The 121,896-nt window shown below is 41.1% G+C and overlaps 1 protein-coding gene across 1 annotated transcript; it reads left to right on the top strand.

Moving 5' to 3' along the window:
- Positions 1 to 49,222: 49,222 nt before the first annotated feature.
- On the top strand, positions 49,223 to 113,916 carry SIM2 (SIM bHLH transcription factor 2). The gene is made up of 11 exons (XM_075263472.1): positions 49,223 to 49,906; positions 79,334 to 79,416; positions 83,305 to 83,394; positions 88,023 to 88,131; positions 100,641 to 100,726; positions 102,132 to 102,331; positions 106,546 to 106,652; positions 107,142 to 107,289; positions 109,405 to 109,573; positions 109,683 to 110,082; positions 112,338 to 113,916. Exons 1-11 carry the CDS (start codon positions 49,732 to 49,734, stop codon positions 113,054 to 113,056), a joined length of 2,286 nt encoding a protein of 761 aa, XP_075119573.1. The 5' UTR covers positions 49,223 to 49,731; the 3' UTR covers positions 113,057 to 113,916.
- The last annotated feature ends 7,980 nt before the right edge of the window (positions 113,917 to 121,896 follow it).

The following is a 121,896-nucleotide window of genomic DNA, read 5'->3' on the forward strand; positions in this document are numbered from 1 at the left end:
ATGTCAGATTGTCTTTTATGTCAATGATGAATGAGGAACAGACAATAGACAGATGGAGCGTTCTCCATTTTATGCCATACAGCAGAACATCCCAGTGCAGAAGTACGATAGTGAGTAATATAATCATTAAAGGGGCTCTCTGCATTGGAAGGAACCACCAGCAAAATTCATCATTTGCTAAGAAATCTAGTATGTAATTTCTGCCACAGCACCCCCACAGGAAAAAAGAAGTATTACATTGTGACCATATCCGGTAAATATGCTATAAAAGTCTTACATACCCCTTTAGGGTTAAAGGGGCTATCCCATGAAAAGCATCCTATCTATACTGCTAGTTTATGTAGACTTTTCCGAAATACATTGCTTTATCAAAACTGCTTTGTTTGGTCGCTTTCTTAATTTATTCACTTCATTGTTTACACTCTGTTTCTATGGCCATGGAGCTTATCTGCTCATTTCCCAAGTGACTTAGCTCCCTGCTCTCAGGGGGGGAGGGGCTGAGTGCTCAGCAGCAGCTCTGAGCTGTGTATGTCTGACAAATAACGGAGCTCCTCAGATAGGGAAGGGGGGAGGTGAGAACTACAGCATTTTTGATTCTGGTTTAATTGAATTTGGCTGATAAGGGCTGAGATAAGGAGTCCGTTACCTCTGTATGTAATGCAATCTGACTCAAATCCATCTCTGCTACATCAGCTTCTACATCAGCTTCATACTGTGGTAATGCATTTACAACCAATCCCTCATTACTGACTGCAAACATGGCAGAGCAAGTGAAACCCCGCCCACCAATGTGCCGAGAAAACCAGGAAGTGAACAGAGCACAGAGCCTGCAGGTTGGTGAACAAGGGTTATGGGAATACCCCTTTAATGCTAATGTTTTTGGTTCATAGGCTTCTTTGGTAACAAGTCCAAGCTAAATTATCTACCAGCCATCAGTGACCAGGATTATAAAACCTGTAGCCTGCGGTCAATGATCTGGAACTGTCTAGAAGCCGCATTGCACAATTATTCCTTAGAGGTGGAACAAAGTTGTGTCCATGAGTAGTTTGTTACTCTCCGATGGTCTGTCCTACCTATGTGGCTTGTTGCCCAGACTTCCCAAGATGGTACATTGTTTGTTATTAAGGAGGAGGAGGCGTCTTGAAAATGGACAAAGAGGCGACTTGCTTCTAAACTGGAATATCAAACAAGGGTAGGTGTAACACCGGCGCACCATCTCTCCCAGTATACTGTACGGTTCCTGACTCTCCAGGTTGCTGTGTATTGGCCCCTTCCGCTGCTCCCGGTCCACTCCATAGGGTCCCTTTCAGCAAATTTAGAGATTACTGAATCCACCTGTTAGCCTGGCCATCCCCAAGCAGCTCCCTAGTAACCTGCTCAGCCCTTTACACTGTGCCTGAGTAACAAGGTTCTTCCATCTCCAGTTCCTACGAGCGTTTTGTGATTTCTCCTGACTGATACTCTGTTTTGTGACCTCTGCTTGATTCTTGACTCTACAGCTACAATATTGACCTTGGCCTGTTTCTCAACCCTTCCAACCCCTGACCTCTGGACCAGACTTGACCACTCTTTCGCCTGACCCTGTGGTGCCTCACACTGGCTTCTCACTGGTCTTTATTAGAGATGAGCGAGTACTATTCGAAAACTCCCGTTTCGAATAGCACGCATCCATAGGAATGAATAGATGCAGCCGGCACGCAGGGGGTTAAGCAGCCGGCCTCCAGCAAAGTCCGCGTGCTGGCAGCTTCCATTCATTCCTATGTGTGTGTGCTGTTTGAAATGGCCGCTTCGAATAGTACTCGCTCATCTCTAGTCGTTATGTCAACTGCCACCTATATCAGGACAAATCCCAGAGGTAGCGACCTGGTAGTCTCCCTCCAGAGATCACCGTTTCCCCGTAGAGAGTTTAAAGGGTGAATACTTGGGGGGCTACTCAGGTAACGTCCTTGGGAGTAACCCAAAGTCAAACTGGTTAGGTCCATAGTTCCTCGTCCATATGGAGAGATTGTTGAGTGAGGGACACAGTCAGACTGGGATGTCTGGGGCCCACCAGTGGAATTGATTCTAGTCCTACAGCCAGGACTCCTGCAGATTAGCTGTATGGAGACAGTGCGGCTACAGGTATACATGTTGGGAACCATGCTGCTCAACTGACATACAATGTGCACTACTGCAGTATTTCAGCCTACAGCTACAAGCTGTATGCCAAGCAACGTGGCTCCAAAAATGATTAACATTACCTGTAGCCACTCTGTCTTGGAGTGGATTTAACAGAAGGGAATCTTCTAAGCTCTCTCTTTATATTTTCCATTTTTGTTCAAGACACTCCTGACTTTGACTCCAAAAATCCCCAGTGGTACCCCAGCGGACCAGTCCTAGCCAACAGATCACAAGTTGGATTGGTGAACCGGCTGGCACACCTTACACCAAGGACTTAGTGAGCATGAATGCTGCAGTAAGAGTCACCGATTCTCCCAGTGACAGCGGAATTGGGTTGCTCGATGTTGGAGGACTCTATACTCTACCCTGTGAAAACCTGCTTTATTTTAATATTTGCCGTAGTAAAGAAGGAAACCATATTGGGAAGCCATGTTTCGAATGTCTGTGAGAAACTCCTGCTGGTCCACAGGGGGCAGTATCTGGGTGACAGTTCCATGAAGGCCGGACAGTGGAGTGGTGTGTTGGCCACAGCATTGAGCACCATATTGCCACCATGCCAAGTGTCCGTGACTGCCCCCGCCTGGACCTCCCATACACTACTGCCAGCATCCAATACAGATAGCCAAAGATGCCCCAGTTACAGCTTGTGCCAGCCCTATAAGCCTCTGGTTGAGCCTGTGCCAGCCACAGACGCCCCCGACTGCTACCCATGGAAATTTTTGATGTGTCTCCAGCAAGCACATTCCCAATACTCATCATGTCGTGTATGTATATAAAGGGAAACATGTTACTCATACACGGATACCTATAAATCAACACTAGAAAGGCAAAGAGGGCTGCTAAAATCTGCTATTCCTTCCTCATGTCCCTTCACTTAATGGCTTTCCAGGCATACTCAAACATATATTACTTGTATTTTCTTACATTGCACATTATCCACACTGTACATAACAAACCCCAGCCAGCCCTGTTTTTCCAATTATAAGCCGGGATAAAACCAAGCTCTGCAAAACCACTCAATCACAGCGCCGAATCACCACGACCGCACAGGGTCATTAAAGTGCAACGTGATAGAAATCACATGGAGATCCCCCTACTTTACTGAGGACTGTAATGCAGCACATTGCTATATGGAAGTATAAAAATTGCATTAGCAATCAAGGCCTCGGAAGGAAAAAATATCTACATACAACAGATGGGTCGTGTAGCGGAGTTAAGCCGCGTGGATTGTTGGGAGTTAATAGGCCATTAAGTGTTTTCTAGCATCCATTTCACATTAACATGAACATGAACAGGGATTAGGGAGTGAATGGTGCAAAGTGTTATTGTGTAGATATAATGACACAGCGAGCCGAGGAGGCAGAGCCAGGATTTAGGGGGTAATTTGCAACTTTATCAGTCCAACCGGAGACTACTGGCCAAACTGTATATCACGTAAATAATCCGCGCTGACAGGACAACTCCATTTCCACAGTCACCTGCAAAATCGGGAACAATGGCCTGGATGGAGTTCTCGTTGAGTGCTCCGAAAATGATAATAAATCTTTGTAACGGTTCTATAAGGAACTGGGTGGGAAAATAGGTTTTGCAGCCACAATGATATTTAATATAGACGAACATGGGATATACAAGTTTACAGATATCAGGATGATCCTAAGCGACCCGGCCGGGACTATACAGCTGGCATCCTGCTCTAGTGGCCAGAATCAGAGATGACGCTGCATTGGAGTCCAGCAGAAATCCTGGACAAAAAAATCTGCAAACCCAGCTATTTTTGTCTGGCCATGTCTGTTAGAAATAAAGTACAGCTGACGGGACCCATTACAGTTAGTGAGGTCGCTCAGGATCCACTGCTGTCCATCAATGACCCCATTACAATCAGTGAGGTAGCTCAGGATCCATTGCTGTCCATCAATGGCCCCATTACAGTCAGTGAGGTGGCTCAGGATCCATTGTTGTCCATTAATGACCCATTACAGTCAGTGAGGTTGCTCAGGATCCATTGCTGTCCATCAATGACCCATTACAGTCAGTGAGGTTGCTCAGGATCCACTGCTGTCCATCAATGACCCCATTACAGTCAGTGAGGTGGCTCAGGATCCATTGCTGTCCATCAATGACCCCATTACAATCAGTGAGGTAGCTCAGGATCCATTGCTGTCCATCAATGACCCCATTACAATCAGTGAGGTAGCTCAGGATCCATTGCTGTCCATCAATGGCCCCATTACAGTCAGTGAGGTGGCTCAGGATCCATTGCTGTCCATCAATGGCCCCATTACAGTCAGTGAGGTGGCTCAGGATCCATTGCTGTCCATCAATGGCCCCCATTACAGTCAGTGAGGTTGCTCAGGATCCATTGTTGTCCATTAATGACCCCATTACAGTCAGTGAGGTGGCTCAGGATCCATTGCTGTCCATCAATGACCCCATTACAATCAGTGAGGTAGCTCAGGATCCATTGCTGTCCATCAATGGCCCCCATTACAGTCAGTGAGGTTGCTCAGGATCCGTTGTTGTCCATCAATGACCCCATTACAGTCAGTGAGGTCGCTCAGGATCCATTGCTGTCCATCAATGACCCATTACAGTCAGTGAGGTAGCTCAGGATCCATTGCTGTCCATCAATGACCCCATTACAGTCTGTGAGGTTGCTCAGGATCCATTGCTGTCCATCAATGACCCATTACAGTCAGTGAGGTTGCTCAGGATCCATTGCTGTCCATCAATGACCCCATTACAGTCAGTGAGGTTGCTCAGTATCCATTACTGTCCATCAATGACCCCCATTACAGTCAGTGAGGTTGCTCAGTATCCATTGCTGTCCATCAATGACCCCATTACAGTCTGTGAGGTTGCTCAGGATCCATTGCTGTCCATCAATGACCCATTACAGTCAGTGAGGTTGCTCAGGATCCATTGCTGTCCATCAATGACCCATTACAGTAAGTGAGGTTGCTCAGGATCCATTGCTGTCCATCAATGACCCATTACAATCAGTGAGGTTGCTCAGGATCCATTGTTGTCCATCAATGACCCCATTACAGTCAGTGAGGTTGCTCAGGATCCATTGGTGTCCATCAATGACCCATTACAGTCAATTAGGTCTTTTAGGATCCATTGGACTGTTTTCCTGTACTTCTGGTTCTGCTATGGACCAAAAGATCAGACAAACCAACACAAGAGGTGAACAATGCAAGACTTCCATTGATGACGTAGTCACCTAGGCCTCTGGCCAGTCGACTGTTTGAAGATGGTGCAGCGTTCCTAGGAAGCCTGTGGCCTCTTCAGTACTTACAAAGCATAGCGCCATAACTTTGGGGCTGAGCTGCTTGATTCTAAGTAATAGAATCCTCCCAAGACCAGGCCTGTAATAGTATATATTCATTAACACCAGACCTGACCCATAGAATAATAATCCTAATGCTTTATAACATGATCCATTATAATAGATCACCCTTCTTAGTTATATCTGCACATACCAATATGGCTGCCATTAGAACGCCTACAGAACGTCTTCGCTTTCCCAGACCACTAAATTGAAAATCTGCTTAGTTAAGAAGTGATACACAAGACCTATATATCGCCGTATACACCCGCACCACAACGTTTGTATACATAAATAATACGCACTGTGTTGACACACAGGAGAAGGTGTTTAAGAGCTCGCACCTAAAAGCAGGCGAAAAACCTCAGAGTAAGTATTTTTGGCTCCCGATCAAGATTGTTCTTAGCTGCGATTGTGCAGACAGACTTGTAACATAACATACTCATGGCTCAGTAGTGGATTTATTTTGGCAGATCTGTGTTTTTGCATCAATACCGCTCTCGTCCTGCTCTTCGTAACCCCAGAGCTGATGATTCAGTTGGATCAAAGTATTTTTTAATTTCACCCAGAATGTCAACATATTGAGTGTTCCCGGATGGTAATCTTCTAGTACGGCCTCCATTGCTCCTGTAAATTGAAGAACAGATAAACACGAGAGGTAATAAATCATATGTAGAAGGGTCTCCTCGCTGCACCCCCCAATGTACGATCCTCTAATGTAAACAGACTGTCAAAAAGTTTTAAAATAAAAAATTCTGCTTTATATCAATCACTGCTTCCTTATATTCAATATTATGGAGTTGTATTATGGCGTCTATTGAGTTCTATAGGGCCCCACTGCTCCTCCCAATGTCTGATTTCAGATGGTATGGTCCATCTGATAACACATTATGAAGGTCTTCTCCGTGAGAAACATTGTATAATAGGGCACCATATCTATCCAAAATGCCGCTTTCTCTTTTCCTCGACATCTATCATGAGTATTTATGAGCAAACCAGTTTGTAAGAAGACAAGTTCATTACTAATTTTCCAAAAATTTAGGGTTCACCGCCCATGAATCACGGAGTAGAATGAGCAAAGGCCCAAGGGAGATGAGTAAACATAACAGTCATACTCACCTCCCCAGGGCTCCATCACAACATCCAGTGCAGGTCCTTGACATCTTCCAGCCTACTGAATAATGTCAGTAGACCTGAAGCTTAAAGGGGTTGTCCAGGTCCAGAATGAAATGGTTTTTGAACAGAAGTCGAGGAAGGTAAAAATAAAAACCATACTCACTTGTCCCCTGTGCTTTATAGTCTTCCACCACTGTCTGGTCCTGCTGCTTCTGGGTCTTGTTTTGGAAGTCCCTGACGCACGTGAGTGCTAGGGCCAATTATTGGCTTAAGGAAAGAAACCAGGACATCACTCACAACACCTGGTGTCCTGAGATTGGCCTCAGCAGTCATGTGTGTGTGGGGGGGTGTCTTCCACCAAAACAAGAGTGCTGAGCAGCAGTCGTTGGTGGACTGTGGTGGGTACAGGCGAGTATGTTTTCGGGGGGTTTTCACCTTCCTTGGCCACCATGCAAAAAATGGGTTATCTTGCACAACCCCTTTGTATGCAAACGTCATGGTGTCAGCACAAGCCGCATGACTACTGAGGCCCAATCACATGACTCCACAGTCCCTTGTGGCCACTAACAATATTTAGGAGGCCAGCAGAGACATATACCGAACATAGACCAGCAGAGGTAAACCAATTTGAGAGTTTTACCCAATACTCCCACACACATGAGATTGTGTCAGCTGATCTATGGTTTAGTCAATGACAACCCTTCCAAATCCCAATATTTCCCTATAAGTTCCACCTTGAATATTTCACATGTGGTTTCAGCAACAAAAACATAATTAGAAATTTTAGTAGACACCGAAATTTACAGAATTTTCCATAGAACCAAGAGCTGATCAATGTAACATCAATGTAACTTCGGCAACACAACGTAGCTCCAGCCATGGAATTTCGCTCCCAGGAATGTGGATTATTTTTTTGCACATTTTTTATTCCACATAAAAGCCATTTTTTTGACATTTGATTTATTTTACCGCAAGGGCTTTGTAGGAAGCAAATTGGAAAATCTTCTGCGAAAGTGAGACAGGACGGCCTTTTGTTCGGAGGGGGTTGATATACAGAACGGAGGGATGGCAAATAGATTAACTCTGAGGATCAAAGCGAGGGACAGAGACATGAGACTTACCTAGCATCATCTGGACTGTGCCCCGGACAGCGGGCCTTGGCTGGGCCAGGGCCAGTCCGGAGAACACTCTGCAGGGAGGTTTGTCTTGGCACGTGAGCTGTAATGAGTTAATTGTAGAAGTCTATCGCTTTGTATAAATAGACGGAGAATAAAGCCGTGTGATGTCAGCAAAGGCAAATTATATAAGCAGAAGCCCCAACGCCTGCCAATAGCACCAAATACCAATAGTACGAGCCCCTCCGAGCAGGAACAGGGTTTAACCCCTCCTGGTATAGATAGTCTCAAGCAATGATCCCATGTGGAAGGATTTATTTATTAGCCTAAGTGTCTCAAAAATATCAAAGAAATTGAACGACAAAATACTATTTAAACCACTAGTTCTTACCATTTCTGCTGAGATCTCTTTCCAAAGCTGAAGCCATTTCCCATTTGTATTATTTGTCAAATTTATATATATATATATATATATATATATATATATATATATATATATGTATAATTTTTAAATATAAAATAAAAAATTACGCTGGCTACATTTTTGTGACAAATGTATTAAATAAAACGATGACATATCAAGTAGAGATGAGCGAGTAGTGAAATATTCGAGATTTGATATTCGTTTCAAGTAGAACCTCAATATTCAACTACTCGATCGAATATTGAATCCCATTATAGTCTATGGGAAAAAATGCTCGTTTCAGGGGAAACCACTATTCGACTAAAGGAGAGTCACCGAGTCCATGAGTAGCAGGAGGATTCATTCATTCCTGCGGTCGGTGCGCCGCAAGCACACGGTCCCCATTGTAGTCTATGGGGTCCGTGCACTTTAGCTTGCAGTTGCACTGATATTCCATTCGGGGGGGGGGGGGGGTCTTCCTGCGGACTCCTTCCGGATGGGAGGCAAGCGCTAATGTGAACCGGCCTTTACTCGTCTTGCAGAACCGGCATTGATTGGCCGAATGCTATACACTTTATAGCATTCGGCAAATCAGCGCTGTTTCTGCAGCAGGCCTGTCCTTGCTAGTCGGGAGAAAGCATGAAATATGTGTAGGGTCTTGCTGGTCAATTTGCTGGCTGTATAAACCTTCATACATGGTACCCTATAGGTTTTTTTGCTGATAATGTCCCATTTTGGCTGAAACACATTTTACTTTAAGGCTGTGGGCATATACAATACAGAATAGTCTGCCCCCCTCCCCTATCCATTATATCTAGTTTGGTTTGGTTATATGTAATTCTGCCAGGAGTAACTGTACAAGAGTAAACAAATATCTGAGAAAAGCCCAAGTGACCATAACAGGATATATCCAAGAACACTGACCTGCAGGTATAGAGCAGATGTATGCAGAGACCCCCTGTATTCTAGCACCTACTATACAGCATGACATAGGAAAACCGCAATCTATGAGCAGTCAGTAAAGCTGCCGCTGTCTATGAATTATATCCCATCTGTAACCACACAAGCAGCCATAATTAGATACAAGTAAATTGAAGACTTTTCTTACCTTGTAACCTGAGGAGATGTGCAGAATGTTCCGTCTTTGCAGTTTTTTTTTTATTTAAATCAGATCATTTTTATGATCTGTACATAAATTCAAACAATTGACAAAACAACAGCAACACAACAACAATACAACGTAAATATGGAGACACAATCTGACATATAAAAGGTCTAAGTCCATTAGGGCCCCCCACTAAATCTCCCAACACATCCTTCGATTCATAGCAAATAATAGGGCTCAGGGGATCAAACACAGACAGACCCTGAGCCGGTACAGACTGAGCGCCCATAACCTGGAGATGGAGACGGGGCGATACAGGCAGACGTACAAGCCACGGGAGAACAGACTGTGCCAGCACTGTGACCAGGGGGCCCTAGAAGACGAGACTCACTTCCTGCTACACTGCACCAAATACTCAGCTGTGAAGGCCGTCTACTACCAAAGACTCTCTGCCCACATCCCAGACTTCATATCTGCAGACGAGAAGAGGAAACTCTACATCCTACTGGGAGAAGAAGAGGCCACTGTGGAGATCGCTGCCCAGCAGTGCAGTGCGGGGTGTAGTCCAACTATCAGGGGGCTGCGTCTACTCTGAGCATGGAAGGCATGACGGAGCTGGAGATACTGATAAAACCACACCTGGGGTATAGAGAAATCATTCCGAAGGTCTGCAAAGGTCTTAAATATCCCGTTATCTAAGATATGACTAAAGGACAGGACACCCTTATCCCTCCACCCCTCAAAGCCCGTTAGCACAGTAAATTCAGGCAAGCAAGTATTATGCCAGTCTTTGCTGACATGTTTGAGGCTGTGAGGAGAATCAGTCCCTCCCATCTGCATTCACTGCTTGAAGTGAGAAAACCCCTCCCCTCATTGTCTTTCCATTTGGCTGCTAAGAGATCTACGTCCCTGGTAACAAAGCAGTCAACTGCAAACTAGCTAGAAAAGAGACACCTAGTAGCAGGGACTATAGAGAGATTTTCAGGCAAAAAGCAGCAACATTTTCAATTAAGGTGAATTATATTTTAATCCAGAATCACATGATCTATGAAATGAGACTAAGTTGTCTGAAAATTAGTGAACATTTTAAGGAGTTTTCCAATGCACAAAAATGAAGACATATTACTATTACTTATAGTCGTATTACTTTCTGATCAGAAGTGTTCAGAACTCTGGGTCCTCCAACCAGCCTTAAAATATAAGATAAAATTCTCTCTGCAGCTCCTTCAAAATTTTTCCAAGCACATGCCATGCATAAAACAAAGGTAAATAGATTAACTTAGTAACCAACTTAAAGAAAGGCAGAGAGGACCCGGACCAAAATGGCTAACAATCTCCAAGGAAAGAGGGCAGTAGGTGAGGGTAGACGCTGTTCAGTTAATTGTATTGTTGCAGCTGGGTTATCAGAGGTTTTGGGTTTTCAAGTTGCTCTTGAAGGTTGCAATTGTTGGTGGACAGTCTTAAATATTGTGGTAGCGAGTTCCAGAATATGGGGGTGCATGGGAATAATCTTGGAGACAGTTGTGTAAAGAGCAGAGTGAAGAAGAAAGTCATATGAGAGTCAGAGTATGTGTGGGGAGGTTGCAGGAGATGTGTACACTGCTCAAAAATATAAAGGGAACACTTAAGCGACACAATGTAACTCCAAGGAACACTGACTGACAATCACTTTCACCTGCTGTTGTGCAAATGGAATAGACAACAGATGGAAATTATTGGCAATTCTGGAGACAATCAGAGGAGGGTTCTGCAGGTGGGGACCACTGACCACATCTCAGCACCAATGCTTTTTGGCTGATGTTTTGGTCACTTTCACACTTGTGGTAGCATGAGACAGACTCTACAACCCGCACAAGTGGCTCAGGTAGTGCAGCTCATCCAGGATGGCACATCAATGCGAGCTGTGGCAAGAAGGTTTGCTGTGTCTGTCAGCGTAGTGTCTAGAGCCTGGAGGAGCTACCAGTAGACAGGCCAGTACACCAGGAGACATGGAGGGGGGCGTAGGAGGGCAACAACCCAGCAGCAGGACCGCTACCTCTGCCTTTGTGCAAGGAGTAACAGGAGGAGCGCTGCAAGAGCCCTGCAAAATTACCTCCAGCAGGCCACAAATGTGCATGTGTCTGCACGGTTAGAGAACAACTCCATGAAGATGGTATGAGGGCCCGACGTCCACAGATGGAGGTTGTGCTCACAGCCCAACACCGTGTAGGATGCTTGGCATTTGCCATAGAATATCAAGATTGGCAACTTCGCCACTGGTGCCCTGTGCTCTTCACAGATGAAAGCAGATTCACACTGAGCACGTGACAGACATGACAGAGTCTGGAGATGCCATGGAGAGCGATCTGCTGCCTGCAACATCCTTCAGCATGACCGATTTGGCTGTGGGTCAGTAATGCTGTGGGGTGGCATTTCTTTGGAGGGCCGCACAGCCCTCCATGTACCCACCAGAGGTAGCCTGACTGCCATTAGGTACTGAGATGAGATCCTCAGACCCCTTGTGAGACCATATGCTGGTGCGGTTGGCCCTGGGTTCCTCATGACAATGCCAGACCTCATGTGGCTGGAGTGTGTCAGCAGTTCCTGCAAGATGAAGGCATTGAAGCTATGGACTGGCCCGCCCGTTTACCAGACCTTGAATGCAATTGAACACATCTGGGACATCATGTCTCGCTCCATCCACCAACATCACTTTGCACCACAGACTGTCCAGGAGTTGGCAGATGCTTTAGTCCAGGTCTGGGAGGAGATCCCTCAGAAGACCATCCACAACCTCATCAGGTTCATGCCCAAGCGTTGTAGGGAGGTCATACAGGCACGTGGAGGCCACACACACTACTCCGCCTCATACTGACATGTTTTAAGGACATTACATCAAAGTTGCATCAGCCTGTAGTGTGTTTTTCCACTTTAATTTTGGGGGTAACTCCAAATCCAGGCCTCCATTGGTTAATAAATTTGATTTCCATTGACGATTTTTGTGTGATTTTGTTGTCATCACATTCAGCTTTGTGCAGAACAGAGTATTCAATGAAAATATTTCATTCATTCAGATCTAGGAGGTGTTATTGGAGGGTTCCCTTTGCAGTGTAGATCTTCAGGGTGGGTCCTAATTTTTTTTCCAAAAATATATCAGAACTTTTCAGTATGGAGTTGAGAAAATTTGCATTTGGTTCCGATAACTTTATATATAATATGGTTATCATATATAATAAATAAAACAAGTAAACTCAAAAACTTCAGACAATAACCCATAACTTTTGGTCATCTCTTGACGAAGGTGTCAGGACAGTTATTGTCAAACACTAACTCAGTCGTTACCATCTGCCATCTTGACAAGATGGTTTTAACCCTAAGTGATCTAGATGAGCTTTCTTCAAACTTGGCAACCATGTGATTACTTCAGGTATCGTTCAAAGAAATGTCATTCCCCGGTGGACCTGGAACTATTCACCGTGCCAAACAAAGGAAGTAACATTGACAGAAGTGATTGGATGATTTACCCAAATCCTAGGGTTTTATTTCAGCTCAGAGTCAATAGGGAGGTCGGCTGGTGTCAAGTATAATAAACTTGTTTTAGCAGAAATAATGCAGAAGGCTCTTATTTACACTAAATTAGATTGAGCCAAGAAAAACCCTCCTGGAAGACGTATACGCACGGTATTATAATTTATTTACGTCTTTTGGGGGAATCTTCTCGTAGCCTGGTCCGTCAAGGAGGTAGAAGTAAGGTAAGCGTTCCATGCAAGAAGTTGTAGAGTCTCATCTAGCGCTGACTAGATTGAGTGTGATGGATGAAGAGACATTTCCTTCATTGTAAACAATGGACTGGTTTTTAAGTTTTGGATTTCGATGTCTTAAAGGAACACTCCAGGCAAAACTGATCCAATGGGACAAACTTAGACAGCACACCTATAGATGGTCTACTCTAACTTTACACCACTTATTTAAAAAATGGAACAATATTTTGCTGCATTTTTGGGCTCGTGATGGCGCATATTAAAGCCTGCATCATTTGATAATCTCCAGTCCTTTACTACCAAGTCCTGCCCAGATGTCAAACAAGAGACAGATACTGCCGCATTGTGTTTTGTCTAGTGTAGGGCCTAACAGGGTAGAGCATGACAGAGATATATATATATAACTATATGTCATGTCCCATCCATGTCAGGCAACTCAATATATAAAGGTAACCTAGGAACAGGGTGCCCCAGTTACCAATAAAACTGCAGAAGGCTTAGGGGCAAGATGGTGGCTCAGTGGTTAGCAGTGCAACCTTGCAGTGTTAGAGTCCTGGGTTCAAATCCTGCCAAGGGCAACATCTGCAAGGAGTTTGTATGTTCTCTCCATGTTTACGTGGATTTCCTCCTATTACTCCAAAGATAAACTAATAGGGGAAAATGTAGATTATAAGCCCAACATGAGGCTCACAATCTACATTAAAAAAAAAAAAAAACTACAGAAGGCTTAGATGACACAAATAATGTTTCCTAATAAGTCATCCATTGTTTCCTCAAGAATAGGACCTTACACTACCCTATGTTTTTTGCTCCTCTAATTTTAGCAAAGTTGATTTTTTTCAGTAGCCCCTAGCATTCCTGAGCAATTGGTGCTGTTAGTTAATGCATCGAATACCCTAATTATGTTTTTCTACTGTCGAGTGGGCGGTCCTAGGCTGGACTAGACAGACAGGGACTACCCACCTGACAATTGAGAACCAAATTAGCATATTGAATTCTGAAACTAACAGAATGGACTGCTCAAGAATGGCGGGGGCTAAAGAAAAAATTCCAACTGCCCTGGAATCAGTGGAGAGGTGTCTATTAATTAAAGCAAAAATTGTAGGTGCAGAAAGGTCCTCTTTAACCCTTTAAGGATGTGGTCTATTTTGGCCATTCATTTTGTTTTTGCAATGCCGTATTCTGAGAGCCCTAACATTTTTTTTTTTTTCAACATCAGATTGACTTCCTGCTTTTTGCCAAGCTAAGGTTGGGCCTGCTCAGAATGGCCAGGCTGTAGACGTGACTTCTAGCTTCCTTTGGCAGCACTTTATAGTGAGTGGTAAGGAAATCAGAAACTCTGCCATTTTTGAGGGGGGGGGGGGTATCATCCTTCATGTAGTATTAATAGTATAAAAAACAAAAAAAACTTTGCAAGTCTTCAGTAGGTGATACCTTTTTTAATGGCTAACTCATAATGATGACAGAATATGACGTTTCGAAGCTTTCCTCTGAGCTTCTTCTTCAGATATAACTAAAAAACACTTTCTAGAGGCTGCATATTTATGTACAACAGGACACATAGGGATAGGATTACAGGAGGGAGGGGGGAAGAGGCTTATTACTATATACTTATAACAACAAACAATCAATTGCCAGATCCCCCAGTTCTTATCTTAATGGCTGTCTTAATGATGTGTATAAAAAGACATAAACCCACGTGAGATGTTCATCCCATTGTCCAACGTCTGGAATAGGGTCATGGCCTTGTACTCATAAATCAGTCGCTGTTTCCTTGATTTAAAGTTCCCTTTTAAGATCAAGATTTTCATGTCATTAATGATGCTGTGGTCTTCCTGGCAAAAATGATTTGGCACGGGAAGATCAGTTCTCTGTTGTTTGATTGTATGGCGATGTGAATTAATTCTCATTCTGAGTTTCTGACCGGTCTCTCCAACATACAGATTTTCAGTGGAACATTTGGTGCAAATGATCAAATACACCACATTAGGTGTGTTACAGGTGAACGTACCTGGGATTTTATATTCCCTGTTAGAGTTTGATATCTCTATCTTGTCAGTGGTCAGTATGTGCGGGCAGGTTTTGCACCTCTTCTGTCCACATGGAAATGTTCCTTTGTTAGTTGGAGGTGACAGAGAGCTGCTAATAACCATATTCCTGAGGTTTGGTGGCTGTCTGTAGCACAGGAGTGGGGGGTCTGAAAATATGGATTTTAGACGGTTGTCTTTTTGCAGTAGTGGATGTAATTTGCGTGTGATTCCTCTCAGCGTCTCCAGGTGGGGGTTATAAGTGACAACCAGGGGTACCCGAGTGTTCTCCTGTTTGGTATTGTATTTTAATAACTCCGATCTTGGTATTCTGGTGGCTCTGGTGATTTGGTTATCAACTGTTCTTGGATGGTAACCCTGCCTCAAGAATGTGTTTTTGAGGCCCCCAAGGTGTTCGTCCCTATCTGCAGGGTTTGAACATATGCGATGGTATCTGATGGCCTGGCTGTATACAATGGAGTTCTTTATGTGTTTAGGATGAAAACTATCCCATCTTAGATACGTAGTCTGTCACCTCCAACTAACAAAGGAACATTTCCATGTGGACAGAAGAGGTGCAAAACCTGCCCGCACATACTGATCACTGACAAGATAGAGATACCAAACTCTAACAGGGAATATAAAATCCCAGGTACGTTCACCTGTAACACACCTAATGTGGTGTATTTGATCATTTGCACCAAATGTTCCACTGAAAATCTGTATGTTGGAGAGACCGGTCAGAAACTCAGAATGAGAATTAATTCACATCACCATACAATCAAACAACAGAGAACTGATCTTCCCGTGCCAAATCATTTTTGCCAGGAAGACCACAGCATCATCAATGACATGAAAATCTTGATCTTAAAAGGGAACTTTAAATCAAGGAAACAGAGACTGATTTATGAGTACAAGGCCATGACCCTATTCCAGACGTTGGACAATGGGATGAACATCTCACGTGGGTTTATGTCTTTTTATACACATCATTAAGACAGCCATTAAGATAAGAACTGGGGGATCTGGCAATTGATTGTTTGTTGTTATAAGTATATAGTAATAAGCCTCTTCCCCCCTCCCTCCTGTAATCCTATCCCTATGTGTCCTGTTGTACATAAATATGCAGCCTCTAGAAAGTGTTTTTTAGTTATATCTGAAGAAGAAGCTCAGAGGAAAGCTTCGAAACGTCATATTCTGTCATCATTATGAGTTAGCCATTAAAAAAGGTATCACCTACTGAAGACTTGCAAAGTTTTTTTTGTTTTTTATATTTTATAACCACTGGCTAACACGGTACCAAAACAAACATTTTCCTTTTATTAATAGTATGTTAACTTTATTCTAAGAAAAGTAAGAAACGTAAACATGTCACTTTTTGGATATTTTCCATTCAATAATTTTTTATGTTTAGAATGCGATTAATAGATCTATTAAATATGAGACAATGCAATTCTGATGAACTGTAAGATAAGCAGACAGGGGAGACGCACATAGGGAAAAAGATAAATTTCCCCATTAAATAGCAGAGGAGTACCATAACCCTCCCACCAGTAACAAACTGAATCTAACCCCAGATATTAAAGATGATACAAAGATACAAGAAAAAAGTCGCAAGAAGAGGAATATAATCCCCAGTTAAATCTAAATGCCTAATATTACACACCAAACATAGGTAAGAGGACTTGAATACAAATGTCCTCAGACCATAATAATATGGCTAATCTAGATAGAAGGTGGTAAACAAGTAAGGAAGTGTCCCAAATGGGGTCACCTTAATACATACCCGTAGGTGCCGACATATTTTCTGTAAACACAAATATAGTAATGAAGAAAGCAGCAGGGGGGACTCAGTCTGAGACTGGTAGGACCATAAGAAACGCCTGACGCGCGTTTCGCCTGCACTCGGTCTGAGGACATTTGTATTCAAGTCCTCTTACCTATGTTTGGTGTGTAATATTAGGCATTTAGATTTAACTGGGGATTATATTCCTCTTCTTGCGACTTTTTTCTTGTATCTTTGTATCATCTTTAATATCTGGGGTTAGATTCAGTTTGTTACTGGTGGGAGGGTTATGGTACTCCTCTGCTATTTAATGGGGAAATTTATCTTTTTCCCTATGTGCGTCTCCCCTGTCTGTTTATGTATTGTTTTGTGTGATATTTATTAATAAAATTATATATTTTTTACGTTTTGTGTCTCAAGTTGTTTGAACTATATTCTTATATTTTTTTTGAGACCAGTTTGTTGTATTTTGTTGGGTTTTTGTTTTTGTTTTTCATCGAACTGTAAGATAAGATAAGATAATCCTTTAATAGTCCCACATTGGGGAAATTTCAGCATGTTACAGCAGCATAGTAATACAGATACAGGGATAGTACACAGTAATATATTACAGACGTAGACACACATATGCTGAGAAGAGAAGATATACTAGGAGTCCATAGCAGCTAAGGAACGGAAGAAGAAAGAAGGAAGACTTCATAGTCATAATCATTAGTTCTCTGTGCGGAGTGTCTTCGCTTGGTCTGATGTAGATTATACAGTCTGGTCGCAGTTGGAAGGAAGGACTTGCGATAGCGCTCCTTCTCACACTTGGGGTGGAGCAGACGGTCACTTCAGTGCTGCCAAGTCCCATCAAGGTCTCATACATGGGGTGGGATTTGTTCTCCCGCATGGAGGTCACCACAGACAGTATCCTTCTGTCACCCACCACCTGTACTGGGTCCAGGGGGCTCCCCAGGACAGAGCTGGCCCTCCTGATCAGCCTGTCAAGTCTATTTCTGTCCCTGGTTGATATACTGCACCCCCAGCAGGCCACACCGAAAAAGATGGCTGAAGCAACCACAGAGTTGAAGAAGGCCTTAAGAAGTGTCCCCTGGACTCTGAGTGTATGCTATGCAATGTACTGCTACTGTGTACTGCTATGTAATGTATTATACCTGTCAGTGTTATGCGGACAGGAACTGTATCTTCACTTTATTCTATGGGTTGTTGTGAATTAAGCAAAACCAAGTAGTAGGAAATGGGAACTTGGTCATTTTAGGTATTTCCCACGCAATCGTTAGAAATAGATGACATGCGATTAATATTATATATATATACAGTATAATACAATGCAATACTGCTGAATTGCAATGTATTATACCTGTCAGTGTTATACTGATAGGCACTTTATTAAGCCTTCTATATAGGTATATATCCATGGGGCTTGCTAGGCCCCACATCCCAAGACATCAGGGATCGGTGTATCTTATTACATCTGGCTCCTGTTCCTATGTATGCAGCATTCCTGTAATCCTGAACTAGTTCCTTCCTGTGCTGTAAATGGACAATAGAGATGAGCGAACACCGTTCGATCGAGTAGCTATTCAATTGAACATCAGGCCGTTTGAGGTATTTGATTCCAATCGAATACCAGGCTGCAAACTCAGTAAAAATTCGTATCCCCTCCCACCTTCCCTGGCGCTTTTTTTGCACCAATAACTGCGCAGGGGAGGTGGGACAAGAACTAGGACAACGTAGTAATTGAAAAAAAATTGGAAAAACCCATTGGCTGCTGAAAACATGTGACCTCTGATTCATAAGAATAGTGTCGGCCATCTTCATCTCATTTTCACTTTGGAGTGATAGGGAGAGCTTGTTCTTGGTGTGAGAAACAGATTGTAGTGTTTTATAGGCAGGAAAAAACAGCTCTTTTCAGAGCTACACTGCAGGAACACTGTATACATACAGTGAAACTCCAAATCATGCAGCAGGGTAGCAGCAGGGGATGTGGGCGAGGACGTGGATATCCAGCTGGGTATCCAGTCCACAGTCCAGGTACTGGAGAGGGGCTACAAGCACCCAATTCACTCATCCTCCTCCAATCCCAGCCCCTTCACCATTATGTAATTAATTAATTTTTCATGGATACCCCCAAGGGCCTGCAAATCATTTTTTTAGGGCTCCAACCCAAGGGCCTGCAAAATAATTTTTTAGGGCTCCCCCCAAGGGCCTGAAAATTAATGTTTTAGGGCTCACCCCCAAGGGCGTGAAATCTAATTTTTTAGGGCTCCCCCAAGGGACTGAAAATTAATGTTTTAGGGCTCACCTCCAAGGGCCTGAAAATTAATGTTTTAGGGCTCACCCCCAACAGCCTGAAATCTAATTTTTTAGGGGTCACCCAAAGGGCCAAAAAATAAAAAACTGTTGGTGCATGGCTCTAGTCACCTGAAGGTCAAAAACACTGCTGTTTAAAGGCTCAACTCACCCAAAGGGCCAACAAATCTCTGCTGGTACAAGGCTGAACTAAGTTAAAGGGCCAAAAACTCTGCTGGTAAAAGGCTGAAGTCACCTGAATGGCCTCAATCTCTGCTGGTAGCTCAGCTTAAGGGCCTCTAACTTAATTTGGAAGGGCTCATGTTAAGGGCTAGAAAAGTCAATTTTGGAAGGTCTTACCACATCACACACACACACACACACACACACACACACACACACACACACACACACACAATGACAGTTAAAGGTGAGGGCTTTTGGATTTCCCATTGCCTATTCCATCTGTGGTTGTCATGGGCAACGTGATTTAAAGGGATGCTTGTTAATGTTTGTTGAGCTTAAATTTGGGTTTGTGTCCATCCATTTGGGGAGTAAAGAAGGTTTCCAGGTATTTTCCCACTTTGATAGAGGTTTTTTTGAGTGTGTAAAGTGTGTAGTTGTTAGGCTGTGATAGTGGGGTAATACAGGGACTTTGGTGTGTTAGATACCCCCAGACATGCTTCCCCTGCTGTCCCAGTTGCATTGCAGAGGTGTTGTCATCATTACCTGAGGTGTCATAGTGGACTTGGTGACCCTCCGGAGTCGAATGGTGGGATCCCCTGAAACAAAGCATTTTCCCCCATAGACTATAATGGGGTTCGATATTCGATCGAATTGTCGAATATTGAGCGGCTATTTGAAACAAATAACGAATATCGAATATTTTACTGTTCACTCATCTCTAATGGACAACACAGGGTTATATTATTTCATATGATATGAAATAAATAGATTTTTATGAGGTAGATGGACCATAACACGCTGATCACCACTGATTAACCCATAATTTAATTATGTAAATTTTTGCTCCAGGCCTAAACCATTTGAAAACTTTTTGAAGTTGTAACTTTTCAATAAACTCGGCGATTTCCTCATTATTTGTTCATTTCCTCACTATTTAACACTTGGATCTGATTTCAGGAAACCACAAACTTAGATGCTAATCGTCTGAGTTTAATAATTCTATTAGGCATTCCGGAATTTTTTGGGTTGACTTGGTCCAGGGTGTGACGGATCGCTGTGTGTACCCATCACATGACACCATGAGAACAGAATACTCTTCAGTGTCTTTTTGTGCTTCCATCCTGATGACTTGGCATTGGCTGCCCTGGCCAAATGGTAGCTTGGCGCAAATGCAGAAAAATAAATAAACAAAATGTTGCCCCTTCCGATACACAAAAATAAACAAGTACTAAAATAAAAATATATTTACACAAGGTGAGATTTCCACCGGGTCTGTGTATCAAGGCCTGAGAGCAGTGGCGTAACTAGGAATGGCGGGGCCCCGTGGCGAACTTTTGACATGGGGCCCCCCCCGACACCAAAGATCTCGACTGAGTCCCTCCTACGCATTCCTGCGCGCTCTATTATGTCCCATAGTGGCCCCTGCACACAGTATTATGTCCCTTAGTGGCCCCTGCACACAGTATTATGTCCCTTAGTGGCCCCTGCACACAGTATTATGTCCCTTAGTGGCCCCTGCACACAGTATTATACCCAATAGTGGCCCCTGCACACAGTATTATATCCCTTAGTGGCCCCTGCACACAGTATTATGTCCCTTAGTGGCCCCTGCACACAGTATTATACCCAATAGTGGCCCCTGCACACAGTATTATACCCAATAGTGGCCCCTGCACACAGTATTATGTCCCTTAGTGGCCCCTACAGGACTAAATACTGTCACCGCTGACCGCTATACCAGGACAAATTGGGGATAAAAAAAAATCTGGTCCTGTGCATTACAATTTAGTAACTCCATGTGCCTCATATTAATAGCAGTTAACCCCATCATCTCCCTGACATTAACCCCTGTCTGCCTCACCATAAGAGTTACTGATATGTGAGAGACATGGAGGTAATAATAAAGTATCTTCATTATTATTACCCCCAAATGTCTCACATATCAGTAACTCTTATGGTGAGGCACAGGGGTTAATGTGAGGGAGATGATGGGGTTAACTGCTATTACTATGAGGCACATGGAGTTACTAAAACACAAGTAATCCCCCCAAATGCCTGATAGTAATAAGTAACCCCAGTACGTACCTGTGTAGCTTCAGTTTCATTTTCCTGGAGCAGCTTCTTCCTCTTCTCTTCTGTGCAGGACGGAAGGGATAAGCCCCGCCTCCTCCTCTCATTGGTGGGCAGAGGACAGCAGAGAAAGGGAGGGGGGAGAGAGGGGGAGCGTCCTGAAGCGCTGACAGGAGCCAGAGCTGCAGCTCCTGTGTCTCAGCCGTTGCTGCAGCTTCGGGGCCCCCTGTTGGTGGAAAGTATTCCACCAATAGGGGGCCCCGATCATTATACTCGGGGGTCCGAAAAGACCTCCGAGCATAATGATAGCAGCGGTAGCAGCTGTCACTGGGCCCCTAATGTCCCGGGCCCTGTGGCAGCTGCTACCGCTGCTATGGTGGTAGTTACGCCACTGCCTGAGAGGTTCCAGCAGAAGAAGTGAGGCACTGCTGACAGTGTCCGGCATCACAAAATGATGTCTGTGTTTTTTAATTTTTTAATTTTATTTTTATTGTAAGGGTTTTCTGGAAGTGGTCAATAAATTAATAACTTTTAATGGGTTTATTACATGTTTAACCCCTTTACGCCATTTTTGGACTCAAGGAAAAAACACATATTTCTATCATATCATACTGGATTGCACAACTTTTTTTTATTTTTGTGTCAACACCTTGGTTTTTTTTACCATTCTGGGATATATGCTTAGTAAAAAATATTTTTTTATTTTGGTAGCTCAGGAAAATCTTTATAGTATATGTTGGGATACTAAATATTACTAACTTCTTATGTGATATTACATGCATTTACGTATTTTTTTCTTCGACTAAAGGGCCAGAAACTTTTTTTTTTTTATCATAAAATTTTGATATTTTTTTTCAACACCATTTTTTGTTTGTATTTTCTCTTTGTGCCATTTTTGAATATCTATGCTTCATTTGAAATATTTTTATTTTATTTTCATTATGTACAGCCAGAAAGAGAACTATTTATAGTGTAGCTTGGGAATACCAAGGATTTGGAATTTTATGTTACATGTTTATGTTTTGTTTTTGTTTTGTTTTTATCTATCTATCTATCTATTTTTTTTATTATTTTTTTTTAAATACAACTTAATTTTAATTTAATATTTTACGTTTTTAATTCCACATAGAGATCTAAACATTTCACTTTCAATGTGTTATTTACAATATACCTATATATATATATATATATATATATATATATATATATATATATATATATATTTAAATTCAAAATGTTTTATTAAGTTTTTGGGGAATATAACAACGTACAAGAGCAAAAGTAACAGAGGTAAACATAGGAAATCAGGTCAATGTTGTAGACTTACAATAGAGGTAAGATGTGAATTTATGCAGTATCCAAAACCTGTGATATTGCGTAGATCCAAGAGGTGAAGGAAGGTACAGTAGTGGGCATTGGAAGGGGCATAGGGAAGGAATGGGAAGGCCTAGAAACAGGCGATGGGGATATGCCCATATATTTTTGCATACCAGCATATAGCACTGCACATCTGTATAGAAACATGCTTCGGTTCTTAAAATCAGTTCTTGAATTGTCGCTGTTGTAACTCATTGCCCCCATTAGAAGACTTTCTCTCCCTCATATAACATCACAATAATATTTGATCACATCACAGAAGGGGTTAAGTGCTAAGCTTTGAGTCTTCACCTCTCCCCACGATGGTCGGGAGTTGTCGCTGGATATTTCTGGGAGTACCTGCTAAATGATAATGACAAAAATATACTTTATGGTGAACCAGCCGACATCCGTCACTGACATATGGAACCTTTTCGTCATGAGTTGGGACGGGGTTAAAAACTAAATATATTATTTTGGGTGTTAATACTATTGATTAGACTGAGCAGAAAAAAAATAAATGAACCCTCACTAGCCTTGTATTACATTTCAGCCAACTGATGGTTATCAGTGGTAGTAATTTTTTCAATTATTTTTTTGTTTGTTTCATAATGTTTTTGTCTGTTTTTTTCCATGTAATGTATATATAACATCTTCACGTCTGCCAGTTTAGCATGTTCTGGTTATCCACATCCAACAATATAGGGGTCCACAACCTCTTCCGACACCGATAGCTTTCTCATCTTATACCTATAAGGGCCCATTCAGTAGATAAGTTGATAATTGATCGAAACACTTTGTATGAGCCGCAGCGGCACGTGGAGAAAGGTCAACGTCCAATTTCTATGGGCACAATGAGAGGTCTATGCACACAGTGAGAGATCTAATGCTAGCTTGACCAATGTAAGATTATAGTCACGTGAATGGACATGTGATGGTCTTTTTTCTAGTAGCCATTTTTAGAACACATTGGTCCAGATTTACTAATAGACAGTCTAAAAATATGCCAGATTTATAAAAGTGGCTGATGCTGAATGATAAATCTGGTCTATTATTAGATGGTCTTGTCTATGTTTTTGAGCCAGAATTTTACAACGCAATTTTGGCACATTTTTGACATATCATGGTCCATTTAAGCCATCCCCATTTTTCTGTGAATCTACACCCAACAATTTTAACCGAAACTTGATGAGCCTAAGATGCCCCAAAGTTCCACCATGTTTATGCCAATGGTCTAGTCATAACTACAAAATTAAATCTGGGCCTTTCGATGTGTCTATTCACATGTGTATCTTTTTGATGATCCATTCTAATGGACTGTCAAAAAGTAGAGGATGTTCTATCATTGTCTGTTTCACGGATCCCTCCACAGACTGGTCTGTGAGGATCCATGAAAATGGGGTCCAGATAGATGCCAAACTATAATGGAAGAAAAAACAGACTATTTTGTTCATTTTTCACAGTCCTTTTCTACAATGTTCATATAAATGTAGTCTAATCCAAGAAAATCCATGGTTACCCAAAGTACAATAAGGGACACAGGATATGTACAACAAAACCGATTACAATTAGATTATCTAGATCAACACCACAATGACCAACCCCACACCTATTCAATACAGTAGGTATATTTTTCCTAAAGATAGACTGATATACCACCATTAAAACTCCAATGTCGTTTCGATCATCCTTCCTAGAATTTCAGAACCCACGCCATTCATGACATTGCAAATTTGGCCTTAGAGTTTTTAGGATAGGTAAGTGAAAAACTTGACGGCGGCGATGCCTAAAATGGTCTCCTTTTTAAAAATAGATCTTCTAACCAAAATTGGAAATTGTCTGTTGGGGATATGCAAATATGGCCTCAAATGACATTCGGGAGGCCTGTTATGAATATCGGATAGCGCTAAGCAACAACTGTTACTATAAACGGTGTTGATGATGGAGTGACTGTGACCATGGCCACCAAGATTGCGATGGAAAATCATATAGCCATAGCATGGCTGCCAAGTAACACTGACGGACTCTTTCAAGTGCCCAAGTAAAGCTATAATATACTCTATATGTCTGTGTTACTCTTGCTATCTAGTTAATTATTTTATCTCAATCATAATTTTAATTCTACAAATGTATCAGAATATTTTCTTGTGGTTCCAAGGATCAATAAGTCGCATCCACGTAATCTGTCGGTAAGAAAAACAAGATATAATAATTTGATAGTACTTACCAAAATCTTCATTGTGACTGATGCTTCATCCTTGGTCTCAACTATGGGATATCGGGTATTGTGGCATTTGGTATAAAAATGAAATTGGAGTAAAAAAAAAAAAAAAAGAAAAGAAATAGAAAAAGCCTAGAAGTGAATCTAATCATAAAATATCAAAAAAGCTTTGATGTCAAGAGTCAGAAAGATCTTAAGATCTCCCTTATTAAAAATGAGAAAATCTAAAAAAAAAATCATTGAGAATTTTTGAATTCCATTATTATAATTATTTCACAATAGGCTTTACATTTGTTGCACCAAAATCAAATACCGTATAAATTCCACACGCAAAAAAATTCCTATACACCCCCATTAAATTTTTATAACAGGAGTTAGGGACAGAAACAAATGTTTGGCTTCCCAGCAGATTTAGAGTATAATGGAACATTATCAAAGTCTTTTGATGCGTTGACCATAAGGTTGAAGTAATATTATACGACAGGTCCCTGTCTTAGAAATTCGTGGTACGGCTTTGATATGAAAAGCTGTAAAGTTTCCACGCTATGTCTTTTATATTTAGGAACAGGGTCAATAGGATTCACAATGACGCTGAGTAATCTGTATGAATATCATTGATATTATTTAATTGTATTTATTATTATTATTATTATCATTATTATTATATTATTATTAATAATAAAAAAATATATAATTTCTAGCTCAGATTGATTATTTTATAGATAAATTTTACTTTTTTCTATTTTTTAAGCTGCTTTAGTATTTTATAGACATCACTCTGCTATGCCAGGCAATGTAATTTTATGCTCAGTATATATTACATAAGCTCAATATTTGATTTTCCTTTCCATAGGTTACTTTATGTATATATATATATATATATATATATATATATATATATATATACTTATTTATTTTTTAGAAATTTAAATTTTTTTTGAAAATAAAATTGCTTTAAACAAAATATTTGATTTATGTAATGTGCCCTTCTGCAGTCCATATTCAGAAGCGTTTTTCAACTAGAACAGTAAATATATTTGTAATAAAACTTAAAAATAATTTCAAATTATTTTTTTAAAAATTTTCTTGAAATTCAATAACTCCAAACTCGAATATTTAGTAAAAAATGTAAGTTTGCTAATACATAAAAACAAAGCAATCATCCCTTCTTTCATCCATTTATATTGTTTTATCAGAAAAAAATAATTGTAATTGAAATCCTTTGCTTGAAATTAAGTAATTCAATTCTGAAATGAAAAATAAAAATATGGAAATATTCCTTTCCTACAATCCCGTATGTAATGCTATTTCCCTTAAGCATGCATGGCACGGCGTATCTTCTTAAGCTTCAAAATTTAACAAAAACAACATTTTAAAAGAGAGCAAAAAATATTTGACATGAAAATCTGAAATTACTTTGTGAGATTAGTTTTTATTTTTTATGGCAATATTTGGTGAAAACATTTGGGAAAATTAAATTCAAATTAAATTAAAAATTGCTGAAAAAAATCGTTGATTGGACATATGGTATTATACAGCCTAGGATGAGTGGATAGTAATAATTAAATGAAGTCATGAACAAATACACATATCCAGTTACTATTATATCTATTATTTACCCTTGACGTGGCAATTCAAGGCCATTAAGACATCTATATGGGACCTGTCCTGGTAACAGGTTCCCAATAAATTCATTAGCATTTCTATATATTTAAAGTGCCTGTATATTGGAGGGGTCCCCGGAAAAACCTGATAATGCGAAATCATATAATCATATGAGCAATTCCCCCATAGCGCCAACACTGGAGAGATAAAGTATTACAAGGTCCCTATTGAAATCAATGTGATGTGTAGTTCACTCATGTTCTTTGTCCATCAGAGATGCCCATTTTCCTCTATCAACGAAGTTTGTCCACCAGAGGCGCCCATTTTCCTCTAGCCACAGACTTTGTCCACCAAAGACACCCATTTTCTTCTATCCACGGAGAAGATAAATGATAGCCATGAATCGTTATCCATGTAAGAGAACAGTAACTATCATACATTACCCATGTAGGACAACCTTACCTATAATCCATATACAGTAGGAAAACAAAGTCACCTATGTAGACGAAAAATGTCACCAACGATACATTACCCATGTATGAGCAAAACATCAATGATCATACATTACTTATGTTGTAGAACAACGTAACCCATCATACATTACCCATATACCAGAACCATCATCTATCTTCCAATACCCATATAGAAGAAAACTGGTCATCTATCATATATTATCCATGTCGAAGAAAAATGGCACCAGTGATAGGTTACCCAGGTATGAGCATAACATCAATGTTCATACATTACACTGTATAGTAGAACTAAAGCACCCATTATACATCACACATGGATGAGAACAATCATCTATTTTACGTTACCCATGTAGAAGACAAATGTCACTCATGATACATTACATATATAAGAGAACACTAACCATCATGTTAGAGAACATCACCTGTCATACATCAACAAAGTAAGAGAACAATGTCACCCATCATATATTACCCATGTAGTAGTAAAAAGTCACCTAGCATACAGTTGAGTAACCATGTAAGATGACAAAGTCACCCATCATACATGACCTACGTAGGAGAACACTAACCATCATACATTATTCATGTCAGAGAACATCACCTGTCATACATTAACAAAGTAGGAAAACAATGTCACCCATCATACATGACCTACGTAGGAGAACAGTATCACCCATCATTATATACGTTACCCAAAACAGAAGACTTGTAACCCACATTACCCATATAGGAGACACCTATGTTCCATCATACATTATCTATGCAGAAGAACATCACCCACCACACATTGCCCGAGTAAGACAATGTCTCCAACTATATCTTACCTCTATGGAAAAACAATGGCACCCATCATACACTACCAAGAGAACAGCCTCACCCAATGGCACCCATCATACACTACCAAGAGAACAGCCCCACCCAATGGCACCCATCATACACTACCAAGAGAACAGCCTCACCCAATGACACCCATCATACACTACCAAGAGAACAGCCTCACCCAATGGCACCCATCATACACTACCAAGAGAACAGCCTCACCCAATGGCACCCATCATACACTACTAAGAGAACAGCCTCACCCAATGGCACCCATCATACACTACCAAGAGAACAGCCTCACCCAATGGCACCCATCATACACTACCAAGAGAACAGCCTCACCCAATGGCACCCATCATAAACTACCAAGAGAACAGTCTCACCCAATGGCACCCATCATACACTACCAAGAGAACAGCCTCAACTAATATACATGATCCAAATAGAATAATAGATTACCCGTGTAGGAGAACAAAGTCCCCTATCATACATTACCCATGTACCAAAAACAGAGCAATGTTATCCTTTATAGGTTAACAAAGTAGGTTAAACAATGTCACAATATTGGAGACCAGTGTCACCTATCACACATTACCCAAGTCATAGTATTTGGCAGACGTAGGGTCTGTCAGGTACCAATACCGATTAGGCTCAACAAAAGACAGGGTCATATAGGAATTCTGTAAATGTGAATTATAGATATGATACACTACAATCCAGAAGTATTACAGTGTATTACACCAGCAATAATAATCATTTTCATGTCCTCTACTGAGAATTAGAAAAAAAAAATTAAAAAATTTTCTAAAACATTCCAAGTAAAAAAAATAATAAACATTCAAAAAACAGCTACACCAAAAGGAATGATTAAATATCACACTGCGTAAGTCACTGAGCTGTTTGTACCACGTGGTTAATAACCACTACCATAAGTATTAAGTAAAAGTTAGACAACGCATTAAAGGTAGCCCCAAATGGTGGAATCTAAAACCACAATTCATCCCACAAATAACAAGTCCTCACAGCTAAAGGTATTGTTAGTGATGGAACATAAAAGTTATGACTTAAAATGTGGAGATAAGAACATTTTTTTAAAAGAATTGTGCATCCTAAAAAGCAAAGTAGGCCTTGTCCTAACCCATTCTCATTGCAGGTGTTTTTAAATTTTTTTTCACTCCCCGCTTTTAAACCCATAACTTTACTTTTCCGTTCACAAACCCAGGAGGGCTTATAGTTTGCGGAATGGATTGTTGTTCATAATGGTACCATTTAATAAGCCGTACAATGTACTGGGAAACAGGAAAAAAATTCTGAGTAGGGTGGAATTGGAAAAAAACTTCATTTGTGAGGGGCAACGTGGTGGCTCAGTGGTTAGCACTGCAGCCTTGCAGCGCTGGGGTCCTGGGTTCAAATCCCATCAGGAACAACATCTGCGAGGAGTTTGCATGTTTTCCCCGTGTTTGTGTGGGTTTCCTCCCTTTTTACAAAGACATACTGATTAGAGATGAGCGAACAGTGTTCTATCGAACTCATGTTCGATCGGATATTAGGCTGTTCGGCATGTTCGAATCGAATCGAACACCGCGTGGTAAAGTGCGCCATTACTCGATTCCCCTCCCACCTTCCCTGGCGCCTTTTTTGCTCCAATAACAGCGCAGGGTAGGTGGGACAGGAACTACGACACCGGTGACGTTGAAAAAAGTAGGCAAAACCCATTGGCTGCCGAAAACATGTGACCTCTAATTTAAAAGAACAGCGCCGCCCAGCTTCGCGTCATTCTGAGCTTGCAATTCACCGAGGACGGAGGTTTCCGTCCAGTTAGCTAGGGGTTAGATTCTGGGTAGGCAGGGACAGGCTAGGATAGGAAGGAGAAGACAACCAACAGCTCTTATAAGAGCTAAATTCCAGGGAGAAGCTTGTCAGTGTAACGTGGCACTGACGGGCTCAATCGCCGCAACCCAGCTTTCCCAGGATCCTGAATGGAATACACTGTCAGTGTATTCCCGTATACCCGATATATACCCCCGATACCCGTTCCAACGGTGTGCCCCCCCACCTTCACCCCAGAAATACCCTGCAAGTCCCCTAGCAATAGAATTGGGGCTATATACACCCACTATTTTTGCTACTGCCATATAGTGCCATTGTCTCACTGGGAATTCAAAGAATATATTGGGCTTACATATAACTTCAATTCCAGGGAGAAGCTTGTCAGTGTAACGTGGCACTGACGGGCTCAATCGCCGCAACCCAGCTTTCCCAGGATCCTGAATGGAACACACTGACAGTGTATTCCCGTATACCCCATATATACACCCCAAATCCCCGTTCCAACGGTGTGCCCCCCCACCTTCACCTCAGAAATACCCTGCAAGTCCCCTAGCAATAGAATTGGGGCTATATACACCCACAATTTTTGCTACTGCTATACAGTGCCATTGTCTGACTGGGAATTCAAAGAATATATGGGGGTTACGTGCACCCACAATTTTTAATACTGGTATACAGTGCCATTGTCTGACTGGGAATTCAAAGAATATATGGGGGTTACGTGCACCCACAATTTTTAATACTGCTATACAGTGCCATTGTCTGACTGGGAATTCAAAGAATATATGGGGGTTATGTGCACCCACAATTTTTACTACTGGTATACAGTGCCATTGTCTGACTGGGAATTCAAAGAATATATTGGGGTGACGTGCACCCACAATTTTTGCTACTGCTATACAGTTCCATTGTCTGACTGGGAATTCAAAGAATATATGGGGGTTATGTGCACCCACAATTTTTAATACTGGTATATAGTGCCATTGTCTGACTGGGAATTCAAAGAATATATGGGGGTTATGTGCACCCACAATTTTTAATACTGGTATACAGTGCCATTGTCTGACTGGGAATTCAAAGAATATATGGGGGTTATGTGCACCCACAATTTTTACTACTGGTATACAGTGCCATTGTCTAACTGGGAATTCAAAGAATATATTGGGGTGACGTGCACCCACAATTTTTAATACTGCTATACAGTGCCATTGTCTGACTGGGAATTCAAAGAATATATGGGGGTTATGTGCACCCACAATTTTTACTACTGGTATACAGTGCCATTGTCTAACTGGGAATTCAAAGAATATATTGGGGTGACGTGCACCCACAATTTTTGCTACTGCTATACAGTTCCATTGTCTCACTGGGAATTCAAAGAATATATGGGGGTTATGTGCACCCACAATTTTTAATACTGGTATACAGTGCCATTGTCTGACTGGGAATTCAAAGAATATATGGGGGTTATGTGCACCCACAATTTTTAATACTGGTATACAGTGCCATTGTCTGACTGGGAATTCAAAGAATATATGGGGGTTACGTGCACCCACAATTTTTAATACTGCTATACAGTTCCTTTGTCTCACTGGGAATTCAAAGAATATATGGGGGTTATGTGCACCCACAATTTTTAATACTGGTATACAGTGCCATTGTCTGACTGGGAATTCAAAGAATATATGGGGGTTATGTGCACCCACAATTTTTAATACTGGTATACAGTGCCATTGTCTGACTGGGAATTCAAAGAATATATGGGGGTTATGTGCACCCACAATTTTTAATACTGGTATACAGTGCCATTGTCTGACTGGGAATTCAAAGAATATATGGGGGTTATGTGCACCCACAATTTTTAATACTGGTATACAGTGCCATTGTCTGACTGGGAATTCAAAGAATATATGGGGGTTATGTGCACCCACAATTTTTACTACTGGTATACAGTTCCATTGTCTCACTGGGAATTCAAAGAATATATGGGGGTTATGTGCACCCACAATTTTTAATACTGGTATACAGTGCCATTGTCTGACTGGGAATTCAAAGAATATATTGGGGTGACGTGCACCCACAATTTTTGCTACTGCTATACAGTTCCATTGTCTCACTGGGAATTCAAAGAATATATGGGGGTTATGTGCACCCACAATTTTTAATACTGGTATACAGTGCCATTGTCTGACTGGGAATTCAAAGAATATATGGGGGTTACGTGCACCCACAATTTTTAATACTGGTATACAGTGCCATTGTCTGACTGGGAATTCAAAGAATATATGGGGGTTATGTGCACCCACAATTTTTACTACTGGTATACAGTGCCATTGTCTAACTGGGAATTCAAAGAATATATTGGGGTGACGTGCACCCACAATTTTTGCTACTGCTATACAGTTCCATTGTCTCACTGGGAATTCAAAGAATATATGGGGGTTATGTGCACCCACAATTTTTAATACTGGTATACAGTGCCATTGTCTGACTGGGAATTCAAAGAATATATGGGGGTTACGTGCACCCACAATTTTTAATACTGCTATACAGTGCCATTGTCTGACTGGGAATTCAAAGAATATATGGGGGTTATGTGCACCCACAATTTTTACTACTGGTATACAGTGCCATTGTCTAACTGGGAATTCAAAGAATATATTGGGGTGACGTGCACCCACAATTTTTGCTACTGCTATACAGTTCCATTGTCTCACTGGGAATTCAAAGAATATATGGGGGTTATGTGCACCCACAATTTTTAATACTGGTATACAGTGCCATTGTCTGACTGGGAATTCAAAGAATATATGGGGGTTATGTGCACCCACAATTTTTAATACTGGTATACAGTGCCATTGTCTGACTGGGAATTCAAAGAATATATGGGGGTTACGTGCACCCACAATTTTTAATACTGCTATACAGTTCCTTTGTCTCACTGGGAATTCAAAGAATATATGGGGGTTATGTGCACCCACAATTTTTAATACTGGTATACAGTGCCATTGTCTGACTGGGAATTCAAAGAATATATGGGGGTTACGTGCACCCACAATTTTTAATACTGCTATACAGTTCCTTTGTCTCACTGGGAATTCAAAGAATATATGGGGGTTATGTGCACCCACAATTTTTAATACTGGTATACAGTGCCATTGTCTGACTGGGAATTCAAAGAATATATGGGGGTTATGTGCACCCACAATTTTTAATACTGGTATACAGTGCCATTGTCTGACTGGGAATTCAAAGAATATATGGGGGTTATGTGCACCCACAATTTTTACTACTGGTATACAGTGCCATTGTCTAACTGGGAATTCAAAGAATATATGGGGGTTATGTGCACCCACAATTTTTAATACTGGTATACAGTGCCATTGTCTGACTGGGAATTCAAAGAATATATGGGGGTTATGTGCACCCACAATTTTTAATACTGGTATACAGTGCCATTGTCTGACTGGGAATTCAAAGAATATATGGGGGTTACGTGCACCCACAATTTTTAATACTGCTATACAGTTCCTTTGTCTGACTGGGAATTCAAAGAATATGTGGGGGTTATGTGCACCCACAATTTTTAATACTGGTATACAGTGCCATTGTCTGACTGGGAATTCAAAGAATATATGGGGGTTATGTGCACCCACAATTTTTAATACTGGTATACAGTGCCATTGTCTGACTGGGAATTCAAAGAATATATGGGGGTTATGTGCACCCACAATTTTTAATACTGGTATACAGTGCCATTGTCTCACTGGGAATTCCACAAATAATTTGGGGATTCATTCACCCTACATCTCAGGCTCTTGCCATATTCACCCAGGTTGTCAGTGCTGCACCAGCTCGTTCCCAGACAGCTCGGCCCGAAAAACGCGTTACCTATATAGAGGATTTGGACAATGAAGACAACATGTTCTAAATCTAATGTCTGCACCTTCTCCAGAATTAAAATAAAGGCAGCGTTTAACTTTCAAATAGCACTGCACAAAGGAAGAGCTTATCAGCTTGTCTCATGACATGCTACTGAAAAGTTTCATTTGTGTATCTTAATGTAAATATAGTTGTATAAGCTTTTTGGGTTTTAGGCACTGCCAAGTTATTTATTACCACCCACTCCCTTATAATGATGATGACGCCAAAGTCACTGTGGGTGTTCAGAGCTCACAGCTTTGGGTGACATTTGTCTTGCTCTCTGTCGGTACCAGCTGTCTTTTTGGATACCGTAAAGTTATGTTGACTTTATTAACAGCTATAGAAGCTTTAGCCAGGTTGTGACGGTGTGTAACCCTAACAACACTAAGTGGGATACACATTAATAGTCAGTCTATGTACGCTAAACGTATCACTGAAGTAATTTTTTTTCCCTCTCCCCTAATATAAGAAAGGAACAGACATTAGACCTAGACCGGGGTTCGAGGCTTGAAAAAATCCAGTATTATTTGTTCTTCATGATGTGAAATATGTGTTGAAAAGCAACCCAAGATGAAGTCAGCCATGTGTGCCAGTGTGTTACTTGGCATGCCTTTGCTGGCCCCAACTGTAAGGGTCACTCTCCATTTCCTCCATTTTCCACTCCCCTTCACACCATTTGTGGTGAAGCAATGGGATGCACTGAAGTGCACCCTCTAGCCTCGTGTGGGATAGGGACATCAGATGCCACTCCAACCCCCTCGTCTTCCTCCGCCAGCCAACGGTGCGAAGATGAGAGGAGTGTGCTCTGAATGTTTTCTGCCTAGCAGAGGCTAGTTCTCACTTACGAAAATGGCCCCACTTTGACCTGTATATCAGGCACAATGGTGTAGGTTTCAAAGAAACATGGCACCAACAAGTTGGAAAACGTGGGCCATGCGTGGACCGTGTTTGAGTCTGGCAAGCTCCAGATCTGCTACCAGGTTCCAGCCATTATCACAGGCGCAAAAATGCCAGGCCCCAGGTGTAGCAGGGAAAAAAAAATGCCATCTCAGCCAGGATGGCATCCCTGACCTCGGAGGCACTGTGCTGTCTGTCCCCCAAGCTGATCAGTTTCAGCACGGCCTACTGACATCTCCCCATGCCAGTGTTACAGTGTTTTCCGCTAGTAGCTGGGGTGGAGGTTGCAGCTTCGTAGGGTTTCAGTCTACTCCTGCCATGAATTTTGGCCTGGGAGAGGAGATAGGCCACCCCAGTTTGCACCCGGGGAACAGACTCCACCACATTCACCCTGCCTGTCATTAAAGATAAGCACTGCAGCATCCCTGACCACAGGCGCTTGTCCATGTGTCGGTGGTCAAGTGGACCTTGCAGCAAAGCGCAGAGCTCTGGGCCCGACTGATGTTATGGGACACATGCAGGCGCAAGGCAGAGACAGCACACCAAGAGAAGTAGTAACGGCTAGGCCCAGCATAGGGAGGTGCCCCAGCTGCCATCTGCTGACGGAAGGCCTGGGTCTCCAGAAGCATAAACAAACACCAACATCTCCAGGGCCAGCAGTTTATCGATGAGGCTGTTACAGGCTTGGGCATGGGGGTGGGTTGTATTGTACTTCTGCCTGCAATGAAAAGCTTGGGAAATGTGGAGTGGCTGGGAAGAGGCGCATGATGGTGCAGGCCAAAAGGGCGCATGAGGGTGAACTCCCCAATGTGTCAGAGATAGGTGTGTAGGTGTCCTTGCATCATATACTTGCACCATATTTGGCTTTGGAAGTTAATTTTGTGCCAAAAAGTGGTTAAGACAGCGATCCCTCAGCTACTCCCGTTACACTGTCTATTGAAGTTACCATCTGTGGAAGTGGACCACCATTTCTAAGATCCCAAAGGAAGCAGGCAAGAGATGTGCAGTTCAGAAAAAAAGATGAGAAAATAAGTTTAGGCTGTAGAGCACAGAGGGATCGGAGAGGACAGAGCTGGTGTCGGCCAGGTATTCCCACAACATGCGCCTATACTTGTCCCTCCTGGTGACACTAGGCCCCTGAGTGGCAGTAATTTGTCCAGGGGGGCCATTAACGTGTTCCAGACCTAGGAATAAGTCTTCCAACAGGGTAGAGTTTTGCATGCCTTTGCTTCTACCCACTGTTTTTGCTGCTTAGCTTCCCTCCACATCTACTCTGCTTTCACCCCTAAACATCACCCCAGTTTATGCCTTTGCTTCTACCCAGGTTTTTTGTTGATTTAGCTTCCCTCTACATCTACACTGCTTTAGCCCCTAGACATCACCCCTGTCCATGTGGGGTCGGTGGCCTCGTCATCCACCAACTCCTCTTCCAATTGCGCACTGCCCCCTTACTGCAAACCGCACATGACCACAGCTTGCCTTGATGGCAACTGTGTCTCATGATCCCCACTTAGGTCCAGACAAGTCGGTGGCGGGTCCAAAACCCCAAAATTGGAAGGAAATGGCAGATGCTGCAGTATTTCTAACACCTGTTCCTGGTGCTCGGGCCTGGTCTGTGTTGTACCCTGCACCCTGCTTAACGCATCTGCCATATCCGAAGTTGTGCTGAGCGCATGCTAATGTTTCGTGTCCAGTGCAATGGATGGGATGGGATTTCACATAAGTCTGCCACCCATGGCCACTCATGGTTGAGCAACTGAGGGAGTTGACTTTGACGAACCCGAGGGTTTTGGAGTTGGAACTACATCAAAGGTCTGTGCTGCTCACACACTCTGCTCAACACATGATATGTTTAGTGCCAGCAGTGTGGAGACGTCGCACAACAGCCGTTGTTCCAGCAGGTACAGGCGTTGTAGGAGTGCATAGAGGCTAGCAGCGGCAACTATACACTTTAAAAACTATCCGCACAAGCGCCACACTTTCACCAGTAGCTCAGGAACATTGGGGTACCTTTTTCAAAAGATTAGCAGCAATGAGTTAAAAACGTGGCCCAGGCATGGAATATGTTGCAGGCTGCCAAGCTACAGAGCCAATCCCAGGTTACGGCCATTATCACACATGACAACATGCCTGGGCCCAGGTGCAGTGGCAAAAACCACATTGCCGTCTCATCGAGGATGGCATGACTCACTTTGTAGGCAGTGTGCTGTCTGGCCCCCAAGCTGATGAGCTTCAGCACGGCCCGCTGACGTCTCCCCACACCAGTGTTGCAGCGTTTCCAGCTCGTAGCTGGGGTCAATTTAACAGCGGAGGAGGGTGGTGTTTCAGCCCTCCTCCCAGGAATGTTGTGTGGGGAGACAAGTCAGGCCACCACATTTTGCGACCCGGTCCACGCCTCAACTACATTCAACCACTGTGCCCAAATTGAAAGGTAGCGTCCCTGTCCGCATGCACTTGTCCATTCGTAACTGGTCACATGGAACTTTAGGGCTAAGCGCTGAATTTAGGGACCGCCTCATGTTTGGGGGAAAGTGCTGGTGTGGACGGCACAGTGCGGTGGCGCAGTAGACACTCTGCCCAAAAAGGGCAGAGTGTCCCCCAGCCGGGATTCCAACATCTCCTGGGCCAGATTTCTTGAGATGAGGCCGTTGAAGCCTTGGGCATGTGGGTGGGTTGCGCTGTACTTTAGCATGAAATGAAAGGCTTGGGAGATGGGGAGTTGCTGGGAAGAGGCGCATGATGGCGCGGGCAAAAGGAGAAATGGCAGGAAAAGGTGAGGATAAGGGTGAACTCCCCAAAGTGTCAGAGGCAGATGTGGAGGTGTCCTGGCTCCTGGTCTGGACTGCAGTGCCAGCCCTGTCAACAGTGGAAGAGGCAGTGGCCGCCAGGCCAAACGACGATTATCCTGCGCTTGCTCTCACCCACTGAGCCCAGGGCTTGCCTTCCAAATGATGGCACCCGCAAGAGGTGGTGAGATTCCTCTCCGCAGATCTCCAAACCATCTTGGACTTGCAAATTGCACTAAATTTGTCATGTAACTGACATGTATATGATGAGTCTATCCATTGTCTGTTCATTTTGGTGAAAGTCAGCCTGTCAGCTGACAGACAGCTGTGCTTGTCAGTGATGATGCCACCGGCTGCTTGTACCCCCAGTTTTTGCTGCTTAGCTTGCCTCCACATCCACACTGCTTTTGCCCCTACACATCACCCCTATCCATGCCTGTGCCTCTAGCCATAAGTCTGCCACCCATGGAAACTCATGGTGCAGAAAGTGAGGGAGCTGACTCTGAGGAACCCTTGGGTTTTGTAGCTGGTACTCCATCAAAGGTCTCTGCTGCTCACACACCCTGCTGAACATACGGTATCTAGGGTTAGAGCGTGTGGTGACCTCGCACAACAGTAGGTGCTTCAGGCAGATGTAGGCCTTGCTGGAGTGTATTGCGGCTAGCTCCAGGTACTGTAGACTTGGGAAAGTGGGTGTCCAAGTGCCGCACTTTCACCCTTAGCTCAGCTAATTTGGGGTATGTTTTTAAAGATCATTGCACCACTACATTGAACATGTGGGCCAGGCATGGAACGTGTTGGAGGCTGGCAAGCTCCAGAGCCCTCCAACAAGCTAAAAAAACCTGGCCCCAGGGGCAGCGGGGATAAACAAATTGCCATCTCATCCAGGATGGCATCCCTGACCTCAGAGGCAGTGTGCTGTCCGTCTCCCAAGCTGATGAGCTTCAGCCCAGCCTGCTGACGTCTCCCCACACCAGTGTTGCAGCGTTTTCAGCTCGTAGCTGGGGTAAATCTAACAGCGGAGGAGGAGGAGGGTGGTGTTTCAGCCCTCCTCCCAGGAATGTTTTGTGGGGAAACAAGTCAGGAAAATTCTTGAAACGGGAGAGTTTTGCATCTTTGCCCTTGCTGCCTATGGACATCCCTTTGCCTCTAGCCACCATTTTCCCTGCTTTGCTTGCCTCCAAATCCACACTGCTTTTGCCCCTAGACATCACCCCAGTCCATGCCTTAGCTTGTACCCCCAGTTTTTCCTGCTTAGCTTGCCTCCACATCCACACTGCTTTTGCCCCTAGACATCACCCCAGTCCATGCCTTAGCTTGTATCCCCAGTTTTTCCTGCTTAGCTTGCCTCCACATCCACACTGCTTTTGCCCCTAGACATCACCCCAGTCCATGCCTTAGCTTGTACCCCCAGTTTTTCCTGCTTAGCTTGCCTCCACATCCACACTGCTTTTGCCCCTAGACATCATCCCTATCCATGCCTCTTCCCCTAGCCATAACTCTGCCACCCCTGGAAACTCATGGTGCAGAAACTTTGGTTGCTGACTTTGAGGAACCCTTGGGTTTTGTAGATGGAACTCCATCAAAGGTCTGTGCAGCTCACACACCCTGCTCAAGATATGGTATTGTAGGGTTTCAGCGTGTGTGAATGACGGACAACAGCCTGTGTTTGGACAGATGTAGGCCTTGCTAGAGTGTTTTTAGGCTAGCAGCGACTCCTGTGCACTTGCAAAAGTGGGCGCACAAGCGCCGCATTTTCAACAGTAGCTTCGGTACATTTGGGTATGTTTTTAAAAAACTTTGCACCACTAGGTTAGACGTGGGCCAAACATGGAACGTGTTGGAGGCTGGCAAGCTCCAGAGCCGCTACCAGGTTCCAGCCATTATCACAGGCGTAAAAATGCCAGGCCCCAGGTGTAGCAGGGAAAAAAAAATGCCATCTCAGCCAGGATGGCATCCCTGACCTCGGAGGCACTGTGCTGTCTGTCCCCCAAGCTGATGAGCTTCAGCACCGCCTGCTGACGTCTCCCCACACCAGTGTTTTAGCGTTTGCCGCTAGTAGCTGTGGTGGAGGTTGCAGCGTCGTAGGGTTTCAGTCTACTCCTGCCATGAATTTTGGCCTGGGAGAGGAGATAGGCCACCCCAGTTTGCACCCGGGGAACAGACTCCACCACATTCACCCTGCCTGTCATTAAAGATAAGCACTGCAGCATCCCTGACCACAGGCGCTTGTCCAAGTGTCGGTGGTCAAGTGGACCTTGCAGCAAAGTTGAGACACGTGTTGAGTGACACGTGCTGGTGCAAGGCGGGGACGCCACACCGGGAGAAGTTGAGACGGCTAGGGACGGCATAGTGAGGTGCCACAGTTGCCATCAGGTCCGGGAAGGCGGGAGTTTCAACAAGCCGGAACGCCAACCTCTCCTGGGCCAGCAGTTTAGCGATGTTGGCGTTCTAGGCTTGCGTGGGTGGGTGGTTAGCGGTGTATTTCTGCCGGCGCTCCAATGTCTGAGAGATGGTGGGTTGTTGTAAAGAAGCGCCTGATGGTGCCTTTGATGGTGCAGGAGAAGGAGATAAGACAGAAACAGGGGAGGATGAGGGAGAAGTCAACAAAGTGGCGGAGGCAGATGAAGTGATGTCCTGGCTCGTCCTCTGGAGTGCATCGCCAGCACTGTGAGCAGAGGCAGTGGCATGAACGGCGGGCGACGTTTGTCCTGCCGTTGCTGCCTGCCACTGATTCCATTGCTTGGATTCCAAATGACGGTGCATTGAAGTGGTGGACAGGTTGCTCTTCTCAGGGCCCCTACTCGATTTCGAGAGGCAAATTGTGTAGACGACACTATATCTGTCCTCGGCGCATTCCTTGAAAAAACTCTACACCTTCAAGAAACGTGCCCTCGATGGGGGAGTTTTTCTGGGCTGGGTACAAAAGGGAACATCTTCGGACATTCCGGGTCTGGCCTGGCTTCGGCAAAGCAGCTGACCTCTGCCTCTGGACATGTCTCTGCCTCTAGCTACCCTTTTTGGTGCTGCACCTGCCTCAACATCCACACTACTTTCCCAGCTTGACATCTGCCTTGTCCAGGTGGGGTCGGTGTCCTCGTCGTCCACCACCTCCTCTTCCAACTCCTGTCTCGCCTCCTCCTCCTGCACAATGCGCATGTCAACTGGCTGCCCTGACAGCAACTGCGTCTCATCGTCGTCGATGAGGGTGGGTTGCTGGTCATCCGCCACCAAATCGACCGGAGATGGAATGGAGGAGACTCTAGTGTTTGAGCATCTGGACACAGATACTCGTCTGTTAGGTCCGTGGAATCGCGAAATGGAGGGGCAGGTTGCGGTACAGTCAAAGGAAGGGAGAACAGCTCTGGGGAGCAGGGACAGTTGGGGTTATTGTTCTGAGAAGATTGGGAATTTTGGGTGGAAGGAGGACAAGACTGTTGGGTAAGAGGAGGTAGAGGCTGACTGGCTGGTGGACAATGTGCTTTAAGCGTTATCCGACAGCCATTGCAAGACCTGTTCCTGGTTCTCGGGCCTACTAATCTTTGTACCATTCAGCCTAGTTAATGTGGAACTTTTGTGCAAAGCGCAGAACTTAGGGCCCGCCTGATGTTAAGGGACACACGCTGGTACAAGGCTCAACTCACCCTAAGTGCCAAAAACACTGCTGGTGCAAGGCTCTACTCATGCCAAGGGCCTCAATCTCTGCTGGTAGCTCAGCTTAAGGTCATGTAACTTTGTTTGGAAGGGCTCATGTTAAGGGCTAGAAAAGTGAATTTTGGAAGGTCTTACCACATCACACACACACACACACACACACACACACACACACACACACACACACACACACTCAAAATGACAGTTAAGGGTGAGGGCTTTTGGAATTCCCATTGCCTATTCCATTTGTGGTTGTCATGGGGAACGTGATTTAAAGGGGTGGTTGTTACTGTTTGTTGAGCTTAAATTGGGGTTTGTGTCCATCCATTTGGGGAGTAAAGAAGGTTTCCAGGTATTTTCCCACTTTGATAGAGGTTTTTTTGAATGTGGAAAGTGTGTAGTTGTTAGGCAGTGATGTTGGGGTAATAGAGGGTCTTTGGTGTGTTAGATGCCCCCAGACATGCTTCCCCTGCTGTCCCAGTGTCATTCCAGAGGTGTTGGCATCATTTCCTGGGGTGTCATAGTGGACTTGGTGACCCTCCAGACACGGATTTGGGTTTCCCCCTTAACGAGTATCTGTTCCCCATAGACTATAATGGGGTTCGAAACCCGTTCGAACACACGAACATTGAGCGGCTGTTCGAATCGAATTTCGAACCTCGAACATTTTAGTGTTCGCTCATCTCTAATACTGATAGGGGAAGAAAAAAACAAAAAAAACGTACATTGTGATCCCTATATGGGGCTCGCAATCTACATTTAAAAAAAAACAACAAAAAACTGCATTTGTGTGACTTTCCTACGGGCTTAGTTTTTACACTGTAAAATGACATGTCATCTGTATTCTATGGATTGTTATAATTACCAAAACGTTAGTTGTTTTTTTTATGTCTTAACCCCTTAAAAAATCCAAAACTTTACAAAAGAATAATTCTATATTCTGACACCTGCAACTTTTTTTTTTATATCTCCATGTATGGGGAGCATAAGGTGTCTTTTTTGCAGGACCAGATGTACTTTTAATTTACACCATTATTTTGGGGAATGTCTGATGTTTTGAATATTTTTTTATTAAAATTTTTATTGTGGGCAAATTGGTGAAAAATTGGCGGTTTGGTTCTGGATGTTTTTTCCTTTTCCGTTTGTTATGTGGGAAAAATATTTTGAAATGTTTGTAAACTGGCTTTTTCAGATGCGGGAATATACAATTTTTACATCTGTTTTTGTTTCTTTTTATTTGAAATCTAGGGAATGATGGGTATTTGAATTTTTTATATTTAAACTTTTTAAATGTTTTAATTTTCCATAAAGACATGGTTGGATGAGTATGACATGGAAAAACTTGACTGGCCATAAAAGCCCTGTCCTCAGCCTCATCCAGCCAGGGCTGTATTAACCTTAGGGCAATAGTGCAATGTGGAGTTAAATTCAATGGCGGAACACAAAGTTTGAGACTCAGATGAGTACTGACCGGAGACAGCACTAGAGCCAAAGCCTACAGACTGCTCCACGGGAATAAGGTGAGGTGAGTATTCCTTTTTGTAAATTGTATGTATTATTTTGTGTGTGGGCCATCAGGGGGCATTATATTATGTGTGGGTCTCTAAGGTCATATTACTGTGTAGGAGCCACTATGGTGGTATTCTACTATGGAAGGGGCATAATATTATAGGGGGGAGGGGGCAAAAATGGGGCACAAGGGACCATTATACATTATAGTTGCTTAGATCGCGAGTCCTACTTGGGACATTGAGTGATGATATCATCTGTAAAAGGCTGTGGAATATGTTGGCGCTATGTAAGCAAATAAATAAAATCCTGGTGGGGGATGGTTAAGGGACATTATTCTTTGTGGGGCCTCCTAGGAGAAATTATACCGTGTGAGGGGCATTATACTGTGTTGGGCTACTTAGGAAACATTAAACTATTTGGGGGTACTTAGAGGACATTATTCTGTGGGGGAGACATTTTACTTTGTTGGGCCACTTAGGGGACATTATACTATGTGGGGACACCTAGGAAGAATCATACTATGTATAAGGGGCATTACACTGTGTGGGGCCTCCTATAGGACATTACTCTATGTGGGAGGCATTTTACTTTGTAGGGACACTTAGGGGACATTATACTGTGCGGGGCCACCTTTGGAACGTTACTCTGTGTAGAACCACCTAGGAGAAATTATACTATGTAAAGGGCGTTATACTGTGTGGGGCCACCTAGGGGACATTAAAACGTTTGGGGCCACATAGGGCACTTTACACTATGTGGGAGGCATTGTATTTTGCGGGGCCACTTAGGGGTTATTATACTGTGCAGGGCCACCTTTGGGACATTGCGCTGTGTGGAACCACCTAAGAGAAATTATACTATGTAAAGGGCGTTATACTGTGTGGGTCTCCCTAGGGGACATTAAAGTGTTTGGGACCACATAGAGAACATTATACTGTGTGGGCCACCTAGGGAACATTAAACTGTTTGGAGCTACTTAGAGGACATTATTCTGTCTGGGAGGTATTTTACTTTGTGAGGCCACTAAGGGGACATTATACTATGTGGGACCCCCAGGAGGAATTATTATACTATATATAATGGGCATTATACTGCCTGGGGTTACCTAGGGGACATTAAAGTGTGTGGGGCTACCTAGGAAGAATTATACTATATATAAGTGGCATTATACTATGTGGGGCTATCTAAGGGACATTACACTATGTGGGAGGCATTTTACTGTGTGGGGCTTCCTATGGGACTCCAAATGGGTCAAATGGGACACCATACTTTTCTATGTATGTGGCCTCTAAAAGTTTAAGGGGCACTTCTGAAACATTTGCACTGGGCCCACCTATGTGTTAAAATGACCCTGTACCCACCACATTGATGAGGAGCTAGAACAGAGATTGTGCTGTAGAATGATGACATTCACAATCTCTATCGCAACCCCCCAAAATTATGGAAACCTCAATTTTTGTTTTCATGGACACTGGAAAAAAATTATGTATTTAATGGACTGTCCAGAGATTTGTGGAGGGTTGGAGAACTTCTCTGAATACATTGAGGAGCCCTGGAACATGTGTACAAGAGACTTAAAGGTAGTGCCAGGTCACATAGTCATCGAGGGCTCCGGAGCCAGGACAAGATAAACGTGTGACTTGTTGTTCAGACACCTGTGCAGATTCCATGGAAAGAAGAAGGTGGACCGCGGAATGGTGGGAGCCCGCTGTAATTCGCTCTGACACGTTACGTGTTATTTACTATATGTCCACAGGTCTGATCTATAGGAATCCCACTGACGGCTATCAAGAAAATTTGGGAGCCATGTGACACTTAGTATATATGTGTATACGTCATGGGTAAATATTAGGCTCTAGTCACACTGGCAGTATTTACAGGCTCCATAATGGATCTCTTATGATTAGTAGTGATCTAATAGCACCCGTCTCCTGCCTTCCAATAACTTACCATGAACCCTTTTGATGTCTCTGGGTGTAATAAAGCATAAAATGTCCCATTAGAATTTTCCCAGTAAATAAATGTGGAATTAATTATAAAATATGTGAATAGTTAATGACAGGTGCACAATTTACACCATTAAAGGGATGTTATACAGTAGATTAGTAATACATAGCCACCTACTCCCAGGAATAGTGCCCCAGCTGTCCACAGGTTGTTTGCTGTATTGCACCTCTGCTTCATGCAATTCAATGAAGCTTAGCCGCAGTAACAGTCACAACCTATAGGCAGGAGTGGAGCTGTTTCTAGAAGGAATCAGCCATGTTTTTCTAATTTTTTAGAGGCTCACCTGGTGCACATTCATTAAACACAAAGTAGCATCAGAAACGCACAATGTTTGGTGCCTGCTACCTTTCTGCCCAAAATTGCACCCTTTTTTCACGACTCACACCACTTTCTATAGAAATGGGTGGGGTTTAGTTTGAGGAGGGGTGGGGATTTACAGCCCAACACATTTAGTCTAAGGCAGGGGTGCCCAATATGTCGATCACGATCTACCGGTCGATTGCGAAGGACGTATGGTTCAATCGCGGGATGCAACCAGGGATCCCGGTGTCTGCAGGCCCTGCCTGCAAGTGTCCGGACTGCTTGTTCACAGCGCAGGCTGAGAGTCATCTCCAGACACTGGCAGGCGGGGCTGCCGCAGTACAGAAAAATGCATTAAAAAATGCTGTGGAAAAAAACGCGATGCATTTCTCTATCTGCCTTCCACAACTTGGGGCCTTAAAGGGGATGTCCCGGACCAAGACGTTTTCTAATTACTGCATTAGAGATAAGCAAAGCAATTTGGATCAAACCAGATTCAACCTGAATTTTCATCCAAAAGATCCCAGAGTATAATAGGAGGAGGCCCAGGAGAGGTGTAAGAATAATACTCACCTTCCTGCACCTCCTCTGGGCTTCCTCATAGCATCTGGTGGTCTCCCTGGACCCTCCTCCGTCCTCCTCGGTGACGTCATGTTCCTCAGGATCACCGCTGATGCCTGTGATTGGACCTCAGCAGTCACATGGAGCGAACCGAGAGTCATGACGTCGACACTTGGACAACCCCTTTGGGTCGGGGCCGCACGTGGTGTAAACGCTGCAACAAAAAAACGGAGCATTTTACAGTCTCTGCAAAGAGGATGGGATTCGCTGCACACTGCAAAAAATACCCGGAGAAGAAATTCTGCGATTTCCAAAAACTGTTGCGTTTTGGAAATCGCAGCATGTCATTTATACACATGGAAACTCTCGCAGGTTCCCTATAGCTATAATGGAAGCAGAAATTTGCCATCATGTAAAGTGATAACCAGAGCAGTCCCATAAGGGGGAATTCACCAATCCTCTATTCCAGAAATCTGGAATAGACAGGCGATACTGAGGTGCACATTTGGCGCAAAGCCCTTTAGTGCACCTCAAGCCCCGATCTGGAGCCTTGTCCACAAATGCGAACCCTGGTGTGAACCGAGCCTTACCTTTATTGTGCTTGCTAGATTTATGGCGGGGTATTTCTCTTGTGGTAGATTTACCATCGGGGCAGATAGCGTGGTATTAGTTTGGCGCATCCACTTCTGCCCCAGACACTCACCTATGTGATGCTCTCAGTGTACACCAAGTAGATGTGTATATATGTGTATATATTGTACCAGAACCGCACTAATAAATAACCATAAACTGCGAATAGTGAGGGTACGAAATCTCATCCATTATTTTTCATTTACTCCTCAATATCTTCAGGGCAGAGACTACAGGATGGAAACCACATGGAAAAACCACAAGACAAACCTGCGGTGGGTGAGCCGTGTATCAGCGAGGAGCCGCACACTGCGACGTATAGTAATATATAAGGAGGGGATACAGAAAACATATCCATGTGATATATTGTTATAAAAGTATAAATGTATAGTATATAAATATATGAGTACGGTATATTATATAGAGATATGTGTAATGTATATTATATAGAGATATGTGTAATGTGTATTATATAGAGATATGTGTAGTGTATATTATATAGATATGAGTACTGTATATTATATAGAGATATGTGTGCTGTGTATTATATAGAGATATGTGTAATGTATATTATATAGAGATATGTGTAATGTGTATTATATAGAGATATGTGTGCTGTATATTATATAGAGATATGTGTAATGTATATTATATAGAGATATGTGTAATGTGTATTATATAGAGATATGTGTGCTGTGTATTATATAGAGATATGTGTGCTGGGTATTATATAAATATACTGTATGAGTAATGTGTATTACATAGATATATGTGTAGTGTGTATTATATAGATATATGTGTGCTGTATATTATATAGATATATGTGTAATGTGTATTATATAGAGCTATGTGTAGTGTATATTATATAGATATATGTGTAGTGTATATTATATAGAGATATGTGTAATGTGTATTATATAGAGATATGTGTAATGTGTATTATATAGAGATATGTGTAGTGTATATTATATAGATATGAGTACTGTATATTATATAGAGATATGTGTGCTGTGTATTATATAGATATATGTGTAGTGTATATTATATAGATATATGTGTGCTGTGTATTATATAGAGATATGTGTAGTGTATATTATATAGATATATGTGTAGTGTATATTATATAGAGATATGTGTAATGTGTATTATATAGAGATATGTGTAATGTGTATTATATAGAGATATGTGTAGTGTATATTATATAGATATGAGTACTGTATATTATATAGAGATATGTGTGCTGTGTATTATATAGATATATGTGTAGTGTATATTATATAGAGATATGTGTAATGTGTATTATATAGAGATATGTGTTCTGTATATTATATAGAGATATGTGTGCTGTATATTATATAGATATATGTGTAATGTGTATTATATAGAGATATGTGTGCTGTATATTATATAGAGATATGTGTGCTGTATATTATATAGATATATGTGTAGTGTATATTATATAGAGATATGTGTAATGTGTATTATATAGAGATATGTGTGCTGTATATTATATAGATATATGTGTGCTGTATATTATATAGATATATGTGTGCTGTATATTATATAGATATATGTGTGCTGTATATTACATAGATATATGTGTGCTGTATATTACATAGATATATGTGTGCTGTATATTACATAGATATATGTGTGCTGTATATTACATAGATATATGTGTGCTGTATATTACATAGATATATGTGTGCTGTATATTACATAGATATATGTGTGCTGTATATTACATAGATATATGTGTGCTGTATATTACATAGATACTGTATATGTGTAATGTGTATTATATAGAGATATGTGTAATGTGTATTATATAGAGATATGTGTAATGTGTATTATATAGATATATGTGTGCTGTATATTATATAGATATATGTGTGCTGTATATTACATAGATATATGTGTGCTGTATATTACATAGATATATGTGTGCTGTATATTATATAGATATATGTGTGCTGTATATTACATAGATATATGTGTGCTGTATATTACATAGATATATGTGTGCTGTATATTACATAGATATATGTGTGCTGTATATTACATAGATACTGTATATGTGTAATGTGTATTATATAGAGATATGTGTAATGTGTATTATATAGAGATACTGTATGTGTGCTGTATATTATATAGATATGTGTAGTGTTTATTATAGGTATATGTGTACTATATATTACATAAATATATGTGTAATGTGTATTATATAGATATGTGTATTGTATATTATATAGGTATGTGTAGTGTATATTATAGATATATGTGCACTGTATATTATACAACAGTACTGTATATTACACACACACACACACATATATATATATATATATATATATATATATACACACTGTATCTTATATAAATATATGTTAACTATAACTGTGCAGTGTATATTATATAGATTTATGTGTCCTGTATATTACATAAACATGGGATAGATGTTAAATAGACAGACATTAAAAGTTAGATATATAAAGATAGATAAACATAAACTAGACATGTATGGGATAGCTGAAGATAGTGTAATAAATGGAATAGATGATAGATAGATAGATAGATAGATAGATAGATAGATAGATAGATAGATAAATAGATAGCAGATAGATAGATAGATAGATAGATAGATAGATGATAGATAGATAGATAGATAGATAGATAGATAGATAGATAGATAGATAGGAGATAGATAATAAAATATAGACATAAAAATACTTTGTTGCTACTTGTCTATATAATGTATACTGCTATGTGTACTATATACAGTATTACACAGTCGGTCTCTCCTCATACACTAATACTGTATTATACTGACTGTGCTATCAGATATATTTGGAGGTTCGCCCCTCCACCCCCTATAGACAGTATAGCATGCAGTACACCCAGTATATACTCTCTGGGCTGTAGTATAGGCACATTATACCACTCTGTACTACTATCCTCCTGTGTTCCAGTCTCTGGTATATAGCCTGCAGTCTATAGGGCACTGTCTGGAGACTAGTGTGGTTAACCCCCTGTGTGCTGGGGCTGGCACTCTTCTCTCCTTACATAGCCCAGCACTATATACACCATTGGCACCACATGGAGAATACAGAGCTGTTAACTCCCTGTGTGCTGGGGCTTTGCATTCTGCTAGCAGAGTGGTATGGGCTGCAGTTAACCCCCTGTGTGCTGGCGTGTGCAGGTCACCCTGCCTCCCTGTATGGAGACGTCACTGAGCTCAGGGCCCTATCCAGTGTCTGCACCTCCTGTGCCTGGACTTGTGCTGTGCAGCCTCTGGGAGAGAAGGAACTCCACAAGTTTCCATTGCTGCTGCCACATTCATTCTGCTGGGAAGAGACCTGATTATATCCTATGGACAGAGAGGATCAGTGCAGGAAGGGAGAGCAGAGCCCTGCACATAGGAGGGTCTCCTGTATACATATATACATATAGATGAGTGCTACCCTTACTGGATTGTCTACATTACCTCCTATTGCAACCTCAGCAGGATTTTTGGTGATACCCCCATTAGGACATGGAGCTACCCCTGATGCGTGGACTCCTGGACTAGGGCCTGGAGGAGTCACATTGGGGGTAGGGGGCACTGGCTACTGCCACCATCCTATAAGGAATACTAAGGAGCAATGAGCCAGAGACAAGTGCACTCATCCTCAGCACTGAGCCCCTAGTGTAGCCCAGCAGTCCATGCCCAGTGCTGTGCCCCCTGCTCTGATGACACCCAGCTGGTTATTATGTCAGTGATAGTATTACCAGCACTCACCATATTCTATACTGACCACCATCATCATCATCTTCATCATCACTATGAAGGAGAAGTCTAAGAACGCGGCCAAGACCCGCAGGGAGAAGGAGAATGGGGAGTTCTATGAGCTGGCCAAGCTGCTGCCCCTGCCCTCGGCCATCACCTCCCAGCTGGACAAAGCCTCCATCATCAGGCTGACCACCAGCTACCTCAAGATGAGAGCCGTCTTCCCAGATGGTAAGTGTCATGGCGAACCAGAACATACCTGCAGGAATCACTGACAAGTCCTATCAGACCATATACGTATCCATATATAAATCTATATGAGACCAAACATACAATGCGTTATGTATCACTTACAAGGAATCTACTGATACAAATGTATCAATCTATTCTGTAAGAAACCTGGAATTATATAATAGAAAATCAGGAGAGCAAAATATATGGCTTATTTATAGGGATATAGGTAATATATGGCTTATTTATAGGGATATAGGTAATATATATCGTATTTATAGGGATATAGGCAATATATGGTGTATTTATAGGGATATAGGTAATATATGGCTAATTTATAGGGATATAGGCAATATATGACTTATTTATAGGGATATAGGTAATATATGGCTTATTTATAGGGATATAGGTAATATATGGCTTATTTATAGGGATATAGGCAATATATGGCTTATTTATAGGGATATAGGCAATATATGTCTTATTTATAGGGATATAGGCAATATATGGCTTATTTATAGGGATATAGGCAATATATGGCTTATTTATAGAGATATAGACAATACATGAGCAGAGAGTCTACGAAATAAAATGTATATACGTAAGATACTAAGTAATAATTGTATATAAAATATTGGTTTACTTCCCCATAAGAGTATCTCCCGATATGCCCATAACATTAGGAATATAATAATAATTATAGATGTATATTATATTATATTATTTTATTTTCTTCTATTTATATTTTTTCTAACTTCAATAAGCTTATATATTTCGTTATTTTAGAATTACTAATTACTAGTAGTAATATTATTATTTTATTATTACTAGTTGTAGTGACATTACTATTATTACTATATTTTTACTACCATTATATTCTACTTTATTATCAGCAGCTTTACGTTATTTTACTATTACTTAAATATTACTGGTAGTTTTATTTTATTTTACTATTATTATAATATTAGTAACTTTATCTTCTCATTACTATATCATGAATACATTTATATTATTTTTACTACTATTATGAATAGCTATTATATTATTTTACTCTTGGTGTCCTATTAGCAGGCTGCTTCTAGTGTTACTTTTATTATTATAGTATTGGATACTTTGGGAATATTATCACTATTTTTATATTTTGGTAGAATTATTCTTAGTTATGTTCTTACTCTAGTATTATTATATTATCAGTAGCTTTACATTTTATTTACTATTACTTGTTAGTTTTATACTATTTTACTATAATATGAGAAACTTTATATTCTCATGACTATATCATTAATAGTTTTATATTATTTTACTGTATTATACTAGTACTAGATTGCTGTTCATATTCCTTTTATGATTAGTATAGTATCGGATACTTTTAGATTGTTGTTGCTATTTTTTTTTTTTTTACTATTATATTATTTTTTCTATTATTTTTAGTATAATCGTTAATATATTCTTCTTACTAATATCACTAGTATTACATTATTACTATCATTGTTATGTTCCTAATTTGTTACTTAGAAATATAACAATAGAACATAGACACTACTAATATTCAAAAACTCCTCCTACAAACAGGATATTAATTTATTATATTTTATTTTAGTAGACTTTATAGATCGTCTTAGTATGCCGCAGCTCATATACAAAAAAAAAATAAAAAAAATAGGGGATATTTTTAATCATTCTTGTTTATCTATGAAGTAGTATAGTGTATAAAGAACAAAGCGTAATGTGTGGAAAAGTCTACATGTTCAGGAGGCTTGATTATTTATTATATATATTTATTATATTACATAGAATAATCATTATATATAATATATAATATATCTATATATACATATATAATATATCTATATCTATCTATCTATGTATCTATATATATACACAGTATATATATATATATATATATATATATATATATATATATATATGTCTATATATATATATATATATATATATATATATGTCTATATATATATATATATATATATATATATATATATATATATATATATATATATATATATAATGGAAATGGAATTTGGAATTATATACACCCCTTAAACACACATTGTAAAAATTATGACAATAGGAATAACAATCCAAAAGTATCCAATGCCATACTAATAATAATAAAGGTAATACTAAAAGCAATCCACTAATATTCCACTAACGATAAAAATAATATAAACTTACTAATATTATAGTAATAGTAAAATAATATAAAAGTACCAGTAATATTAAATTCATAGTAAACATAATACAAAGCTACTGATAATATAGTAATACTACAGGAATAATAGTAATATAATTCTAATACTACTACCATCACTGCTACTAACAATAATGATATTACTACTAACAATAATATATATAATACCAGTAATTCTGAAATACTAATATATTAGATGGATTGAAGTTAAAATAGATAAAAACAGAATTATTATATATATATATATATATATATATATATATATATATATACAGTATATGTAATATTATATGCTATATTAATGACAGTGTGATTATGAGGGGCGAGCAGACTGTCCTGTGACATGTCCTAATGTGCAGGTAGTGAGCAGTGATGATGGTGAAGGCTGGATCTGCTGGTCTAGGGAGGTGAGAATCCTGCGCTGTGTGTACACAGCCCTAGCTCCTTCCCTACATACATCACGTTATAATTGCAAATCTAAATCAGCAGCCAATTACCTCCTATAAATAGTCCTGAGACCAAGGGGGAGCACATGGCAGCTCCAGGACTGCGCCCTCCCTCCATCCTGCTGCCCACACCACAACACACGACTTGATATTATTATTGCATTAGTTTGCTTTTTACTGTTGTTCTATTATATTATTGTATTCTATCATTTTACTATTATTTGTATTATATTATTATTACCCCTGTGTAAGGCAATATGTTGTATATGTGCTGTATGCAGTCTATGTGTAGTGTGTGTGTCTTGTGTATGTGTGTATTCTATGTTACTTTTATTTATATTGTATTATTTTACCTCTCTATTCAATATTTAAATATGATGAATGTATATATGCGTGAATGTGTGTGTTGTATGTTTATGTGGTTGTGTGTCTGTGTTGGGGTTGTGTATGTGTTGTATACATATGTGTTGTGTGTCTATGGGAACTTTCTCTGTTTTCCTCACATCAGTCTGATACTATGTTGATACATTATGTACAGGCAGATTGTAGAGCTCAGGTTTTGCTGCAGTTACTATGTATCTACTTATCATTCTATTTATATGTTCTATATATGGATTCTGTTTATATGACTTAAAGTGTTGCTAAGCTTTCGGACAACTTTTGATTTTCTGGCTGTATTTTTGTCACTGATAAATATTGTAATATACTTTATTAACAGATTTTAGATCCTTTCTGTGATATCCAGCAGTTTCACTCTTCCCTTTGCTTCTCTATGGAGATCTGTCCCTGCTTCTGTGTTCGGGAGTACGGGTAGGGAAAATAAGGGGGGGGGGGACATTTCATACAGTTATCTCAGACATTATAAAACATACAAACTTGCCTTATGGGTCATATGAAATATCAGATGCTCCTCTCTCACATGACTGTAAGCCTGCAGTGATATCTCATTTATATCAGAGATATCACTGGTTGAAAATACAGATGGAATTGGTAATTTTTATATCAAATATAGTATACAGCTGCCTATAAATATCCTAATCCCGACTTTGTTTTCAACCAGTAATATTTCTGACAATAATTTAGCTATCACTGCAGAACGATAGTGCCATGTAAAAGAAGGGAATCTCCTCTTTTATATGACACCATAAGCGGGTTTGTAGGTTTTATAATGTCGGAGATGTAACTGTTTGATATGACTTCCCCCCTCATTTTCTCTACATACTACAAAGCCCTGTGTACAGGAGAAAGGGAAGAGTGAAACTGCCGGATTTCACAAAAAGGAGACAAAATATCTTAATAAAGTATATTATACAAATTATATACAAATATATACAAAATGTATCAGTGACACAAATACTGCCAGAAAACCAAAAGTTGTCTGAAAGTCTAGTTACACTTTAAAGCTGCAGTGGCTATTTTTGGCCTAAAATATGTAAAACCAGATCCATAAAGCCATGTTGCTTATATCTCTGGCACTATGAGGTGTCTATTTCTATCCTGATCTGTCACTATATCATTGTGGTCAGTGGTTGGAATAACTGGTACATTCAGGCAAGACATATCGTGATCCATCCAATATATAAGGGATCCAAACCTTGACAGTCTTACCCCAATGCCCATGTAGGTGACCATCACTGGCAAGACTAATATTACATACTAGCTATACAAAGTGACAGAAATGCCAATGGAGGCTCTGAATGCAGATGTGAACAGAGCCAGAACACCCAGCACAGTTACCGGAGAGGTTACTGCGACTGAAAATACACATGATATATATTCGGGTATATTCACACCTTGCAGAGATTTCTTTGACTAAAATATGAGTTCTGTTCATCTGGACAGGGTCATTTCAAGGGTGAACACATGAAGATTTCTGCAAACCCCATTCAGATTGAATGGAGGAGTCACAGACACTCATCACATTTGTCTGATATTATTATTGTCATTATTAGTGATCATTAAATATTACAATATTATTATTATTATTATTATTATTATTATTATTATTATTTAAAGCTGATAACTGCAGATGATAATGTCATAATTATAATAACAGTACAATAAAGGTGTAATACATGGATAATAGTAATGGGGAAGAATAATAATATAGTATAATGTACAATATAATAATGTATAAATATGATATAATAATAATACATGGTGCAATATATCATGACGATAATAATAATATAGATGTATATGTAATTCTAAAGGTGTCATATACGATGATGATGTAATATATATATTATATATATATATATATATATATATATATATATATATATAAATCATGAAGGGTTAATATATGATTAATAATAATTGTGTAATATATGTATATAGATATCAATAAGTGTAAAGGTGTAATAATATTAATATAGGTGAAATTTAGAAATGATAAATTTGTAGTATATATATATATATATATATTTCTCATTCTAAGTGTGTACTATATTAATGATTAATAATAACTTCTTAGACAGGTGTGATTTATAAATAATAAAGTGCTAATATCTAGTGATTAATAGTAAATGTATAGTATATTAATAATAATAATAATAATAATTATAATTATAATAAAGATTAATAATAACATAGTAAGTCATAAAATATATAAAATTAATAAAGATGTAATACCTGATGGTGTGATGATGAATTATCATAAATTGTGATGTAAGTTGTAATATAGGAGGAGTGTTACATAGTGATTGATACAGTGTTATATAATAATGACTATTAGTATATTATATTACTAGTAGATGTAATAATATGGATCAGTGATCTGGATGATGTCAATAAGGGACTGAAAAGCAAAGATGCTTAATAACTAATAATATATAATACTAATAGTGATGAGTAATAATATAATAAGATGAGCTATTATATAAGCAGAGCTGTATTACATCCTCCTCCTCCTCCTCCTCCTCACGTCTGCTCTGTATTTGCTCCCTATTATTTCCCCCCTCTGTGACTATACACCCCCCATTCTCCGCTCCATTGTCCCGCAGTCATGACTTAATCTGCAGGATCTAATGAATCCTCCTGATAGACGGTAATTCTAGTATCTTCTCTGCCTGATATCACTGACACACATCATTATTAATCCATTATACACATCCTATGTACATACACAGCCCCATATATCACATGGCCCTGGGTGTAGGACTACAAGTCCCTGCCATACAGGACTCCATGACATAGGCTTGATCCGGGGGCTTGGTGTTATGTAGTCAAAGTCTCCAGTAGGATAAGCCATAGAGGATAAAATCTATCATAAAATAATCAGTGACTCATAGATATAATAATAGTAATAATGATCGGAATAAAATAATGAAATGTCACAGCTGTAATAACAATAATACTGATAATACATTATATACAATGATAGCAATATACATTACATGTCGTGTATATGGAGACATAATATATATGTGCAAATATTACTACATCAAATAACTAATGAAGTCATACAGTGGAAATTACATATATATATTATAGTATTGTCTATTTATATTATGTATGTGTGTATTTATCTTTTGTTGCAATGTTACATGAAAGTAAAAGTGTTTCTTAGGCAAATATGCTATGGCGTAGATGGACAGATAGATAAATATGGGATAGATAGATAGATAGATAGATAGATAGGAGATAGATAGATATATAGATAGATAGGAGATAGATAGATAGATAGATAGATAGACATATAAATAGATAGATAGATAGATAGATAGATAGATAGATAGATAGATAGATAGATAGGAGATAGATAGATAGATAGATAGATAGATAGATAGATAGATGATAGATAGATATGTGATAGATGATAGATAGATAGATAGATAGATAGATAGATAGATAGATAGATAGATAGATAGATAGATAGATAGGAGATAGCTAGATAGATAGATAGATATGAGATAGATAGATAGATAGATAAATAGATAGATAGATAGATAGATAGATAGGAGATAGATAGATAGATAGATAGATAGATAGATAGATAGAAAGATAGATAGACAGATAAATAGATAGATAGATAGATAGATAGATAGGAGATAGATAGATAGATGATAGATAGATAGATAGATAGATAGATAGATAGGAGAGATAGATAGATAGATAGATAGATAGATAGATAGATAGATGATAGATAGATAGATAGATAGATAGATAGATAGATAGATAGATAGATAGATAGATAGATAGGAGATGATAGATAGATAGATAGATAGATAGATAGATAGATAGATAGATAGGAGATAGATAGATAGATAGATAGATAGATGATAGATAGATAGATAGATAGATAGATAGATAGATAGATAGGAGATGATAGATAGATAGATAGATAGATAGATATGAGATAGATAGATAGATAGATATGAGATAGCTATGAGATAGATAGATAGATAGATAGATAGATAGATAGATAGGAGATAGATAGATAGATAGATAGATAGATAGGAGATAGATAGATAGATAGATAGATAGATAGATGATAGATAGATAGATAGATAGATAGATAGATAGATAGATAGATAGATCATTGCCAGGCATACTGATGTCTCAGGCCTGTTTCTTATCACTTCCTCCTGTATTACCACTATACTGACTGTATAATATTCCTTACCCCTGTATACAGTTATTATTCTCCTGGCCGCACACACAGTATTATTATAATTATTATTATATATTAGATCCCAAGTTCTTACATTTCAGAATTAATCTCCCAATAGTCGCAATGCAACAGAACTTTCTTTGGAAAACGTAGGGTAAAGAATGTTCCTACAAGTAATATAAGAGCTGCCTCTGTGTACAGACTCCGGACCGGTCAGGAATCTCACGTTGCGTCTATACACCATAGTAATGGTTGTCTTTGGCCCTGCAGGTCTCCTATAGATTTGCTGCCTTATAGATGACTTCTATTAGTGTCAGGATCTGCAGGTTGTTTAGGTCACTGTTCACTCCATTCATCTCAGGAGACACCCTAGTAACACGTTTGTACACAGCATTATTACAGAAGCAAAATTTTTAAAAAATCCAGGTTTTTCATTTAGTTTAACCGCATATTTTCTTTTTGTAACTCCGTATACTGTAGGGATGGTGGATTTTTTTCTGGCGTTATTTTTCCTTAGACCTTCTATATAGGACCAGGAAAAAAGTGCTTATAAAAAATATTTTAAAAAAATGCTGACATGTAGGCCATAGCCCCACATTGTGGAAACGTTGCGTTGTCCATTACCAGGAAAGTTTCATTAACCTCATCCATGCATTGCAGAAAAAAAGTGCAAAAAATCAATTTATTTTTTTATTTTTTTTTTTTTTTTTTTTTTAAACACAGCATTTTCATTTTAGTTTAGGAGTCGCAACTATTTTCCCTATAAGAAAGAACAAAATTGAAAAAAATGCAGTAAAAACTCAAGGAAAATTTTTTCTACTGTTTTTTTTTTTGTATTTCCCCTCCCCCATAGTGTTTTTTTCCCTGCATTTTAAAACACCCCAAAATAAGATCATGTGAAGAAGGGCTAAGGATGTATTCACATGATGCAGATTTCCATGTAGATGCAGAGAATCCATCTTATACATCTATATATATCAGCATGAACACGGGACTTTGCAGGTTCCATTCAGAAGAGAGTCAGACTAAGGCTACATTCAGACGACCAGGGCGCAAAACAACAATCCATTATCACGGCCATCTTACACTGAGAGGCCAATACATTCCAGTATATGGAGGGATCCATGAAAACGGACCAAAGTAGGACAGCGGACCTTCATAACAACAGACATGTGAATAGCCGCCATCCACTCACATTGACTTTAATGCTGCCGGGTGACATGCGATAGTTTAAGAAACAGAGAACACACAGCCGTAAATCACTGCGGTGCGAGTGTGAATGCAGCTTTAAGCCTTATGTACGTGACAGTTTTGTGTCAGGTCATTTTTGACTTTATTCACGTGAACCGCCATTTTAAAAACAATCACAGTGAATGAATGGGTCTCGATCTGATCTGGTGACTCAGTGTGGTAGTGTCTGCGCACTACCGGTGAACTAACCTAGTGACTTGGTGTGCTAGTGTCTGCGCACTACTGGTGAACTGACCTAGTGACTTGGTGATGTGTCTGCGCACTACTGGTGAACTGACCTAGGGACTCAGTGTGGTCGTGTCTGCGCACTACTGGTGAACTAACCTAGTGACTTGGTGTGCTAGTGTCTGCGCACTACTGGTGAACTGACCTAGTGACTTGGTGATGTGTCTGCGCACTACTGGTGAACTGACCTAGGGACTCAGTGTGGTCGTGTCTGCGCACTACTGGTGAACTAACCTAGTGACTTGGTGTGGTAGTGTCTGCGCACTATTGGTGAACTGACCTAGTGACTTGGTGTGGTAGTGTCTGCGCACTACTGGTGAACTGACCTAGGGACTCAGTGTGGTCATGTCTGCGCACTACTGGTGAACTAACCTAGTGACTTGGTGTGGTAGTGTCTGCGCACTACTGGTGAACTGACCTAGTGACTCAGTGTGGTCGTGTCTGCGCACTACTGGTGAACTAACCTAGTGACTCGGTGTGGTAGTGTCTGCGCACTACTGGTGAACTGACCTAGTGACTTGGTGTGGTAGTGTCTGCGCACTACTGGTGAACTGACCTAGGGACTCAGTGTGGTCGTGTCTGCGCATTACTGGTGAACTAACCTAGTGACTCGGTGTGGTAGTGTCTGCGCACTACTGGTGAACTGACCTAGTGACTTGGTGTGGTAGTGTCTGCGCACTACTGGTGAACTGACCTAGGGACTCAGTGTGGTCGTGTCTGCGCACTACTGGTGAACTAACCTAGTGACTTGGTGTGGTAGTGTCTGCGCACTACTGGTGAACTGACCTAGGGACTTGGTGTGGTAGTGTCTGCGCACTACTGGTGAACTGACCTAGTGACTTGGTGTGGTAGTGTCTGCGCACTACTGGTGAACTGACCTAGGGACTCAGTTTGGTCGTGTCTGCGCACTACTGGTGAACTAACCTGGTGACTTGGTGTGGTAGTGTCTGCGCACTACTGGTGAACTGACCTAGGGACTTGGTGTGATAGTGTCTGCGCACTACTGGTGAACTAACCTAGTGACTTGGTGTGGTAGTGTCTGCGCACTACTGGTGAACTGACCTAGGGACTTGGTGTGGTAGTGTCTGCGCACTACTGGTGAACTGACCTAGTGACTTGGTGTGGTAGTGTCTGCGCACTACTGGTGAACTGACCTAGTGACTTGGTGTGGTAGTGTCTGCGCACTACTGGTGAACTGACCTAGGGACTTGGTGTGGTAGTGTCTGCACACTACTGGTGAACTGACCTAGTGACTTGGTGTGGTAGTGTCTGCGCACTACTGGTAAACTGACCTAGTGACTTGGTGTGGTAGTGTCTGCGCACTACTGGTGAACTGACCTAGGGACTTAGTGTGGTCGTGTCTGCGCACTACTGGTGAAATAACCTAGTGACTTGGCGTGGTAGTGTCTGCGCACTACTGGTGAACTGACCTAGGGACTTGGTGTGGTAGTGTCTGCGCACTACTGGTGAACTGACCTAGTGACTTGGTGTGGTAGTGTCTGCGCACTACTGCTGAACTAACCTAGTGACTTGGTGAGGTAGTGTCTTCGCACTACTGGTGAACTGACCTAGGGACTTGGTGTTCTAGTATCTGCGCACTACTGGTGAACTAACCTAGGGACTTAGTGTGGTAGCGTCTGCGCACTACTGGTGAACTAACCTAGTGACTTAATGTAAGGTTAGGTCTGATCTGGTGACTTGGTGTTGTAGTGTCTGCGCACTACTGGTGAACTAACCCAGTGAGTTAATGTTAGGTTGGGTCTATTCTAGTGACTTGCTATAAGGCTTGGTCTAATCTGGTGACTTGGTATTTTACTGTTTGCACACTACTGGTGAACTGACCTAGTGACTTGGTGTGATAGTGGCTGCACACCTCTGGTGAACTGACCTAGTGAGTTAATGTAAGGCTAGATCTGTTCTGGTGACTTGGTGTGGTAGTGTCTGAGCACTACTGGTGAACTGACCCAGTGACTTGGTGTGGTAGTGTCTGCCCACTACTGGTGAACTAACCTAGGGACTTAATGGAAGGTTGGGTCTGATCTGATGAGTTGGTATTCTAGTGTCTGCGCACTACTGGTGAACTAACCTAGTGACTTTATGTAAGGTTAGGTCTGATCTGGTGAGTTGGTGTGCTAGTGTCTGCACACTACTGGTGAACTAACCCAGTGAGTTAATGTAAGGCTAGATCTGTTCTGGTGATTTGGTGTCGTAGTGTTTGCGCACTACTAGTGAACTGACCCAGTGACTTAATGTTGCCTGTTTGGTGACCTGGACACTTGTTGCTCTCTCAAGTTGACCTGGTGACTTTTTGTAACTCTCTCATCTGTAATGGTGACCCCCTTACTTGATCTGCCTCCTGTACTGGTGACTTGATGGGCACTGTCACTTTTTTTATGAGCAGGTTTAGACAGGATGTTTTTTGTGCAAAATTGCATATTGAAAAATAACCCTGTAGTTTGAAGTTTTTTTAGGTCATTGTCGGGGTTGAAAAATGCCAGACCCTTAGCAGGATGGAGTTTACTAAAACCCCACTGAACCTGAAACATCACTAATATGTCACAAGCTAAAACTCTGGGATCGATTTATCATTCATTGGACAACTATTTTATGATGTACTGTCTAGTGAATCCCATCCACACAACGCAGAATCTGAGGCGGAACTCATCCTGAATTCCTCTTCATGTTCTAGTGTCTGAACAGGTCCTAATGGTGACTTGGTCACTTAATATTTTACTCTCTGCACTTTAATGGTAATTTAGTCACTTAATGTCTGACTTTCTGCACTATAATGGTAACCTAGTGACTTAATATGTTACTTTCTGCCAGGGTTCAGCTTTGACTTTCTGCCACAGATTCTACAAAGCTGATTTTTAGAGAGGATTTTGAGGTTTTAGACATCTGAACATACCCTTATGGTACTTTGTGCACTGTGATGGTGACTTGGTCACTTGATATAGTGTGCTCTGCACTAATATGGTACACTTTGCAGTAATGGGGATGTGTTTCTGTTGGCACTCTGCACTCCAGTGGTAACTAGGTCACTTAATATGTTACTCGCTGCACTGGCAATGTGACTTGACACTTAATTTTGTACTTTGTGCACTGTAATCTTGACTTGGTCTGGGTTCCACCCACTGCAGCTCAGCTCCCACTCACACTCACTTCATTGGAAGCTGAGCTGCAGCTAAGGAACGTCTCTGTACAGATGACTAGGTGTTGACCCCCTATTGATCAGGTATTGATAGGCCATAAGGAAAATAAGCTCGGACAACTCCTTTAATATCATACACTCTGTAGTAATGGTAACTTGCTCATTTAATATGGCACTGTCATGGTGACTTGGTCACTTATTTTGCACTGTCAGGGTGACTTGCTCACATAATATGGCACTCTGCACTGTTATTGTGATCTGGTGTTTTTGTAGAGCACTCCTTGATCTATTGGCACTGTGGTATTGGAGCTATGTGATCATTCTAAGGGGGGCATTCACACTACGTATACTGAAGCTTATTCTGAACGTAAAACACGTTCAGAATAAGCGGCGTATAAAGCAGCTCCATTCATTTCTATGGGGAGCGCTCGCATGCCGGCTCCCATAGAAATGAATGGGAAGTGTTCAGCAGCCCTACTGTAACGCCGGCGTGTACGGCTGTGATACACGCTGGCGTTTTGTAGTGTGAATGCACCCTAAGGTTGGTTGTTCTGATGACTTGAGGAGGTATTCTGCTCACTATAATGGTGATATAGTGACTCGCTTCAGCCTAGTGGCTTTGTACATTTTTTTTTTCTAAGGCTGCATTCTCACAGAGTTTTTTGGTCAGGAAAAATCTGCTTCAGGAATATACATGAGGCGTTTTTTGAGGAGTTTTTTTGAAGCGATTCCGCCTGAAAAAAAAATAGCGGTTTTTCCAACTCCCATTGACTTGTATTGATTTCCTGAAGCGGAATCCGCCTGAAGGATGGACATGTTCATTCTTTTTTCCGCTAGTGGATTTTTCTGCTAGTGGAAAATCCACTAGTGAAAAAAAAAAAAAAAAAGATTACATAGGACTGTATGGTGAGGCGTTTTTTGGTTGGGATTTTGAGGCAGATTCCTGACCAAATTCCGGAGCAAAAAACTCTGTGTGAACGCAGCCTCAGGCCGGGGCCCCACAGACCGGAAACGCCGTGATTTGCCTGCAGCGCAAACGCTGAGGGAAAACTCGCGGCATTGCGCAGTGCAGACAAAGTGGATGGGATTCAGGCAAATCCCATCCCCACTTTGCGGAAAAGATTGCAGCGCGGATACGCTGCGATTTGCAAAGCTGTTGCGGCTTTGCAAATCGCAGCATGTCAATTATAGCTACGGAAACGCCAGCGGCTTTCCCATAGATATAATGTTAAGAGAAAGTCCGCAGAGGATAACTCTGTGAACTTTCTCTTAAAAGCACTGCGGAAAGAACTGCAATGCGTTCATGCGGCGGTTCTTTCCGCAGCACGTTAGCGCTGTGATTACTGCCCTTGGGGCCTTAGCCTCACAGTCATATGGTTAAGCAACAACCCACTCCAAAGACTATCCCGTCACAAACCTAAATCCAAAAAGTTGCAAAAATTTGTGTAAAATGTGTTTTTTTCTGCTGAAAACTGGAGCAAATTTTTAATAAATCTCCCCATTGTGCAGACTCTTAGTGACTTGATGGAATGCTCTGTGTAAGACAAGTCAGAAAAATAGGGTAAAAAGTCTTCTGATAAATCCATTGAATTTTTTGTCTTGACATTTTTTTTTTTTTTTTTTAAATTTCATTGCATTTTTCCTTCCCTGTAAGTTTTATTTTTCTTCAGTGAGAGCGTTCAGAGTCGTCCTGTTTAGTAGTCTGGTTTCACTCTTAGGTGTTGATATATTAAGGCCAGAACTTTGTGCATTGGTCTAACTCTATGCCAACACTGGCATGAAATGTGTCAGGTCCCGTGAACGAGAAATGAAATCTACACCCGTCAGGAACTGTCGTAGAGGTCAGCTAAAAGTGGCCAGCACGGAATAAAGTGGCAAATTTTAAAGTTAAACAATTGCTAGCAAGTATATAAAAAAAATTCTACTATTTTTTTGCAGCAAAAAATGTTGTGTCCCAATGTAGAAATTATGGACCTGCCATTTTTATAGGCCAAACGGCCTCTGTGGAAATCGATGGGACCTGGTTTTAATGGACATGAAACAGATTGTCACCCGTTTTATGTTTGGTAAATGGATCAGTGTCTTGGGTCAAAAAAACCCCAAAACAGACCAATTAAATGTATACGTTTTTTTTTATTTATTACTAAGCCAATGACACTTGGCCATCAAAAATAGAAAACAGAATGAATGAAAAATGGCCATCAAAAATGGACAAATTAATGTCCCCTTTTAATGGCTGTTAGATGTTTTAAAATCCTCAAGAGGTCTAAAGAGTCCAGAAGACACAACTTACTCATCCACCGCTTTCAGTTTAAAAACAGTGGACGCTTGACGGACCTCATATAATCAATGGGGTCCGTCCAGCTCCATATTTTAGTTTCTGCCTGTTCGTTGTTCTGATCCTTCATCAGATCAGAACAACAGACAACCTGGTGCAGATGTGACCTTAGCCTGAGTAAATAAATGTGTTGGGCCCTGAAGACATTGCCCCTCTCCACCCATCCTCTACCATGCCCACCTACTGCTATAGAAAGTGGTGTGGCAAAAGGTGGCATTTTTGGTCCAAAAAATTGCTTTCATGAATGGCCCTTATGTTGTTGTCTACCTCTGTACATTATTTCTTTGCGTAAATATGGTTTCCCCCATGTACCTTCTTTTTACCCATTCAAAATGTTTTTGGGTTTTTAAGGGGCGCTTTATCTTTTATTTTCCTATACAAAACTAGTTTACCTTAAGGTTGTGTCCACACACTGCAAACTTTTCTTTGTTCCAAATTTGCAAGAAATACCTAGTGACATCCCTATGTCTTAGCCTTGGATTTTGATTCAGATTTTGGTATCAATTCTCGTTAAAAATTTGTGAGAAATTTGCACCAAAATAAACATGCTGCCAATTAGAAAATCCACATCGTATCCATAATTCATTGTGAATTTTAACTGCTATATATGGATGGAGTTTTTAAAATTCCATCCGCATGTCTTGTACTATAAATTAATGCAGATTTTCAGCGTGGAATCTATACAAATCTGCAGCAGTTCTGTATTGTGTGAATTTACCCTGAATTCATAAAAACATCCCAAGTAAAATTGAAAGGCAAAAATAGTTGGGGCGAGCACCTAGGTGCCTTAGATCTAAGAAATGTTTGGGTCTTAAAAAAAAAAAACCAAAAGAGGTGATATATCAATGATATAGGCTACAATGACCGGGTGTCTATAGGCCCACACATAGTAATTTTTTTCTACTTTTTTTAATTTAATGGTGACCTTGGTATTGGAATAAATACACAGGTCAAGCCGTGACTCATTGAACACTGGTTTATTCATGTCTACTATGGTCAAAATGGTTAGTTTATAAGGCTGGATTCACACCAGCACGTGTTTTTGGCTTTTTTTTACCTGTGTTTTTACCACAAGAAAATTCTGCTAAAAGGGCTGAGGCCGGAGGTTACAGGTTATTCAATAAGAAATAATGAACAACCTTACGCACTTGGATTTTCTGGCTTTATTTTTACATTTCATGATTTTTTTATTTTTTTTTTTGTATTGAAACATATATTTTTTCAGGCATTTTCATTACTGGAAAAATCCCCCCCCCCCAAAAAAAAAAAAAAAAAAACGCAAGAAAAATGATGTGTGAATAAAAAAGGACAAGGCAAAAAAATGCAAAGCTAAACAGTTTTGGTGTCTTTAAAAAAAAAAAAAAAATTAAAAAATTTACGTGTTTGTAGCCTTATGACATGAATTGACATCTTAAAATATTCTGCTTAGGCTACGAGATTTTCAGATGGGTTGGAACGTTTTATATTATAGAAATAAAAATATATTGAATAAAGCTAAAATTCAAAAATTTGACAAAATTTATATGGATGACCATTGTAATAACATAAATAAATATTATAAATAATAGTAACATTATTGTGTTTGTAGCCATTATTGCTACTATTATCACATGGTATATAGTGAGATTCTCCTGTCAATTACCTTGTATTATATTAGGCGCTCGGTGGCATTACGCAGCCCGCCGGGTGGAATTAGAGGTCCGATTTCCCTAATCTACAGTTTTGTAAATAATATGAGAGCGTTCTCCTTCGTAACATGACATGACAGTCCATTATCTATCATTAGTACTGAATACAGCATAGTATTACACACGCTTTACATTGCCTATGTCATTATGAGTGTGTGTCCAATTCTACGAGATTATATGCACTCACCCTCCAGAGATTACTACCAACCTCCAACCCCCCCCCCCCACCACCAAAAAAAATCCTTTGTTCGTTGCTGGAAGAGAACATTCGCCAGGAATCTCCTAGGGAAAGTAATTAATCTCTTACCCCCATTAACCTCTATGGCAGAGATTACTTGTCTGAACTTTATAAGAGCGACTGGAGGACTGGAGGAATGTCTTCACGTACAGAGATTACTGGAAATGCCCCTTATATATATAGCTCAGGGTAAGAAACCGTCTCTGTTACAGCAGTCGTCCAGGGACCATTTTGCAGAAAATTGGACTTATTATAGTTACAATAATTGTGCACAATTTTTCTTCTATTTTTTATTACAGTTATCAGCAAGAATTAAGAATTGTTGTTGGGTTTTTTGTTTTTTTTTTAATCAATTACATTTTTTTTCTAAAGCTATCATCTGTCAAACCTTTGAACTTTTCTAAAAACCACCCCATATATGTCCAAATACATAGATATCTATTTTATACCAGCCTGAATTAGCCACCCTGTGTACCATATCTGTAAGGAGGTCAAGGGTTAATAATAAAAAATAAATGAAGATTTTTTAAAAAATGTGGAAAAAACACATTTCATTAGCTACATCTTTGCTGGTGCCTTAGTTTATGATTATTTAGTGAAAATCCCCCCCTTAGGATAATACTCTTCACTGTGAATTATCATGTATGCCTTGTCAGATTTCTAATTACATGTCATTATGATAATAATAATAATAATAAAAAATAACTTTTCAAAAATTTATGTTTCAAAAATTTACTTATTTAAAAAAAAAAATCATTAGGAGGGGCCATTATCAGTCTGAATTCAATCAGTAAATTGCTTGTCTGGTTTTATCAAGATCCAGATTTTTAAGATGGAATATTTTTGCAAATCTTTAGGGTCCTCAATATTGTATTTGTGTTGTTGTTATTATTTTATAGGACCGATTCATTATATCATTTTTGTGATGAAAAAAATAAAAACAACAAAAAATTGTTTAGTAGAGTTTAGTATTATTACTAAATATTAATTAATCAATCAATTAATTAATTATGTATTACTCTGTTTGTATCTCTCTCTCTCTCTCTCTCTCTCTCTCTCTCTCTCTCTATATATATATATATATATATATATATATATATTACTGTATGTTCTTCGATATGGTGCCGATTCCGATAAAAGCAAACATACTAAAAATGACCCTATTGATACATAACCCTTGTGAATTTTTTTTAAAGAATGTATAGGAAAAAAAAATTATCAATGGCTTGCATTATTTTTAGATTGGCAAAATGGCCGACAGTCATATCAATCCCTAATTTGTTGGCCTTCACATACAAAGAAAAACAGCAAGCTAAAAGCAGTCCGTCTACATAAGATTGGTTATTCTATAGAACTACCTTAATGGAATACAAATTTTAAAAACAGGTTTTGGGAGGCTATCGATTTAAAAAAGTTCAAATAAGGCATCAATTTAGAGATTGGGTTAAAAAATACCTAAAAAGACAATTATCAACAAAAAATTTTTTTTAAAAAAAGTTTAATAATATAGTTCACAAGGCTGAAAAAAATATCTATGTCCATCCAGTAGTGTTTTTTTATTTTGTTTTCTTACATTTTTACAAAACTGTATTTGACATTTTTAACCCGCACGTAAATGTAAAACGATAATATCGCGCCAACATATTTTCCCACCCTATACAATAAAAATAAATTTTGGTGTTAACTAGGACACATCCAAAACTTTCTCTCCGATTCACCTCTCGCCATTTAAGCGAATAACAAACTGTGACAACAATTTTCACAGAAATTTTTTACCATTTAATATTTTCACCCCCGTGTTAAATTATTCAACGGCAGGGAATGAAAGGAACTAAAAAGCCATAAAAATATTGCCCATAAATTATAGTGTGTAATAACTCAGGAATATCCAGTAACACTATGTTTTTGTCTTCACGAGAATTTTTTTTTTTGGGATGCAAGAATGTGTATTTTATTTTTGTAAAATTGAATTAAGTTAAACATTACATGCGTTGTTTTTTTTTTAATTTATAAATCAAATTTATGTTATGTTTTACATCATCATTATTATTATAGTTAACATTTTTTATATTAAAATTTTTATAGCACTTAGAATTTCTAGAATACATTTTTTGAAGATTTTGAGATTCGTCGATCTCTTTTCATAGTTTTTATATATTTTTTAGACCTCTTTAAATTAATAACATCCTTTTGCTTCAGATGAAAGAGCTCAAACCTCAGCTCTTTACCACATGCAAACAACTTTTTTACGATAATTTCTTCTGACCTGAAACACGTCATGAATTTACCACTTAGCGTCCAATTTTCAAGTGGTTAATTTCTATATGTTTATATTAATGTTACAGTCCTTTCGCGAGCCTGTTATTAAACCCTTAGGAAGTATGCTGAGGCTGCAAAGTTCTGCTTCGAAATTTCAGGCATTTTTTTTTACCTATTTCAGCTTGAAAGTATTAAAATAACAGACTTTATGGGCTTAAATTCTCTCTAAAATCCTTTGGCAAATATTCTCATTTTTTCAATTTTTTTTTTTTTTTTCAAACAAGTAGAAAACTGAAGAAGAACAATGAGCGGCGCAGTCATGTGTTTTTACGTTCTCCCAGCAGAATGTTGTCCTGTTTATGGGAGACTTTATGTTACTCTGCAGGTCCCAGAAGGATCATTCAGAATTTTTTTTTTTTTTTTTTTTATATTTGTTCTAAGCTGAATAACCAATGCAGAACGTGATATTATCAATTTTTCAAAAAAAAATAATTGGATTTGGATCCAACGTACTGTTAAAATGACAAGCCAAGGCCGGCCGTGAGACGACATGTGTTGCATGGCATAAAAGTTTGGATAAGTAATATAACAAAAACTTCAATGTATCTCCGTGGCACGCAACATCACTGCGACGAGACACTCAAAGAAATTCCAAACCAGTTAAATTTTGTCGCAGATTTTTTTTTTTTTTACCATAGATTTCAAAGGAAGTTGCATGTTACTGACTCGTATGTTACATGTCTACAACTTAACTTTGTTTTATTAGCGAAATCACAGTTCTAGATTTTTCCTCCTCCATGGGATCCCCACCAAACACAAAAATGGGGAGTCCTTGCAGTGTTTTTTGCATATTGCTACTCTATTTAGTTCTGTGGGACTGAGCACTGTACTCGGCTTCTCTTTGGCAGTCCCTTTGAGACGGCGAATCTGAGGACACCCATTATCCTGTTAAGTAGGGGTCCCATTGGTCAAATCTCCATGATCTTGTAGTTGTCCCCTTTTCATTGGATAGGGAATAACTTTTTATTATCAGAATACTTTCTATGTTAGAAGACTCCAAGGGTTTCCCATTAAATATGTTTTTGGTGGAGCATGGGAGCACATAACTCCATTATCCGCATGGAGGCCTTATAGCTTACTGAGGACCTTTGTGACGAAACGTCAAAGTTCAGTCTGTAATTTTACGTTTCACAATAAAGCATTAAAAATATAAATTTGGCATTGCCTCAGACCCTTCTTGCACTCCCCTTGACCTAACCAGGAACACACAATGCCTATGTTATACACTATTATACACATAGTGTACTGAGTCTTGCAGGACCACAGTGAGGAGAAGTGGGAGTAGAGGGGTGGTCGAGCCACGTGTAGTGTCCATGAGGATAATGATCCAAAAACTACTATAGAGGGGGAGTCGAGAAGTTTCTCTCTAAACCCGATGACTAGAAATCAGCTAATTGTCAATCATTGTGCATTCGATCATTTTAGAAATGTAGATGCAAATTTTACTAGACAAGATCTAAGACATGATAAACCCCTCATAAAGTCTTCTAATTCTCCTGCTCGTGAGCATATGAAGTGTCTAAGAGCTTGGGCGGATCTTGGGAGGCAGTATTATATTATAGTAGTTAATAGGCAAAAAGGTAACAATGCTTTGCACTTGTGACTTTCGGGCTCCATATCTCACCATCCACTACAGCTCGGAACGTGAGACTCCCATCATGTTGTAGATAATCGTCTTGGCTATCTCCTACATAAATGTCACTAGTAACTACTTAGCATATGATCAGTTCTACAGATGTTTGTCCTGTAACTACATTGTTACTGTTTTGCTCCTGGTGGTGGAAAAACTTTTTGTTTACTACAAATTAAAACCTGTCCTCACATTCCCTAATAGCTCAGGGTGTTATTAGGTGATTCCCAAGTGAAAGGTCATATCAAGGATAAGCTATGAAGAAGATTCCCAAGGAAAGCAAAACAGCGTCATCTGGCTCATCGGTCTCTCAGCCAAGAAAATTGCAATGGAATGAAATCAATAGACTGGGCTCTGATGGGTGCAAATGGGTCTGGAAGAAATAAAGGGAAAAGGGGACTAACGGATCGAGAAATTGAAGGAACTGTCAGATTTGGTGGAGGAAGCCTTAGGATATGGCGTTGTTTCACAGCCAAAGGTGTTGGACACTTGACCAGGATCGATGGTGGTCTCAATGCTGAGCTATAGCTGAGTATCCTACAAGACAAGTTACTTCATACTTGATTACTATGGGTATAAAAAAAGGACAACATAGTTCCAGCAGGACAATGACCCAACTCATACGTTGAGATTAGTGAAGAAATGGTTTAATGATAATGAAGTAGAGGCGGAGGATTGGCCACAGCCCCCAGACCTCAATCCAAAACAGTAACAACGACAAGAATCTGCAGAACTAATCATACGCTAAATAGTTGTAAGTGAAATTTCTGTATGAGATATCCAAAATGATTGTCTATAAAATGATAGCCTCATGGTTGAAGCTATAGTGGATCAGTGTATACTTGTACATGGGGGCAGTATAATATTATATTCTTGTACATAGGGGGCAGTATTATAGTAGTTTTATTCTTGTACATGGAGGCAGTATTATTTTATATTCTTGTACATAGGGGGCAGTATTATAGCAGTTATATTCTTGTACATAGGAGCAGTATTATAGTAGTTGTATTCTTGTACATAGGAGCAGTATTATATTAGTTATATTCTTGTACATAGGAGCAGTATTATAGTAGTTATATTCTTATACATAGGAGCAGTATTATAGTAGTTATATTCTTGTACATAGGAGTAGTATTATAGTAGTTATATTCTTGTACATAGGAGTAGTATTATAGTAGTTATATTCTTATACATAGGAGCAGTATTATAGTAGTTATATTCTTGTACATAGGAGTAGTATTATAGTAGTTATATTCTTGTACATAGGAGCAGTATTATAGTAGTTATATTCTTGTACATAGGAGGTAGTATTATAGTAGTTATATTCTTGTACATAGGAGTAGTATTATAGTAGTTATATTCTTGTACATAGGAGCAGTATTATAGTAGTTATATTCTTATACATAGGAGCAGTATTATAGTAGTTATATTCTTATACATAGGAGCAGTATTATAGTAGTTATATTCTTGTACATAGGAGTAGTATTATAGTAGTTATATTCTTGTACATAGGAGGTAGTATTATAGTAGTTATATTCTTGTACATAGGAGTAGTATTATAGTAGTTATATTCTTGTACATAGGAGTAGTATTATAGTAGTTATATTCTTATACATAGGAGCAGTATTATAGTAGTTATATTCTTGTACATAGGAGTAGTATTATAGTAGTTATATTCTTGTACATAGGAGCAGTATTATAGTAGTTATATTCTTATACATAGGAGCAGTATTATAGTAGTTATATTCTTGTACATAGGAGTAGTATTATAGTAGTTATATTCTTGTACATAGGAGTAGTATTATAATAGTTATATTCTTATACGTAGAGTAGTATTATAGTAGTTATATTCTTGTTAATAGGAGTAGTATTATAATAGTTATATTCTTGTACATAGGAGCAGTATTATAGTAGTTATATTCTTGTATATAGGGGGCAGTATTATAGTAGTTATATTCTTGTACATAGGAGCAGTATTATAGTATTTATATTCTTGTACATAGGAGCAGTATTATAGTAGTTGTATTCTTGTACATAGGAGTAGTATTATAGTAGTTATATTCTTGTATATAGAAGCAGTATTATAGTAGTTATATTCTTGTACATAGAGTAGTATTATAGTAGTTAGATTCTTGTTAATAGGAGTAGTATTATAATAGTTATATTCTTGTACATATGAGCAGTATTATAGTAGTTATATTCTTGTACATAGGAGTAGTATTATAGTAGTTATATTCTTGTACATAGGAGTAGTATTATAATAGTTATATTCTTGTACATAGAGTAGTATTATAGTAGTTATATTCTTATACATAGGAGCAGTATTATAGTAGTTATATTCTTGTACATAGGAGTAGTATTATAGTAGTTATATTCTTGTACATAGGAGTAGTATTATAATAGTTATATTCTTGTACATAGAGTAGTATTATAGTAGTTATATTCTTGTATATAGAAGCAGTATTATAGTAGTTATATTCTTGTACATAGGAGCAGTATTATATTAGTTATATTCTTGTACATAGGAGCAGTATTATAGTAGTTATATTCTTGTACATAGGAGCAGTATTATATTAGCTATATTCTTGTACATAGGAGCAGTATTATAGTAGTTATATTCTTGTACATAGGAGCAGTATTATAGTAGTTATATTCTTATACATAGGAGCAGTATTATAGTAGTTATATTCTTGTACATAGGAGGTAGTATTATGGTAGTTATATTCTTGTACATAGGAGCAGTATTATAGTAGTTATATTCTTGTACATAGGAGTAGTATTATAGTAGTTATATTCTTGTACATAGGAGGCAGTATCATAGTAGTTATATTCTTGTACATAGGAGCAGTATTATAGTAGTTATATTCTTATACATAGGAGGTAGTATTATAGTACCGTAGTTATATTCTTGTATATAAGGGCAGTATTATAGAAGTTATATTGTATATTCTATGCTGTGTCTGTAATTCAGGATGTAGAGAAAGTGTATAGTTTGTGTGTAGTTTGGGCTACACTCTCTCACAGCCCACTTGGATGTTTCCCTATTCGCAGCCACTTCTGGCTGCCCCTTAAGGATGGGATTGACTTCTTAGCCACAAGTCCCACTCATCCTATATTACAAATATAAGAAGTTGAGATATGGAGAGATGTTTACTGGAGTCCTCCAGAGCCACTGTATCTGTCTTTGTAGTGGAAACATGGCGGTCACTCGTCATTTCTTTTTCCTATGATGAGCTACAGACAATCGTCCTGATAATGTATTGGCGAGCCCTTTGTCTAAGTCCGACCACCGCCCTTACTGAGTATTCCCTTGCAATGACTGCTTTCCTGCTCCTAATGTATAAATCTAAGGAAATTTCGATATAGTTGAGATACTGAGTGGAAGAAATGGATGTGATCATTGTGACGGCCTCCATGTAGTGAATACTCTTCTAGCATTTCTCTCACGGTATAAGCCCCGTTTATGTGACCCGGCTGATGTAAGCGGCTAATAAGCAGTCCTGAAGGGAGTGGGGGGTACTCGATGGGGGGTACTACAAGTAAAGAAACAATAATAAGGAAAAAATTGGCCACCCCTTGCGTAACGCAAACTATTTATAAACAGAATATACTTCCCACTACCAAGTGATCCTTCCACTTGAAGTCTTGGGTTCAGGGTGGGGGTCGGTATATAATCCACTTCTGCCAAGTCTGGCTCCTTTTACTTTGTTTTGCTACAGTTGGTGTAATATCTGGGCCCGGCGCTGGTGCGGAGGTAAGCCCGGCGAGGACTCGGATCACATTCTGCTCACATTACCCTACCAGCAGATGACTTGCCCTCCCATTGTTCGGGATCCGGTTACATAAAGGTGTTCCTGCAAGTAATAGAAATTTGCTGACATGTAAGGAGGTATTAAAAGGCTAATCTGAGGAAGGGAGAGCAAAACACGTCTTGGCTCTTTAACAGCAGCGGGGGAGAGGAAATCTAAAACACAACCCCGAGAGGCAGTAGCCCATTAACCCTTCCAATAGGGAACGGATGAGTCAGAAGGCAGCGAAGTGAGTCTGTAGTATTAACCCTTTACATTTTGGAGAGGTGGATGGGAATGCTAAATGGAATCCAAGTACAATACTGGTGTAGCAGGAGGGCTTGTGGGCTCACCTTAAGCACCCGGCTTGGTACAATGGCTACCAGTGCATTCCGTGTAGTTACACCCCCTAGTTACAGCCTAGTATAACCAGTAGAGTTGAGCGAGTACTGTTCGGATCAGCCGATCCGAACAGCACGCACGCATTGAAATCAATGCACGCAGCCGGCACACGGGGGGTTAAGCGGCTGGCTGCCATCAAACTGTAAGCACCAGGTGCATCCATTCATTTCAATGCGTGCGTGCTGTTGGGATCGGCTGATCCGAACAGTACTCGCTCAACTCTAATAACCAGAGATGTGGAGTTGGCGCCAATTTTGGGTGAATCAGAAAAAAGTTACCAATTCCGGTTTCGAAATAAAATGCGGAATCCTATTTACTGATATTATACTACGAGATGTTGGATATTTACTTTTATATAATTGTAGCCTTGTTGTGTCGGTCTGACCATGGCTGCCATTTATGAAGGCGTCAGAGTTTGGCTATAGAGGATTCAGAGGGGGTGGGTTGCCCCACCGACAATATCCCTGCATACAACCAAGGGGAACCCATAATCCTATTGGGGCTCCCTTGTAGGACCTGGTGCTTGTTTAACCATTTCCTTCTCCACCTCACTCTTTGGTTATGATGCTTTCTGGTGGGGGTGTGACATCTGGGACCATCACTAGACCACTGGATTCACAACCTCTATGGCCTCTTTCCTGTCCTGATGACATCACATTTATCAATCATATCTTATAGCAGTTCAGTCCCATCCAATCCCAGGAATAAGGAGGATCCATTTCTCTTAGTAGAGGGCGAGTGGCTGCACAGAGAGTCTCTTGCTCTGGAGGACACTAATGGGAATGGGCAATGGGTAATACTTAGTTTCACCTGTGGTGGCGCTGCAGGGGAATGGTAGACTTACTGCAAGGTTTCTCCATAGATTACAGATGATCACATGATCTGTTTAGTTGCTACTAAATATCCAGGACTTAAGGAATGATATACTGTGAGAAGAGAAGAATCAGGCAGGTAGATTTCAACATGCCCGATCCTTTTGTTCCCAGAAAGATAAGCCACTACCTGGATGTCTCTCCCCTTTAAGAACACGTGTGCTCAGCCAAACCAAACTGCACGTGTATATGGTTGGGAGGAGTTTGGCTGACAGCTATGTAATGTGTATGGCCGGCCTTAGACTTTCAGGCTTCAGCGCAGTGAAAATCCCTAAGTATCTCTCTGTGACCATGATGTCTGGCTGGTACATGTTACCTTTATTTTTTTGTCAGTTTTAGGCTAAAGCCCCACATTGCAGAAACGCAGTTTTGTTTGTTGGATTAAGCAGAAGGTAGAAGTATAAGAAATTCTTATATATTTCCTATTCCTTTTGTAGCCATTCTTGGCTTTGGCTCAAAAACCTGCAACAAAAAAGCTGTGTTTCTGCAGCGTGGGGCCTTAGCCTTAGTCAGGACTGAACCCAATGGTCTAAAAATCCTTCTATCCAGCTTATTCCAAAAATGCTCAGCTATTATTTTATGGTGCATAGCCAGGTGTAAGAGCCCGAGAAGCATTGTACATATGCCTAAGGGCTAGAGACGACCTGGAGAGGTCATGACCCAAGAGGTCACATGAATATTCATATAGGAAGTTATACCAAGACTATGATCGGCCTGCAAAAATAAAAAGATGGATAGATAGATAGATAGATAGATAGATAGATAGATAGATAGATAGATAGGAGATAGATAGATAGATAGATAGATAGGAGATAGATAGATAGATAGGAGATAGATAGATAGATAGGAGATAGATAGATAGATAGATAGATAGGAGATAGATAGATAGATAGGAGATAGATAGATAGATAGATAGATAGATAGATAGATAGATAGATAGATAGGAGATAGATAGATAGATAGATAGATAGGAGATAGATAGATAGATAGATAGATAGATAGATAGATAGGAGATAGATAGATAGATAGATAGATAGATAGATAGATAGGAGATAGATTATAGATAGATAGATAGTAGATACATAGATAGATACTGTAGATAGATAGATAGATAATAGATAGATAGATACTGTAGATAGATGATAGATAGATAGATAGATAGATAGATAGATAGATAGATAGATTGATAGATAGATAGATAGATAGATAGATAGATAGATAGATAGATAGGAGATACATAGATAGATACTGTAGATAGATAGATAGATAGATAGATAGATAGATAGATAATAGATAGATAGATAGATAGATACTGTAGATAGATGATAGATAGATAGATAGATAGATAGATAGTAGATACATAGATAGATATTGTAGATAGATAGATGGATAGATAGATAATAGATAGATAGATACTGTAGATAGATGATAGATAGATAGATAGATAGATAGTAGATACATAGATAGATACTGTAGATAGATAGATAGATAGATAGATAGATAGATAGATAATAGATAGATAGATACTGTAGATAGATGATAGATAGATAGATAGATGATAGATAGATAGATAGATAGATAGATAGATAATAGATAGATAGATACTGTAGATAGATGATAGATAGATAGATGATAGATAGATAGATGATAGATAGATAGATAGATAGATACATAGATAGATACTGTAGATAGATAGATAGATAGATAGATAGATAGATAGATAATAGATAGATAGATACTGTAGATAGATGATAGATAGATAGATAGATGATAGATAGATAGATAGATAGATAGATAGATAGATAGATACTGTAGATAAATGATAGATAAGCCGCCATATTATTACACTGCGCTATTTATCGCTGTTACTTCTGTTCAGGATCTGCTCTTGCCGGGTTTAGTAGAGCTGACTTTGTTATTCGGGGCTGGATGTGAGCAGTCTGTGTCTAGGGTCAGGCTCTGTTGTGTTTCAAGCGAACATCTGTGCAGCTGCCAATAAACTTTGCAAAGTAAACTTTTTGCACAACCCTGCTGACTTTTTAGTGCATGTAGTTAGAGCCCATATTTTATAGAGATACTGCACATAATGGCTTCCATTCAGAGTTCTTTACAGCACAGCGTGATCACAGGCCGGGTTCAGTACTTCTTACTTTAATAACTCTGTCATATAATAAATTATTGTTATACTAATACATGGTCCGGGGCTTCCTCCTAAAGTAAAACCGATCATGACGGGATACAAGTCCTTAGACATTCTGTACAGCTCTATATCTGGGCTCTCTGGGGTTTCTTAGACTTTTATGTATCAGGCTGTGTTGTAGTTCCTTGACTAGCAGGTAGGTGGCAGTATCACTGTGCAGGGCATTAGTGTATAACTAGCTCCATGACCTCCTCGATCAGTAAGTGATGGCATCAGAGACGTAACTTGAAGCTCTTGGTTGCCAATGCAAAATTTGTAATGAAGCCCCCATCTACCATGTGCTATAATACAGTCTTATAATATAGAGAAGCCTTTGGGCCCCCTCAGGCTCCAGGGCCCAGTAGCAATTACTACCTCTGCACCCCCTATAGCCACCACTGGGAGTGGTAGGAGTAACGCCCATTTCTCAAGTGGTCTAATAGCTCATGAATCTAATTTGATTCTTTGCCAGGCTGCAGTTCACAACACAGCCACTAGGTGGCCACACATAGACACGTATAGGCTGGAGGTCTCCTAAAATGGTGTTGTTTTGAAAAGTTTATGATCATGTGATACAAAAAATATTTGGACATTTAGAAAAATTTTTTTACCAATTTTGTGAGATGTAGAAGAAAGAGTCGCATGTAGCACACACTGAATGTTCTAAGAGGAAGCTACAATACAGGTGTGAACAGAGCCTTAAAGGGACTTTTTAGTAAAAATGGGTAAATAGTATATGTAAATGAGGCTCTCTGGGCATTCCCCAGGGCCTCTGAGCACCCCCCATGTCATACCTTATCAAACACCCCTCCATAGCTTGTGTTCCATTATGCCCTCCTCCTCCAGACGTCCTGTACCACCCATATCTTCAGCATTCTCGCTCTGGGCGGTTGAAATCCCCTGCATGCGCAGTAGCACTCCATTGTGAGTGTTACTGTGCATGCACGAGTGACATTTTGTTGTAGAGAACGGCATGACCGTACTGCACATGCGCAGCACACTCGTGTAGTTCTCAGGGAAACTGAGAATACTGAGCGATTATCCTGCGCATGCGCTGCACACTTGTATAGTTCTCAGGAGAACTGAGCATACTGAGCGACCATACTACGCATGCGCTGCACACTTGTGTAGTTCTCAGGGGAACTGAGCATACTGAGCATGCACAGTACGGTTGTGCATTTTTTTTACAACAAAATAGCGCTCGGATAGGTTAGGAGTCTGTGTGTTTTTAACTGAAAGCAATGGACGAAAAAGTAGTGCGTGCAAACCACGGTCAGCACATTGCTTTTGTTTTTGCTAAGTGGCACTTTGGAATTGGCACCTGCGCAGTCACTTGACCTTATTCAGTGGGGCGGGCTGATATGGGCTGCCTCCATTACTCATGCGACAAATCAATGACATACATAGGGAAATTCATGGGAAGCAAATGGACGAAAAACTCACATCCTCATTGGTAAAAACGGACATATGCCAAAAATGTCACATAGATGCAGGTCCCAACTCTGGTGGTAGTCCAGGAATAGAAATCATGCCTGCTTTCTTTCAAAAACAGCGCCACACTTGTCCACAGGTTGTATATGGTATTGCAGATAAGCTTCCATATAATACAATATGAAATAAGATAAGTTGCAATACGAAACATGACCTATGGACAGGTGAGGTGCTATTTTTCTAATTCTTTAAGTGTAGGGGGAGGCAACTTAGGCAAATTATGTCTCTATTTAGTAGTTTAATAACCATTCATGTGCAGGCGATACAATCTGGACTTTGGAGGTTCCCATCATATGTGTAAAGTACTACTGAAGTCACTACATCTCGCTTTACTGCCTATGCAAGTTCATACAGAAACAGCACCACCTCTTCCATTGGCTCTGTCTGGTATTGCAGCATTTACATGAATGGTGATGCTCAGTAAATGTAGTCGTACAATGGGCAGTATACAGTATATCTCTCTGGACACATTGTATACATTCCCGGCGGGCTGCTGCGGGCACTGTGTTGTCTGTGAAGGTTTTGTTGCTTTCCTCACCGCTGTCACTGCGCCGTTCTGTAACCTCCTTGTTCTTTCTTTTCTAGGACTGGGAGATGCTTGGGGACATCCGGCCAGATTAGGACCTCTGGATAATGTGGCGAAGGAACTGGGATCCCATCTCCTGCAGGTAACTGTCAGTGCACGGAAAATCACGAAAATAATTGTCTCCAAAAACCGGAATTAAAAGTATAATGGACGACACGTGTATGCGAGGCGTGTGTGCGTGAGACATGTGCGCATGAGACGTGTGAGTGTGTGAGATGTGTGTGCCTGAGGTGTGTATGTGAGATGTGTGCAAGGCGTGTGTGTGTGTGTGAGGCATGCGTGTGCATGAGACGTGTGTGCCTGAGACGTGTGCCGTAGACATGTGTGTGTGAGGTGTGAGCAGGGTTTGCTGCAGAGTTGTCACAGATCTTCCTGCATATTTGCTGCACAATTCAGTGTACAATTAGTACATGTGGACGTGTTGTACAAGTATGGGGAATGGGTCACTGGGAAAGTGAAGCAGGCACATTGGGGGCATGTGTAGGTTTATGTACTGTATATGGATGTTACGGGGCTGCATAGTATGTACACAGTTATGGGGTATCTGTAGTATGTATATTATTATGGCGGTATTTTTAGTATGTACGCTGTTAAGAGGTATTTGTAGAATTTACACCATTACGGAGTAACTCTAATATGTATACTGCTATGGGGTATCTGTAGTATTTATGCTGTTATGGGGTATTTGTAGTATGTTGATTGTTATGGGGTATTTGTGGTATGTACGCTATTATGGGGTATTTGTGGTACATATTCTGTTATGGGGTATTTGTAGTATGTACAATGTTATGGGGTATCTGAACATGTATACTGTTACAGGGTACTTGTGGTATGTACACTGTTATGGGGGTATTTGTAGTATGTACACTGTTACGGGGGTATTTGTAGTATGTACACTGTTACGGGGGTATTTGTAGTATGTACACTGTTACGGGGGTATTTGTGGTATGTACACTGTTACGGAGGTATTTGTAGTATGTACACTGTTACGAGGGTATTTGTAGTATGTACACTGTTACGCGGGTATTTGTAGTATGTACACTGTTACGGGGGGTATTTGAAGTATGTACACTGTTACGGGGGTATTTGTAGTATGTACACTGTTACGGGGGTATTTGTAGTATGTACACTGTTACGGGGGTATTTGTAGTATGTACACTGTTACGGGAGTATTTGTAGTATGTACACTGTTACGGGGGTACTTGAAGTGTGTACACTGTTACTGGGGTATTTGTAGTATGTACACTGTTACGGGGGTATTTGTAGTATGTACACTGTTACGGGGGTATTTGTAGTATGTACACTGTTACGGGGGTATTTGTAGTATGTGCACTGTTACGGGGGTATTTGTAGTATGTACACTGTTACGGGGGTATTTGTAGTATGTACACTGTTACGGGGGTATTTGTAGTATGTACACTGTTACGGGGGTATTTGTAGTATGTACACTGTTACGGGGGTATTTAGAGTGTGTACACTGTTACGGGGGTATTTGTGGTATGTACACTGTTATGGGGGTATTTGAAGTATGTACACTGTTAGGGGGGTATTTGTAGTATGTACACCGTTATGGGGGCAGTAGTTGCAGGCATAATGCTGTGGGAGCTTCAGTGGTAAACAAATTGTGTTCTATACTCAGGACATATAGGATTTGTATAATAGGGTAGTGAAGTGTGTTTGTTGGTGTGTTGTGTGTGAACAGTTCCCTGGCCTTGGTTACCTTCACTAGTGTCAGCAGACATCATGCTGCGATGACTGTAACCTCCACCTATGGGCAGTATATTCAGTATATTACACCCAGAATATTTATGTTTATGGGGATGTTAGTAGCCACATGCAAAACCTTTAGGTAAGTGTGGGAGAAATGCTGCACAGTAATAGAGGGGTTATTTTTTATTTATTTTTTTGTCAATTACCAAAATGAAATAAATGAAGAAAAGAGAAATGTAAACCCCATCAATATTTGGTGTGACCTTTGCCCTTTGGAGGAGGAGTCCTGGAAGTGATGATACGCCCCCGCAGAGCCCTGATCTCAATATCATCCAATATCATACAAGACTGTCTGGGATGACTTGAAGAGCCAGATGGATTGGGACAAGCCTACATCCACAGAAGATCTGTCCTTAGTTCTCCAAGATGGCGGTGGGAACAACCTCCCTGCCGAGTTCTGCTAAAAACTGTCTGCAAGTACCGAGAAGAACTGATGGAAGGCAAAGGGCAATATTGATGGGATTTACATTTCTCTTTTCTTCATTCGCTTCATTTTGTTCATTGACAAAAATAAATTATTACCCCTCATAGTTCTGAAAGCATTCTTACTTTGCAGTATATTTTCCACACCTGCCCAAAACTTTTGCACAGCCCTGTATTATATGTGTGTGTACTCTGTGCAACAGATTTAATTCGCTGCAATTTTTCATTTGTGGCGTAAAGCCCTGTAGGTTTGTCCAGAATGTTACTATTATCTGCGGAGAATACATAGCAGGCCGCAGTAATCTCCACAACTCTGCACAGTCTCACCCCCTGCAATATGGTTTTCATAAAGACTCGCTGTACATCGGGTTTCTGATTTTTTTTTTTTCCATCAGACCTGGTTTTACTACTTCATCAGAATGGAAATACCTGTAATGTCTCAAAGGAGAGGGACATAGTTATGATCAAAGCAATAAAAGTTAATGAACCCTAGAAGTTTGGGTGGTAACCCCTAGCGGCTGCCATATTGATAGTACTAACCCAGCTTAACCAGAAACAGATAGAACTATGATGGTTTTTAGAGTCACTGGTATGAGATGATGGATGGCGTATCGACCATCGCCTCTTACAAGTGGTCCATGTATACGTGACAGGTTCAGAATCTCAGCCGTAAGAAGGTGATGTCCTGATATCTGGTTCGGATAACTGACCTACCTGGTATCTGAGCCTGTGTGTGTACAATTGCACTTGTATAGCATCTTATGGCTAAAGCTCTGCGCCATAATCTCCAAACCAGACAAAACAGGGGGAGAGAAAAGTCCTGCACAGACCCATTATACGGACCTGGCACGCCCCATTATAATCAATGGGGTCCGCATGTTTCCATATGCAACTGCTGTATTAGCAGTCGGGCTCTCCATCATGCAGGTGAACAGCATCACATAGATCACCAGTGAGAATATTTTTATTAGGTTTTTAGGTGCACACAGTGCCAAGGAAGAGGCCTCCGGGAACACCTAGACTGTCGCTAGGTTCACACTTACGTAGAGCTGTCTGTTGTTCTGGTTCGCCACAGCAAAACGAACAAACAGCTACAATTGTGGTTACATATGGAGACTATTGGCCCCATTAACTACACTGGGGCCAATCTGGTGTCCATCCTATTAAAACTGAATCTGGCAGACAAAAAAGTCCTCTAAGCAGACGAACATTACAGGAGCGCCAACAACGTAAACAGTGCAATTGTGAACATAGCCTGATAAATAAAAATTTTTGCACCCCGAGCTGGTGTTTTCACCATTATTGAAGGTCAACTTGTAATATCTGTAGAGGTAGGTGGAGAGAAGCCAACCACCTGATAGCTCAGGAAATCAGTATATAGTGGAATGTCCTCAGGAATGATCCTCAAGACGGATCATTATATCCACCTTAATTTGTCTTTTGCCAGATTCTCAGCAGATGACAGTGTTGAGATCACCACCATATTCAAAAATAAATGGGGTGAGGTCCTCACTGATCACTTTCCGTTATAGCAAACAGTGGGGTGGTCTTAGAACCCGGACTCTCACCGATCTCCTGACATATCACGATGGTGTGACTTAAGTACCTGTTAAAGAACCTTTAAAGCAAATGTGGGAATTCTGAAGGGTTTTGGCCGTTGACATCAGTAATTGTCATTTCTTTATTCGCAGGGTATATATAGATCGGCTCATCACTGTCTTGACTTCTAATGAGCAACAATATATTCCCACCTAAATCCTTTCTTCATGTTTTACAGACTTTGGACGGATTTGTCTTTGTTGTGGCATCGGATGGAAAGATCATGTACATTTCCGAAACGGCTTCGGTGCATCTGGGATTGTCGCAGGTAAATTTACCTGGTATTCATTTTGGGGCCAAGATAATAGAAACTGCTAAATTACGTCAGTACATGGAAGAATACTGACGGTTGGCGAGGACACTAGGCTGCAGGCCACCACAAGCACTCTCTAAAAAGACAAAGGCTCCTATAAACCATCTCCAGCCTAGAAATCACTTATAGCGTACCGCCAATTCTAAACAGGTTTTCTTAAATGAACAGTAAGTGTGAATATAAGAAACTTTGTAATACATCTTATTAAGGCGATCTGTTCCTTGTCCACTAATAAGCAGTTCTCTTGCGCCTTAACTTCAGTCTGGCTGCTTGTTTACAGCATATTCCTATATTGATTTAATGTCTCATTCTGTGCACTGTTAGCTTCTTATCTACAACCTAGCAGTGGTAAAAAAAGTAATGAAAAGGAGAGCAGCAATTATTTGAGTGTCTTTTCTATCCCCTCTCTTCATACACTAATATGGAAAAGTGACTGCCTAAAAAGTGGAGAAAAAAACATAATCCGTTAGTAAGATATATCACACCGTTTCTTATATTAACCTATGAAAAGTTGGTTATAACTGGAGGCATCCTTAAAATGTCATGGGTTCGTGATTTCTCCTTCCTTATCATAGTGGTTTCCTCCCTGCCTCTCACCCCAGTGTCTTCCAAGGAGCCAGAAATTTGGTTTATCAATTTGTTTTATTATCAATTTACTTACTTAGGTTGACCCTGATAACATTGGGTCATCGCATGGGCCTGCACATCTTCTGTACATGTCTGCTTCCTGGATAGAAATTGGTCAGATATAATGGATGAATCTGCTGCCTCATATGTTCCGTACTTTGTTGTACCCCTCTTGTCCTGTTGGTTGACCCTCTAAATTGGGCCTAGGCTCTGATGTATTAATAATGGGCCACAAATCTCCGGCAGAAGACAACACTTACTAGTAGGGGCCTTTTGGGCTGTCACCCCTAGGGTCTATTTGTTATAGGGATGATCACAAATAACCTATTAGATCTTATTGATGATCTGTCCTGTGTGCACGACAAAGCTCATACGTGACGTCACGTTCTGTGCGAATGGGGGGGCGAACCCTCAGCAGCGTCTCATCTGGTGGCCATTACAGGCCTCATTACTAGGTGGAGGAGAACGTGTCCCCTGTAAATCTCTACATAAGCATTCTATGGAGACTCTCGTAGACTCCCGAGTGAATCATTTTCAGCTGTATTGTTTGCTAAGTGGTGGCGCCAATATAGCCGGCTTGTCTCTTAGCAACAGAGAACGCAGGTCGTGGCAGGACAACGCCGTTCAATGGAAGAACTGGTGGGGCCTATTCACACTGCGAGTGGAACCAGTTTCGGAGCCTCGATTTCTGTGATATTTTTTAATAGACGTTTCTTTTATTGAATATTTTTCGTTTTTCTCCTGTAGTTCGGAGGTGACCTGACATTTAGTTTACCTTTAGGCCTCAGGCCCATGACTGTCGTATTTATCTGCAATTACAAATAGAATTTAGGACCTGTTTATCTCCATAGGCCCATACGCATGGGTGTAGTTTTTGGGGACCTGGCCTATATACTAGTGTAGGGGATCATACAAGTTTTTTTGCGGATCCGTGATAAAAACCGCGACGGCCTTATCTATTACTCTAGTATTAATTTCCTTCTATGGGGCGTAGTCCATATACAGAAGGGGTTTCTGCCCAACTATAATGGGGTCCACCAAAAAATGTGGAATCGGGGACGGAAACCCGGAACGTAGATCAGGTGCAGGTGTGAACCTAGCCTTAGATATGAATGTTAGGTGACTGCAATGACCCCCAATCTGTGACTACTACTCTCATCAGGGTACGTAGTGAGATAGGTTGGGGGTGGCTGTTCCATAGGTATCAGACCTATCTCAGGCCATATCTGACCCCCTGGGAGGTTCGCGTGAACATTACATCGTTGTTGTAAAGCGATGTGAAACATGGATATCAGCACCACGTCCAGCGCTGACACATCTGGAAGACATTGTGTGCGTAGGGTAATCCGCGTACCCCACCAGAGCGCTGATAATACCAGAGATTGGATATTCCTTACTAGGCCGACTTTACTGCTCTGAATTTAATATGTCTGGCCATTTGTCATGTTCGGTAAAACCTCCTGTCTTTACAAAAAATTATTTTGTGATATAGTAAAATCTGCTGTCAGCCGAGAAAAATTACATTTATGTGGTGGAGAAACAGATAAGGAAACGTAAGGTCGAGGGGATGGATAGAAGGGGGTTTTAGTGCTCGGGGGAATTGAGGGAATCTCATAGAATTTTATTGTACGTGAACTAGGGCAGGATTTTAATATCATCTCTGCCTATAAAGAGTATTTCATGCTATAATGTGGCTGTAGATATGGGACATGTATAACAAGGCAAATCCACAGCCGTGTTACAGTATCCATGAGAACCATCAGGGCCAGGCTGTGTACGTGGCTGCTTAGGGCTCCATTGGGCAGGGCGTAATGCTACAAAACAATGAGCCCTGCCCTTAAAAGAGATGGAGATCCTTTCAACACCCCCATTATTACCATCTGTTAATAGACGGCCCTCCACTGATTCCAGTGCAGGTGGAATTTTTTTCTATGGTCCCCACCATTCCTGAGCAACAAGTGCAGTTAGTTATGGCACCTCATATGTTAAATAGGTTTCTACTGTCAAGTGGGTGGCATCAGGTAGGAGGCAGGGCTGGTGATTCTCACACCCCTTTGCCTTCTCCTCTCTGACACCACTCACTTGGCTGTAGAGAGCCTAATTGGTATATCAAGCACCAAAACTAACTGCACCGATCGCTCTGGAGTGGTGGGGGCTAAAGAAAAGTTGCAATTGTGATGGAATTAACGCAGAGGCACCTATTGAGAATGGAAAGAGATGGAGCTCGTGAAAGGTGGAGGGTGGATGCTGTTGTATTGGTGGCTTTACAGAGCACTCCCCATACCCTGTGGTAAATAGTGGTATTGCAGTTAGTGAAATTGTAATAACCTGTGACAGAGAAAACCCTCACAAACTGCAGATCCTTTGGCTTGCCTTGAGCATCGAAACAGCTTTTCCAGGACTTGGGTCCTCCAGTGATCCCAGGATCTGACACAGAAATGGTCTCCTATGGTCTACCAGAGGACAATCCCATTATATTGGTGTGTCCATATGTCTTGTCTATTCCTGTCTTTGTGTTTGTCTGCAGCTGCATTCCCATATACGTCATTGTATCAGCATGTATGTGTATAATTATAGGATTGTGGCTTTATACATGTATCAGTAGTTAGGGGTTTGTGTGTGTGTGTGTGCATGTATGTATATACAAAGGTGTAACGTGAGGGGCTTCAGAGGGGGCAGTTACATCTGAGCCCAGGAGCCTTAACCATAGAGATTGCAGTGGTCACAGCAGCCACTAGTCCCATAAGCCAGTGGGGTCCCAGGTCGTCCTTACCACACTAAATTTGTGTTCTTATAACAACATCCTTGATCAGTGTTTGACTAAGGTTCCTTGGTTCCACCAGACATCATGATAGTCCACCAGCCATCCACACTAAACATGTGCATAGTAGTCTTTGTAGTTCTTATTTTACACATAGGACAGATCAGTAAGATCTAATAGGTTATTTCTGATCATCCCCATAAGACATAACTCTAGTGATAAGTGATCTGCGACAAAGTCATCTCCAAATGGGCTTGTCTTCTGCTGGACTTTGGGAACCATTATTGCATCAGAACCTGGGCCCAGCAGAGAATCCTCTGGCACTATGGTGACATAAACTCTATTCCTGGTCAATAATGCATCTCCTTCATCTGTTGCATTGGTCCATTAGAAGACCCTCTGGTACTATATTGCCACCAACTCTTTCCTGAATACTACATCTTCTTCATGAGTTGCCTTGGTCTATAAAGAGGATCCTCTGGCACTTTGGTGGCACCAACTCCATCCTTGGTCAATAATACTTCTTCTTGATGATTTGCCTTGGTTCAATAGAGGATCTTCTGGCATTATGGTGGCACCAACTCCATCCTCAGTTAATAATATATCTTCATGATGTGTTGTCTTCGTCCTATAGAGGATCCTCTGGTGCTATGGTGGCACCAACTCCATTCTCAGTTAGTAATATATCTTCATGATGTGTTGTCTTCGTCCAATAGAGGATCCTCTGGCGTTATGTCTTCACCAGCTTCATCCTTAGGCAATAATACATCTTCTTGATGTGTTGCCTTGGTCCATTAGATGATCCTCTGGCATTATGGTGGCACCAACTCCGTCCTCGGTCAGTAACCCATCTTGATGTGTTGCCTTTTGCTCCTAAGTCATGAATCATCTTCAGACACAACTGGTCTCAGGAGACATACATAGTCTATATTATTAGATAGCATCCTCTATTCTCCAGAAGAATAAGCAAACATTGGCTTCTAAATAAATGAATCCATTACAAGTGTGAAGAGTGCAGAGACTTCCTCTAACATCTCGTGATTTACTTCCCTCTGAGGACTAGTAGAAGGTTTATTGCCGATGCATGAAGATCTCTCCTTCTTGATGAAATTACATTCTTCGGCAGAGACGAGAATTGAGACATTACATTCAGATCAGGTCTCATCTGCTAACTCTATTTGTGTTCTCCTGGCAGGTGGAACTGACCGGCAATAGTATTTATGAATATATCCATCCTTCAGATCATGATGAGATGACGGCCGTACTGACAGCTCATCAGCCCCTTCACCCGCACTTATTACAAGGTACATTTCTATTACGTGCTGGAACAATGCTCTCATATTACAGTCAGTCTTATTTGTGCGTTGCATATTGGTGTGCTGCGACCGCTCAGCATTGAAACCAGACAGCTCGTTCTGGAGTATTGTATGAGGTGCAAGTATAGGGTCACGCAGCCTCCATTCTTATAACATTGATGTAGACGCTGGAAAGCGATGGGGTGTCTAGTCGACAACTGGCCACAAATGATGTTATGATATTGATCCCAACGTTTTTCATTTCCATGAGGCCGTGCACCTGCGCTGGAATCTAAATTTGAGTGGTCATGTGGGCAATAAAGTGGCGTGGGAGGTGCAAAAATACAAGTCGCAATGATTGTTGTAGTGAAAGTCATTTTGTATTTGTAAGTTATCTGTTCCTTTCTGGGCCTCAGCTGTGTCATGTGACCAGATTGGACTCTCCAACTAACGTGGTATCTTATGTGTGGACAGGAAGTCAGGTTTTATATGGGGATGAAGAGAATCGGACTTCCTGTCTACATATAAGGTGCTGTGTCAAAAGGAAAGTCTTATTGCTGGTCATGTGATGTAGCTGAGGACCAGAACTAACCGATTCCACGTGTACCTTCCTCATGGGTCTGAGATTAAAAATGTCAGTAAATTTATTGCTCAGGTCAAGTAAAGGTGGTTTATGGCCATATAATAAGTCATTCCCATTGGCTTAACACAAAACGGATGCCCCTTAAGAGAGTGGATGGAGCGAGGAGAAAAATCAGTCAAGTTAACCATAGGTTTGGTACCAAAGATGGTGCTGGTGAAGTCAGGACACTTTCAAGTACAAAGGGGCACCAAGGCCGGGGTGCAGTGATACCCACAATAGCTTCTCTGATGAATTTGAGCTCCAGTCTCTCAATGGTGAAGTCTCCATGGTACAGTGACTACTGGGTGGAGAAGTTCTAGGTCAAGAACTGGAGTAGCAAGTAGAAGATCCAATTGTGTAATCCGATCATTGGACATTCCCATGACATAGGGGGTGGGGTTGTGACAACCTCTACTTTTTATGAAAGGAAGAGTTGCCCTCACAATACATAGGTTAAGTCTATCTTCCAGTAGTAGACATGATATGAAGTTTTGGCAGATCTCGGGGACATTTGACCAAAACTGGAGGTAAACCAAGGACAAATAGACAATCCTGCACGTACTTTACCTTTAATTTTAAGTTGGAATTCTATGACTGTAACAAGTCCCTAGCGGTTGCGTCATGGTTTAAGGCTACGTTCCTCATTCCAAGCTCCTTGTACTCATCTCCATTATCCCACATGGATTTTTAAGACGTGCACCTGTGTATTTCCTTGGTCAATGCCATGTTAGATCATTAACCATTTGATTTCTGCAGGGATTAGACACATAAGCCGGCATTGTTGTTTGTAGCTCTGGATTGTCTGCCTGGAATGTCTATCATAGGCCATCGTCTTTATTTCGGAGAGATTTTCTTAGTCAAACAGCTCATTGTAATTCCAAACACAATATGACAACATTTTGGCTGAGGTTCTCGAGCTCTGGATGTGACTTAAAGACAATCTTGGAAAGACCAGCCAACCTATAAAAACACATTGTAAGCAGCAGGCAGCTGTGTAGTACGCGGGGAACCTGCCAAATGTGATAGAAATCTGTACAGAAGCCCTTGTACTTAGCAAACAGATTGATATCTCACCCCTGACAACCAGTTAGTTAGATTTATCTCCTAAATCCTAAATGTCACAACTGCGGCGCCCCCTGATGACCAACATATTCTAGCTAGTACAGAGCTGCCGGGCAGATCATCAGATGGCCTTTGTATGGTCAAATAGTGTATAAGAAAACAGCTGTTAAGGGTACGAAGACATTTACAACCAAATAGGGGCAAACTGTAGCTAAAGACTCAAGGGCCTCAGTGCAAAAGTTAACTTTGGGCCATTCTTGCAACATCTCCTTATGCTCACTAATAATGGGTTATAACATGACCTTTTTGGGTGAATGATCAGACCGAGGCTCTTGGTGGCCCACAGACGCCCAAATGTCTCACCAGCTTTAACAAATGTATGTGATCCAACTGCACTTTTAACACCAGTCCCAATCATATCCCCCCAGCCCTGCAGATAGATAGGTTAGTGTCACCAGAACCAGCATATCTCCCCAGTCCTGCAGATAGATAGGTTACTGTCACCAGACCCTGCATATCACCCCAGCCCTGCAGATAGATAGGTTACTGTCACCAGACCCTGCATATCACCCCAGCCCTGCAGATAGATAGGTTACTGTCACCAGACCCTGCATATCACCCCAGCCCTGCAGATAGATAGGTTAGTGTCACCAGAACCAGCATATCACCCCAGCCCTGCAGATAGATAGGTTAGTGTCACCAGAACCAGCATATCACCCCAGCCCTGCAGATAGATAGGTTAGTGTCACCAGAACCAGCATATCACCCCAGCCCTGCAGATAGATAGGTTAGTGTCACCAGAACCAGCACATCACCCCAGCCCTGCAGATAGATAGGTTAGTGTCACCAGAACCAGCATATCACCCCAGCCCTGCGGATAGATAGGTTAGTGTCACCAGACCCAGCATATCACCCCAGCCCTGCAGATAGATAGGTTAGTGTCATCAATACCAGCATATCACCCCAGCCTGCAGATAGATAGGTTAGTGTCACCAGAACCAGCATATCACCCCAGCCTTGCAGATAGATAGGTTAGTGTCATCAGTACCAGCCTATCACCCCAGCCCTGCAGGTAGATAGGTTAGTGTCACCAGAACCAGCATATCACCCCAGCACTGCAGATAGATAGGTTAGTGTCACCAGAACCAGCACATCACCCCAGCCCTGCAGATAGATAGGTTACTGTCACCAGAACCAGCATATCACCCCAGCCCTGCAGATAGATAGGTTACTGTCACCAGAACCAGTATATCACCCCAGTCCTGTAGATAGATAGGTTACTGTCACCAGAACCAGCATATCACCCCAGTCCTGCAGATAGATAGGTTAGTGTCACCAGACCCAGCATATCACCCCAGTCCTGCAGATAGATAGGTTAGTGTCACCAGAACCAGCATATCACCCCAGCCCTGCAGATAGATAGGTTACTGTCACCAGAACCAGCATATCACCCCAGCCCTGCAGATAGATAGGTTAGTGTCACCAGAACCAGCATATCACCCCAGCCCTGCAGATAGATAGGTTAGTGTCACCAGAACCAGCATATCACCCCAGCCCTGCAGATAGATAGGTTACTGTCACCAGACCCAGCATATCACCCCAGTCCTGCAGATAGATAGGTTACTGTCACCAGATCCAGCATAGCACCCCAGCCCTGCAGATATATAGTTGTTTGGTTTTTATATAGGGGTAATAGTTATTGGCGTCCTAAATACTGTAGTTCTGAATATTACAAAATGGCTCCGTTTATTCCTTACACGGCTACTCCAGGTCACATCATCCTATAAATACAACATTTCCAATCCATCATCTTTACATATTGTATGTGGCAGGACTGAACATTATGAATAGTGTAAACCAAAGGGGACATAAAACATGGGACCAGACGCTGTGAGGCTTTCTGTGTATCAAAGGCCGCAACAATCTCCAAAGGCTTTGGCTCCCCAGATGAAATATTAAAACCAGCTGCTGGTGTTTGCGGACAATGTGATAGAAATTATTTCTGATCTCTCCATCCTCTACCAGCTCAAACATCCAATCCTCTTGTATCACACTCTCCATTCTCCGGCAGACAGACATGTTTTTCCCATAATTTACTCCCACCACATGAAAGAAACAACAAGAAGTCCTTGGTGGTTCCAGTCCTTGTAATGCCGTCTGATATTGGGGGCTCCCGCCTTGCTCTATAGAGACCAAAACTGCTCGTAAAGGGCAACACTACTATTACAGTTATATGGGTGTAATGAGAGAAATTATCACACTTTGACCAATTAAAAATATAACTTGTAATGCCTTTTTCATCATTTAAAAAAAAAAAAAAATTTAATTTATAATTTGATCTTTTTTTTTTACATTGACCCAATTACTCAAACTTGTAGAATTGTACTATTTACTATTTCATTTTATCTTATGTGCATTTTATTTTTAAATTTTTTTTTTAAATTTATTTTATTTTTTTAATCTTTTATTGTCAATAGTTGTTCGGCGATAGGTAAAAAAAATAAAAATGTAAAATTATTTGTTATAACTACTGGTTATATCTGTTATATCCCTTTATAAATTTGTTGGCCTCCCCCACCGTCCTATCCATTATGCATTGTTGCCCATAAAGCCATTATAAGTTGTTTTTGTTTTTTGTTTTTTTAATTTATAAGTTTAGCTCTTTTTTTTTTCATTACTTTATGTTCCATTTACATAAAGAAAAAAAATTAATTGTATTGTATGCGTTTTTATTTTATTTTTTAATCTTTATTTTTTATTGACAAGTTATTGGATGACAAATACAAAAATAATTATGCTCGAGTATAAGCCGAATTTTTCGGCACAGTTTTTGTGCTGAAAAGCCCCCTCGGCTTATACTCGAGTCAGCAAAAAAAAAATAAAAATAAAAATATATATATATTTTTTTTTTAGGAATGGGGGGTCTATGACCAGCAGCAATATCAATGTATAGAATATCCCATAAAATAGTGGGAAAAGAAGCTTTAAAAAAAAAATTAAAAAAATTTAAAGTTCTAAATCCCTCCTTTCCCTAGAATAGACACGAAAATAGAAAATGACTGTGACACACAAACACATTAGGTATCCCTGTGTCTGACAGTGCCTGATCTACTGAATATAGGGGATCTGCAGTGCTCCTGTTCCATCGGGAAGGGGTTAATAGGAGCACTGCAGATCCCCTATAGTCAGCCTGACTGAATTCCAAGTGGGGGAAAAAAAGCAGTCCTCAAGCTCAGGGAAGGGGCAGACAGACAACCAAAACACCCCCTCCCCTTTCCCAGCACCAGCAACTACTGCACCCAAAAACTCTGACCATTTTAATTTTTTAAATTTTTCCAGTAGCTGCTGCATTTCTCCCCTAGGCTTATACTCGAGTCAATAAGTTTTCCCATTTTTTTGTGTTAAAATTAGGGGACTCGGCTTATATTCAGGTCGGCTTATACTCGAGTATATACAGTATTCATCTACCCTACAAATTTGGTTACACCTGTTTTCCTTTTTTCATGTTTTGTTTTTTTTTTTAATTTATAGATTTATTTTTTATTCACATTGCTTTATGACCCATTCACACAAACTTATGAATTAGAATTTTTTACTTCCATGTGTTTTCAGGTTATTTTATTTGCATATTATCTTTTATCTTTTTTTGTTACTTTTTTTTAATCTTTTTCATTTGATTGTCAGAATTGGTGGACAGTTGGTATAAAAATTATTATTATTCATCTGCTGTAAAGCTTGTGTTGCCCTGTCTACTTTACAGACCCGATACTGTCATCTGAAACCTTCTTATAGTATGTTAATAGATTATATCTCTATACAGAATACATATAATGCTCTCATACGGTGCCCATATAACTCATATAAAAAACATACGGTGCCCATATAAAAAAGCTTCTCTCCATTGTCCTACTTATTATGCTTACTTATATAGCGCCATCATATTCCGCAGCGCATTAGAGTCACTGATCCATATAAGGCTCACAATCTACATTCCCTATCAGTATGTCTTTGGTGTGTGGGAGGAAACCGGAGCACCCGGAGGAAACCCACACAAACACGGGGAGAACATACTAACTCCTTGCAGATGTTGTCCTGGGCAGGATTTGAACCCAGGACTCCAGCGCTGCAAGGCTGCAGTGCTAACCACTGAGTTAGGACTCTGCTGTCCTAACAATTCCATCATATAAAGCAGTCTTTCTCAAAGTGGGCGATAACGCCCCCTTGTGGGCGCTGGAGGCCTATAGGGGGGCAGTAAAGGGAACAGAGAAGATTGGGGGGCATTGAAGTGGTTTAGGGGGGGCGATGGCTAATTTAAAGGGGTGGTATCATAACAATGATTCTAGCTATACTGCTTGTTAATGTGGATTTAAGACTTTTCCTAAATACACTGCTTCAGCAAAACTGCTTTGTTTGTCCACTATCTTACTTTATTCACTTCATTATGGACACTAGCACCTGGCCCCCTGCTCATTGCTGAGGGAGCCACATGACGTAGCTCCCTGCTGTGTGGGGGGAGAGAGGGGGGGGGGCTGAGTGTACGGAGCCAGCCTGTGTCTGCACCACACATACTCATCACCTAGCTCCCTGCTGTGAGATAGAGGGGGTGGGGGGGTGGAATAAGTGCTGCTTTCTTATATAAAGCAGTCTAAATCCTACTGGGCTAAAGGACCTGGTCTCTCTGTTCACTAGGATAAAGCTTTATTATATAGAGCAGGCTGCTAGTGGGCAGAGGAGCCAGGTCCTTTAGGAAACTCCGTACAAGGTAAATCCAAGTCTACAGGACCTTTTGAAGACATCACAGGCCCTTCAGTCATACCATAGGATCACGCTATGTGGTGGGCGGAGCTACACGCTAATTTGGGGGCGGGGCTAATTGACGCAAGCAAACAGGAAGAAAGAAGATTTTTAGGCAGCTTAGAAGGCAGATCAAGCTTCATGAGGCTACCCCTTTAAAATTGTTTTTTTGCTTTTAACACAAACTTTACCGCTCTTTTACGCTTAACGTGCGTTTCCTCGTTTAACGCCATCTAGGGGACTAGACAGTAACTATTTCCTGTCCAAAAGTTGTCAAACTGTACCATAGATGGCGGTAAGCTCCAATGCGAAGCGAGAAGTTTCTAGTCCATTCTCGAAAGTACTAGGCCCGCCCACTGCCTCATATAAAAGCGCACACGCCATCATGTCACAGCCAGTCATGTCATTCGACGATATTACGAAAACAAGTGAATTTAGCGACTAGGTAAAGTGCTGTACGTGCGGTGGTGAATACTGTGAGTGATGTCATTAGCAAGTTTTTAATACTCGATTCTTTACATTACCCTCATCAGAAAGTCTTATTTTCACATGACACACATAATTTAATTATTAACATAATGACTGCGATTGTGATTCTTAAGATGTAGTACAGTAAAAAAAATTGGGGGGGGGGGGGCGCTAGAAAATAATTAATTCTCGAAGTGGGCGGTAGACAAAATACGTTTGAGAACCTCTGATATAAAGCCTAAATAACAAAGACGCTGAGTCCAGATTGAGCTATGGCAGCAAAATGGGACCTGCTTTGCTCTGAGGTTGCCCCTAGGCCTACCACTGGTGCAGATCCGCTTATGGACTAATAACTACTGTAAAAATAATAAGTAAGCTTAAATTGGTTGTCCAGGCTAAAAATAAAAAATTAGGGGGGAGGAAAAAATAAAAAAAAACCTCACTTGTCCCTGGTGATGCCGTGCCCCCCAGCACAGTCCGGTCCTGCTGCTCAGTTGTCTTCTTTTGCTGAAAGTCCTCGCGGGCTGTGGCGTCCCGTGTCCCTCACGTGACTTCCGAGGCAAATCAGTGGCCTAAAGGAAGGGATCCAGGAATGTCACAGGTAGTGACATCCCATATCTTCTCTGATTTTGCTGAGTGGCCTCAGCGATCACGTGCGGCAAGAACCTCCGCTGGAAGGAAACACCAGTTCTGCAGGATGGGACAGTGCAGAGAGACAGCAGTGACATGGGAATATGTTTTTTTGTTTTTTTGTTTTTTTCACCTCCCCCAGCCTAATTAAATTAAATTTAAAAAAAAATATTCTGACACCCCCAGTAAGTGTAAAAACTTTGGCCCGAATGTTTTATTAAGGTTATGACTAGATATGGGTGAACATTGAAAGATATTTTTATTGCGAATATTTGCATGGTTTGCGCATCAGTTTCATTTCTGGTCAGAACCAGAAGTGGAGGTGGAACAGTCTTATCTTCCCTCTGTGGGCTCCTTTGTGGTGTCCATTGCTCCATCAGGGTGTCTCATCTAGCCATCTGGGTGACATCAGAGCCCCAAGGGAATTCTGGGGTTTATGATTGGTCCTAAGTGGTCACGTGGGGTTTGTCGACGTCATGACATCATAAGTGATATGGGAATTCAGTACATACTCTTAGATTGACAACTCTCTCAGCAGTCCGGAAGGTCTCCCTTTTTTCAAAGGCTCTTTCCAGGAGAGTTACCAAGTTCAGCTGGGGATAGGCCACTATTTAGGGGCTCCTGGTGCTCCACTGATTGGGCACGTGGCTCAAAATAATGTACATAGCATTGTACACTCTTTGACTGTTCATGAAAGATATTAAGCCAGTCGTATAGACATGAGCAGTGATGTAACCATTATCCCGCTCGTTGGCGCTAATCGTTCATATTACATTAAGTCACCGCAGAATATTTGTTAAAGGGATTGCTAAGAATTTCCAGAAGTGGCAGAATACGCTCATTGCAGTTCATGTTTCCCGCTGTGTAATATCATAATGTAACAGGAGTCTGGTGGGGGTGATATTCCACACCACATTCTGCTGCCCTACATCCCCCCGGCCATATTCCTCCTGGATGATGAATATTTGTACAGACAACGGCGACTCTTGGAAACAATATGGTATTAGCTATACAGCCGTGCGGTTTGTGTAGAAATCTCCGCTTAATCCCCCATGATCATAATACGAGGTAGAACACGAGATATAGTTGTACAAGGAGTAAATCTTGTTACTGCGCAAAGTGCGAGCGTAGAGTTGGCAAATCTCAGTTCACACTTGCACCCAGGAAAAAAAAATAAAAAATTCAATATGGAAACAAAAATATTTTTCCCTACTGGAAAAGTAGCAATAAATATCGCTAGTGTGTAGGTAAAGCATATCTGTTCTCACGACTTTCTTAGTACTTTGTAGTCTACTTTATCTTCTTCACCTTCTAATTCTCCTTTAGGTCCTCTGTAATTGTTCAGAAACCTCCTCAATGGCCCAAAAATTCCATCTGGTCTGAAACAGGAATAGGAGGGAGAGGAGGGGGATGCAGCTGCAGCTCCACATTTAGTGAAACAACATGGGGGAGACATCTGCGGGGACAGGGAGCCATCTATCTCTCAGCAATTATTAGTAGTGTGCTTATGTCTTAGGGGTGTAACTATGTCTTAGGCCTGGTTCTCATCTGCGTTCGGTATTCCGTTCAAGGAGTCCACATGGGGACTCCCCAAACAGAATGCCGAACGCATTGGCAAGTGGTGAGCTTATGATACCACACGGACTCCATAGACTATAATGGGGTCTGTGTGTTGTCCGCACGGTGTCCACATGAACTACTTTTCTGTATGCATGACTTGTGCGGACTTCACACAGAAAGCACACGGACCCCATTATAGTCTGTGGGGTCCATGTGCTTTCAGTACACACCGCTTGGAAATGCATTCGGTATTCCTTTTGGGGGTCCCCATGTGGAATGGAGTGGAATACCGAACGCAGATGTGAACCAGGCCTTAGTAATTATTAGGAGTGTGCCTATGTCTTAGTAATTATTAGGAGTGTGCCTATGTCTTAGTAATTATTAGGGGTGTGCCTATGTCTTAGTAAGTATTAGGGGTGTGCCTATGTCTTAGTAATTATTAGGAGTGTGCCTATGTCTTAGTAATTATTAGGGGTGTGCCTATGTCTTAGTAATTATTAGGGGCGTGTCTATATCTTAGTAATTATTAGGGGTGTGCCAATGTCTTAGTAATTATTAGGGGCGTGTCTATATCTTAGTAATTATTAGGGGTGTGACAATGTCTTAGTAATTATTAGGAGTGTGCCTATGTCTTAGTAATTATTAGGGGTGTGCCAATGTCTTAGTAATTATTAGGGGTGTGCCAATGTCTTAGTAATTATTAGGAGTGTGCCTATGTCTTAGTAATTATTAGGGGTGTGCCTATGTCTTAGTAATTATTAGGGGTGTGCCAATGTCTTAGTAATTATTAGGAGTGTGCCTATGTCTTAGTAATTATTAGGGGTGTGCCTATGTCTTAGTAATTATTAGGGATGTGCCTATGTCTTAGTAATTATTAGGGGTGTGCCAATGTCTTAGTAAGTATTAGGGGTGTGCCAATGTCTTAGTAATTATTAGGGGTGTGCCAATGTCTTAGTAATTATTAGGGGTGTGCCAATGTCTTAGTAATTATTAGGAGTGTGCCTATGTCTTAGTAATTATTAGGGGTGTGCCTATGTCTTAGTAATTATTAGGGGTGTGCCTATGTCTTAGTAATTATTAGGGATGTGCCTATGTCTTAGTAATTATTAGGGGTGTGCCAATGTCTTAGTAATTATTAGGGATGTGCCTATGTCTTAGTAATTATTAGGGGCGTGTCTATCTTTGGCCAAGTCTAAGGACTGTGTCTATCTCAAGCCTATAGGAACCGCTATATCTAAAAGTATCGACAATGTTTCTATCTCTGTCTAAGATTTGTGTGTGACCACAGGGGTTAAGCTTGTAGCGGTTCCTGTAAAACTATGTATTATAAGGGCCAGGAATGGGCAGAATCTCTTATAAATATTCATTTTTCCTCGATTTGTACAAACCTGCCTAATAGATGAGGATGTTGCTACTGTTAGAGGATATAACCCATAGAATATGACAACACTTATATCTTATTACTTAACAATGATTTGTGCAAAAATGTTACAAAGAAGAAAGAAATATTTCCTTGTCATAGAAAGAACCTAAAACAAGGATTTATTACACATGAGCCGCAGTGTGAGCTTCTCTGAATCCCCAAGATATTCTCTTCTAATGAGGGAGAAGCCGGTAAAGCTTGGGAGAAATTATGTAGAAAATGACTATTATTACTATATTAACCTCTCTAGTGAGGAATATTGGATGTGACATGGTAAATGGATACCCCGTTATTTACTGAGAGCCTGCAATTACATCAATTATTCCTAATCCCAAAACCTAAAACCCCCTGAAGCCTTGTATAGCTCGTACACCTAACTACAAATTGGTGTCTACACATATGAGAATACGGTGATAACCTCGCAGCTTAAAGGCTGTGAACACCGTTTTTAGATTTTCCCCTAAAAATTATTTTTGTCATTGTGTTTTATTAAACATTTTCACCTCTGCAGCTTCTATGCGTCACAGTACATTGCAAGCTGCAGAATGCCTTCTCTCCATCTCGGCTACTTTCTCTGCTCTTCTGATCAAACTTCTAAGCTGATTCATGGTCAGATCAAAGATCAAAAAGGTGCAGTGATGTATAACAGTCTGATGGAGGCCACAAGGACACTCTGTAGCCTGACGGTAGCCTGTCACTGGAGCCCAGTATATCAACCCTATATAGATAGGTATATTACTCTAGCCATACAGATAGATAAGTTAGGGTCACCAGAGTCATTTAATGTTTTCCTATTGTTAATCGCTGCCGAGATATCAGTTTTTGGTCAATATATGCAAATGAGATATTTAGAGCAACAAGGGCAGTGCCATTGCTCCAAGTAGGTACGCATACCTATGTGCCGCTCTCTGTCACTCACTGTGATTGCCTATGCCAGGCTTTGTATACCTAAGCCCTGAATTCTGTCTCACATGCCATTTTCTTGGTGCATCCACAGTAATGCTGTGATTCTTGCCTAGCCCAAGGTTCATGTGCTGCGCATGCACCAAGAATATGACCTACAGCCAATGAGCGTGACAGAACTCAGGGTCAGGTGAGATTGGGTATACACTACTTGGCCCTGTCAATGAGAGGAAGGAGGGAGGGTAGTACAAGGTGGTGGGAGACTGACCTCTTTGGAGCAATTCGGCAATGCCCTAGAGCTCATTTACATATTGACAAAAACACTGTTTGATTCAGGTGACTCTAACCTATCTATCTTTGATGTCTGGTTTATATGCTGGTTCTGGGTAAAAGCTGGGAATCTGTTCCTTTTGGAATAGAAATACTAATTTGCCAATTAAATCCGCATCATGATTAATTAGACTTTTTAACTGAGTCATGCATGATGTTAAGGAGGCTGCCCTCTAGAGGGCGGTGTACAGAGTGCACTGTTCTCCTAATTACATCCTGGAGAATAGATTTGCATATTTTTTACCCAGAATCCCTAGCGGAGCAGGAATGACTTGTAAGTCTCCGTACTGCCTATGTAGGCACACACTCTCCCTGATGTGTACGATTATCCCCTGATGCTGGTGAGAGACTTCATGTAACCTGTATAGCAGGAACTTTCCTGGTGTACACAGTACATAGACCCTGACTGTTCACTTCTATTCTACTCTACACTAGGCGGTTCTATTTCAGTTTCTTCTACAACAAAGCTCAGTTACTATTCCATGAAGCTGCTGACATGTCTTCCTCGCCTCAGACTACTAGCATCCCCATCATCACCAATAATGTATCAGCCTTTCTAATCTTATCTAATTCTTCCTATTAGCAAGACTTCTCACGTGCTGCACCTATTCTCTGGAATGCTCTGCCTTAGATCATCATTCCTTCACTTATTTCCTGACCACTACACTTTTATGTGCATTTGTCTTGATCTTACGTTATTTACTTGCAGTTCTGTTCTTCTTGCAGAATATGAAATAGAACGCTCATTTTTTCTACGAATGAAATGTGTTTTGGCAAAAAGAAATGCAGGGCTCACATGTAGCGGATACAAGGTAAGTGCAATTACTATGGAGACCTGTAGGTGTATGCACGCATATACACACACAGTGAAAGAACCACGCATGTCGAGTTCTACATTGCACTATTCCTCTGTAATTCTTCCTGGAAATTTATAAATAAATTGATAACCGAGCGATGTCATCATTTCCCTTGGCAAGGAGGTTTGTCCCTACACACTGCCAGCTCTTATTGGACATGGGGGCACAACTGCCATGAGGTGACCTGAGGATGTTGCCTCATGCGGTGCCTACTGGTAAACTGAGCACTTTGGCCAACCTAAATGGCCTAACGTGAAGGTGCACTCAGGATTTTTAATGCTTATTATGTGAAGCTAGGAATATTTAAACTCAGATTTATATTTGGCTGGGGGAGCATTAAACAACAGAGAGGCTAGATTCACCCCCGATTGAATGGTAACACCCATTTTTCAGTTTTCAGTAATAAATGTTCAGAAGGAATAACAGAGGAACAGTACAATGCAGAGTTATAAAAGAAGACGTTCAGAATGATTTCAAGGGGGATTACAAGTGTTCACTACAATGGACTTGTCAAGAGAGTTGCCTCTTTAACTAAGCTAGAGTCTTTCCTATCACCTTGGGCAGGCCTAGATCAGTGACCCACCTACTACAGGCCTATCTACTGAAAATACTGCAGTAAGACAAGTTTGTATGCTTACGTCGGCTTTCATAGCAGTGAATGGAAGAGGAAAGTTCCCTTTAACCTTAAAGGGGATGTGCAGGATTAGAAAATATGCCTGCTATCTTCATCTCAGAGAGTAACCTCATGTCCATTGGTCACGTTCCAATGCTACAGCTCAGTCCTATGAAAATGAACGGAATTGAGCTGAAGCCTGGCTATGCGACCAATGGTTGTGATGTCACTTCTTGAGAAGGGGAAATCCGCCATGTTTTCAAATCCTACACGACTGTACACCTGGATTACTGTATTGTATTAACTATGCAGAGTTTAGTTCTCTCTCCTAAGCTCAACTGTTTGTGGACTAGATGTCTCCTGTTTTTAGGACAGGAAGTACCAGTCTGATAGCTACTTCCTGTCGGCCATATTGCCCCGTATGGACCCAATATCTATTTTATCCATTCATTCATTGCCTTCTCTATCTCAGCTCTCTATGGCAGTCACAGTAAATCTCACCGTGAGTGACCAGAAGTCTATTTTAGCGTCACGGATGTAGAGGAAGTAGCCAACTTCTACTCCTATTTGGCCCTGATACAAAATACCCATTTAGTTCTATGTCCCGATGCACAGACTGTGTTTGGAGATGTGTATAATTCTTGTATGTGACATGTTAGGATAACACGGGGTACACTGGATATCATATACATGTGTGTGGTTGATTTGTTTAGTGTATATGTGATATGTTTTATCTTTACATGACAGGTGATTCACTGCAGTGGGTATCTGAAAATAAGGCAGTATATGCTGGACATTTCTTTATATGACTCCTGCTATCAAATTGTAGGGCTAGTGGCTGTGGGTCAGTCCTTACCCCCGAGCGCCATCACGGAGATCAAACTCCACAGTAACATGTTTATGTTCAGAGCAAGTCTGGACCTCAAACTCATTTTCCTGGACTCGAGGTAAGTGGCCACGTAACGCTGGTATTTGCTAACATATAGGAAAGGGTAACTACACTTTTGGACAATATTTTGTATCACTGATACATTTTGAATTATACTTTATTTAGAAATGTTGTCTCCTTTGTGTGAAGTCCTGTATTTTTCACTCTTCCCCTTGCTTCCCTATTGAGATCTGTCCCTGCCTCTCCTTGTATACGGTGTATGGGCTGTGTGACAGGAAGAGAGAATGAGGGTCGGGGAGGGTCAAATGGCTATATCTCAGGTATTAAAGAACGTAGAAACTTGCTCTTGGTGTCATATGAAAGAGGAGATTCTTAGGATGTATTTCTATATTCTATAGTCCTTGTGATTTCCAGAGATATCACTGGTCGAAAACACAGTCAGGATTGGAATATTTATATTCTATTTTAGACAGTTGCATATAAGGGACCGCTCTCAATAGAGAAGCAAGGGAAAGAGTGAAAAGTGCAGGATTTCACACAAAGGAGACAAAATCTCCTTACATCTTAATAAAGTATATTACAGAATGTATGGATGACACAAATACTGCAGGAAAATCAAAAGTTGTCATAAAGTTTAGTTACACTTTAAAGGGATTCTACCATTGAAATGAATTTATTTGGCAATCACACGTCGGAATAGCCTTTAGAAAGGCTATTCGTCTCTTCAGGGCCGGCGTCAGCGCACGGCATAGTCGGGCAAATGCCGGGGCCCACAGAGCCTCTGGGGGCCCCCCGGCACTTGCCCGCCCCAGCACTTGCCTGTCCCGATTTCAGCTCATCGGCGCCCGACGGACGCCGATGAGCTGAATACATAGACGATTAAAGCAGGAGCTGTGTGTGAGATCAGCTCCTACTTTAAAGCCGCGACCCGGCTTGCGTGTGTAGGCGCGATGACGTCATCGCATCGCGCCTACACACGCAAGCCCGGCCGCGGCTTTAAAGCAGGAGCTGCTCTCACAGCTCCTGCTGTAATCGCCTATGTGAATGGAGTGAGAGCGGAGAGAGCAGCGTCGGGGGAGCGATGGAAGGTGAGTGTGAGTGTAAGTGTTTGTTTTGTATTATATTAAGGTGGAACATAATGAAGGGGGCCCATGAAACTGGGGGGCAAATGAAGGGGAGGGAACGGCATGACACTGGGGAAGATGAAGGGGGTGGGGAGAGAACGGCATGAAACTGGGGACAGAGATGGAGGGGGCCCAATGAAACTGGGGGGACAAATGAAGGGGAGGGGGGAATGGCATGACACTGGGGACAGAGATGGAGGGGGCCCAATGAAACTGGGGGGGGCAAATGAAGGGGAGGGGGGGACGGCATGACACTGGGGAAGATGAAGGGGGTGGGGAGAGAACAGCATGAAACTGGGGACAGAGATGGAGAGGGCCCAATGAAACTGGGGGGCAAATGAAGGGGAGGGGGGGAACGGCATGACACTGGGGCAGATGGGGGGGTGGAACAGCATGACACTGGGGCAGAGATGGGGGACATGAAACTGTGGGCAGATGAAGGGGGAGAACGTGATGAAACGGGACAGAGGTGGAGGGGGGGACATGAAACTGGGGGCAGAGGAAGGGTGTATATGAAACTGGGGGAGAGATGGAGGGGGGGCATATAATTTACGGGTGACTATAGGAGGATTATACTGTGTGGGAGCACATGATAAATGAATGAGTGGGCGAAGTCAACATAAAAGTGGGTGGAGCCAAATTAGCCGCGGCGCGCAGAGCCGCACATTTTTCCCCTCTTTCTATTCTTTAAAAGTTGGGAGGTATGGCGTTGGTGACGCCACACTCCTGCGTGACGTCACTTGCTTCATCTGCAACGCACAGTGTCTCGACTCCCCCACCTCCTTTACAAGGGGGCCCACTGAGGCTCTGTCGCCCAAGGGCCCATAAAAACCTGGAGCCGGCCCTGCGTCTCTTACCTTTAGATGTGATCTCCACCGCACCGTTCCTTAGAAATACCGGTTTTTACCGGTATGCAAGTTAGTTCTCTCGCAGCGATGAGGGCGGGCCCCAGTGCTGAAAATGCAATGGGGGCATCCCCACTGCTGTTCGAGAACACGCTCCAGCAACACCTCTATCTTCGGCTGGATCCTCCCCTTCTCTGTCGTCTTCCTCCTGTGTCACCTCCGACGCCTGCGCAGTTGGCTCTGCCAGTGAGACACTAGTAGAGCCAACTGTGCATGCCGGCCGGTGGCCATTTTGGGAGGCCGCTCTTGCTCTTGTAGTTCAATGCAGGAGCAGCCTCCCAAAAATGGCCGCCGGCCGGCATGCGCACTCGGCTCTGCTGGTGTCTCACTGGCAGAGCCAACTGCGCAGACGTCGGAGGTGACGCAGGAGGAAGATGAAAGAGAAGGGAGGGATCCGGCCGAAGATAGAGGCGTCACAAGATCGTATTCTCGGGCAGCAGTGGGGATGCCCCCATCACATTTTCCGCACTGGGGCCCGCCCCCATCGCTGCGAGAGAAATAATTTGCATACCGGTAAAAAACGGTATTTCTAAGGAACAGCGCAACGGAGACCACGTCTAAAGGTAAGAGACGAATAGCCTTTCTAAAGGCTATTCCAACGTGTGATCGCCAAAAAAATTCATTTCAATGGTAGAATCCCTTTAAGTGTACCCTCAAATTTACTGTCATATTAGTCAATGACCATTTGTTTCTAGGTTTTACTTGGGCCCTTATGGCATTGATATACATAGTTTGTGTATGGCAGTATGTACAACGGCTAATTGTATAATATAGTCTAATGTCTGGAGTGTCTTCCTCAAGGAGCAAAAGCATGTAATTCTGTATACGGTACCGCCATATGTGTGTATACCATCAGATGCATTCAATGGTGTTGTATCTGCAGCAATGGGCACCATGTACATAATGTAGCCTTTTATGCTGTATAATGTTTACATAATCCTATATCATAATTATAATCAAGGCTCGGGTCACAAAAACTGGGCTCCAATATCCCCAAATTCAGTGGTGGTGAAACATTCTGCATCATTGGGACAATTGCCAATTGCTATACTCTCTGCTAGTCCAATAAAGATTGAATGGATCGTCAGCAAACATGCTCGACCATCACTCTATACAGTAGGGGAAATTGAGATCAATCAGGCATTTTACCTTTCCTTTGGATAACTTTTGATTCTGATCCCCCCCCCCTTCCTCCTTCAAAATCCAAAATGGTGGCCTAGTGCCATGTTATGGACTTGGACCTGTAACTATAGGGGTTGTAGTTGTGATCTGGCCCATAAGTTAAGGGGCCCCACAGGTCACCCTCAACACACTAAGGCAGCATAAACTTCTTCTATCTCCTTTCTGATCTCTGTTGATAACTGGTCATCTGTGCATTGTAAATGTATTCCTCCTGCCCTCTGGTGCACTGGAAGCTGAAGATGTATGATGCACAGTCTTCCACTGTCAGAAAGGAGAACATGATGAAGATGTATGATGCACAGTCTTCCACTGTCAGAAAGGAGAACATGATGAAGATGTATGATGCACAGTCTTCCACTGTCAGAAAGGAGAACATTACAATTTTAATTGCAAAAAAGTAGCAATTGTTACGAATATGGTCAAAGTATGATTCCTTGGGGGGCTGTGGCACAAAAGGGGGTTGGTTATTATGTCGGGACCACTGATAGTGGTTGGGAACGAGGGGAAGCTTGTGTGTATAGACATGGTATGGCAAAGTCATCATGGCGGTCTGGGTCAGATAGAGAAGAAAAGGGAAATGTAAATGCTGCCCGAAGGTATGGATAGGAGCAGCTGATGGGCATGAGAAGGGGTTGCACAGGGGGGTTTTGTGCCAGGGCCCATGAACCTGCCTGCAATATGACTTGGCATTGGCTGCTGAAATCTTCCTCCACGGTTTATAATCGCCATGATGAAGATGAAATGGAACAGTTTTCTTTGCCAGATTTCACAATGTTTTGATAAAAGCCGAGGCGACCGGTGTTATTACTAAATCCCTTCTCGCCCTCCCTCCTAATAACACAAATAAAAATTCAATACATGTAATCAGTTTTTGGCACCAAAAGGTTTCCAAAAATATCAAAATTTCTAAACTTTGGAACAATAAAAGTCAATGATGTTGTATTTTGTGGAACATCCAAGACGTGTTTGATCCAACATGTCCAGATGCTGCAATGTTTGAGTATTAATGTAATGATAAGCTTGTTATTGTATAAAGCTCAGTCCCCCCCTTTTCTGTGCAGAGTAGCTGAATTAACCGGTTATGAACCTCAAGACCTCATAGAGAAAACCCTTTACCACCACGTCCATGGCTGCGATGTGTTCCACCTGAGATACGCTCACCACCTCTGTAAGTTTCAGATGTTCTTCTTATTATTACTAACCATTACCATTGACCTCCACCTAGGAATGATGAACTGCCCATAGTATAGGTCATCCATATCAGATCGGTGAGGGGTCTGAGACGCAGCACCCCCACCGATTGGCAATTTGAAGATGTTGCAGCTCTCAGCCTTCACGTCCATGACATGTGGCTTGTCTGCAGCTTAAAGGGGTTTTCTAGGACTTGTATAATGATGACTTCTCCTGAGGTCCGAACCACCATATCACTCCAGTCCTGCAGATAGATAGATTAGTGTCACAAGGGCTGGGATCATATGCTGGTTCTGGTTCCATCAAAAATGGAAAAAAAATATAAAACATAAAGTACAACTTAATTTATCGCTTTAACTGTTTCTATTTCTTAACTTCAGATTTTCTAGGTAATTGTATACATTCTTATTATCTTCTGATGCTCCAAGAATTATCTGAAATTTGTCAACTTTCCCTTTGGTTCTAGTGCTGGTAAAAGGCCAGGTCACCACCAAATATTACCGGTTGCTTTCCAAACATGGAGGATGGGTCTGGGTCCAGAGTTACGCAACAATCGTCCACAACAGCCGCTCCTCTAGGCCTCATTGCATTGTTAGTGTGAACTACGTCCTCACGTAAGTATCTAGAAGCCCCTGATACTGCTGGGCCTCCAGTGTCGGACTGGCCCACAAAAGGACCAAGGGATCCAGGCTCTAACATAATAATGGGCCAGCAGAAGACAACCAAATTTGAAGGGTACTATGGTATTTATCCTGTACCACTCTGAGCCTCTATTTCTATGTGTTGGGGAATACAATCCATCTTATGAGGTAATAACAGTGGCGTAACTACCGCCATAGCAGCGGAGGCAGCTGCCACAGGGCCCGGGGCATTAGGGGCCCAGTGACAGCCGCTACCGCTGCTATCATTATACTCGGGGGTCTTTTCTGACCTCCGAGTATAATGATTGGTTGACCGGGAGAGGTAAGAAACATAAAAAACATGTTACTTACCTCTCCACGATCCTGCCAGGCCTCATTCCTGACGTCTCTGACGTCACATGAACTCGGCCTGCATCCCGGGTCGTGACGTCCAACATCATTGAACAAGGACAGCAGCGCAGAAGGCAGCAGAGAAGACCACGTAGGAGCCGGGGGACAGGTAAGTAACAGTAGTTTTTTATGTTTTTATTCTCTGATTATTATACTCTGGAGTCTGAAAAAAAAAAAAGTAGGACATAGTACTGTGTGCAGGGGCAACTATGGGGCATAATACTGTGTGCAGGGGCAACTATGGGGCATAATACTGTGTGCAGGGGCAACTATGGTACATAATACTGTGTGCAGGGGCAACTATGGTACATAATACTGTGTGCAGGAGCAACTATGGTACATAATACTGTGTACAGGGGCCACTATGGGGCACAATACTGTGTGCAGGGGCCACTATGGGACATAATACTGTGTGCAGGGGCCACTATGGGGGATAATACTGTGTGCAGGGGCCACTAAGGGACATAATACTGTGTGCAGGAGCCACTATTGGGGCATAATAGAACGCACAGAAATGTGTAGGAGGGGGTCGGTCGAGGTCGTCGGTGTCGGGGGGGGGGGGGGTGGCCCCATGTCAAAAGTTCGCCACGGGGCCCCGCCATACCTAGTTACACCACTGGGTAATAATGTGGAGCTCCTGGACATTAATGGTATATTTTTTTATCAGGATCCTCCTCTACATTGTGCAGTGTCTGACTGAGGTTCCTTAGCCCCACCAGATAAAATGAATGTGAGACCAAGCCCTGCAAAATAGACCATAGTTCCCTTCAAATTTGGGTGTCTTCTACTGGTCCATTGGAGAATCCTCTGGTTCTTTGGTAGATAAGTAAATCACTGATCATGTGCCGTCTTTGTAACTTTGTGTGCCACGTATTGTAAAGGGTTATTCCCACTTAGGACTTTTACGCCATGTCCACATCATATCTATCTTTGGGACCCACAACCACGTGAAGAACCCAATATCTTTGCGACGCAATTTGTAAGGTCGTATGATGGATCCATGACAATCTAGGGATTAAAAAAACCATAACGGTAATAAAGGAATTATCAAAGTAGAAAAAGAATTCCAAAAAGTTCAGTTCTGAAAGTGTTTAGAAAATGTGTGCACAGCGGAGCGAAACGCGCCGTATCATGTAAACACTGCAATCAATCGGTAATTGCCAAATCAGACACTTGCCGTGTAATTGAGATGATGTGCAAACAGATGACGCAATAGAAACTCCCTGCCCCAAGACCAAGTATTAATGCAAAACATCCTACCAAGTAGACCCTGGCGAGAGAGCTGCAAACTCTGCTACATAACTAAGAGAGACGATAGGGTCGTGTAGAACAACCGGCAAGCAGCAACGTATGGGAAAAGTGATATTGTTCATACAAAGCCCATATGGGTGACCCCTTTTGTGACTCCGAGTTGGAAAAAAGTTGAGCAGAGGTCAACTCAAAATTGCGGAACAGCACACTTGGGGTCACAATATAAGGGGTTAAGTACACGTTATCCTACTCTTTCTTTTACAAAGTTCCATCACCGTAATGCGTGACAAGACATTGCCGTTAAATTCTCACCAAATTTTCTATGTATATAAAACCAAAAACTTTGATTTCCGTTTCGTCACACAGACCAAAAACCGATGGACTGAATTTTTTTGTAGACCGATACAGGAATGACGTTATCTTTTCTTTCTTGTTCCTTTTGTGCAGAGACATAGAATATAAGGAGCTGCAGTTGTCCTTGGAGCAGGTGACTGTTTCCAAAGCCACATTTCCCTGTCGGAGTTCCATGACTACCTCACAAGAGGCAAGGAAGCCCACCAAGCTGAAAGCTGCGAAAGTCAAGACAAAGCAGACACGATCCACCCCCTACCCACAGGTAATGATGATCCGCACTTCCCTCAATGGGGTCAGTAGAATGGTGGAAAGTCCAGGTGTCGCACTCCGATACACAAATAAATATGGCTGTCTATGTTTTTGCCTTGCAGCAATATGGTCCTTTCTATGGGGAGAAGTTGGACTGTGCCCAGTTAGGAAATTGGAAAGGAAACTCAGCAATAAACTCCACAGCGAACCAGGAGCCGAACAGCCATACCGAAAATAGTGAACTCTTATACACCCCGACCTACAGCCTGCCATTCCCTTACCACTATGGACACTTTTCAATGGACTCTCATGTGCTAAGTACCAAGAAACAAGTCATGCCTTCCAGATTTGGGCAGTCTCAAGGTTCACCTTGTGAAGTAGCAAGATTTTTCTTTGGCACGTTACAGACAGGTGGTGAATGTCATTGGCGGTACTCGAACTCAGTGGTGCCGAACTCACCGACAAAAACAGCTCACGATCAACCCAACCCCATGCGTCATAACCTCTCTCCCAACTATGATGGTAAGTTACTGTACCTGCTTCGAGGGAATTCACTAGGAATGGAGTGAAAGGGGTGCACCTAATTTATTATGCGTTTTTGACACTTTTTGTGTCCATTTTTGCAGGCTTCTAGACTTATGCTTCTATAGATTTCCCCATTAAGATTCTATTTTTTTTTAACATGGTGGAGGGAGGAACACTAGCATTAAGGGAGATTCTGAAATATGGGCATGTTTAGTGCCATGTGCCCTTCCCTGGTGCCCCATTGAATTCCAGAAAGGAATCACACAAATGGTGAAATGGTTTCAGCCAGTGGAGGACCTTCCATAGATAAAGGTGGTGCCACTACTGTTATGCTCAGGAGGTAAGGATTTTTGATTTGTGTACTCACACTTAACCCAAATCCTCTATTTTTTTAAGAATTTTTTGGGACTGTGCAGGGTATGTCCTGTGTGATATATAACTTTATATGATTTGGAGGAATATTTTTGATCATAAAGCAGAGTAAATCCTGACTGGATTCCTAGGAGAGATAGCGAGAGTCCAGATTACCCCCCCCCCCCTGATTCCAATGCAGTTGGAATTTGTTCTCTAGCCCCCAGCGTTCCTGAGTAAAGACTCCTGTTACTTTTAGAACTTTAGGCTCTCTACTGTCAGGTGGGTGGTTCTTGTCTATCTGATCTAGCCAGGACCCGCCCACCTAATAGTAGAGAGCCTAATGATATAATACGTAGTGAAACTAACAACGCTGATAGCTCAGGAATGGTGAGGGCTAAAGAAAAAATTCCAACTGCTTCGGAATCAGTTGTGCGGCCTCTATTGAATAATGAAGAGTTGGAGGTGGTGAAAGGTCCCCTTTAAATTCTGAACATTACTTGCTGTCCTAACTTGGATAGATGGACAGTTTAAGCTTTAAGTTGCACTCGGTGTGCACAGTGGGCAAGTGTTTTCAGCTAGGAAGTAGCTCTTCCTAGGGTGCGGTACTCACCTCCTGGTTGCTGCATTATGTCATGAGCCGGAGAGGTGAGTATATGACAGATACATTGATATCTGGCTACCGCTACAATCCTGGGGATAAGCCGCTTATTCCGAGATGAGAAACCCTCGGGATCCATCAAACTCCTAGATTGTTATTATGACTTTTGCAAACATCACATGATGTAATTATGGATGTGAAATGTAAATGAAAGCTCGCACTATGTCACACAAAGCCGCCCCAGCTGAGGTTGTGGTTTCTGCAGCTTGATGGATCAGTAAACTCTGAGAAGCAGATTAAATGGATTTAGCAAACAGACGGATTTGTTTTGATTAATATTTATGTAAAAAGTTCATTTCCTTGATGGATTCATTGGGTGTAAACACGTAGAGATTATATTATAGCAAGGGCTCACAGCCTTCACCGTAACGTGTCTATTCCCTTGTACACTCCTCTCACTAATTGCTTTGTTGTGTGATGTTTTGTTCCCAGATTGCAAATAGTAAAGATAGTCTACCGTTTTGTGTACACAGCTCCTATGCAGATGAATGTGTCTCCATGATTACAGACTACATGTAACTACTCCTCTAGACATTGCTTCTATGCATTTCATAGGACAACTTGTCTCTGTGCTCTATAGACAGAATAAAGTCGGCCCTAAACGGTAGCCTAAATTCTGTGGATGGATGAACAGGGCAATGGAGCAATGTTCTTGCTTTAGAGTAGGACAACATGGTCTAGTCTGTAAGTCTAGTGCCCATACATATAAGATGTGCGCAGAGGTGTTATTCTGGGAGACCCCTTCATGGGATGATACATAGGTAGAAGATCAGGGTAAAAGTAGGAATGGCCTTTAGAGTGGTTGTGGCTTAAATAAAAGGGCGTGGCTAAAATTTGACGACCTCCTATATTACTATCGGACCCCAGACCAGAAGCCCTATATATATAATCAAACCCATTGTATTAATAGCAGACTCCAGACTAGTCCACTTAATTCATTTCAGATCCCTAAATATATTCAGACCTCAGATCTGGCCAAAAAATATTCAGCCCCCCAGACCAGACCATCTACTTACCCTTCTTGGTCCCAGCACTTGTTCAAACATGGCTATTATTGGACTGGGACCAGCCTATAGAGCAAACACAGGATCTATTATCAATAGATAATAACAATTTTTTTTAATTTATAGCGCCCCCTAGCTTGGGAAACCAAGTAAAAACTATATATCACAAGTTGACTATTTTTTTTATTTGCTATTTTGTTTTTACTCTTCAACCAACTTGTTTTTTTCTCTATCAGCGTCCAAAAGATATGTGACAGGGGACAATACATCTGATGGCTTCACGGGATGTTCTTCGACTTCATCAAGATCCAACATCCGATATAAAGATGAGAACTATGGTTCAACGATGAAAGCCAGCAAAATGGAAAACAGAGGAACCCCGACCTATCACACGGTGAAAGAAGAGAACAAAATGGACTTCAGTAGATACCAGCAGGAGAAGATACCTGTTCACGAGAAGCACTTTTCAGACTCCTTAAACAGTTCCTTTTTGTCAAAATCGGAATGTCTTCATGCCAAGACTGTAGGACAATTAAACCATCTGCTGCCAAGACAAATGGTCTACGAGCAGACACGAAGGATCTGTATGAAGGAGCCCAGATACGGGCACGTCAATTTACGTCCAACGGGATATCACGAACTGGAGCATTCTGATAGAACGTCTACAAAATTTCCTCACCATAACCCTGAACATGAGCACTTCAAGCCCCGTGGCCAAGTCCCCTATGTACCTCTAAATTACCACCATGTGTTATCTAAACACGGACCTTGTCAGCCATCATCATGCACAGAACGAGAGCACGGGGTGGAGAACTATGGCTATTCCTCCGAGGAGGCCAACTCATACATGTACAAAAACCAAAGCCCTTCATCTATATCTTCTCCGGAAAGCCACCGTGAAGCTGCACTTCCCCATTATATTGGGACTTCGGTCATAATAACTAATGGAAGGTGACAATAGACATTATGGTTTTGGTTTGTTGATCGAAACTGGAGTTATTTACACAGAAGCATGAGAAAGCCCGGTGACCAGGACTTACCAAGCGGAGCTGAAGGTCGTGAAAGGACAGACCCGCATGTTCTCTTGGCAAGTCGTATGTAATAGAACCTAAAAGGTCAGAATTATACAACCAGCTTCAGAGCAGCATTGTTACAGATTAATCTCTGGTGTAGACTGCGCCATTCGAGAAGTAACGTGCCAGATCATATTCTCCTCTTCTCCACCGCTCCATGAATAAGAAAGGGCAGCGGCCGAGACGCACAGTTTCGAATTTAATTATATGAAGGAAACTTTTTTTTTTTTTTCATCCCCTCAAACAACCCGGCTCCTTTAATCCCCCGCACCCGAGAGAGAATTTGAGCGCATGACGTGACAGATACATTGTATCTGAATTTTTTTTTTCCCTAAATTTTTGAAAGCGGGAAACCGAGAGCTATATAAATTTCATTTCATAGACACATTAGGCAATAATCCAAATTAAGGTGGCACGGAATGTCTGACTATTAAGCGCTCCCCCGATAGATGGCAGAGGAAAATGTAGGGATGGACGGCCTTCAATAAATTTTTTGAATTTTTTTGAATTTTTTTTTTTACAGACAGCGGGGGAATTTGTCTGTTCACTTTAAAATAACAATTTTTCTTGGCAGGAAATAAAATACAAGTACCAAAGACATTATTCTAGGGACAGATCTCCTCTGTGGCTTTAAACCCCCATCTGCTTAGAGAACATTTAGAAGTCTGAACGGGGGTAGACATGACCTAAACCGGTAAGATGATGTATTGGGACGATGAAGGGCTGACTATGCAGCTATTAATGTGCAACATTTTTAATAATAAAATAATAATAGTCTTTGTGTATATTAATAATAAACCAAAGTCAAAGAACGGCGTCTGCGATCTGTTTCTTCTATGTTTTACGAGTCGGTATGGAGGAGGGAAATTTGTGGAACAAGCTCAGATAGGGTTAAAAAAAAAAAAAAAGGAGCATTACCTCACTGACCTGTTAAATCACTTAGTGTGTCCCCGTTGGTACTGACGACAGAAAATACCTCCTTAGCCAATCACTGACCACAACTGTTACCAGCGTCGGCCAGGTAGTCCCGGGCATTGGTGCATTGAGATGGGACCAGGAAGCAACGGGGACCCGGTTGGGGTTGGAACAGGAGCGGCAGGGGATCGGTGACATAAGTACTGCTGCTGTTTTTGTTTTTAACCCTGTCTGAGCTGGGGTTTAAAACATTTTTGCCTTAAAGGGGTTGTCCAAGGTTAAGGGGATATCATCACTCCGTAGACAGAGAACCACCATATAGGTGTGTGGAGTCTTATTAAGCCATGAGCGCTCCACTGCAAAGGAACATGGGAAGAATATGCAAATCTGACTTCTATGATGTAATTAGGATGCCAGTGCCTCAAGTATCCACAGCAATAAAGGGCGCTGACTGAGAATGTGCAAGTCTGTCTTCCATGATGTAATTAGGAAGACAGAGTCTCAGTCAAGCAAGCCTATAGAGGGCGCTCCCTTTAACATCATGCCGACCTTCTCAGAGGCCTTTGTTTGCAATGATGTTGGGATTATACCAGATACAGTCTTCTCAGCCAAGGACAGCTGTTTCGATGTACTTGCATCTCGTCAGCTTGGCGCAGAAAGGACTGATCTGGCAGAGGTGAGAGGCTTAGACAGGGTTAAGGGGTTGTCCAGGAATTGTAGCAAATATAGCAGGGTTGGCCAGGGTGGGTATAAAACAGAAAAAAAGTTCATACTCACCTATCACTGGTACTCCATTGTACAGTATTGGTCTCCGTTCCCTCTTGTGTCGGGACTCAACAGACTGGAAGCAGAGAGGCTCACACGACCACTGAGACCAGCTGGTAAGGACTGGTGATGTAAGCGAGTGATGTCACCGGTCCATCACCAGTGTTCATTGAGGTCTAAGTGGTCATGTGACCCTCTCTGCTCCCAGCTCTACAAGTTCAAGAGGGAAAAAAGGGACTAGGACTGTACAACGGAGTGATGGGGATTGGAGAGTATGACACCTTTTTTGGATACTTTACATCCTCCCCAGGTGTCTTTGAGTTTGCTGTAATTCCTGAGAGCCCCTTTAATCCACCATGAATGGGACCTGATATACACTGGATTAGGAAGGAAGAAATAATCCGATAAAATATTTAGTATTTTTATATCCTCTTTACACCCTGAATTATGACAATTTTCACACCGGCCACCATAGTCTTCCGACTATATAGTCCCGCGTGAAATCATACACTAGTTTTTCTCAAGTTATTAAAATTTCTATGAACTGTGGCTTCAGATTTAACTTTATTAACAAAAAACGTATATGTGCCAGTATGCAAGCCATTACCAAATCTCCAGGGGGCATCACCCAGCATTTCTATGGTCTTGTCGTCACTTATACAAAAATGACCAGCGCAACAAAATTTCAAAAATTCCAAAATATCAACTTTATTCGCAACGTTAGTAAAATGTTGGGAAAATTCTATGAATAAATATTCCTAATATACAATATAATATAATATAACAGAGAGAGTGTAAAGATATAAGGTCCAAGGTGACCATTCAGGCGCTCACGGAAGTGACTGATCTACAATTTGTTCGTTCTCTTTCCGTACCTTAAATTTTTCTTTATGTAGGAATTTGACCTTTACTCATGTAAATGAGGCGGAGGGGAATGGAAACTACTCGGGTATTTAGTTACTTAACACAGATCGAATCATGTATTAACCGTTCACGAGGAAAGTGCAATGGAAAAGACGTGGACTATCTAACACAACACTATGAGATGTAGCAGAGCTGATGTGGTACCTAATGCTTTATAGTTATTTCACTTAGAGCTATCGTGCTATTATTATAGTGTCATTGTATGGTAGGTCCAACACACATGGTTCTTACAGTCTGAGACCAGAAGCAGCATATCACCCCAGCCCTGCAGATAGATAGGTTACTGTCACCAGAACCATCATATCACCCCAGCCCTGCAGATAGATAGGTTACTGTCACCAGAACCAGCATATCACCCCAGCCCTGCAGATAGATAGGTTACTGTCACCAGAACCAGCATATCACCCCAGCCCTGCAGATAGATAGGTTACTGTCACCAGACCCAGCATATCACCCCAGCCCTGCAGATAGATAGGTTAGTGTCACCAGAACCAGCATATCACCCCAGCCCTGCAGATAGATAGGTTAGTGTCACCAGACCAGCATATCACCCCAGCCCTGCAGATAGATAGGTTAGTGTCACCAGATCCAGCATATCACCCCAGCCCTGCAGATAGATAGGTTACTGTCACCAGAACCAGCATATCACCCCAGCCCTGCAGATAGATAGGTTAGTGTCACCAGATCCAGCATATCACCCCAGCCCTGCAGATAGATAGGTTACTGTCACCAGAACCAGCATATCACCCCAGCCCTGCAGATAGATAGGTTACTGTCACCAGAACCAGCATATCACCCCAGCCCTGCAGATAGATAGGTTAGTGTCACCAGAACCAGCATATCACCCCAGCCCTGCAGATAGATAGGTTAGTGTCACCAGACCAGCATATCACCCCAGCCCTGCAGATAGATAGGTTAGTGTCACCAGACCAGTATATCACCCCAGCCCTGCAGGTAGATAGGTTAGTGTCACCAGAACCAGCATATCACCCCAGCCCTGCAGATAGATAGGTTACTGTCACCTTAATCAAACTTTGTTTTCTCTTTGTGAATCACTGCCACTGTTGCTGAGATATTGCTGCTTTTATTAATGTGCAAATTAGCTTTTTAGATCAACAAGGGAGCTGCCATTTCTCCAAATAACTAATTTGCATAATGAAAAACAATGATATCTTTGTAGAGAAGTTTAATCTACTATAGAATCTATTTATCTATCTAATACCTATCTCACGTATCCCATATCTACTATCTATCTATCTATCTATCTATCTATCTATCTATCTATCTATTTGTATATCTAGATAGATAGATATTCCCTTCTGCAGAATTTAACTTTAATTCTCCCCGTGACGCCAGTCAGAACTGTAGTGGTGGCTATATTTCTTGTAACCCAACTTGTCCAAGATAGATCTGAGATAAATAGACATGAGCTTTCATATCTATCTGAATATTTATGAATCTATCTATCTATCTATCTATCTATCTATCTATCTATCTATCTCATAAGCATCATTCTGTCTATCTGTCATGGACAAGCTGGGTTACAACAAATAACCACCAAGAACCAACAAAAAAAAAAAAAAAAAAGCCAATAACCCAAGCCACTGTTGTTGCTAAGACCAAGATGTTTTTTGGAATGAAGCCATCTGTTTTTTAACAAACTTTTTGGAATGCTGCCTATTTTTATTCATTTACATGGGATTATGTAGTCTGATCCTGAGGATTCTATCCAAACTCATAAAGAGTTACTACACAGCGCTGCTCTAAGTTCCTATCTATCTATCTATCTATCTATCTATCTATCTATCTATCTATCTATCTATTATCTATTTATCTGTTTACTTTATATCTATCTACCTTAGACAAGTTGGGGTACAGTCCGTATAACCTCCATTACAGTTCTGACTGAGGTGGTCCCTGAGCTACTTTGTCATCATGATAAAGGATACTTGATGAGTATATAGAACCTCGGATACTTTCACTGCTAATGGAAACAGGAGCTCCGACAATAAAACACGGCCCTGGAACATTTTACGGGTTCATTGGACATTCTTTCAGAGGTTTCTTCCAGTCCATCAAACCTGCTGTAATACCTGACGTATGGCAGAAGATTTCTGTATACATTGCTCATGCCAAGAATTACAACCTTAGGATGTTTTCTCGCCCATCCTTATCCCAGACACCTGAGAATATATTTCATGGCTTTGTGCTCTGTACAAACAATAGAACTTAATCTGGTGTTTGTGCAAACCCGGCCTGATATGGTCGCACCTTTCTAGAGGTAAGGGGGGATAACATGGAAAGTCTTCAATTAGTCACTTCTCGAAAGTGGAATTTACTATACATTTCTGCTCTTATGGCCCTCCAGGTGTTACCCATTGACCTATCAGTAGATGTACCAAGGGCTGGCATAGACAATTGAGGGCACTAGTGCCAGAGTAGTATGTGGACCAAAAACGTTCTGAAATCACGATTTGCCTAGATGATTTTTACAAGACGATTTGCTGAAGACTTCCGATGTGAATACAGATGTGCCGTGGATCTGCAGGTCATTTAGTAGGTGGAAGGTTAGTTTTTACAACATAACTTGTCTCCCCACCCATATGATCTAAGCCACATCAAGGTGAGTAGGCATCATAGTCTCCATTGATACTTCCCTCTCATTCCTTCTTCTGTTCCCATTTAGAAGGATTTGCTGGTGCTCAGCAGGTACCAAGTCTAGAATGTGACCAAACAAATCTCTAAAACCATTAGAGGGACATAGATGCCCCTCAAGAACCCTCAAGACCTGAGACATCCATAGGGAACTGCCCCCTAGAAATAGAGAGATCACATATATTCCTGGAGGACTCGATACTCAAGGTGTTTGGTGAACTTAAAGACCATGTCCAGGTTGCCTTCAAAACGTTCACTTGTTCTGTTCTCATCTACATGCTTTGTCTCGTTTATAAATGAGAAAGGTTAGAAGGATTTGCTACCACGCTACTAACACCAAGCCTAAAATGTGACCAAGCCAATCTCTAAAACCATAAGAAATACGTTGAAGAACCCTTGATAATTTGGACAACCTGCCATAGACAACAGCCCTCTAGAAACAGACAGACCACATAGAACATTCATGGAGGACTTGATCCTCAAGGTCTTTGGTAAATTGAAGGACCACGACAAGGCCTACAAGACATTAAATACTTTTATTCCTGTCTAATTGGCTTGTCTTATTTAAGAATGAGAAAATTTAGAAGAGTCTGCTGGCTTTCTACAGATACTTAACCTAAAATATGACTAAGTTAATCTCTAAAGCCATAACAGGTTCGTGGATGCCCTTGAAGAGCCCTCAAGAACTTGGACATCTTGCCATAGACAAGAGCCCCCTAGTTCCTGGAGGACTATAGCCTCATAGTGTTTGATGACAATATCCAGGTTCCCTACAAGACTTTCAGTGGTTGAGGTCTTGACTTTGGCCATCAAGAATGTGTACAAGAGCTTGATTGTGCCTTGGCTTATAGAAGGAGCATGCTTCCTGGAGAAGAAGGATGAAACCTGGCACGTAAGGGAAGATGATGAGTTTGCCAGGTCGTACAATTCAGTTTTTCAGTCAATGTTTTGTTGTTCAGTGGGCGCAGATAAGCAATGTATGGCACGTTCTGTGTTTGGCAGAGGTTGCTAGTAGTAGTCTAACATAATTATCTTCTGGCGATGGCACCATCAACATCAGACATGTATAGCGCTAACCTATTATAGAAATGGACATACAATACATACTATGTACAGAGGAGGATGCAGAAACTATAAGATATTGAACTTACAATCAACCTATTGGGGTCATCCAGTTTAGTAGACCCTATTAGGGAATTCTGGGTTAATAAATGAGGGTCCTAAGTTCAGGAGGAGAGAGGTTACAAAAAGCAACTCTCTCTGGAGGACCAGGAAACTCATTGATTTGAATGGACACTATGTAATACCTAGTTTCTCCTGGGGTGGCGCTGCAGGTAAACTGAATTTACTGTTAGATACCCTACAGATTGCAGTTGATCGAAGTGGACAATGATGATCAGTTTAATGTCAAGGGACAGGGATCTTCTAAAGCAGACCAATGGGTATCAATATCTGTAAGGTACCAAGTAAGCTGGTCCGTACTAAGTCAAATGTTCATTCAAGGGGCAGCAGAGATTGACCTCACAATATCTTATCAGAAAGAGTTGTTATTCAGCTATCACAATGCACAAAGGAAACATATGACAAATACAGCTCTGCTACATCGGTATTTCTTCTATAGAAGAAGTCAACCAGGTTTTGGAATTGAAAAGCGAGTCCCATGGGTGTTATTTATAGCAAAATCTTACTTCTATGGTGTTTCTTGTTGCGAGGCAGCTGTACTTCCCCTGGGGGATATGTATTTTCCAGGTCGCAGACCCCTGACTGCCCGGCATGTTATGTAGGAAACACATTTATGGGATATAGTAAAAATCCTCAGTATGAAAACTACCAAGTAGTAAAAAATACAGGGTATCGAAACTCCCAGAAAGCCGGCATCACCGAACATCTGCACAGGCACCAGGGGAACCAGAGATGGGTCCGAAGAGATAGATAGACAAATAGATAGATAGATAAGAGATAGATAGGAGATAGATAGAGAGATAGATAGATAGATGATAGATAGATAGATTATAGATAGATAGATAGATAGATAGATAGATAGATGATAGATAGATAGATAGATAGGAGATAGATAGATAGATAGATAGATAGATTATAGATAGATAGATAGATAGATAGATAGATAGATGATAGATAGATAGATAGATTATAGATAGATAGATAGATAGATAGATAGATGATAGATAGATAGATAGATTATAGATAGATAGATAGATAGATAGATAGATAGATAGATAGATAGATTATAGATAGATAGATAGATAGATAGATAGATAGATAGGAGATAGATAGATAGATAGATAGATAGGAGATAGATAGATAGATAGATAGATAGATAGATAGATAGAGTGTTGGCCAAAAGTATTGGCACCCCTGCAATTCTGTCAGATAATACTCGGTGTCTTCCAGAAAATGATTGCAAGCACAAACTCTTTGGTAATATCTTCATTTATTTTGCTTGCAATGAAAAAAAACAAAATTTCTCTATGCTCAATGTGGTACACACAAGGACACAGGACAGAGGTTGAGTCAACTTCAATCCATTTCAACTGGCTGCAAGTGTGATTTAGTTATTGCCACCACCTGTTAGATGCCTCAGGTAAGTAACAGGTGCTGTTAATTACACAAATTAGAGAAGCATCACATGATTTTTCAAACAGTGCCAATACTTTTGTCCACCCCTTTTTATGTTTGCTGTGGAATTATATCCAATTTGGCTTTTTGACAATTCTTTTTGTGGTTTTCCATTAAAAACAAATTAAATGAAGAAAATACCAAAGAATTTGTGATTGCAATCATTTTCTGGAAGAAAATGAGTATTATCTGACAGAATTGCAGGGGTGCCAATACTTTTGGCCAACACTGTAGATAGATAGATAGATAGATAGATAGATAGATAGATAGATAGATAGATAGATCAATGAAAAGCATGACCGCTAAAACTGCAGTTACCCTATTATGGGGTCCACGGGGTGTCCGCTGTTTTCATACTGAAAGTGGCAGAGAGAAGTTCTCCATGTAGGATTTGTATCCAATGTTTACGCTGGCACAGATCAACTTATCCTGACTAGAGATGAGCGAACACTAAAATGTTCGAGGTTCGAAATTCGAATCGAACAGCCGCTCACTGTTCGTGTGTTCGAATGGGTTTCGAACCCATTATAGTCTATGGGGAACATATACTCGTTAAGGGGGAAACCCAAATCCGTGTCTGGAGGGTCACCAAGTCCACTATGACACCCCAGGAAATGATGCCAACACCTCTGGAATGACACTGGGACAGCAGGGGAAGCATGTCTGGGGGCATCTAACACACCAAAGACCCTCTATTACCCCAACATCACAGCCTAACAACTACACACTTTACACACTCAATACCACCTCTCTGACAGTAGGAAAACACCTTGAAACATGTGTATTTGGCACTTGCAGTGAGGAGAGCTTGTCACCAGCAGTGAAT

Source organism: Leptodactylus fuscus, chromosome 2 (assembly GCF_031893055.1).
Source record: "Leptodactylus fuscus isolate aLepFus1 chromosome 2, aLepFus1.hap2, whole genome shotgun sequence".
Lineage (NCBI taxonomy): Eukaryota > Metazoa > Chordata > Amphibia > Anura > Leptodactylidae > Leptodactylus > Leptodactylus fuscus.

Bases quoted from the DNA above. Each gene is read 5' to 3' on its own strand.
- SIM2 (XM_075263472.1), top strand. From the start codon at position 49,732: ATGAAGGAGAAGTCTAAGAACGCGGCCAAGACCCGCAGGGAGAAGGAG. The intron at 49,907-79,333 runs GTAAGTGTCATG...TTTCTTTTCTAG, and splicing joins GAGAGCCGTCTTCCCAGATG to GACTGGGAGATGCTTGGGGA. The intron at 83,395-88,022 runs GTAAATTTACCT...TTCTCCTGGCAG, and splicing joins TGCATCTGGGATTGTCGCAG to GTGGAACTGACCGGCAATAG.